Source organism: Pseudonaja textilis, chromosome 2, assembly GCF_049901715.1.
Source record: "Pseudonaja textilis isolate UNSWEBS1 chromosome 2, rPseTex1.2, whole genome shotgun sequence".
Classification (NCBI taxonomy): Eukaryota; Metazoa; Chordata; class Lepidosauria; order Squamata; family Elapidae; genus Pseudonaja; species Pseudonaja textilis.
This window is the reverse complement of record NC_141991.1, coordinates 160,214,603-160,358,387: the sequence shown is the minus strand read 5'-3', so window position 1 is coordinate 160,358,387 and position 143,785 is coordinate 160,214,603. Positions and strand designations below refer to the sequence as shown.

At 39.7% G+C, this 143,785-nt stretch overlaps 5 protein-coding genes across 18 annotated transcripts; 2 read left to right on the top strand and 3 right to left on the bottom strand.

Moving 5' to 3' along the window:
• Positions 1–7,441: 7,441 nt before the first annotated feature.
• RBP5 (retinol binding protein 5) lies at positions 7,442–14,185 on the bottom strand. 2 transcript variants are annotated; one of them, XM_026713343.2, is made up of 4 exons: positions 13,843–14,185; positions 12,162–12,340; positions 10,086–10,187; positions 7,442–7,636 (listed from the first exon to the last, which is right to left on the bottom strand). In XM_026713343.2, the coding sequence occupies exons 2-4, from the start codon at positions 12,264–12,266 to the stop codon at positions 7,583–7,585; spliced, it is 261 nt and encodes an 86-aa protein (XP_026569128.1). In that variant the 5' UTR covers positions 12,267–12,340; positions 13,843–14,185; the 3' UTR covers positions 7,442–7,582. The 2 variants fall into 2 exon arrangements, with proteins under 2 accessions (XP_026569128.1, XP_026569127.1); XM_026713342.2 differs by having other exon boundaries at positions 13,382–14,162.
• Positions 14,186–15,772: 1,587 nt separating this feature from the next.
• On the top strand, positions 15,773–56,901 carry CLSTN3 (calsyntenin 3). Of its 2 annotated transcripts, XM_026713317.2 has the most exons (18): positions 15,773–16,058; positions 20,983–21,105; positions 25,063–25,258; positions 26,232–26,440; positions 26,912–27,061; positions 32,156–32,341; positions 33,019–33,288; positions 37,650–37,762; positions 37,872–38,034; positions 38,735–38,791; positions 39,265–39,422; positions 39,603–39,751; positions 41,535–41,761; positions 42,991–43,161; positions 45,824–45,969; positions 46,079–46,214; positions 55,596–55,813; positions 55,896–56,901. In XM_026713317.2, exons 1-18 carry the CDS (start codon positions 15,977–15,979, stop codon positions 56,061–56,063), a joined length of 2,922 nt encoding a protein of 973 aa, XP_026569102.1. In that variant the 5' UTR covers positions 15,773–15,976; the 3' UTR covers positions 56,064–56,901. The 2 variants fall into 2 exon arrangements, with proteins under 2 accessions (XP_026569102.1, XP_026569103.1); XM_026713318.2 differs by lacking the exon at positions 38,735–38,791 and having other exon boundaries at positions 15,787–16,058.
• Positions 56,902–58,774: 1,873 nt separating this feature from the next.
• Positions 58,775–69,220, bottom strand: LOC113444524 (solute carrier family 25 member 36-A-like). The gene is made up of 7 exons (XM_026713328.2): positions 68,969–69,220; positions 62,912–63,088; positions 62,704–62,781; positions 62,403–62,503; positions 62,118–62,184; positions 60,414–60,697; positions 58,775–60,313 (listed from the first exon to the last, which is right to left on the bottom strand). Exons 1-7 carry the CDS (start codon positions 69,058–69,060, stop codon positions 60,117–60,119), a joined length of 996 nt encoding a protein of 331 aa, XP_026569113.1. The 5' UTR covers positions 69,061–69,220; the 3' UTR covers positions 58,775–60,116.
• Positions 69,221–78,484: 9,264 nt separating this feature from the next.
• PEX5 (peroxisomal biogenesis factor 5) lies at positions 78,485–103,176 on the top strand. 12 transcript variants are annotated; one of them, XM_026713254.2, is made up of 16 exons: positions 78,485–78,638; positions 79,967–80,155; positions 81,199–81,234; positions 81,357–81,489; positions 81,771–81,905; positions 82,948–83,053; positions 90,634–90,724; positions 91,989–92,111; positions 92,335–92,427; positions 92,521–92,640; positions 93,452–93,595; positions 96,328–96,398; positions 99,884–100,099; positions 100,208–100,373; positions 101,076–101,233; positions 102,025–103,176. In XM_026713254.2, the coding sequence occupies exons 2-16, from the start codon at positions 80,006–80,008 to the stop codon at positions 102,224–102,226; spliced, it is 1,944 nt and encodes a 647-aa protein (XP_026569039.1). In that variant the 5' UTR covers positions 78,485–78,638; positions 79,967–80,005; the 3' UTR covers positions 102,227–103,176. The 12 variants fall into 12 exon arrangements, with proteins under 12 accessions (XP_026569039.1, XP_087782363.1, XP_087782365.1 ...); XM_087926237.1 differs by having other exon boundaries at positions 78,485–78,642; XM_087926236.1 differs by having other exon boundaries at positions 78,599–78,681.
• A 6,538-nt stretch (positions 103,177–109,714) lies between these two features.
• Positions 109,715–143,301, bottom strand: CASR (calcium sensing receptor). The gene is made up of 6 exons (XM_026713304.2): positions 142,854–143,301; positions 139,460–139,766; positions 135,164–136,039; positions 114,791–115,021; positions 112,410–112,533; positions 109,715–111,644 (listed from the first exon to the last, which is right to left on the bottom strand). The coding sequence occupies exons 1-6, from the start codon at positions 143,036–143,038 to the stop codon at positions 110,218–110,220; spliced, it is 3,150 nt and encodes a 1,049-aa protein (XP_026569089.1). The 5' UTR covers positions 143,039–143,301; the 3' UTR covers positions 109,715–110,217.
• Positions 143,302–143,785: the final 484 nt, after the last annotated feature.

Below are 143,785 nucleotides of genomic sequence, written 5' to 3'. Positions count from 1 at the left end.
CATAGGTTAAGAGGGTATGCCAAATACTATCCACAAATAGTAAATACTAATCAGTTAACATACCAATTAAATATGAGCATACAACATATGCATACATTCTACCAGCTCTCCATTTTACCAACCAATTAAGGATGTAATTTTTAATTTTGCCCCTTATTGCAGATTGTCAAATTGAAAGTTATGCCCATAGGTCACAGATGTTGTTGCAGACATGGTTTACTCACTGCAAACAACAGTAATGTCATATGTTGCTCCTGGCTAAGCAATGACTTGCATAAGTTATGTCTACCTGGATTCTGTTACATGCAGGAACTGTCAATTTAAAACGACTGAGTTTTATTGTTCATATGTCAGCAGTTAGAACGGAAGTGAATATAACTGGCGCTTTGGGAAGGATATTAAAATTGTGATGCAACTAAAGTAGAAAAGAATTAGCATGCAAGACTTCTAGGTTTGGGATTCCCCCTATATTTCCCCACATAATCTAAGCACTCTTTTGTGGTACCTCTGCTGAATGCATTCCTCATTTAATACAATGTGAAAAAGCAGAATTTCCCTACCTTTACATTGATTTCTAGGATTTCTATAATATGCAGCATCTTCAGTGCCTACAACTGGGGAGGGAGAGGGAGGGAATGGCAAGGTGTGAGGGATGGCACGGAATTGTCCCTCCTGGGCTGCCCCACTGCCCACACATACATATGGCAAGAGTTCTAACGATGTTTATTCAAAGCCCTGGTTGAAAAGAATGTTTAAGCAATACCTTCTTAACTATGGTATAACAAGGAGAGGGCCAGCTTCAGCGACAACGGCAAGGTGACTCATATCTCTCCTTAGTAGAGACAAAATTAGCTGCTTCAGTTATATGTAACTATGATGGGACTTGCAAAAGATACTTCATGGAAAACTTAATAATGTGGAACAACATGCGTAGGTCAATCATTTTGAACAGAATCCAGAAAGCCACTGGTAGCCAGTACAACTCTTTCAACATTGAATTATGTGGCACTTTTTGGAAGCACCACTCACCCCCATGCTGCCAGATGCAATTTTGGGTTATCTTTGAGACTACGCAGTGATGAACATGTTGCAGTAATTCCACCTTGAGATTCTTTTGGTATTTCTACTTACGAATGACACATCTTCATCAGCTGAAGCTGATGAAAAACCTCATTCTCACCAGTATATTATGGCTAAGCAAGCAACAGCACTGAATTCAGGCAGAACATTAAGCCGCAAGCCTGGTCCTTAAGATGAACAATCCATATCTGATATTTTTCACACTCTGATGTCCAACTTCATGGAAGCAGCAACAACTTCTTTCTCACCCAAATTCAAGTTTAATTTATTTTTCCACATCCAGTTCTTTACAAATTAGAGATATGCAGAGACTTTTGTGACTTGAATTCAAAGAAAAGGAGAAATATAATTGACTACCATCAGTGTATTAGTAACTATTGAGTTTGAACCTACCCATGATTCTTGCAACAGTACCATATAAATCTTAAATAAAACGGGAAATAAATTACAAACTTTCAAGAACCTCCATGGACAATTCTTTTTTAAAAATGCTTTTTATAAAAAAAAATGCTATGGACATAGTATACTCAGACTTCAGTAACACTTTTGACAAAGTAGACCAAAACCTACATCTTGGCAGCAGCCAAAAAAGCTAATATAATCCTTAGTTGTATAAACAGAGGCATAGAATCAAAATCATGTGAAGTATTAGTACTGCTTTATGAATACTTAGTAAGACCACATTTGGAATACTGCACCCAGTTTTGGTCACCACATTACAAAAAAAGATGTTGAGACTTTGAAAAAAGTGTAAAGAAGAATAAATAAAATGATTAAGGGCCTGGAGACAAAAACACGTAAACATATAAATGATTGCAGGAATATGGGTATGGCCAGTCTAGAGAAAATAAGGGCTAGGGCTGACATGATAGCAGTATTCCGGTATTTAACAGAATAAGAGAGTTGGAAGGGATCTTCTAGGTCATCTAGTCCAGTAGTCACCAACCAGTGGGCCGGGGACCACCAGTGGGCCGGGGACCACTGGTGGTCCGTGAGAAAATTTTGGTGGTCCACAGAGAAATGTCACCCCCAAAGCACCCCCTGAACAGTTGTCCCTGCGATGTCAACTATTCAACTGAAATGTTATAATATATCATGTCTTGCTCAACAGATTTTCAAATTATTTGGTTGTGGTGGATATTTTAATATTTTGGTATACAGTTAACTATTTTGGGCTTCCTTTTGGAATAATAAGTAGTTTGCAAACACAGAAATTCAGTACTAATTTTATCTGAATTAACTGTGTTGTGGATCACACTTGGAATATAAAGCAATGGTTTTCAATCTGAGATTTGTGGGTTTCAACATGCTAAGCTGGAGAATTCTGGGCCTTGAAATCCATACCTCAAGTTTCAGTGGCTTTTTACTCATTGGGACTTACTTTCAAGTTAACAGTGCATAGGGTTTACAGGGCATAGTAGTAATAGTGTTGTCCGAATGGCTAGCTCTTTCTTGCCTCATTGTAAAATGACTTGTGACACAATTATAAGTTGTCCGAATGGCTAGCTCTTTCTTGCCTCATTGTAAAATGACTTGTGACACAATTATAAGGCCTCTCTGCCAGTCATTCCTCTCTCTTAGTCCTCAGCTGAGTGTGTCCTTTTAGCTATATCTGAGCCCTGATATATCATAGGAAGCCCTTGTCTAGTGACCCCAATTGTGATCTGCAACTCAATCATTAAATGAAGCAATTGCTAACTGAAACCATGGTTATGTTTATGATCTTACTTCAGCTTTGCTTTGTTTTCCAACCCATAATAGCAATAGCACTTATATACTGCTTCATAGTACCTTATAGCCCTTTCTAAGTGGTTTACAGTGTCAGCATATTTCCCTCAACAATCTGGGTCCTCGTTTTTCCGACCTCAGAAGGAGGGAAGGCTGAGTCAATCTTGAGCCGGTGGGACTCAAACTGCCAAACTGCTGGCAGCTGGCAGTCAGCAGAAGTAGCCTGCAGTACTGCATTCTAACCACTGTGTCACCTCAGCTAAAGGTTGTAAATAAGGGGATTGATCTCAAAGATACTTTATCATCATCATCATAAGTGCAAACAGTTGCTGTATGAGGCAGTCACTAAATGGAGACTACCTGAACAGTTAAACCATGTGACAAGCATCCTTCAGAGTGGTGTGGTGGCCTAGAGGTGGGGCTCTCACCTCACAACCAGGAGTCTGTGAGTTCAATCCTAGGTAGAGGCAGATATTTCTCTCTCTTGGCACACTGAGAATATACCTGCTGAACAAAACTCCATATTGGTGAGAGGAAGGGCATCTGGCCATTAAAACACTAGCTCTGCTAGCTCCATTCAGTTGCCCAGAGTCCACCTCGGAAGGGATTATGGGGTTGTTAAATGAAGATGATGATGATGATGATGACAAGCATCCTAGATGGCCCTTGCGCCTTTTCCCTTTATTGTTCTCAATCTTACAAACCAAATGCTTGAGCATTTTGCTCAGGAACAACAAATCATAACTTATCCCAGGTAAATAAGTAGTAAAGAATATCAGCAGATCAGCATTTTTAGCTCCTTCCTTGTAATCATGGCTCTCATTCTAATTTATAGCTCCTCCACTTCCAATGCTTCATGAATTTATAAACAGCGCAAGAAGAGAAACAATAAGCCAGAGGCAAAGATACTTAAAGCATCCCCCAATCAACTCACACAGCTCACAAATTTATGTCCATTTATTATATGTCTATTGGTCTGCAAAGTATTCACTAAAGTAATCTGTTACACGGATGAGTACAACAGATAGACTCCTTTTGCTGAGCAGCCACAAATGGTACTGGAAACGAGCATTGGTGATAAAGTGTATTATCTATGAATCTTGAAAGTGACATGAGCATGCTGGGTTTCTTGCTAACGTAGCACTGTTCCTGGGCTTATCTGTATGCCTGGCTGGGAGAAACCTGAGCTGGAGATAGCAGAGGAGAAGTAGGACATGTTGTCAGCCAATGTGTTCAATTTCAAAACAGATTTGGAAGAACCCTTGCTCAGAGTAGCAAAAATGGAGAGAAGATGAACATGAACTCATTTTCAAAGATGCAAAAGAAACTTGTAGTCCCGAGGGCCTCCCAAACGTTACTACAAATTAGTAGCATTGAGTGTCTTAAAGAAAACTGTGATTAAATATAGGACTAGCCCCTGTGCAACTGTGATTAATCTCATTCAGAGTTGAATAAAAGTATAAAAAATTAGTTCTTGTCTTGGCCCCACTTGTTTCTTTGTTCTCACAATGTGTTTTAAGGGTATGCCACTCAAAGTACAAAGTGCATCCCTCAGCCTGAAAAAGTTGCTGTCTTAAGAGTTGTACAGCAGAAAAAGCAGAAACCTTTGCAGAAAAGGTTCTATATTTTGAATATCGTAAGCAATTCTGAGTTAAAACAAAGCAAAAATTCAAGTTCACCTCAGGTGCTTGTAAAAATAGGATCTTGCGACCTTATTTTATGGTGAAACAAAACTTCATCTTTAAAACCACTCTTTAAATTTAGGGTAAGCAATCTTTCATACATGATTAATAGATGTTTATTTTTAACCATATGATGTATGGGATTGACCTCTTTTTCTGATCATTAGAATTATTTTTCAGCCTCCCTTCTGCTTCTGAAATATTTATTAATAAAATTTTCATGACCGCCCATCTCACAGTGTCACAGAAAGTGACTGTGCTACATCCAATATTACCATGGAACATAGAATAATAGGGTGGAAAGAACCTCGGAGGTCATTTAGCCCAACCCACTGCTCCAGAAGGAGACCCTACATCATTCCGAAAATATGTCTTCTTGAAAACCTCCAGTGATGGAGACCCACAACTTCCACAGGTAAGCTGCTTTTGTCAGCCGGATCTCCAAAATGTGGTTTGCAACTTGCTTGCCTTCGGCTGCCATGGAAATGGGGAGAAGGGTTTTGGCATTTGGGGTGTGGAAGTGAGCTGGTTTGAAGTGTTCCCGTGAGAATTGGAAGAGAGGATTGCTAGTGGAGGTGTTTGAACTTTTCCAAGGCCAGCCGTCCTGGGCCTCCAGACAGAGGCATCCAACATCTGCTGAAAAGGTTTCCCAAATCATCATATTGGATGCTGATTGACCTTTATGGGCTAGACCCTGTGGGGAGAGATTTGGGGGTTACTTTGATTTTGCCGCTATCTGTTCATTCTTAGTAAACGCACCTTCTCTATCTAAATCTATGGAACTGGGGTTTTTCTTAAGATTGGAATGGAGGCAGATCTGATAGTTTTCCTGATTAATTGTTCTCACTGTCAAGAAATTTCTTCGTAGTTCTAGGCTGAATCTCTCTTTAATGATCTTCCACCCATTACTTCTTTTCCTGCCCTCAGGTGCTTTGGAGATTAGCCAGACCCCTTCTTCTTTAGAATAGCCCATCAGGTCTTGGAAGACTGCTATCACATCACACACAATCCTTCTTTTCATCAGATTAGATGTCCCCTCAATTGTTCAGGGCCCTTATAATCTTGGTTGCTCTTCTCTATATTTTCTAGATTCTCAACATTTTTTTCCTATTGTGGTGACCAGAACTGGACACGGTATTCCAAGTGTGATCTTGCCAATGCAGTATGAAGTGGTACTATCGCTTCACTTGATTTTGATACTATCTCTCTGTTGATGCAACCTAGTATTGCATTAGTAGTTTGGCAGCTGCAGCACACTGCTGGCTCATACTTAAGTGGCAGTCACTTTGAACACCAACATCCCTCTCATAGTAGCTATTGTTGAGCCAGGTACCACCTATTCTGTAACTGTGCATTTGATTTTGGCCTATGTGTAGGAGGACCTTATTTTTCTCAGCTCTTAATTGCATTTTGTTGAGTTAGGCCCAGTGTTTAAGTCTGTCAAAGTCCTTCTGAATCTTGGGCCTATCATCTAAAATGTTGGCAATTTCCCCCAGCTTAGTGTCCTCTGCAAATTTGATGAGTTCCCCTTCTACTCCCCCATCTAAATCATTTATGGAGATGAAGATGAATGTCTTTTGTTCCTCCACAGAGTTTCTGAATTATTCATATTTACTAGCATGGGATTCTTCTTTGTGGTTTATATGAGTTGAGGGGAAAGGGGAGTGTATGATCGTGGATGGGGGTGCATGATCTATATGTGGCGGGAGATCTGGTAAATGTAGATGTATTTGTACAAGTAGATTTAACAATTACAGAAAAAAGGAAGCAGAATTACCAAATGTTAGTGCCTGGAATAAAGTCAGGGATGTCTGCAGAATGTGGTTAAAAAAATAATAATGGCCACCACAGTACAAGCCAATCTCAAACTGTTTTTATGTGCCATCTGTACGATGCTTATAAAAACAAAGCAGGGCTTTGATCACACCATTGCAACCACCATTTTGACTTTTGGGAAAATACTGCTGAATGATTGATTTGCTTGAAGTAACTTTTATTTCAAAGAACTCAAGTGAGACCGGCCAAGCAGGACCAATGGAGTCAAGGCAATGACTGGGATGTACAGAGTCATTTGAATATGATCAGTCAGTACTGAAATCAGCAGCAAGGAATACACTTCTTGAAAACCACAGAGCCATACTTCGACAAGAAGCAAATCTAATGTGCCAACTGCTAAGCTACAGCTTCCCTTCAGCCAATGTGCAAAATTTCTGCTCCTGGTCAAAGCAAACCTTTAAGAAGCTTCCAGAGTAGCCTTGTGCTATTCTTCTCTGATTTATCGAGCATCAGTGTTTCTCTATTTCCTTCCTAAACTGAAAGGATTTCATGGCTCCGCTCATTATTTAACAATCTCCTCCTACCAAAGTTCTCAGGCAGAGAATTTGATGTGATAAATCACTTCCTTCTCCTGCTTAGGATGCCAGAACTCTTATTCTGAAAGGATTTCTCTTTTGTAAAGTTCCAATATCCTTTTTTACGATGCTTGCTCAATTTCTTTAATCCATAAACAAAGTCATTTCGTTTCTGAAACCTATTCACAAGCCCTCCTCACCTATAGAAGAGTTTGGTTGCCAGCGTAGGTTTTCTTGCTATTTTTTTTCCTGATGCAAAGAAATTATCACTTACCTGGCCACATTTATGTGGGATGCTGTCTTATCCCAGCACTAAGTATGGCTCTGTAACAATATATATGCAAAGATAATTTTTTGTACTGTCAGGAGAACCCATATTCTTAAGATGATCAAACTGCAATCCGCATTGCAAGATGTTTGAGTTTGGATAAATAAATTAGCTGCATGAGGCCCCACTACAAATTATAATGATGCAGTCAAAATACAGTCTGCCACTTCAGAGAGAAATAGTTAAGATGGAAGTTTTAATCTGAAAAGCAAGAAGATGATTGGAACCATATTGCTTACATGTCTCAGCCACCAATAAAAAAAATGCACAGATTTGGTCATCTGTATTCTTTTAATCCAAAGATGAAAGGTTAGGAAAAGATATGAATAGTTTGCTTAATTCTGCTTCTGGTTTGGTCCCCAATACCAGAACGGAAGTTGGCACATCACACCAGATAGGCACTATGTTTGAGGTCACTTCACTTTCTGGAAAACCTGGACACAAACCTCATTCTCTGCTGTCATGCGCTAGAAGAGAAAAGGTCAGTCAAGAAGCAGGAAATACAGTTATGCTTGAGCAGTGATGGCGTTCCTTTTTGTTGTGGTGTGCCAAAAGCACGCACGCATGCGTGCCAGCACCCACAATGCAATGCGCCCTGCCCCCCATGCATGCATGTGCAATACCCCTGCCCTGCGCCCCTTACCTGCATTGCGCATGCATATGCCTCCCAGCTGATTTTCAGGCCATTTGAGGCCATTTTCGCCCTCCCGGAGGCTTGAAGAAAGCCTCTGCAGCCTCAGGAGGGCAAAAAACGGGCCTGTTTTGGCACTTCCGGTATTTCCGGAAGGCCCGTTTTTCCTAACAATCACCATCAATAGAAGTACTACAGAAATCTCAGTGCGAACATCTCTACTTTGCACCTTCCAAACCTACAGACAACCTTCTTCATTAATTTCCAGTTTTCCAGTTATACAATTCTCTATGCCTATAATAAAGGGAAGTGCTGAAAGCAATGTCCCAAGCTACATTTCAGCAGAAAAAAAGAGTTTACAAAAATGGCTTGTATTGCTCAACATAAATATTCATTCACACAAAAAAAATTCACACAAAAAAAAGATTTTGAAGCATAAGGCTGTTGTATCAGATACTGGGGAAAGGGGATGCTTCCCGGCAAACTTCAAAGGCCTACAAAAAGATTTGTCGTGGATATTTTTAGTAACTGGCTGCTTTCAAATCTACAAAAGTAATCTAACTATCCTAAAATAAGGTAGCAGGGGCATGGGGAAAGAGTCAACCAAATGACATTTCTGCTTTATGTGTCTTGTGCCAAGTTTCCATCTCCTTGGGGCTCCTACTTGCTTTTGAAAGTAGCTACTTGGTAAATCTCACAGGTTTTGGATTCAACTAGATAAGGCAAACCTGTTGCCCCTCCACCACCATCAACAGGAGAGACAATCCACCAAGAAGTTAAGCAGTTCAACATTCATTGAAGAAAATATTTTTTTTGTAAGCATATTCATGCCTATTCACTTTAATTTCAAAGGAAAACTTCTGAGGTGGATTTGTACCCACTCCATCACAGTCTTAAGTACTTTACTGTTTCTTTCAGAATGTATGATCCAAGAATTTGTACTATAGTACGGAAACAGCTTGTTTCAATAAGGAATGCTACCAGGAGAGAATTCCGGAGCAAGCCCATACCTGCCAGAGCTGACATAGAATATTCCACACGTTTGCTTTCCTCTATGGATAAGGGGCAAAACCACTAAGTTCAGAGTCTAAAATTACTTAATTCCACCTCTTAGTTGGAAGCATTAGAGGAGTGTTTCTCAGCTTTAGCAACTTTAAGACGTGAGGACTTCAACTCCCAGAATTCACCAGTGGCTGGCTGAGGAAAAACCGATTATTTCATGCTGAAAAGTGCAAGTGAATTTTCACCTAGCTGTTCTCTAGCTGTCTGCAATTGGTTGTGCTTGGATTTATTCTTTTCCAACTTTCTAGCTTTAAGGGAGTGCCAGTGAGCTGAAGAACACTGTAGAATTGTAGTTAGGGTATTCTGTCCATATGGTTTGGGATGAGACTGAAGAGAATGCTTAATTTAGTACTCTTATTATTAGTCTTATATTCCATTATTTAAGATAAGGCTTCATAATTAAATTAGCATTATTATGAAGTACACTATTAGTGTGCTATTATTTAAAAATGCAGAAACATTACTTAAGTGTTCTTTTAAGTAAAGAATGTTTAAGATTGTTATTGGATGGGGAGATCTGGTGAGAGGGATGTTTATCTTACACTACCAAGAATCTGTTTTCTCACACTCTCATCAAATCACCCCTGACTTTCAAGTCATTTTATATTTGCTGGAAATTTTGTGGCACGCTTTTCAGTAAGACCGGGCTATCTTTCAGAATGTACTGCAATCTACTTTTTCTCTGCACAATTATCACAATTCAATTTTTTCCCAGGTTTTTGGAGTATTTATTCAGCCCAGATGTCAGCATTCCTTACATACTTGACACAGCAGCCTGTGCTAGAGGGAAAGGCCATGAACTGCGTAGAGAGGACACAGCTCAGAAAGACCAGAAAAAGCCATGTCTGCCAAACTGCCACTGGAACCACTTACCTGAGGGCGGCTGTAAAAAAAACATGTTGTTTGCTAGCACCAAGGCTAAAATTCTGGGCATCAGGCACAGGGGATGCTTTGCTTTGATTTCCTCTCCTTCCCTGGTGCCCCAGGAGCCGTGGTCAAATTTCAAAGAAGAGTGCGGACAATGGGTGGCTCCCTTGCTCAGCCGACTGAACTTTTGAACTCTTGGGAAGGATGTTTTTGTCAAGAGGCCATTGCCTCCCTGAGAAAGCACACAGAAGTTGGCCGACTTCTTGGTTTTTCTGAGCCGGGAGTGGGGAAGACGACCCATTCTGTGCTTTTGGAAATGGGGGCGGAAGTGGGAAAAATTGCTCACTCCTCCTTACCAGATGCAGTTGATCCCCTTCTAGCCAGTGCCTCCAGCCCCGATTCTGTTTCTCCCCTTTCTGTTCACACACCAGCTGATCTCCATCCCAGTAAACGGTTGTCTGAAAGCAGCAGGAGGGAGCAAGGGGGGGTGGGGGAGAGAGAAAAGAGAAAGGGGCAATGACATCACTTAAAATGCGTAAAATAAAAGCAGTTCTGGGTAATGCAGCCATCCAGGACACTAGGAGAGAGTCTTATCTTAACCACATTGTTGATTTTGTTACAGACAGAAATGGGAAGTGAAGCGATGGCTAAAAATCTTATGTGTGCAAATCCCCATGAGAACTATTCTGCCTTAACCTCAATGGATGCAGACCCCAAATAAGCGGCTTTTCTATTCCACGACTAAAGTAGGTACATGGCAGAATTTAAGCTTCTAAACATTTGTGTTCCATAACTGTTGTGATTTTCCCTCCTCAGAGCATGTTGATTTCCCCAGAACCGAGCCACCCTGTTAAGAAAAAAATTAGGGCTTCCCGGAATGCAAAAGAAAGCCGTTGTTCCAGATAGCTGGAGGGGAGAGAAGTCTTAATCCTATCCCTAAGCTTAATTTTGAACTAGGGACCCTAGACCAATCCAAGACAAGGGGTTTCTTCCCAATTCTTTAACAAAAAAAACCCAAAACAAAACAAAAAGCGACACCTCTCTCTAAACCCATGCTACAATGAAAATATTTTGTTTAGGTACAGCTACAAAATATTATCTCTTCTCCAACATGATGCAGAAGTGAGAAATGACCAACGTTTGTCATTCAGAGCCAGCACAGCAATGCAGTTAAATTATAGACCCTCTGGGTGGGCCATGGGATCCTAGCTTGGGGAAGGCTGGTCTATGGGAAGAGAAATATGTGATGAATGTGGGTTACAGGTGATGTGCAACCTATCCCATTAACACTGAGACTTTTTCTTCTGACTTGAAAACACCCAAAGCTGGGTATTTTCTTAACCAGAAAAGAATAGACATAGTAACAATTCTCACTGCTAACTTTTCCAAGGTTCAAAGTCACATACAGTATATGGGTTAATCATTTTTAAAATCCAAATGATGTTTCTTAGTTCTGTCATTCATTTTCTCTGAATTCCGTCAGCAATCTGAAGAAATCCTGGCTAGCTTCCAGTGTTGTTGAAAATTGCCATAATAAATCCAGGCACTTTAAATACTTGACATATTTTATCTAAACCTTAAAATGTCTGTTGGGGTTATTCACTGTCCTTTCCCTTGCATTGTAACTTCCTTTCAAGAAAGTGTTTTTTTAAGGCAGTATGGTGTGCTTAGCCCAATCCAAGCAAACTGGCTGAGAATGATGGGAACTATAATCCAATGTGTTTTAAAGAAGATCAGGTTGGCTTAGCTGATGAATAGTTTATTCATCTTTCATTTATAAAAATGAATGAAATGATTCATTCACAAAATAAATTAATGCATTCCTTAAGCTGTAGCAGTGTGCCTGGCTCTACCTACAAAACTACTCAGCATTAGTCTGAATTCAATCCAGAGTTATCCGGATTTTAATAAATTTCCTGTGTGTTTGTTTGTTGCTTGCCTGGTATTGCAGAAAGAAAGAGTCATTAAGTTTCTGTTGCAACATACATTTTACCAATCACAAGCTTTGCCAGCTAAAATGGAGCTTATTTTACATAATGGATAAGCTCTAGCTTGCATTAAAAACTTGTTCAAATTATTTCATCATGTGAGCAGTTTATCATGAGAGACTTATAGGTCTTGGGAACAGGAAATTCTCCAATCATCACAGAGACTGCTCATAAGAATAGTTTTAAAAGTCCTGGTGTAAACTGGCTATTCATAAAATTGGATTATTTGCATAAATAAGACTGAATCAATGTGTGAATTAACTCTCTCTTGCTTGCTTGGAAATTGGCAGAAAATCAGCCTCTGAAGAACTTTGTTGATCTAATTCAACTCTGGATCAAGAATCTGAATGTAAACAATGTGTTTCTTCTATCCAGAAGCTCTTTCTTATGAAAAGGCACTGACCCAATTTCTCCCTACATTTCACCAAAGGCTTTGTCTCTTACCTGGCACTTGCGGCCATCTACTGGCCCCAGATCCTCTTCAAACTCAACCCCAAGGTCAAAGTCCATGACATAGTTTCTCAGAGAAGTTAAGGTGCGAATAGTCATATGGTCATCAGTGTGGATGATCTCCTTGTCTGGCTTCAGGAGACAAACCAGCTTCCTCAGGGCCACATTGATATCTAACCAGGAGATTACAAGGACTAGAGTTAAATAAATGTTGAAGGGTAGCATCTATGTACCCCAAAGGCAATCAGAATACTGTAAGTAACAATGCATGAAACCACATCTTTGCATGAAACCACATCCAATTTCACGGTATGCATTATCTCAGTTCTTCCTCATTTTGGACAAGTAATAAAGGAAGATGAAAACAAGAATCTCAGTTTAATTCATACCTTCCCTCCCTCCCCCAACAATCCAAGGCAGCAAACATAGTAAAAAACACACACAACTAAATCAAAGTCAGTTCTTTTAACCCAATTGTTTAAACAGCCTTGTCTTCTCACCAAGCTGCCCTAAAAAACAGAGCAGTGACTAAACCCCTGAGCTACAAATCAGGAAATCCCCATTTAAATCTCACTTCTGCCAGGAATTAATTTGAGGCCTCCAGCAGATTTCTCTCCCCGCCTATTATAATACAGCAGTAAGGTTGCATTGGAAAGTGCTGTGGTCCTTTAGAGTCACAATGAGCTGTGGGTTCATAATATAAATTGATATTGATGTTAGTTATTGGGAAGGGCAAGGTTTCCATGAATCAAGCATTGCTCCTGGTGATGGTGTAGACTCATCCCAGTAGTTTTCATGATAAGGTGGAAGTGGTTTGCCAAGGCATTTCAGCTTCCCTTTTATTCTGTCTTAAGGTCAGCTCTGCTCCTCCCTGGTGCTTTGCCATCCAAGTTCTGGCCAGGAGCATCTCGGCTTAGCCCTTCTAAAATCGGGCAAGGTGGATTAGATTGGAGCCATCAAGAAAAGTCCTAGAAAGAGGAGATTATCCTAACCTTTTAGGAGTAAAGAAAGATACTGGAATTTAACTCTGCCCAGTTTACGGCCATCCGAGGGTTGGCGGTTCACCTGAAACCAGGTGGAGCCGCGAGAAAGCGCTCTGGGCGCCACCCAGTCCCGCCAGCCTTCATCACCAACATCGCAAAACTAATCGGGAGCAATTGGGCGGCCGGAAAATGGCGGGAAAACAAAACCGAGAGAGAGGAAGGTTCGCTTACCCAAAGCGCGGAGATAATTCTCCATATTGTCCTGAGACACGAAGCGGTAGTAGCCGCTGAGATTGGGAGGCATCGCAGCGCAAGAGGACGACGAAGGCACAGGACGAAGAAAATGGGCAGCGGGAGGAAGGCTCACAGAAAGGAGGGAAGGAGGGAGGGAAAGAAGGAAGGAAAGACGGAAAGACGGGGAGAAGAGAGGCGGCGGCAGCTGAAACAGCAGAAAACAGCCCGCACCCGGAGCGCTGCTGGGTCCGCCGCCTCGACTTGGACTTCTTTCCCAACCCTCCCTCGGCCTTTTATGTAGTGCCGAGTCCCGCCGCCCTAAGAGTCACTCCGCTCCAGCCCACGCGGGCGGGGGAAGCCGCGCCAGAACCCTTTTCTTCTCTGCTATTCTCCTTTTCTCCTCTTTATACCACACAAAACCACGAGGCAGATAAAAACAACAACAGAAACACGGCGACCTTTGCAAACCTCCAATCGCTCCCCTCTCTTTATCCAAGTGCAAGTTAATCAGGCCCCGTGCCCGGTTCCTAAGTGGATAGGAGACCACTTGTAAATCCCAAAGTTTACGAGAGAAGGGTACGTTGAACGGCAACCCGGTCAAGGCAACAACTGTTTCGGTTGTCTTCCTAAGAAAGCTGAGTTGGCCTTTCCTTGAAATCACCAGGAGCTGAGCTCGACTGGAAGACTATTCTAGCAGGCAGACATTTCTAACTACTTCAATAGTCCCCTGTAGAGTGCCCGCAGTTACTCCTGTTGCCTTCTGCACACTTCCTCTTTCCAAATAATCGTCCGCCTAAGGGCACCCGCTCCTGCTGTTGGGCAACCCTGACAGTGCAGTTACCAATAGTGCTATATGTGATCCCAGCCAATTCAATAATTTCTGACTTGAGTCTACATCTGCACATTGTGAAGACACGGCCATAGAGTTTAATGACAGTTTAATGACAGGCATGAGATGAGGAGAAGCAGCTGCTCACTTGGGATGCCCCTGTCCAGCCTTGGCCACCTGTAAACATCAAAATGGCTTCCCAGTTTTCTAGGCGAGTCTGTCCTCAAAAACTCCGCAAACCTTCGAGGCTAACTTCTAGATGGATGGTGAGAGAAGTTGTTCTCAAGAGGGGAAAAGCACTCTTCCCAGACCGGGAGTAGAAACCAGAACATTTCTTCGTCGTTTTTGGAAAGAATTCTGAGTTCCCTGTCTCAGGTTTATACCTTGTCTTTTTAAAATCATTATAAGGCATCGCATGCATTTATATGGTAACCCCCGAATACACGCTAGGAAAGGTATTTCTGTGCGGGACCGAAAGCAAAAAAGAGACTGACTCAACTCTGTGTATTGAATTCACAACCAAGAAGAGCAAACTATTCTGCTCGCGGTCAAATCACAGCTACTTTAGGTTGCCCAAGAAAACAGGCTCCCCTCCCACCAAGCAAACTCAGCACCTTCTTCAGGCTGATTTACACATGCATATGGCACATCCGTTGGTGTATTTGTGTGTGAATGAATCAGGGATGCAACTTACCGCAGACAATAGTTCTGTGAATTACTCACAGCCAAATCTCAATAACCCTTCCAGTCATCCCGGCTTATAAGTGCCTGTGGGAAATTACTCTTTGCCTTTGAGTGACTGGCTCGTCTCCAAAGCCAACTGAAATCTGGCTGATACGCACATCTGGTTTATCAGTTGAAGGTTGCAAATGGGAATCTGTGTGAGAAGGATCATCACAGGCAGGAGGGTTTATTTCACGGGGGAGGGAGGCTGTTAGTTACCCTTTCATCTGCCAACACCGCACGGCTGGGAACATTCACGCGCGAACCAACATTTGTTCCGCACTCCCCATCATAGCAAGATAGCTGCAGACACCTAGAGGTCTGACTGCGAACTTTCTCACGCCGCTCTCAGATCCTAAAGCAGAGAGATGCCTCCTTCTGTGGCCAGCCCAATCTAGAGTAGATCGCCGGGCGGGGGTGGGGGCGAGGGAGGGAGGGAGGGAGACCTTCCTTCCAGCAGCGTCCTTTGGATTTCAACTTGCGGTGCACGAACTGGGCGTGCGTTTCTTTCCCCTGACTCCCCCGACCTCCCCGCTAGCAAATCAGACGGAAAACGGGGTTGAGAAAGCGGAGGGGGGAAAAAAAGACCCCTCATTGCCAACTGCAAGTCCCTCTAAAGTTCCTAGTCTATTTGCCTGCACGCGACAAGGCGCTCGCGTGCACACACGTGCCCGCGCTCATCCACCCCCCCACCTCCCTTCTGGCCTTCCCACGCCCTCCCTACCCCTAAGTCTTGGTCCCCTCCCCCTCCTGCAGCACCTGGCTGGGGCGCCCCTCGTATTGGCTGCGAGGGCCCATCAATCAGCGTCGGGCGCTGCTGACATCATGCTGCAGTACAGGGGCTGGGCCGGACCGGAGAAAGGAGGCGTCCGGGAGCTCCAGTTGGCGCCCCGTCCCGGGCAGTGCCTCGACAGCCGACCCCTGGGTCTGGGTGGGAGCAGATCGTAGCGACAGCCGCCAAGGCACTCTCCTTCGGCGAACGAGCCCAAGCCACCAAGCCTATCCCGGACAGCGAGCGGTATTTTCAAGGCTTTTCTAAAATGGGCTGGGGGATGCCCCTCGCCTCCGCCCCTCGCCTCCTCCTCCTCCTCCTCCTTGTCTCCTGCGCCCTCGGCAACAAAGGTGAGCCAGTCGAGGCGCCCGGACTCCCCAAGGAGAGGGCTGGGCTGGGCTGGGCTGGGCTGGGCTGGGTGGGTGTGTGGCTGGGAAGCTCTTTGAGCGCCCTCCGTGCCTCTCCCATCTGGCCAAAGCTGGAGCGCAGCTCTTCTGCCTGCCTGCCTGCCTTCTAACCCATCCCATCCATTCCCCGGGAATGCTGAGAGCGGGTGGAGAAATAGGGCTGGGCGCTAACCGTGGGGCTGCCCGCTGCTTCTCTGCTTTTGCTCCTCTGGATCTTCTCACTTGCTTCCTTCTGTAGCATCAGAGCCCTCCCCTCACCCCTTGTTCCTAGCTTTGCTTCCTTGGATTGCACACCAACCCACCTCTACATCTCCTGTTTATCTCTCCCCTACGTTCATTTTCTGCCTGGCGTTTATCACACACCCAGCAATTCCCAGGGCTCCTCCTGTATCCTAGTCTCTTAGGATCAAAACGTGATGGAGCTGCTTTGCTACCCACTCTCTGTTTCTAGGCTTAGTTGCCATCTTCTCTTCCTTGCAGCCTTAGGGTCTTAGTGGGTTTGCCAGTCCGTGTAGTTCATTATTGCAAAATCTGCTAATTTCAAGCAAAGGAGAGGGAAACCATTGTGTTTATAGCTTCGGTATTCTGAACACGAACACAGGACATATATCCGCCCGTATATCTGTGTGCCTGATAATGAGAGAGATGGCTAGGTTGACCCGGGCTTACAGGTCTTAATGCAAGAACAAGAGTTCCTGGGGAAATAGAGTAATATTGGATGGAAACTAAAGGAAGGGGCTGAAGGTCCTGCATATTTTGGGGAGATTGAGTCATCGTTCAGCACCAGCCCGCAGCAAAGGAAGGAGACAGGAGTGTGAAAAAGGCATTTGATTTCTATTACCATGGCTTTCTTCCTTAAAAAAATTGGCATCGGAGAGGGGGAGCAATGCAGCAGCATTAGGATTCAGTGCGCTTGTTGGTTCTGCAGATAGAGTGGAACCTCTCTCCCTGATTCTAAATGCACGTAACCACCACCGAGGTTGACTTGGCCTTGTGATCCTTGTTAAAGTATCCCTCACCAGTGAAGTCTCCTTCACCTGCTCACTGTCCTTCCGTTGCAATCATCCCTTTTCTGTGCTTGAAGCAAAGGCCACGGGGCAAGAGCTTTGTCTTACAAGGGTACCAAAGAGGGGCAGGTCATATAAGTGAGATACCTTAGAGACATACTTGTAAGAGCAACTTGGGCTGGATTATTTATTTGTTTAAATATGGCAGGTTTGAAAACAATCTGGTGAGATGAATACCCCGATTTACATTCTTCTGCCTTTTCAGACCCATAACCCTAAAGCTTCAGATTCCTCTGCCGCAGTATAGCATTTTAAAAAACCTCTCATGTTCTGATTTACGTTATTTTTCATTCTTCCGATCTTGCTTTGGTTGCAAAGTGCTCGAAAGGCTCTAACTGAAGCCCTTTCCAGGCATTTTTTTCAATTCAGCTATGATACCATCTGATGAATATAAATGCTTCCAGAGAACTTCTTGGCTAAATTAAACCATCTAGTCCCACAACCTCTTTTGCAAACTGGCTAATTGGAAGCCTCTGGAGACCAACAGGCAGAACCTGAAGATGATGTTTTGCACCTGTTCTTTGTCTCCGCCTCTGTTTTCCTAGGCCATCTCTTTGCTGTTTAGCATAATGGGTTGCTGATAGGAATGGATTTGCCTAAACCAGTTCAAAAGCCACTGGAGCTAATGGCCACAACTGTTACCTTGAAGTTATTACCACAGAATCTGTTACATATTGTGTTCTGTGAGAGATTTTCATTTTCTAACCAGCACTTGTGATGCTGTGTTTTAATACTCTACAAAATATATTTTTGACTACATGGTCCTTGCTGGTCCACAATCTTGATTCTAAGCATTTTGTGATATTTACTATCACCAAGTAAAGTTTGGCTTTACTTCTCATGGAAGAATCTGCTTGCATTTCTGGCTAAAAAGCCCCATCAAGAAATTATCAAGGATAAAAGAGCAGCAAATAATCTTGAAACTGGCATAGAGTACAATGAGATACATCAAAGTACTTGAGCTGGAAAATCCAAATGGCATTTCCTTCATGCTAAACACTGACCCAGCCCGACAGGAAGATTATCTATATAAACCCTCCATGTTCTTACATAGCAATTTCAGGGAATGGTCAAAGCACCTGTGCCCAATATGTCTGCCTCCACTTTGACCTCTTTAAGTCCTTTTTCTGAGATGGTTTGCTCACCTTACAGGGTCATTTCTAATGATGTCACTTGAAATATTCTCATGGAACTAACCTCCAACTGTTTGAGGGTCATTAATGTCAGCGGCAAATCACAGATGCTTTATCTAAAGTTCCTAATAATCTCCTGTGGAAAATGTCCTTAAATTCTGAATGTCCCTAAAGTAGACATAGGATTGCTCAATCATGAATGAATGGGACACAATTCTACCTGGAGGATATAATGTGGAGAGATGGGGGTTGTAACTAGGACACTATGATCCAATTCTAGAGACCCAGTTTACTAGGGATTGGTTAGTTGGGAGGAGTGTTAATTTATAACATTATTTCTCCCCTTCTCTCTCATCTCCATCTTCCATTTTCCCTGCCCTGGAGGTTGTGCGATGAAGATTAATTTGCTATTTCTGGGCTTGTGACATTTTTCGGAGCCTCCTGCTGGCTGCAGCCTCACTGTTGAGTCTGGACTGGCTCCAGCCAACAAGATTAGCATTTCAGGCCATGAAGTGAGGCCAGAAGGAAAATGGCATGTGCCAAGACAGAGCAGGAGACACGAGGACTGTGGAAGAACGTAGAGAGGGCAGAAATGAGAGTACCCAAGCCATTGGGCTCCCTTGAGATGGGAATGTTGGAAATACGCTTTTTGCTCGAAGCCTTAAATTAATCTTGTCACGATGAAAGAAAACTAAATATAAGTAACTTCATTTCCTCTTCAGTCTCCCAAGTTTTCAGGCTGGTGCTGGAGCCCATCCTCAGGGAAATTCTTTCCCAACAGAGATTGTATCCTGCAATATTTTACTGGGACGTGTATATCTGCTTTCATTTGTTAAAGGTGTCTGTCAAAAGCTCTCTTTTTAGAATTACTGTGTCAGAGCAAACAAATTGTGATGTTTTAAGCTCCCTTCTGATTTGACTCTGTGTATTTTTATCTTATCTGAACCCTGAATTAAAATGTACGTATTTCTGGAGATTCACCAATCAGAAAGGATTTTAGTTACAAGATTTATATTGTGTAGAAATACACTGAGTATTATGATTTCTACCTAGGCATCAATACTAATCTTATATTAATTTTAGTCTTTTGAATTATACTTTAAAAAATCAATTTGGACAGAAAGCATACATGTGTAAGCGCCTGTCTCTATGAAACTAAAGAAAATACAAGGATATTTTTCAAATTATCTGCATTCTGAATCTTGAACATTTGCTGTATAAATATTATTAAATATGTTTTTAAAGACTGATGTGACAGCCATAGAAAATCATCAGCTAATTCCTAGGCAGTCTCTTTGCTTTATAGCCATAATGCTCTTTATAAAAATCCTAGCCAAATAAAAGAGAAAGCTGCTATTGTAAAACAATGTCTGTCCCTTTAAGGAACACGTTAAGGAATTAAAATACCTTCCTAATCCCTTGATACTTCTCTTGATACCCTGCCAGAGGGAGGGGGCCTTAGCTACTGAGCGTTGTTCTGCAAGTGAAAATCTGCTATTGACATTGTTCCAATCTATCACAATTCTCTGAGCTGAAAAGCCTCAGTAAATATCCCCCATATTTTCTGCTCTGGCAAGTGGAAACCAGCAGGATTTAGGATGTAACCAGGATGTACCACTCCTTTCTAGGCTGGATTATGATACATTTTTCTAATCCTTTCCACGGGGGGGTGGGGGGGGGCAGGGGGGGGCGCTCAGGGTGGCATTGTGTGACCTCCATTTAACCTCACCCAGACCCTGTGAATTGGCTTAAATGTCAGCACAAACACTGGGCTACTTTCTAGAGAGGCCCATTGTCGCCGAGGAGCATTTGAGCGCCTATTGGAGTTGCTTGGGGGTGGGGTGGGGTGGGGGGAAAGAAATCCTGATTTGCTTCAGCCCCTGCTGATAGATGACATGCTTAAAATGTATGGCACAGAATGTTGATCTTGGACTGCGGGTCGTATTTGACTAATAGACTCTCCCGTTCTGAGTCCCCCATCTAACTACAACAAGTAGCCTTCGACTTACAGCTACAACTGAGTCCAAAATTGCTGTTGCTAAGCAAGACATTTGTTAAGCGATTCCCCCCCATTTTACGACTTTTCTTTCCACAGTTAAGTGAATCACTGTAGTTGTTAACTTAGTAATAGGATGATTAGGGTTTCCCCACTGACTTGGCTCCTCAAAAGGTTACAAAAAAGTGATCACGTGATCTCCAGGGCACTTCAATCGTCATAAATATGAGTCAGTTGCCTAGCATTTTGATTATGTGACTGTTAGGATCCTGCAATGGTCGTAAGTGTGAAAAACAGTCATAAGTCTCTTTTTCCAGTGCCATTGTAACTTTGGTCACTAAATGAACAGTTGTAAGTCAAGGGCTACCTGTACAGTTATGCTGCAACGGTTCTTCCTGAATATTGGCCCCAATGCACATTCCCTGAATGAACTGTGCACAATTTGCAGCCTTATTTGTGTTACTAAAGTTATTGGCAGGGGCAGGATTGTTTGAGTTTTTCAAGTGTTTACTCTGGGGCAGAATGAAATGCAACTTGAGAAAACAATTAAGAGGAATCGCTGTTGCCAGTGAGGTATAATGAGAAACATTATAAATGTCATTGGATAAGAACTCAGAGGATATTGATTTTTGTGTTGCTTATCATCCTTTTTGCACTCCCAATGCTCTTAGCCAACAAGCACAAGCCTTGGATTGAAGCTGAGTATCAAGGCATTGTCATGGAGAATGACAACACTGTCCTACTGAACCCTCCACTCTTCGCTCTGGACAAGGACGCACCCTTGCACTATGCAGGTATGTCACTGACAGGAGAGCTCATAAGTTTTCATTAGCTACATTCAAGTGCACAGCCAGATCTTAATTGTGGCTTGTGAAATGACCTGTTTTATGCACTGCCCCAAAACCTAAACCCATAGTCTACAAACCTGAATGTATGGGTTCATGTAGCAAGTCGAAGCTAAACAAAAACACTATGATGAAGCCTCTGTCAATTCAGACACAACAGTTACATAAGGAAAGGTCAAATTCAGTGTGATTAAATAATGAATTAGCTGGCACTTATTTTTTTTTCTTGCTAAAGAATAGACGTAAGGAAGCCTGATCCAGATTAACATCCCAGACTGGGAATTAGGCCACAGTCTTTGTGACCTGAAGTACACTAGGTCAACCATTTTAATCCCTTTTCACTATCACTTCCCCGCTCCCTTGTTAGGGTTTTTTGCACAAGGAGTTACATTTGAAGATATGGACCAAAGAGTTAATTTCTTTTCCTTTAGACTAAATTGCAGGTTTTCCACCCAGCTCAGGCATCCTTTTTTATTTGGCAGTTGTCCTGCCTCAAGTATTTTATGGCAAGACAAGTATTATCTTTTTATATCACTACTATAACCTGTTTTTCTTACAAACCAAACCAAACCCCTAATTAACCCAGTTATTTAAAGAAAGAATAGCCTCCATCTAGAAATGTATCCTTGGGTAGCTCTTTCTGTAGGAAACAGATAGAGAGTAAATCCGTACAAATATAAGAAATCAATGATACATAGGGATGAGGATAATAATCCAGCATGAGATATCACTTTAAAGAGAGATTAAAGAAAAAGAGAGATTAAAGAAAGATAGCTTCTAAGCCTTTGTGTTTATGGGAGCCCCTCAAGGTTTCAGCATCTCATGGTCTGTGGATGGCTTAAGTTCACCTGGTCCTCCAAAAATCATTGTCAGCAGCCTCTCGGCATTAATAAAGCATGTGTACTAACAGAGTACTTCCTATCATTTCCCCTCCTTGTAATAAAGATTGCACACTGGTCCTCCAAACCATGACAATTCTGCTGCTGTTCCTCTAAAACTTGCCAGCAGAGTTGTCTGCATTTCCTGCCAAAAATGACTAATTCTTTTCCTAGGAATTTCAAGAAAACTGCAGTTCAAGATAATTCGTGCAATATATAATCTAAATTTGCAGAGCAGAATCAATAAATATGATGGACTAAGATGGATTAGTGAAATTGCCTGGCAGCGAGGAATGAAAAAATCTTTGAAGTTATTAGGCTTTCTCATATATAGAATTATCTGACAATAAGACTTGCCTTAGGAACTGTATATTGTGATGTTCCATGGAAAGATTTCATATAATATTGCAGGCCCAAAGCTACAGTTTTAATGTTGGGATGTTCCAATGTAAAGTCTAAGTATAGTACTTTCCATAATATAAGCAGTCTTCAGATATTATAATTTAGTGGCGTTTCCTGGTGGATGCATAAAATTGTTCCTGATCAAGTCAGGAACTGGTAATAAGAGCGAAGTTTTTGACATATAGTAAATGTGGCGGCAGGGAATTCATTTCCCTCTCCGGACTACAGCTGTGTTTGCATGTTTGTCAAAGAAGCTTGTTCTTGTATGTGAGTGCTATCTCTGAATCCTAAACTCATTGTCCTTTAGAATGACATTCGCCACATATGACACACACCATGGATGTTTGCAGAAGATGTTCATGTGCAATTGTAGATATTCTGGTTTATACAAAGGCTTGTATTATCAGAGTTGTTGCTCGAGTGGAAACAAACACAGTACATTCAAACAAAAAGGCATTTCCCCCTGCAGACAGTTGTGTTGTATACTGAGATGCTCTGAGGCAGAGCCGATTGGGAATGTTTGTAGCGAGTATATTCTCCTTTTCTGAATGCTTGAATAGCGCTTTCCAATTAACACTATTCGACAGGCTTTATAAATTGTGTTGGGAGACTGATGTGCCAGAGGCCCATTTATGTTGGAAATAGCTCCACATAAAAGAGAGTAGCACGGAGCATCTGCCTCATCACATATTTTTCATTTCTTTTCTTTTACAAAGTGCGTAAAACAGGAAACCTTCAAACAGGTTCCAAGCATGCTTAGCATGGCTTACTTTAAAAAAAGAAAAGCAATTAAAATGAAACAGTAAACCATAGTAGAGATTAATATCAAATGGGCAGAAAAGTCAGAAATACCTTGAAAATAAAAAAAATAACTAAAAATGCCCCTATATTGCAATATGCATTTAGTAGATGAAAAAAACCTGAGAGAATAAAATCATCATGAGACCAGAATAACAACAGGTGCTAGACTTAAATTACCAGAAAGAGCCAGCAGCAGCTATAGCTGAAATTCACCTGTCTGGAAATTGCCATGGTTGGGAAATTCTGCCTTAGGATAAAGAGTGGGGAAAAAAACCTTCTTAGATACCGACACACCAGGGATCTGAAATCTTGTATGAATTGAGGTAAACTTCTCAAATTGGGACCAGAAATGGACCAAGAACCAATGAATTTCATTAAATTGCATTTGCAAAGGGTGAGGGGATCATTTATTCAGGCCCCACACACAGAGAGGACCACAATCAAATTTGGGTTGAGCATTTGAAATTATTATTTGTGTGTGTGTGTGTGTGTGTGTGTGTGTGTGTATAAAATCTCTCCATTCTTTAATTCTAGTTACAAGACGTGTTTCTCTAATTGGGTTTCCCACATATTTCCATTAATGGGCCATAAATGACAGTGACTAATGTTGATCTTGCAAGTGAAACATTTTGTTTTATATGTTTATATATTGGTAAAAATGCAGTTTTCCCAGAGCAGCTTACAAAATTTCAATAATCGTCATATTTTAATAATTTTAGATTAAAAACAAGAGATAATAAGCCACAGTTATTAAGCTTGCATATTGTGCTAAGTCTTAAACTGTGCCTAGATTCACATGTAACTTGTTACTGGTTTAGCAGAGTGTGAGCTCAATAATTATAGATATAATTATCTCCAATGATTTGGAGGGGGCTTGGACCAGTCTTGCTTACCCTAGTAGCAAAGCATAAATGCTGTCAATATTCATTCGTGCTTTGTCTGGATAGGAGATTGCACAAATTCATTTAATATTGATAGATGTTGCCAGCTGCAAAGTTGGAAAAGACTTGTCCTAGAGTGATTTGTGAACTGAATCTAGGTCATTGTCTTCTCCTCCCATGGCTCCAGATACAGTAATTGAATAGGCTGTCTATTCTCAATCAGCAAGGAATCTATACTGATTAGCTTCAGATGGATGAGCTTCCCAGGAAACGGTACTGAATAATAACTACAGAAGGAGGTAATTCCCATGTCCCATTAAAGTTGCCTCTTGTTAATTCTACTTCTGTGTTATTAAAACCTGCCAATCTCAGAAGACACAGTTAGCTCCTTCCAACACATGCAGTCTATTGAATTGGTGAATGTTGGATAACAGTGAGAATCTTTAACCCGACATTTGGATATTGGAAACAAAAAGCAAATCAGTCAAAACCTAATTACTTGTGTGTCCAATCACACTTGGCCAATAAAGCTATTCTATTCTATTCTATTCTATTCTATTCTATTCTATTCTATTCTATTCTATTCTATTCTATTCTAAAATTGTGTTTCTCCATTAAGTCAAGCACAGTCTACTGAGAAGTTTCCTAGCACTTATGCTGCTGAAATAACATGGAAGTACTCAAAATGCCACCAGGTTTTAATGAGGCTTGGGCATAATAATATTTCAAAGGAATCCAAGTAGGTGTGGATTAAACTCCCAGCTTTTTCCTCTGCCAACTTTTATATTATCCAGCTTTTCTGTTTGAGGAAGTTGCCAGCTTATTTCATGCTAATGAAGACAGTAGAGGGGGGAAGGACAGAAGAGAATTAAAAGGTAATGTTTCCTTTTTTCTTAATATCTCTCTTTTTCCCCCCTTTGTATTATTTGCTTTTGGGACACTAGGTGAGATCTGTGGATTCCGGATCCATGGGGCAGGAGTGCCTTTTGAAGCAGTGATCCTTGACAAAGCCACAGGCGAGGGGTTGATCCGGGCAAAAGAGCCGGTGGATTGTGAAGCTCATAAAGAACATACTTTCACCATCCAGGCCTATGACTGCGGTGAAGGACCTGATGGTGCCAACACCAAGAAGTCCCACAAGTAAGACTTATTGGATTCAGTGCTACAGTGATTTCCCTCTGAACCTGCTAAGCCTCTTGGAATATACTGCTGTGGGAGAACTGGTCTACCTTCAGGAAGGAGGTAGAATTGCTTCTTGGCTTGCAGTGAGATGTTTAAAAATCTCTTGCATTTAATTCTGTGTTTTCTTCCTGCTGCTCACGTTAGCCAATGTAACATAATGTGTATATTAGTAGAATCTAGTGTTTAATTTAAAATGCTTCTCCCAAAATAATTCAAAGCTTATGAAGAATTACTTGTCATTGAAGCAAAGGCCTTGCCCATGTCTTCCACATTCATTTCAATATGGCAACGGGAGACCTGCAAATGAGAAGGGATGTTAGCAGTTTAAAAGGTTTAATTCCTTCTATGCTCATCATTTTCTTCTTGAAAAGTCCACTCTAAGACTATTTCTCCCTTAGTCTGACTACCTTCAAAGCATTACATGAAAAATATAGATCTTGCTGGAAGAGTAAGTCTCTTGATGAGAAAGGAAGGTCTAAAGCTGTCTTCTCAAAAAATGTTCACTAGAATTGTAGTAAGAATGGAGGGGATCTCCTGAGACGTCCTTATAGGAGTCTTAGGAAGTATAATATGCGTGCATTCTGGTCTTATTGATCTTGAAGGTAAATCAATGTACAATAATATGTCTATGGAGATTCTCAATCATCCACAAGTGCTTTTCACAAGGCAATTGGACTTTCACGAGGGGTGGAATTTCCCCTTGAAGATGCTTCGCTTCTCATACAAGAAGCTTTTTCAGTTCTCTGAAAAAGCTTCTTGGATGAGAAGTGAAATGTCTTCCAGGGAAATAAAACCAAGAAAGTTGCCATTTGAAAAGCACCTTTGGGACCAATAATAGTATAGAGGTAGATGGAGGAAGCCTAGCATTTTTCCTCCTTTAAGAAAGGGTCTCTGGACCTAGTTGCTTACTACTCCCCCTTCCTCCACCCAGGGCCACAGTGCACGTGAGGGTGAACGATGTCAATGAGTTTGCTCCAGTCTTTGTGGATAAGCTTTATCGCGTGGCCGTGACGGAAGGGAAACTCTATGATCGCATCCTGCGGGTAGAAGCTATTGATGGTGACTGCTCCCCTCAATACAGCCAGATCTGCTACTATGAGATCTTGACTCCTAATGTCCCCTTCCTGATTGACAATGATGGTAAGTACCTGAATTACTTTCTGGAGGTTGAATTGACCCAGATGTTAGAAAGCAGTTTTTTAGGCACAGCTGTGGAACAAGCCTCTGTATAGGATAAACACTCCTGAATGACAGAGTTGCTTGGGATTCCCCCACCCCCTTAAAGGTGGAAATTAAAGTTATTTGGGAGTCACATTAAGGTTTTAAATCTTTGTGAGTTTTTTTTAAAATGGAAAACAAATATAATACTGTTCTCTCTCTTCCCACTTCCAAGACTAAATCCACGCACTCACACAAACACACACACACACACACAACTTAAAATAACACTTTTCTGTTTTGCTTTCAACATGAAGTTTCTTTTCATGTATACTCTTTTAAATGGTTCTTGCTTTTTTGTGCTCCTTTATCTGCTTTTCCCTTTTTTTATTTTTTTGCCTTCCTGTGGTGTTCTTTGGTCTGCTAATGTTGGGGCTGTACTGTTTCTACCAGGGAATATTGAGAACACAGAGAAACTGCAGTACAGTGGAGAGCGCCTATATAAGTTCACGGTGACAGCATATGACTGTGGCAAGAAACGAGCCTCTGATGATGCTGAGGTTGAAATTCAGGTGAAGCCCACCTGTAAACCTAGTTGGCAAGGTAAGACATTCTTTTCAGAGGCACATACATTACCTGTTTATCCTTTGATTCTCCTGATATATTGTCATCTGAATTCTTTGCCATAATTTTTCTTCCTTCCTTCCTTAGAGGTGATTATTCATTGTACTGCCTCTTATGTTTATATATGTGTGTGTGTGTGTATGTGTATGTGTGCATGTGTGTGCGTGCGTGTGTGTGTGTGTATATATACATATATATGTTTATATGTTTATATATGTGTGTGTGTATGTATATATGTATAATACATATATACATATACACAGCATGTGGGCATGCATTATTATACATAATAAATGCATTTATACAGGATTGTATGCATAGATGCATACACACATTTGTGTGCATAAATGTTTAGATAATGAACTATGTTATAAAAACAGTTGACCTTTTTACCATTCTTTTTAAATAATTTTAATGAAATCTGTTGCCGGAACCATATCCCACTGTTTTTAATCAATTAAAAACTATAATTAATTCATTAACTGGGTAATCCAACCAATACATTGACTATATGTTTCAATCTTAATTCAGTTTAGGGTATAAATATTTTTGAAACGAAGTCCAAACTACTCTGTACTTGTAACTTGCTAGCAAACTGTGTTTGATGCTACTGATGGTGGTGCCATAGATATTGTAAACCAGTGGCCGCCCTCCCACATTTTGGGCACCAGGGACCGGTTCTGTGGAATGAGGTTTTCCCATGGGCTGGAGGGGCTGTGGTTTCACGTGCTGCCTGCCTCCCACAGATGGGGCTTCCCTTGTTTGCACAGCCCGGTTTTGGACACGCTGCAGCCTGGTTCCAGCCCACAAACCGGGTGTTGGGGGACCCTTGTTTTAAACAGTGGTGCACCTGGGTTTCATTCTTAATTCAGTTCTTGTCCACTTGTTCAATAATATGAACTTCCCCTTTGTTTTATTCGGAAGAGACATGTAAAAGGATTGTAAGAAGGGAGGTGTTTTGAGTTTTCAATAGGGAAGGCATTTAATCAAGTTGAAATGGCACAGAATATGCATTTAAAAATTATTTGGCTTGTGGTTTTCTTTAAAAAAAATATTAATAAGAAACACTAAAGAGATTCTGTGTCTCCTTAGTAGGATTGCTGTATCTCATAAAATATTTTGATATATAAAATTGAGTAGTAAACATCCCTCTATCAAGATACACAGTATCAAAATCTAGTTAAGTTGTTTTGAAAGTACCAATTTGCATGATTCAGGTTTTTGGTAACCAGTTTGCACTTAATGATAGTTTTCCAAAATAAAGTTAATAAGAAAACCTTCAGAAAAGGTCATGAGTTGCTCTTGTAAGTTGCTCTCATGCCCATCACTTTTTCTCCTGAGGACCCTGGCTAATTTCTTGTACTTTGCAGCATGCATCAATCTACAGCAAGACCCTACACAGAGTCTTAGCGTATGCCTGCTCAGCCGCACTCACCCAGAGCTGCAACAGCTACCAGTGCACCCTCTTGCAACCAGCAGCAGTTACTCTCCACACACACACACACACACACACACACACACACACACTTCGTTGTGCTCACATCGCACTACAGCAGTCAGTTACCTTCACTCCTTCCTGCTTGCAAGTTGCCTGAAACTTGCAATTTCCTGTCAGTTTCCCCATTGACTTTGTTGGAAGCCAGCAGGAAATCACAAGGAGCTCCTCATTTAACAATCTGCACAATCCTCAATAATGGTATCAGGGATTTCCAGCATTTCTATCATTAAGCAAAGCAGTCACATGATTCTTTATGATCACATATCTTACCGATGGATATTCCATTCCCAAATATCACTGTTAAGTCAGAATTATCTGCAATATTTAATTAAGTAATTCACTATTTGCTGACCTTTTGTGATACCAACAGTGTGCTCTGGCATCTTATGAACATTTTAAGAAAGGATTAAATTTAAAAAATTGGATTTGGAATCAGCACTTGAAGTCAAAATTCTATAAAAGATATGTGGGTTGTCTTGTCAAATATATTCAGTGCATTTATTTAACAAATCTTTATTGTCAATTCAATGCCATCCCCATTTAAAAAAAAGTTTCAAAAAAATTATGTTTACTGTACACAGCAGCAAGGTAAGTCTTGCATTCTAAAAACAATATTTGTTTGCGGTGAATAACTGTTTTAATTATTTACAGGTAGAAATTAAACAAAATGTTGTCCTACAACTTCCTTGTCTTTGCTGAAGTTCATTCCTGTTGTTCTGAACTCCAAAATGATACTTGTGGTTTTCAGGCATGAGGTTTGGGGTCATGCATTCCACTATGAAAAACTGCTGTTTCCAATCTGAGCTATTCCCAACCTATCAAATTGAATCAGAAAGATGAAGTGCTTTGACTTTGGTGGTCAATACAGGGCTATGAATTGTTTTAAGTGTTTTTGCACAATGTTTTAATTACTGGCTTTATTGTTCACTGCCTAGAGTCACTCTGTCATATAATTTTGATAGATAATAACAAACAAATATTTGCATTCCAGCAGGAGACTTGTTTAACATGAATAGAAACTCTCCTATATTTCACATTGATGCTTATATCTTCACAGTAGCCCTTGGTCTGCCTCAGACCAGCTATATGCACTGATCTCAACAAAATAGGTCTGTTAATGAGTAATGGATAGAGTGTTACCCTATTCCCTTATTCCCCAGCAGATGAAATTATCAGCAAATCTACAGATCAAATAGAACAGCGCCATCAAATCATATTAAAGGAAATATTTTAGATTTTTTTTAAAAAAAAAGTCAACAAAAAGAAAGTTAAATGGAGATAGAACAAAAGGTGAGGAAAAGCCATGTGTCTTGGGAGGCTGGTAAAAAAAGAGAGGCTTTTATGCCTCACTATATCTCCCGAGAACATTGAAAAGAAGAAATGTGAAGCTAGAAGAATTCTATTAATTCTTAACTCTACCCTAAGGGGAAAAATATCTCCCTTATATAAAGAACTAATATTTCTTTCTGCCACCAACAGCAATAAATCCAGATGCCAATTTTTTCCCAAAATCTATTCTGGCAAACAGAACTTTATAATGTCCTCCACAATGTCATTCTTCAGTATGACATATGTTCTTTGTCAGCGCTGGGCACACATTGTGTTGGATAAACCAGCCAGGCTCTAAAACAGAGGTCTCCAAACCTGGCAACTTTAAAACTTGTGGACTTCAACTCCCAGAATTCTCCAGCCAGCATAGCCTTCCTTAGTCTTAAAGCTGCCAAGTTTGGGGACCCCTCTCTAAAACAAGGGAACTTGATGCTGACATCAGAATGGCAACTCCAAAAGCCATTCTAAGATCACCCAGATATTCTCAAGGTGGTCTTCCTTGAGCAAAGGGAATATTAATTTCATCACAAACTTCCCAACTAGGAATTTAGTAGGAAATTTAGGATTGTTTCCTAGAGATTACCAAAGGTCAAGGTTGTTTTTTTTATCATGCTATACCAGAAAGGAGGAATAGCAATAACTTAGCAATAACAACTATATGGGCATGACTTTTGGATTTGTTGGGAAACAAAATATCTGTGCCCTTTTTGTGTTTGAATAGTAGCCTCCAACTTTTTGGGCACCAGGGACTAGTTTCGTGGAACAAAATTTTTCTACGGACTTGGTGGAGGTGGGGTGATGGGTTCAGTTTTACTCGCTCACCTACCGCTGATTTCCAGCTGTGCAGCCCTGTTTGTAACAGGCCATAGACTGGTACCGGTTCATGGCCCAGGGTGGGGGACTCCTGTGCTAGAAGACATGTAGGAGTTCAGTAGTTGGCACTACTGAAGGTAGAATTGGTGGGATGATGAAGTGAAAGAGATTGTGAATGAGAAAATGGATGTACGAATCATAAAGATAAGATATGCATAGAGATAAGAAATAACAAATGCTGTGAGCATGTTGAAAAATGAAAAGCCTGAAAATGTGCAGGGTATAATTGGAGGGTGTCTCTGGGCAAAGACTACATCCCTGCCTGAGGATTGGAAGAATGCCAGAATTGTTCCCTTAAACAAATGGAAAGGTAACAAGATTAAAGGGTGCCAGGAAAGATGCATGGCAGAATTCCAACTGGAGAAATGGGAAATGACAATGAGCAAGATTTGAGAAGTAGCAGCATGCAGTCTATGAACATGTAAAACAAATGTTCCGATGTAATTATTCATTCGTTCATATGGGAAAATGGATAGACTTGAGTTATGAAATGTTTATGGAGCTGAAAGTTGATTGCTGAATGCAATATTACTGGTATCTGATGGAAGTACATGAATAAAAAGAATTCTTAGCAAGTGATTCAACACTGAGCCTGGAATAAGGTAAGACTGTGATGTCGCTTTAGTTATTTGATGCATTTATGAATATATTTGTAATACTTGTAATATTACACGTACATGCCTCAGGGACAAGAATATTGATTGAAAACCTAAATGATTTGCAGGAATTGTTAAATTGTATAATGCCATAAGGAGTATGAATCTGAAAATAAAGTGATGCTTGATAGGGAAAATGAAAAGAATATTGCAAGTAATACATAAATGGCAAAGTATTACAGGAAATATGTATTCCTCGGTAGAATGTTTTCTAAAGATAGAGAAACAGATGTGCAAAGTCTAAGACATGTAAATGTTGTTAAAAGGTAGCGGTTGGTAAATAATATGTTGTGAAGAAGCATAAAATGGTTATATATAAGAATATACTTCTGCCCACTTAGTTTTATGGAAGTAGGTAGGAGTTGGGTGTGTCAGAATGCAATGAGAAGACCTCATGTAAGAAGTGTGTGTAAGTTCATGTTGCAGCAAAAGCCAACAGTGGTTGGATTTGTTCTATCTATTGTGTTATCTGGGTGATCGTGCAAATCAATTGATTCTGATGTAGGTTCCATTGATTTTTATACTGGACCAAGTTGGGGGGACTTGTCCAAGAGTTAGTGGAAGAGAATCAGTGGGTAAAAATCTGTATGTAATTAGAATAATGATGGATTGGGTTGTTGTTTTTTTTAAAGGAAGCTCAGAGGCTTATCTAAACTGGAGTAGCTAGCAGAGGAAAATCTCTAGCACTATATTCTAACATAATTTAATCTGCAACAGGTTGGAATAAAAGAATTGAGTACATCCCTGGAACAGGCAGCCTTGCCCTTTTCCCCAACATCCATCTGGAGACATGTGATGAGCCTCTGTGGAACATCCAAGCTACTGTAGAGTTACAGACAAATCATGTGGCCAAAGGTTGTGATCGGGACAATTACTCTGAGAAGTCACTGCGTAAACTTTGTGGTATGTATTCACTTCATATCCAGTTACGTTTGAAGGAGAAATGTGTGTGTGTATATGAGTGTGTGGGAATATATAGAAATATATTCTAAAAGAGTCTTTACCTAAATTAGGTCAACCTTCTCAAGAGTAGGCAATGAAGCAAGGTCTCTAGAATGTTTTACACAGAAAGTCTGATGACTGAGTTTCTAAACTATGGATAGTCAGAAGGACATTGAAGCATTGTTAAAAGTGACAGGCACAAGATTTGAAGATCACAACCTATTAGGAAGTTTCTCTGGGCAAATTAAACCCAACAAGAGATTTCTGTGTGCTGCAGATTATTTTCTGCCACTTTTTATTTTTATTTTATTTTAATTTAATTTTCATAGTGGTTGCTTTAAGGACAAGGGTCTCCAAGTTTTGCAACTTTAAGACTTGTGGACTTCAACTCCTAGAATTCCTGAGTCAGCCATGCTAGCTCAAGAAATCTGAGAGTTGATTTCCAAGGTCTTAAAGTTGCCAACTTTGGAGATTGTTGCTTAAGAATGAAAGCTGTCTCATGTTAATTTGTAGAAGGAGGTAGGAAACTCTATAGGTTTTCCACCTTAAGCATCAAAATCTCCTATCAGCTTTATCCCAAAAGAAGGCACCATCATATGGACCCTCCCGATTCTGAGTCTTCTTTCCTATCCCTCCAGGTGCTGCCCGAGGTGAGGTAGACCTTCTGCCAGTGCCCGGCCCCATGGCCAACTGGACAGCACGACTTTCGGTCCATTACAGCCAGGACAGCAGCCTCATCTATTGGTTCAATGGCAGCCAGGCAACCCAGGTGCCCATGGGCAGTGGAACTGGAGCTCTTGAAGGACTGAGTGACCATTTTACCTTGTCCCTGTGGGTGAAACACGGGGTGATGCCAAACAAGGGCAAGAAGGAGGAGGAGACTGTCATCTGCAGCACCATGAGGAGCGGTGAGGCTCTTTTATTGACCTAAACTGGCATAACAAGAGATTACCCGGTAGGTCAGAGGGTTCAGGGGCTATAAACCTATAGGACATTTGTGTATTCCCATTGAAGTGAGGACTTTAAAGTTGGCACTTCCTTATGTTTCCACAGTAAACTAATTTGTCTATTTACCCAGTTGAGATGTTGGGAGAACTGGGCCATGGAAAGTAATCAGCCTTTCTAGCTCATTTATAGATTTAGCATAGGCAGACAATAATGAAAAAAAAAAGAATCCTGACCATACTATGAAACTATTTATTTACATGTGCCTTGTTGTTGTTTAGATGTAATAGTAGAAATGTACAAATTCATTCTATGGGTATTTTACATCATTTGCATCAAGTTATATGTTTTGCATAAAAACATCAATTAGCCACTGATAGAAATTGTGTCAGTGATAGACATTTGAGTTTAACAGACAGCTAGATTTAACAGACATACTTCCCTGTCACAGGTGGTCTATTAAATTGAACGTTACTGTGGCTCTCATGGCAGGTAATCTTCAACCTACAACCATTTGTTTAATGACCATCTGGAGTTACAAGGGCACTGAGACATGTCACTTGTGACCATTGTTCACGCTTATGACAATTGCAGGGTCTCTGTAGTCACGTGAAGATTGGACACTTAGCAACTGGAATGTATTTACAACTGCTGCGGTCCCCCCAGTTCATGTGATCACTTTTTATGATCTTCTGACAAGTAAAGTCAATGGGGGAAACCATTCAACAACCATGTTCACTTAATAACTATGGCAAGAAAGGTCATAAAATGAGGCAGAACTCGTAACTATCTTGCTTAGCAATGGAAATGTTGGGCTTCGTTGTGGTTTTATGCTCAAGACTACCTATATTAGTTCAAGTTGCATAAAGCTTTTTATTGAAGTGGCAATTTCACTGGGTGGGGGAAGGAACTACTAGATAACTCACCTTTTCCCAAAGTGCTGACCTACCATGAAAACTCCCCTCTGCTCTTGAATCAAACCATTTGTGGCTGTTGGCATGGGTTCCCACTGTTTTGGCACACACGATGATATTGGCAGTGTGCTGCACAATGCCTTCTCTTTTGCTACTGTGGCATCCTGTAGGAACCCAGGGGTCTTTGTGAGTTCTTCCCCAGCTCTTCCAAGCTCCTGATTCTCTCCCTGCCACAGAGAGGTTGCAGCTAAATGAGGCCTTGGCATGATCTCAATTGACCTAAGTGAATGGATTTTAATACCCGATTGCTATGAGGAAGGAGCATGGGGATATAATGCATCCATTCTCCATGCTGTAACGTAATGCGTGTTCAAATAGTTTCCACTCACAATGAACGCTAATTGCACTTTGTGTATGAGCTAATGAAGTGTGTGTGTGTGTGTTGGTATGTGGATAAAAGCATCTTTGGTTTGAGGTCCATGCAGGGCAGGGTATTTGCCGCTTCTGAGACTAGGCCCTTCTCATTGTCTGGGGTGCCAAAATCAGATCAAAAAGGGTTTCTGCAGCTCAGGTTTCTTGGCTATCATGTCCAACGTGTTTGCAACATGTAGATATGAAACCATGGCAAGTGAAGAGGATCAGGAAATTATATTTGATCTTCAGGAGGAATTTCTGTAGGCCCTCAGTGCAAGTGCATATAAGAGGACTTACGATCAGAATTGAGACTGGACCTTCCATCGCTAAGTGATATAGTTGTTAAGTGAGAAATGCCTGATTTTACAACCTTTTGCTGCAGTCCTTCAACGAATCACTGCAGCTATTAAGTGAACTACACAGCCATTAAATGAATCCAGCTTGTTCCACTGACTTTGCTTGACAGAAATCCTTGGGAAAGTTGCAAATGGCTACCATGTACAGTAATCTTGGGGTGCTGCAATCATTGTAAATACTTGCCGATTGCCAAATGCACCAATTTTGATCATGTGATGGCAGAGATGCTGCAAGGGTCAGAACTGGTTGTAAGTCACTTTTTCCAGCACCCCTGCAACTTCAAGTGGCCATTAAATAAATGGTCATAAATCAAGGACTATCTGTAATTGTGAAAAGTGTACAGTGAAATAAGTTAAAATAAGAGCCACTTGTTAACTTCTTTGTTAACATTGGACATTTATTCTTCCTTGAAAACCAAGAACAGGCTTTTGTTATATACTGGTTGCTTGCCTGCTTTTTTACATGTTGCTATACCACAAATGAATGACATCGATTAAAATGGTGCTGGAAGCAAAGTGGAGGTTGAAATCCTCTATCTCAGTTTCATTCTCCATCTAACTGAAAGGAAGGGAATATTCCCTAATATTGTGAAAATGAATGCACTTTCAAGAAAATGAGATTTTAACATTATCCAGGTCAAAACGAAATGCAAGCAATACTTTTCTGCTCCTATACACTTTCAGATTTCTGTACTGTACTTTGTAGTAAAATATCTTTTTCTGCTTCTGGGACAAGCAGACCAAAACCACTGGAATGATACATTGTCATTACTGAACTAATTCTAGCATCCAGGTCTTTCTGCTTGAAAGCCAAAATTCTCCCTCACTTCCTATATTTGGCATGCAAATATAGTCAGGCTGCACTTATACTGACCACCAGGAGGCAATACGTGACTGCTTTCATCTGTTTGGGGCCTTGTGCGCAGAGAAATAAAGATGTATGCCATCCCCTCGTGCATGAGGTTTTAGGTGACTTCCACTACCCTTCACAGTTTTATATGAGATTTTACAACAAGCAGTCCCAGACAGTATTAAACTAGTCACATAGTGCCTCCTGATGATGACTATAAATAAAAACACCACAGATATACATTATATAAAAATAGAAAACTCCCTTTTCATGAGGGCATGATATGTGGTAACATCTACATCTTTCTGGTTTAAGAGTTTAAGAAAAAAGAAGGTGGACTGACTATACATACCATCCTAAAGATAATCTCTCTCCGTATAGTAAGCCTTCCTACAATACCACTGAGCACCAAGGCTTGGATCACTCCTAGAGTTAATGCACTGCATATAGCTAAAGTTTAATGGCCTGTGAGTTCCAAAGGGTTCCAAAGGGCTGGGATTCAAATTTTTTAACTACCGGTTCTGTGGGTGTGGCTAGGTTGGTGGGTGTGGCTTAGTGGTCATGTTATTGGCTGGGCGTGGCCAACTCAATATCACTCACATCAAGGCATGCATCTCCTTGCCTGGCCTCTCATGACTGTGGGGATGCTGCAACAGTCGTAAGTGTGAAAAATGGTCATAAGTCACTTTTTTCAGTGCCATTGTAACTTTGAATGGTCACTCCACACAAGCAAAGTACCAGCAAAGGAGGGGAAAAAACTTCAGAAAAGTTCCTGAGACAGGAAGTCTAGTCCTGCCAAGAATGTAATAAGGGTTAAAGGAGAGGCAGTTTCTGTAAGCAACACCAGAATGTTTCCTTCCTGCCTTCCTTACAGGATTAGACCAGTAATTTCTTCTAACAATCAGTTCTCTGAACTACTTAGAATGTTAACAACCGGTTCTAGCAAATAGGTGCGAACTGGTAGAATCCCACCCCTGATTTCAACCCTATAGAACAGAGTTCCTCAATGTTTCCGGCTTTATGGACTAGCGGAGGAGGTGGAGAAGGGGATTCTTGCGAGTAGCCAGTAAGCAAACAAGCGTGTACGGGCCTGCCATTTAGGCAAATGAAGCACCCTTGCCTATGCTCACCCACTGCTCCTGCAAATGAGGATGTACATGCACTTGCTGACCATTTCTGTGGCCTGGTTGCAATCCCCTCATGGCCCAATAATGGGCCATGGCCTGTGGGACCCCTGCTCTAGAAGCATCTGTGTGTGTGTGTGTGTGTGTGTCTGAGAGAGAGAGAGAGAGAGAGAGAGAGAGAGAGAGAGAGAGAGAGAAAATGTGGTCAGGTCTCTCTGCATCTTCCACTCTTGCACTACTTCTTTGTGTTTTTCTATGCTCTGGCTGGTGTCAGCTTTGATGGTATCGAGACACCTTGTTCTTTGGTGGCCTAGTTTCCTTTTACTCTAACTCTTCCAAACATAATTGCTTTCTCCAGTGAGACACACTTTGTAACAATAAAAAGATTTCACTGCTCCCATTCAGAGTAGAAATCAAGTAAGCCTTGTGCATAATGGTGTGACATATACAGCTGTTTTGAGAGCTTAAGGGAAAAGAAGGTCTACTGGCCGTACCATTCTGAAAATGAACCATCTATGTTATTTCGGGCTCAAGTAGTAGGTACCACAGTTTGTTCCTGGTAAATAAGGAAGACTAAAATCAGTGACACTGCAAATAATCTCAATAAATTGGGATAACAATCACAATGTTGCTGATTCACCTGGTTTCCTTTCTCTCTACCTGCAGAAGATGGGTACTCTCATTACTCCTTAACTGTGCACGGCTGCCGCATTGCTTTCCTGTATTGGCCATTGCTGGAGAATGCAAGGCCCGTCAAGTTCCTCTGGAAACTGGAGCAGGTGAGAAGATGGGCACTTGTGCCTTAATGAGTTTCTTTGCTGTCTCCATGACCCTCTCTCTCTTGCTTGCACCAGGCTCACAGGAATGTGCCCTTTTTTCTGGCCACAGGTCTGTGATGACGAGTGGCACCATTATGCTCTGAACCTGGAGTTCCCCACTGTTACACTTTATGTAGATGGTGTTTCCTATGACCCCGCTCTGATACATGACAATGGTCTCATCCACCCACCTCGACGTGAATCTTCCCTCATGATTGGAGCATGTTGGGCTGGTAAGTAATGGCCGAAATAAAAAGCAGTCAGAAGGAAAACCTGGAAAGAATTAAGTAAACAGAACCTTTTGCAAAAAGAAAAATCCTAACATCCATAGTTTTACATGAAGATGAGTCTATTGGATGTTTTACTACAAAAACAATATAAATATTCCTGGAGATAGAGTGGATAAAGGGGTGGTGTTGGTTAAGTTTGCAAGTGGTTTAAAAAAAAATCAAGGAAGGCTTTATTCTAGCATATATTGTAATGAAATTGTTTCAATAGTCATGCAAGTATTATTCAAGCCGAAGCCCATAAAATTGTTCTAATTGGCCGATCACAGTTTGGGTTAATTCTAGACAGAAAGTTTGTTTTAGTCATTTTAGTGACATATCTGGGACCAAATTGGCTGTCAAGGAATGGGAAAAAATCAGTGTTGTGTTTTCTTAGCCAAAAAACATTTCAGCTTTCCAGAAACCTAGTTTGGAAATAGAAAGCTCTGGAAAGATTCTGTGGCCGCTCCCCAATAACCCCTCACATATTCCCACCATGTAGTGTCTCCGAATAGTTTTAGTGGTCTAGAAGCAGCAAGCTCATTTCTCAGATCTCAGGTGTTTAGTTAGCTTCTGATTTAGTAATAATCTAAGCCTTCCTTGGTCACAGACAATCCCCACAGGATGACTCTCATTCAATGTTTTGATTTTGTTTTTCCTTGCGCAGAGGAGAGAAACAAGGAAAAAATAAAAGGGAATGAGAACTCCACTGATTTGGGACAAGGTACACGACATTCCTTGTGCCACCAAGCATGGCTCTCATCGTTGTTCATGCATGAGATTTCCCTTCCCCACAATCTTTTCCTTCCCTTCACATCTGGGAAGAAAGTCTTGGCACCATGATAACCTAGCAGTGTAGCAGCTTCTGGATAGGATGGTGGTTTTTGCAACTTGTGAGAGGGACTGAAGCTGAGACAGAACACAGTTAAATTTTTCACCGAACCTGAGCTATGGTTGGTGTTAAGAGGTGGGATAGCTTTGGGGAAATGAAAGCACCAAAAGAAAACTGGCTCTGCGCAATATGCCACCCTCCATCTTCTATGGGGCAGTTGCTCTGCTTCTCATCTGGCTGCATATCCAAGACTCTGTCCCTCCCTCTCACTCTCGCTCTTCCCATGCTTCCTCCTTTTCTCTTCTCTTTTCTCCTGTCTCTTCACCTGTCTCTCACACCACCCCTCCTCCTGTATCCTCCTTTAGGAGACTCTCTGCCGATTCATCACTTCTTCCATGGTTATCTGGCTGGCTTCACTATTCGCCCTGGCAGCCTTGAGAGCCGGGAGGTGATAGAGTGTCTCTATGCCTGTCGTGAAGGGCTGGACTACAGCGACTTTGACAGCCTTGGCAAAGGGATGAAGGTATACCTTCCCCTGCCTTCTGGTGGCATGATCTTCCTTCCTGCCCTGTTAGCACCTTGGCTTGGCTTCCCAGATCGTGCCTGCTCCTGCCCACCGGAGAGTCTCCTCATGTCTCTTGACGACAGCCCTTAAGACTTCCAGCAAAGCTGCCTCACATCCACCTTCCTCTTCTCCCCACAGGTGCATGTCAACCCTTCTCAGTCCCTTCTTGTTTTGGAGGGGGATGATGTAGAAACTTTCAACCGGGCAATTCAGCATGTGGCCTATATGAATTCTCTTCGCTTTGCTACTCCTGGAGTCCGGCCTCTCAAACTGACCACCGCTGTCAAGTAAGTAGGACCACTGAAGCTGTGCAACAGCCTCCCGGCAGCTGTAACTCTTGTTTATATTTCAGAGCCGGTGCTGTTCTGTCACCCCAATTGTCAGTTTACTTCTTTGCTTTCAATGTGCATGTGCTTTAAAGAGGCAGCTGGGACTTTGAGGAAAATGGGGGTGTGGGGGGAAAAGATGGAGGCAAAGGGAAAACAAATCTTTTGATAATGATTTCTTTATGGAAGGTGAAAAAATTATGCAGTAGCAGGAGAAACCGTGTGAGGTTCACAGTCTTTCACAACTGATCATTTGTCCTTAGAACGATCATTTGTTCTTAGCCTGTGAAAAATATGAGGTCTGTATTCCCCCTACTTTAGATAGCTGCCAGTGTTATGCCAGGATAATGAGATACTGGGAATCAATTTGTTTTCAGTCCAAAGCCTCTGGAGGACTCAGTGGGGGATCAGATGATGGGACCGAACGCCCCCTCTCTCTGTCTTATTTTCTTGAGGGTTGGTAAGATTTGAATTGGGAAAATAAGTTAAAAACTAGGGGGTCTTTCTCTGGCCTAGATCCTAACCCTAAAACCGTTGTTTTGAACAGCCACTTGGAGTTAAAAGATGACAGCCAACAATCTAAATTTAGCTGTTGAGTTTATGGTACAAATGAGAATGAAATCAAGACTGTGTTTATGTGTGTTTCCTTATTTGTATTTTACTCACTACATTGTATTTGCTCCTGATTATTTTATTTGCATTTATTTATTGTTTGATTTTTATCCTGTCTTTGTTTTTATTTTATTTTATTTATTTTATTTATTTATTTGGTTTGATTTGATTTGATTTGTCAATAACTTACAAGATAATAGGTATAAGTATAAACATGAGTAAGAATACAGGAAATAGATACAAATAAATGGGGACAATAGGACAGGGACGGTAGGCACGATGGTGCACTTATGCACATAGGTTGAACTCTGAGTGACTGACTGGCCTAAAGTCACCCAAATGGCTTCCTGATTTCAAACTGGTTCTCTTGATTAGGAATGCAAAAAGGCTTTCTGGTGAATGTGTTGAATTTAAATTGAACAAGCAGAGGATAAGACAGACCGAAAAAAATATTCTCCTCCTCTGGCTGATAGATCTAGTTCTTAGGCAAATAATCTAAACAGGAAAGCAGAACTACCTTTCTACTGGAGAAGAATATGCGATGGTATCACAAACACAATTTTGTGATTCTTTTTGTCTACCAGATAGAATATGCAGCAACTAATGGCAATTGCCCTGGGACTGAACAGGACATTGTATTCTCAGTCATTGGCCAGAGAGCCAAGATTCTGTTGCTAAACTGTCAGAGAAAAGCACCAGCTCAGAACGATTAGCCCAGACCAAAGTAGATATAAATGCCTATTTATGTATAATCACTTCATTTTGCATTCCAGAAATCCTGATCTGCTTAGCCATCTGTATATAAAAATTGTTTAAAAAGCAGGAGAAAAGCAAATATTTAGTTAAATAAACCAGAAGCTTTAGCAGGCCAAACTGTGTGATCTACCTATTTGTGGTAGCTTCCCTTAGGCTGCTCTCTCTCTATATATTTTTATCTTTTAAAATGATTTTTTTTTAGTTTAATTTTTGTCAATGTTAAGTTCTATCAGCTGCCAAGGAGTATGCCAAGGCTGGGATACACTGTAGACTTCCTTTTAAAATAAACAGCTATACACCCAATTTAGATCGCATTCCCCTTGGCAGAGAAAGAGGCAAGGAAGACCTCATGGATTTTTTTTTGTTATCCTCTTAGGTGCTTTAGTGAAGAGTCGTGTGTCTCTATACCAGACGTGGAAGGCTACGTGGTTGTGCTTCAACCAGATGCTCCACAGATCTCACTGCGTGGAAGTTCCCACTTTGCCCGGCCTTCATCTGACTTTGAAGATGCGGAGGGAGTCCTCCTTTTCCCTGACCTCCAGATTTCTTGCTCCATTTCGCACCAGGTGGAAGCCAAGAAAGATGAGAGCTGGCATGGCACAGGTCAGTTGAAGGACGCGTCTTCTGACACAGGTGCTGTGGGACATGGCAGGGCAAGGAAGAACCAGGCATTGGAAGAGAAAACGATTTTGCTGAAAGCCCCCAAACTGTTTTGGCTTTGTAGGGGCCTAGGAATGTAGCAGTGGTAATAAGTAGCACAAAGGCTATGGAACGAATTGGAAGAAATGTTTTTGCTTCGGATGATGTTTTACTTAAAACAAACCTACCAGAAACTTAGCATAGCTATTTGAGGGCTCATTCATTTTAAATGGGCTTAACTCTGCGCAGCTGAAAATTAGGCTTCTAAATGTTAATGGTATGTCAGGGAGGTTTTCAGAACCACAAGATATAGCTTGGGGATGATGTTTTTGGATTGCTCGTGATTAATTTAGTGTAATGGTGGTTTGTCTAATAAACCATAGTTAACCAAACAGTAGTTTAATGAAATATATAAACTAAACCTACTTTCATTTCCTCTCAGAGGAAAAAGAAGGATGGAAACAGAAAATAGCAAAAGGCTATAAAGCACAATGAACTTATTATTAATTTTACCAATAGCAGAAGGAAAGTGAGGAGAGAGCCACAAGGCAACATTATGCAAGATATGAAATTAATACGTGCTTCAATTAAGAAAAAGAGAGGTGAGATAGGGGGAGTAGCAAAGAGAACACGGCAACAATAGGAAATCTTTTGAGTGATCCCGTCATGTTAAAACAAAGAAGCATGTTTTACTTTAAAACTTTTAAAATGATATATTGATACGTTAATAGCCAGACTTCCCAAAACATGTAAGAATGCTTACTGTTTATATAGTGCATTTTACAATTGTTATGACAGTGATGCTCACGATATGATGATGACCATGTAAAGAGAAAATTAAAATTTTGAAACAATGGCTTCCATAAAACCAGCCATTGTTTGCCTGCAGTGGTTTAGTTAATTCTATTACCTTGGTTAAGTTCAGAAGTGGCATATTTTGCTTGTTCTGCTTGTTAACCTGCAGGAAAGCAGCTAATTATTGTCTTGAAATTAAAAATTGATTGTGTTCTCATTAGAGCTATTATTTTGATACTTAAAATATTTTATCTTGCCCAAAATATGATTTGCCTGGGCTTCCGGTGCAAATTGTACACACATCCCAGCTTTTTATAAAGTTAATGATTTTTTGTTAACCTTCATATGACAATTACATATTTTTATTATTTTTTCCTCATAATTTTTCTTCCTGGCAGTGGCAGATACACGAATGTCAGATGAGATTGTTCACAACCTCGATGGTTGTGAGATCTCCCTGATTGGAGAAGAACTGGATCCTGAACGCGAATATCTGCTCTTGGATGGAGCCTCCCTCCAGCAACGAGGTCTGGAGCTCATGAATACTTCAGCCTACCTCACTGTCACAGGTATGCATCACCTGAACAGTCCTTTTTCTTCTGGCATTATTCACCTCCTTTGTGTCAACAGCCTGAAATGCTCAATAAGTCTCTAAAGACACTTGAAACTCTTGTTCTGTCAATTAGCAACTGTTGCATATACATGATCAAACGTGATCAAGCAACAATGGTAGCATATATCCTTGTTTTAAAGTCCTATCTGTCCCAGTCCTCTCTAGACCAGTGTTTCTCAGTTTTGGCATATTTAAGATGTTTCGCTTTCAACCTCCAGAATTCCCCAGCCAGCATGCCACTCAAGAACATGCAGACTGGAAATTCTGGGAATTGAAATCCACACATCTTAAAGTTGTCAAAATTCAGAAACACTGATCTAGACAAAGCGATATTAGATAATATATTGTATCATGTCACATATCATATTTCATATTGATGGGGTATGTGTAAAAAGCCCCCCCCCACCCTAATCTTATTTTCTCCTTAGCTTAGCTCCAATACAATAATGGTTTGGAAACAAAGCATTAAGAGCAATTCTATTTTAGGGTGGTAGGCAATGGGAAAGAGGTAACCAAATCCATTATATTCCAAATGCCACCACAACAGAGGTGGTATTCAGCATGTTCTGACCAGTTCTGGAGAACCGGTAGAGGAAATTTTGAGTAGTTAGGAATACCACCTCTGACTGGCCATGCCGCCATCTATTCTCTGCCTCCTGAGTCCCAGCTGATTGGCTGGGTCTTCTTTTGTTGCCCTGCACAGGAGAACAGAGCTAGAAAGCAGATTAGTGGGGTAGGGAGAGAATGGGGATTTTACAGTATACTTCCCCTGGAATGGGGTGAGAATAGAGATTTTGCAGTATCCTTCCCCTGCCATGCCCACTAAGCCACACCCACAGAACTGGTAGTAAAAAAAATTTGAATCCCACCACTGCACCATAACTACCCTTTATTTTATATTAATAGTTTTATCTTAATGTTCTGTATGGCAATGGTAGAGAGTGGAACTTTGGCACTGTATGTATAACTCACATGACAGAGAATGTCAGATAGGGGGTACAGTCAGAGTACTCCAATGTTAGAGGCTTCAATGTTCTCAAAGCTCTACTAACAAAGGACTACCAGGATAAAAGTATGAGGGAAGTGTTCATTTCTTATCCTTCTCCTTGAGACATTCAGATTTCTTCCTAAGTGCCTTATGTTTTGCAAAGCATACTAGGCATTCTGTGGAGCAATTTGTGAAAAGTTTATTATTAATGCTCTCCTGCTGCTGATTATGTTCTACCAGGAATAAGTAAAAATAATCATAGCTGGTGGACACCCCTATGAGCATTTCTCTTCACATTTATAGACCAGATTGGTTATATGCCAAGAGACTGGGGAATGGCAATTATTGTACCGATCTATAAAAAGGGCAATAAAAATGATCCGTATAACGAAAGATCCATAAGTCTATTGAGTGTTGTTAGCAAGTTATATGCTGGGCACCTAAACTATAAATCTCAAGACTGGATAATCACAGAGGGCATAATTAAAGACGGGCTGGATTCAGGGAAGGGAGATGAACAATTGATCCTATTTTGATGCTTTATCCCTTTGTACAAAAATAAACATCTAACAAAAAAATCTTCCCTTTTCAACTTTAAACAAGACTTTGATCCAATATCCAGAAATACCCTCTGGGAAAAATGAAAAAGTACCATTAGATGCTTCCTCTACCTCATACAAAAATGATATCCCAACTCGTCCTTAAAAGTGAGGTGTATACCCCAAGGGACTTTATCTGGTTCAGTAAGTTAAGAAAAAAAAGAGAGCTATTGCAGCAACATTGAAGTACTGCAGGCAAAATCATCTGATCCTCAATTTTGACACCTCAAAAACCCTCGTTATTATCAATGCAGTTTCTCTTTCTCTGTCTTCGTGTTTCTCCAGGTGGCTAAATACAGTTGCTTTGCTTATTGGCTTGTCTATTAGACTGATTTCTGAGCTGGCATCCATGCCTGCAGGGCTTTTTCTCGCTTCCGGATTCATTTCAGTTTCCTGATTGGAAGTTTTTCAGTTGCTTCCAGAATATTAAATTGCCTCCCTCCCCCACTCCCCATACAGTACCAAAAAGTCACAATTAACTCAAAACAGTAATAAAATTGGTCTTGGAGACAAATGGAGCACTGAGGCGGGGGGAGCATTAGAAGGATGAGTTTGGGTGGCCTCATGTGCAACTTGTGAGAAAGTTATGTGATGGGATAAATAATAGTTGTAAATTGGCTGCATAGAACATTTCCTGCTGCATGTGGGTGAGGTAAATAGTCTAGATTTTTCTGCCTTGGGAAATATGAGCACAGGGGGGAATGGAAAAGCAGTGGCAAAGTTAAATAGGCATTATGTCTTTTATAGTATTTCACACCAGGCATTTTCTTCATTTGTAAATTAAGTTTAGTTTCCCTTCTAATCTCTTTCCCTCCTCTCATCTCAGCTCCCCATCTCATCTCATCCATCCCTTCCCTCCCCTTCCTTTCCAATCCCATCATATGATATTATATCACATTCCTAGGCAGTTTATAAATTTAATATACAGTAACATATAATAACATCTCACGAAACACAGAGCAGAAAAATAGCCAAATCTGAACCTGGTCTACTTGCCATCTTTTTTCTCGATGTCCTTTTCCCACATGTAGGGGTGGAGAGCATAGCTGTGTATGAGGAAATCCTCCACCAAATCTCCTATTGTATCCGCCATGGTGCAGCCCTTTATGAAAGAAAGTTTCGTCTTTCTTGCACTGAGATGAATGGGCGTTACTCCAGCAATGAGTTTACTGTTGAGGTAAGTTTCACAAGTGAGTATGTGATACTCAAAAGTCTCTCATGAATTAGCTGAAGCAGAACCAGTTGGAATATAAAGTAATTTGAACATAGTTAATTTCCCTCTACAGGTGAATGTCCTCCACAATATGAATCGAGGCGCTCATCCCAACCACATTATGAGTGGCCAGCAGTTCACACATCGAGGCCACCATCTTCCTCCAGAGCTTTCTGGGCACAGTCTGGCTAATGTCCACCGTAATTCCAGTATGTACCAGTTAATATACAAAATACAGACTATGAAATGGTAACAAGAGAAAGCAGGTTAGCAGATACAATTTTAGGGCCTGAACAAAGGAGACACAGCAGATCTGAAATGGACTCCTCCATATAATTTTATTCAGAGCAATTATAGTAAAGGAGAGGGAACCTTAGGAGCAGTGGTGGGATTCAAAATGTTTTACTACCAGTTCTGTGGTGCAGCCACTCCCGCCACCCGTTTTTGGGCCTTCTGGGCCTCAGAGGAGCCTCGGGGGGTGTGTGTTTTTGCTCCCAGAAGGCTCCTCTGGGGCTCAGGAAGGCAAAAAAAATGTCCGTCCGTTTTTTGCCTTCCTGGGCCTCAGCAAGAGGAATGCCGGCACAGTTGATCGTATGAACAGCTGATTGTCAGGAGGGGGAAAAAAAGAAAAAAATACCTTAAGGGACGAGCATCAGGTGGGCGGACTGAGTGAGCATCGGGCGGGGCAAGCGAGCCAGTGGTGACTGGGTGACTGGGTCGGGGGCATGGACAGCCAGAACTTACTACCGGTTCGGTGACCCACACCAAATCCTTACTACCGGTTCACCTGATGCGGTGCAAACCGGCTGAATACCACCACTGCTTAGGAGGTATGTAAATTGAGAAATAATCCTTCAAGAGAGTCTTACATTCATCAAGGAATAAATTAAGCCCAATGTAGAGGTAAAATAAGACCACTTGCCCAGATTTCAATTATTGCATTCAGAATGTGTTTGAGCAAAACTGCATTCCTGTGATTTCATCTTTGGTCCTGGGGATTGGAGAGCTTTTGCCATAAAGCATTTGTTGTTTTAATAGCATGATAGTCACTTAAATGATTATCAAAATTATCTTTTTTGCAGTTCTTATTTAGTAGCTTAATAACTTCATAACCTTGAGGCTGAACTGTCATGAGAAGTATAGAACCCAATGCCCAGGAGAAAGAACCATGTTTATTGCATTGATAGATCGTTCCTTACAAGAAAGAGGGACACCCCCACACACACACCAAACAACGAGAAAGTGAAGATTTTTATAGAAAGGGAAGGAAAATCCAATTTGCTGGACAATTTAAGGAAAACTTAAAAAAAAAATATTGGTTTTTAAAACAAACATAAACAAACAAAACATAAAAACATCAAATCATCTTCCATATATGTACATACAGTGTGCCGGTTGGTTTACAAATTGTTTTGTGCTTCCATTTCATAGTCTTCAATTATAATTACATTGTATATAATCTCGTATTTTCAATCAATATATAAAATACCTTAATATCATTATTAATCAATCATTTGACTATACTTTTATTCATTCATGTTTTCCAAAATGATCATATTTTACTTAATTTGTTTTATGACAATTCGTATTATCATCCCAGATCTATCCTAGAATCATTTTGTAGATATAATAAGAAAAAAATACATCTTTATATATTTATTATTTTCTAAAAGTCTACCTATTTCATTACTATATTTTATTGTCTAACCATTTGTGGAATAGATCCCAAATTTTATAAAATTGTTTATCATCTTGTTCTCTAATTTCAAATGTCAATCTACTCATTTCAGCACATTCCAATATTTTCTTAATGATTTCCTCCTGTGATGGTATTTTCTCATTTTTCCAGTTTTTAGCAAATACAGTCCTAGCCGCAGTTAATACATTTACAATCAGGTATTTCAAGTCTTTACTATATATTTCAGGTAAAATTCCCAATAAAAATATTTCTGGTTTCAAATCTATATGCTTTTTTGTCATTTTTTCTAACCACGTGTGGATTTTAGTCCAGTATTTTTTAGCATCCACACAAGTCCACCACATATGGTAATATGAGCCAGGTATCTGATGACATTTCCAACATTTTTTGGATTTATTCTTGAACATTCTTGCTATTCTTGTCAAGGGAAAGTGCCACCTGTAAAACATCTTATACAAATTTTCTTTATATGCTGTTGACATTGTCATTTTATAATTTTGAGACCACAATTTTTGCCATTTCTTTAGATCAATCCCATATCCAAAATTCTTCCCCCAAGCAATCATAGTTTCTTTGACTTGTTCTTCTAGTTTAATTTCTAATAAATATCCATACAATTTTTTAATCACCTTTTCATCAGTACCTGTCAAAATCTTATCTATGTCAGTCAGTTTTTCATAGAAACCTTCTCTTTTAGAATCTTTATCAAAACTTGAATGTATTTGCGCATATGAAAATCAATTCATCTTTATACCTTGTTCCTCTAGTTTTTGTATAGATTTAAGTTCACCCTTTTCATTCTATATTTTACCATATCTAACTGTTTGTTCCTTTTTGTATATTATAGGATAAGAAAATGCTTCAATAGTTGATAGCCAGACTGGAATTTTCAAATAACATTGTCTTTTAATCTTCTCCCAATTGAACCACAGAGACTCCTGTATATAATGTCTTCTAAAGTACCACTGTGTTTTAGTTCCTTTATACCATAAAAAAGCATGCCACCCCAACAACAGGTCATGTCCTTCTAATGTCAACAATCTAGTATTTCTTAATGTTATCCATTCCTTAACCCACATCAAATTTGTAGCTTGGTAATACAACTCCCAATTAGGCAAACCAAATCCTCCTCTAATTCTAGCATCTTGCAAAAGTTTTAACTTTATTCTCGCTTTCTTACCTTGCCATATATATTTCAACACAATTTTATTTAAATCTTCAAAGTAGTCTTTTCCAAGCCTAATTGGAATTGTTTGAAACAAATATAAAATTCTGGGTAATATATTCATCTTGATTGTTGATATTCTTCCTATTAATGACAGTTATAAATTTTCCCATTTCACCAAATCTAGCGCTATCTGCTGTTTAAGTTTGATATAATTATTCTCTTTTACTGTACTGCATCTTGCTGTCAAGTGTATCCCCAAGTATTTGATCTTATTCGTGACCTGAATTTTCAATAGGTCTGCCAATTCTTCCTTTTGTCTTGATAACATATTCTTTGTCAAGATCTTTGTCTTATCTTTATTTATTTTCAAACCAGCCACCTTTCCATATGTCTCTATCTTTTCTATCAATTTTGATGCTGTTTCTAGTGGGTCTTCTAAAATAAAAACCAGATCATCTGCAAATGCTTGCAACTTAAATTCTTCCTTTTTAATTTTCATCCCTTTTATATTCTTTTCATCTCTAATATTTCTGTTTAGCACTTCCAAAGTTAACACAAACAAGAAAGGTGATAGAGGGCACCCTAGTCTTGTTACTTTTCTTATATCGATAGATTCTGTCAGTTCTCCCTCTATCATTACCTTTGCTGTCTGCTTATGATATATAGCTTCTATTGCCTGAATAAATTTTCTAGCAAAGCCCATCTGTTCCAGCAGTAATAACATGAATTGCCAATTCACATTATCAAATGCCTTCTGTGCATCTAGAAATATCAAAGCCATTTGTTTTTTGGGATGTGTCTCGTAGTATTCCAAAGTGTCCAAGATTACTCTCATATTGTCTTTGATTTGTCTCTTTGGCAGAAATCCATTTTGGTCAGGATGGATAAAATTATTTAAATATTTTTTAAGTCTTTCTGCCAATATTGAAGAAAAGATTTAATGATCTGCGTTTAGTAGGGAGATAGGTCTATAATTCTTGATTTGTAATGGATCGGTGTCCTCTTTTGGAACAAGTGTGGTATAAGCTTCTGACCATGATTTAGGTATCCTCTTCTTTAACATAACTCCATTCATAACTTCTAGCAATGGAAAATTCAATGATTCTTGTAATGTTTTGTAAAATTCTGCTGGAAGTCCATCTGGGCCTGGTGCCTTTCCATTATTTTGTTTCTTAAGTGCTTCAGTTAACTCCGTCATCGTTATATTGCTTTCTAACACTGTTTTAATCTCTTTAGGTATCTGGGGTAAATTAGCATTCTGTAAATGCTGTTTAACTCTTTCCTCATCAATATTCTCTTGGGTGTATAGTTTCCCATAAAAATCTCGAATAATTTCCTTCTTCTCTTTACTACCATAGCAAACTTGGCCTTGGTCATCTATTAATCGCAATATTTTCCTTGATTCTTTCTCCTTTCTCAATTTATATGCTAACCATCTACCTGGTTTATTTGCATCTTCAAAATAGTTCTGTTTGGCACGTCTAATTTTTTGTGCTAATTCTTCTTTTTCTATTAGACCCATTTTATGTTTGGTTATATCCATTTTTAACTTAATGTCCTTTCTCTGTGGCATTTTCTGTAGCTCTTTTTCAAGTCCTTTATACTCATCTTCTAATGCCTTAGAGGCTAATCTTTTCATGGTATTTCTTTTCCTTGTATAGTCTATTATCAAGCCTCTGGCATATGCCTTCATTGTATCCCATACATTCTGGATTGATGTATCTTCTTTTTTGTTTTCTCCAAAGAAAAAGGCCAATTCTTTCTCCATCCACTGTGTGAAGTCTTTTTCCTTTAAAATAGTATTATTTAACGTCCATCTAGATCTTCTTCTTTGTCCTTTCCATTTAATTGTCATTGGATTGTGATCTGCCCAAGTACTTGTTTCAATATTTATTTCTTGAATATTAGTTAACAATTCTGTTAACATCCATATCATATCTATTCTGGACCATGATAAGTGTCTATTTGAGTAGAAGGTGTATTGTTTAGTTTTAGCATTTCTTTCTCTCCGTGTATCTTTTAAGTTTATTTCATCTACCATTTTAAAAAAAGATTTAGGGAGAGTCTTTCTATTTTGCTTTATTGTTTTCTGTGGTTTGTAGTCCAGTTTATTGTCTACAATTCCATTAAAATCTCCCATCATAACTATATTAACATAGTCCAGTTCAACTATTTTCATATGTAATTTTTTATAGAATTCTTCTTGTTTGTCATTCGGGGCATAGATTGCAATCAGGAGTATTTTTGTATTATTGTCCATTATTTCCACCATTAATATTCTTCTGTCGTCATCAGTATAAATCAATTTCGCTGAAATGGTCTCTTTAATATATAAAACCACTCTCTTTTCTTACATTGTGTCAAGGAAGTGAATATTTTCCCTAATTTTGGCTGTATCAACAATTGTTCATATTGTTTTTTAATATGTACTTCTTGTGGGCAGATTATATCAAATTTTAATTTCTCTAATTTATGAAAGATCTTCCTTCTTTTAACGGCTGAGTTAAGTCCATTTATATTAATTGTAATCAATTTTTTCTCTTCCATGGTTATATTTTGTAATTAGGTTTGACAGCTCTCGTGGATCTTGGTTCACGTTGTTCTTTGGCTTCCTCCTTTCCACCTACTGCACATTCTTCTTTTTCAGTCATCATTGGGGAATCCTCTTGAAATTCAATTAGTGAAATTTCTTTTTCTGCCTCTTCCTCCCCTCTGAAAAATTCTGTGTAAAATGATTCAGCTTTCTCAATTGAGTCAATTTTATATCTCTCTTCTTGCCATGTAAACATTAAACCTTCTGGAATCAGCCATCTATAATTCACCTCTTTTTAAAGTAACAATTTGCTCAAGAATCAGTATTCTCTTCTCATCTCTCTCACTCTTCTGGGTACTTGTTTCAAGATCACAATCTCCTTATCTTTGTATTTCAATGTTTTCTCTCTTGCCACTTGCAATATTTGTGTTTTAATGGCTTTCTTTGTAAATCTGATGTGAACTTCTCTTGGTAAGCTATTTCTCATCGCATATCTTGTGAAGACTCGTTAAACCTCATCTATTCCATCCATCATCATCTCTTCAGTTATTTCCAAAGCTTCCTGCCAATATTTCTATCATTGTCTCATCTAGATTTTGTCCTTTTTCTTCCTCTATGTTTTGGAATCTAAGATAAAATTCTGATCTGTCCATCTCCCATCTCAGCATACCACTTTTATCTTGTTCAACCACAGTTAATCTGTTATCAATGTCTCCAATCTTCTTGTCTCTTTGTTTATCTTCTTCTTCAATTTTTTGGAGTGTCTCATCATACTTCATCATCATTTGTTGGATGTTCTCCACTTTTTCATCAGTTTTCCCTGTTCTTTGTTCAATGTTCTCTGTTCTTTGTTCAATGTTCTCTATTCTCTATTCTCTATTCTCTTTTCAATATTCTCTTGTTTGAATATTTTGAATTCCTTGCATAATCATCTGCAGAGTCACTTTTTCTTGTTCTTTTTCTTGCCTTAATATTGTCTGTATTGAACGTTGGCCTCCAGATGGTGAAGAGGAAGAAGTGGAAGTTGAAGAACCAGGAGCTGTTAATTTCCTACTCATTTTGAGGAGTTCAAGATCTTCAGGTTCTTCTAGACCTTAATCCAGTTGTAAAATAACCAATTGCAGTTCCAAATAAAAATAGTAGGAAAAAAGTAGGAGAATAGTAAGAAAAGAGAAGCCATAGTAATAATAATAGAAAAAGAAGAAAAAAATTCTTCAGGTTCTAGTATACCTTAATCCAATCGATTGGTTAGATGACAGTACAAATTCAAAAATGATGGAAAAGACCATAAACACACCATGAACACACACAAAAAAGAAAAAGTTGTAAAATCCTAAAAAAGGCGAAAAAGTAAAGAAAAAGGCTAAAAAAAGAAAGGAAAAATTCTTCAGGTTCTTCAACACCTTAATCCAATTAAGAGGTCTCAAATATAAAAGTATGCATAAAAATAAACCAAAGAAAAAAGAAAAAAAAACAATATGGAAGGTAGATGGAAAGACAAAAATACCAAAAAGGGATAGAGAAGAAAAAGGCTACTCCCTTAAAAAGAAAAGGAAGGAAAACATTAATACTAAAGCTTTTCCTTTAAAATAAAAAGCAGACATAGAAATTTAACTTCCAAAGACAAGAAAAAAAAAAACAAAGACAAATTCCAGAGAGCCAAAACTCCAAACAGCTATTGCAAAAAAAACCCTAAACTGATGAGGAGGGGTAGCACAGCTTAAAAAGAATAAAAAGAGTACACTGCAGTTTGTTTAATTATCCAAGGCTCTTGCTATAACTCTCTTCTCCAGAGACTTATCACCTTTTCTTTTCCTAAGCTTCAACACCAGACTCCAGCTGTTGATAGAAACCCAGAAGAGCACCTGTAATAATACTCTCCCGTGCTCTTCCCTCTATCTTATCAAACAGGCAATGTCCTTGAAAAGAAGTCTCAGTTCTTTCGCAGCTTTGTCTGGTCAAAAGAAAAATAGAATATTTCCAAGCCTCTAGTTGGCAGTGTTACAAAGTTTCTTTAGCTTTCACTTTCCCCCTCCTTTTCCAAGTAAAATATAATAAGAATTAATTAAAAAAGAAAAAGATATTTAAAAAATAACTAAAAGGGAGTCTCTGGCTTAGAATATTATAAAATCAAAAAGGAGAGAAGGAGAATATATAAAAAGAAGAAAAAAAAACCAGTCCAGTTTCAAAATATAAGATCATGTGTAGAAAATCCAGCAATGAGAAAAAAAATATTACTTTGACATTCCTGTTTAAAATCACCGCTTAATCATTTCTGTCAAAACTTTTACAGATTCTTTCTTTCCCTTAGGGTGTCCTTTCAAGTCTTAAAATAAAGAAAAAGTTCTCACCAAACTGGCATACTCTCTCTTTCCGTTCTCTTTCGTTTTGGAGCTGTCCCAACTTCAGCAGCTTTAATGGCTGCCTCTTTGCCGCTGGCAAAAAGAGCTTCTCCTGGATCTAGCAGGGACTTTGCAGTTCCCTGGGATCGACAGGATGCGCTCTTTACATTGACCGTCTCTTCGGGACGGTTTAGATCCACTTGGACCATCCAGGAGCAAAGATTTCGGCTGCGATCTCAGATCTCCAAGATCGCATGCTGTATCATCGCGACGCCAGCTCCACCCCCTCTAATTTAAGGAAAACTTAAGGTTCTTTTCTCTGTCCCTGGGATTATTTCTGTTATTGGGCAAAACTGCCCTTTCAGGAGAAGCAGAAGGGTTGGGACACAGGATGAAGAGGGGGAGTGTTGAGGTCATCAGGCTGACTATGAGTGGGATATTGGAATTGCTTTACTTGAGCTGTCCTTGGACTCATGGCTCATGTTCTTTGGCTATTTGGGCTTGCAGGGGGATCAGTTTGGGTCTGATAGAATTTAGCAAAGAAAGGGACTCAGATTGACCCTGGTCATGTCTGCAAGATAGGGAGCTAAAAAGCGTTTATTTTTATGCCATTGGGTCAGTTTTTGCTTGTGGCCGCCTGGGCTAGTCCCTGCAGTTTTCTTGGCAAGGGTTTTTGGAAATGGTCTGCCATTGTTTCCTTCCTAAGGCTGCGAGGGAGCGTGAAGTTCAGCCAGCAGGCTTCATAACTCAGGTGGGTCTAGAACTCACTGGTTAGTAGCCTGGCACTTTAACCACTAAACCAAACTCTTTTATTTGCTACATTTATTTTCTCCATTACAGAATTACTGTAGCACTTCCTGTCACTGTCTCTTCATAACCTGGCTTTTGTAAACCTGGGTGAAGATAAATGCTTGGAAGAATGAAGGCAACTGGATTCTGTGTGGGTGGTTTGGCCTCAAATGTTCCTCTGGGTTCCTCTTTTAAGTAAAATGGAGAGAAGGAAAATGGATTCCCTCCCTTTGCTCGCTATTTTTTCCACAGCTGCTTAACAGGCACAGAGAGCAGGGCAAATGCTCAGTGGTTAAGATGCTGGGCTCATCAGCTGGAAAGCAGGCAGTCCAGGTTCGAGACCTGAATTATGCAAAGGGGTGAACTCCCACCCCCACCCTTGCCCACCTAGCAGTTCAAAAGCATGCAAATGCGAGTAGATAAATAGGTACCACTCAGAGGTGATATTCAGCAGGTTCTGACCAGTTCTGGAGAACTGGTAGCAGAAATTTTGAGTAGTTCAGAGAACCGGCAAATACCACCTCTGACTAGAGATTTTACAGTATCCTTCCCCTGCCACATCCACCAAGGCACACCCACAGAACCGGTAGTAAAATAATTTGAAACCCACCACTGGTATCACTTCGGTGAGAAGGTAATAGTGCTCCGTGACATCATTTTAGCTACATGACCACAGAAATGTCTTCAGTGCTGGCTCAGTGGCCCTTGAAATAGAGGAGAGCACGCGCTAGTCAACTGGCAGAGTAAAATCTGCAGGGACTCCTTTACCTTTTACTTTTTACAGGCAACTGCTTTTCCGCACCTGCACAGGCAACTGTACCATCTTGACAGGTTTTAAACAGTTCTACTGCTATTTCAATTTTTGTTAGTAGTATTTTCCACTTACCCTTGCTTTCCAACTGACTGTAATATAGTGATCAAGACTTTGTACCAACCATCGATTTGTTGTTTATATAAAAGTTGTTTATGCCTTTGATATGATCCACCCCCTCAAAAGTGCCCACCAAACATTATTTCCCCAACCGATTTGGGCTCTCTCTTCTCTTCTCTATTCTGCAGTGGTTCCCAGTGCTGCCACTATAATCATTGTGGTGTGCGTGGGCTTCCTGGCACTGATGGTAATCCTAGGGGTGCTGCGCATCCATTCCTTGCACAGGCGAGGGAGTGAACGGGAGGGCACTGGGGAGCCTGCAGGAAGCCAAGGGAGTGCCAGGCTCAAGGAGAACGAGATGTTCTGGGATGACTCTGCTCTCACCATTATCGTCAATCCCATGGAGGTAAGTGAAGGAAGGGATGGACGGGTGGGAAGAGGGCCCTGTTTTAACTTGGATCAGGCCCTGCATCCTTTCTCTTCCGCAGTCATACCAGAGTTGCCAGGAGAGAGTAGCAGAGGCCAATGAATCCAAAGCCAGGGAAGCCGCTGAAGAGGAAGACAGCAGCGATTCTGAATCACCAGACAGTCTAGCCAGCAATGCCATCGATGAGCGGCGCATTGTGGGCAAGCACGATGCCTCTTGTCGCTACTAGAGGGGTGTAATGGAAGGGGTAAAAGTGGACCACCACCAAAAGGTCGTGCTTACATTTAATAATTGGGGATATGGCCTGTTTCTACACATTTTCTCTGTTTACATTTTACTCCCTCCCCTTCCTCCTGTTTTCTCCATTGTTTGCACAGTGGGCTGGCGAGGAGTTTTCGTGCATGAGGCAAAAGACGTAATTGGCATCTTCTCCCTCTAAATTACCATTGGGATCAATTTTCAAGGAAGTTCCTTAGCCAAAGCTCATTGAAACAATTGGGAACTCTGCGAGAGCATTACTGTATATTTTACCCTATGTTATTGGCCACTAATTTTGCTCTGGTTCTGCTCTGCCTCTTGAGTTTAGTGCTTCCCCGGGCCCAAAGCGTATCCATTTTAATCCTCGTTAAAAAGAATCAACCGGCAGGGCTCAGAAGAAAATCCCTTCTCTCTTCCAAGATTCCTAGTTCTTCTCGACTTGCAAGCTTTTTGCTTGGACTGGTGGGGCAGGGCCCCCTGACTCAATTCCCAGTTTCGGATTGCCACCACACTTGATCAGGATAAAATGAATTGGCATGCTATGTTAAGCAAAGCAGAGAGAAATGAGAAATAAGCAGGGAAGGACAACACAAGGGGTACATCAGAATTCCCAAAATACTATATATATATAATATTGTATATTTTTTCAATGTTGTTGTTTGAGATTCTTGTTTGATGCAAAGAAAAAAAAACCCTGCAGCTTGTGTCGCTTTGTAAAATTGTCAATAATATTTAAGCAAGTAAAGGAAATATTATATGGAAAAGGGAATGGAACACATTTTAAAATAAAAAAGGATTTTAAAAATGTCTACTCTTGGATTTTGGAGTCTCTTTCTTCAGAAACAAGGAGCTTTGTTGTCTTGCAAATGCTCTTACCTGGTGCAGCAAAAATAGGGCAAAGAGATATACATCAAGTCAGCAGTTTTGTTCATTGTTGACCACTTCAGAAGTCTCCTCCTCATTTATTTGTCAAGCAGAACAGTAGAATGTGCAGAGCTCAAGGCTTTTAGGGAAGCTGGATAAGATGACTTTGGTCAAAGATCTGGTAATCTATAGAAGTGTGTTTTACATGTGTATGTACGCATAGATAGTGTCAATGTATCTATGTCAGAAGTATATAGTTATATATTACGTATAATATATATATATATATATATATATATATATATATATATATATATATATATATATATATATACACATATATATACACACACACACACACCCTTCTAACATGAATGGATGGTGTGTCTCTTCCTCAATCCCATACTCAGTGGAGAGGGTGGTAGTGACATTCCAGCTTCAGAGTTTGGCTGCAAATCCAGTTATTTTTCTGTTTTCTTGAGTCTGGGATGTAATGTAGAGCTGGCCTATCTCAAGTTGTAATAGCAGCTTCCTCTTCACTTTTGAAACATAGGATAACTGTTTCTCAGTATGGTTTTCTGTCTATCCATAGTTCCTTCATAGAGTTCATATATCCTTCTCATTAGGTCTGCTGTTGTACTATCAAGTTTTCCTGAAAATATGACATATCCCAAAAACAAGCCCTAGCCCGATTTTCACATCCGCTTGTATGAGCTGGGGCGCGGTGCAGGTATAAAAATCAAGCTAGGGCAGGGGTGGGAGTGGAGCTGCTCTACATGCCCTGCACCCGCTTATCCTAGGACCGCTGCACCCAGGCCTCCCACACCCCGACACATCGTGTCGTTGCCCATCTTCTGCAGCTGCTAGCAGCCGCTCGCGATACCATGTGACACATTGTGCCAGTGCCACCATTCATGACAGAACATGAGGCTCGTTGCGCTAGTGCCACTGTTTGTTTGCATAATGGCACAATGTACTGCACAGCCTGCTGCAGCAGGTGGTGGTACCAGCACAACGATCAGTGGCATGACAGGTGTCAGGGTGTGAGAGACGTGGCTGTAGTGGTCCTAAGGTAAGTGGGTAAGACTTCCATGGAAAATAAGACTTGGTGCTTGTTTTGGGGTCGAAAATAAGACTGGGTCTTATTTTCAGGGACACATGGTAGCATTCCATCAGTTCCAGGTTCCCTACTCTCATCAAAGTATGGTTTGCTCCAGTAACCCACTTATCATATTGTCCAGGTTCCTCAACATCTGACTTGTTCATCTAGGCAATGTCGGAGCCAACATGACTCTTGTAGTTCATGTCAGTCATATTTTGAAGTTGGCCGCTGAAGTTTTAGAGGGTCTTTATACATGTGGGTATATCTCTAAGCCCTCTGTATCTTTGTTTCTCTCTCTCTCTCTCTCACACACACACACAAAATATAAACTCAACCCAATCTAGAGGGAAAGTCTTAGTACTATAGAAAATTTGCGATATTCAAGTAATTTTTTTTTCTCTTTGCATTTAGTCTCTTAGGGAACAGCATCAACTTCTTGCAGGACCCAAGGATTCAATGGAAAACAAGAGTTTGATAATCCCTGCTCTATGTGTTGCTCCAGAATTGGGTGGTAACTATTAGGAATGAAAGGTTCCTACAGGGAGGACAGTCAAAGTCTCAGGGGAACTCTGGAAGACCTGAACTAAAGAGCTTATTCTAAATGTATGAGAATTGAGAAATCCATGGGATTTTTTTAAAAAAACTTCACAAGTGGAAATTCCTAGGCCAGAGCTTCCTTTTGTGGATGCAACCTGAAATAGTCAAAGGGGAGTCACTCCTTTCCATTTCTCTTTATTAATTTATGATAAATTAATACTAAGAGTTGCAAAATTGTGGTGGGATAAAACCCCCAATCAATCTATCCAATTAGCATACAGCCTGGTTTCATTTCTTAAAATATGTCACAGTGCATATGAACAAACTGCATTTTTATTCAGAACTTTTTTTTGCATTTTTAAAAACCTCAAAGAAACAGAAATCCAAGCACAAGCTTTCAACTGGAGGGCGTGCTAGAGTCCCATTGCAGGATATTCTCTTCACCAACTTTGTACAGCTCTCTCCCACATGGAGAATTCTGAATAATAGCTGCCAACATATTTCTTCTCCACTTGATTTTCTTTTTACCCTCCTGCTAGGGAGGTTAAAATCTACAAACCAATAAATGTAAACAAAGCCTGAGAAGATAAACACAAAGGTATAGTCCATGAACAGCATCATCTCAAGGACCTTGTTTTGCAGTCCTTAATGTCACTGTTTCCTGTGAACATGGAGAAAAACATGAAGTGAGAGGGCATGAATGCCCCACCAACATTTAGAGCAGCCTTCCCCAACCTTTCCAGCTTGGAGGACTGGCAGTCGGGGATGGTTCAGAGCGGTGGGTGAGTGCGAGCGTGCATGACGTGCCATTTGCATGAGTGGCGGGCCTATGACGCTTGTGCAACTGTTGCTTTGAGCATGAGGGCGAGTGTCATCCATGGCGTGCGCACACTCACCTCCTGCTTGCGCAGTCCAGTTCGGAATAGGCTGCGGTCTGCAGCCCAGGGGTTGGGGACCCCTGCCTGGAGAATAAGCAATCTGCTCTTCTGGTAGGCTCAAAAGAGAAACATTGCTGTATCTGTAAAGGTTTTATCGCTGCCCGATACTGAGGGAGAGTTCAATGTTGAGATCCAAATGACTAATCTCCTTCTGATAAAATATCCTAGTCTTCCTTTAAGCTTTTCTTAAAAACTGTTTTCCCACTCAGTTGACCCAGCTCCACGAAGTGTGCAGCATAACAGTTTCAGTGCACTAAACTGCAGGATGGGCATAATGATCACCTAGCCAGTGAGACCTTGCAAGCCTCTGCTAGAGATGTTTTCTTTGAAACATTCCACACCTGTCCAGATTTGCGATCAGTATGGGCTCTTTTGTCCATGCCTTTAAACATCTGATAAAGACAGAGAGCAGCTGAACACGTCTTTCACTTATTAGACCTTCAAAACCACCCATTACAGAAGGTTCCTAACTTTTCAGGCTTTTCTTACAGGATTTATGGAATGGGGAAATTACCCATTTAAGCCATCCTCCCCTTCAAAGCCTTTAACAGCCTTTAAGCCACCTGGCAAGAATAGAAAAGTGTCACATTTTGGTTGCCAAGTGAATCATCAGCTCATAGGTAACCATGACGATTGCAGCATTGGGGATCTGACGAAGGAGATGAGCTGAAAGTCCACGATAAAGAGCCAAGGGGCCTTCTTCTCTGGCCACAAGCTGGAGAGTTTGCACAAAGGAGCGATAACGATATCCCTCCTCGCGTAGCCGTGTCCGAACAACCTCTATGGAAAACAAAACAAAAAAAATGAGAGTAAGGATGAGCTTACTCTTGTTACATTCCGATGGGTTTCAAAGGAGACCATGGAGCTCAGAGCAACTCACCATGTGGATAGGCAATGCACGAAGCACATGCTTTGGAGACAGCCGCTGCTGCCATCAGCCCGCAGAAGTCTTGGCCACTGGGCGATAAGACAACCGATGGAGTCAAGAGGAGCTGGTGTTCCCTGAGCTGCTGCTTCAAAGCCTCGTAAAGCACAAAGTGGATCACTGTTTCAGTGACACCAGCATAGGAGGCAGTAACCCCACGGTAAAAGCCACGCAGGCCTTCTCTGTAGTAGACACGCATGGCACACTGAAGGGCACTGGTGCACCTCTCGTTTCTGCCCCTGGAGGGAAGAAGGAAGGATTTTGCTTCGATTTTGCTTCCATGTTGCTGGCTATGCTTTTTCAATGCTAAAAATGGATATCTCATGCTGCAGCTAAAACTTGAATTCAAAAACCCACTTTCTGGAACCTGTTTAAATCAGACAAATCAAGCCATTTAAAAAAAAACTGTTTTGGAGGATTTTCTTTACTTGGATTTCTATCCCAAATGAATTACTTTTATAAATAACTCAAGGCTAATACTCCTTACTCCTCCTATTTTCTCCACAACAACCCTCTGAGGTGATTTGGGCTGAGTGACTGACCCAAAGTCACCTAGCTGGCTTTCATTGTTAAGGTAGGATTTGAACCCCACAGTTTTCTGGCTTCTAGGCCAGCACCTTAACCACTATACCTGTGATGCCGTACCTATGGCACGTGTGCCAGAAGTGGCACGCAGAGCCATCTCTCTGGGCATGCCCATTGCTCTTTCCGGTTCCGGTGTGTGAATGTGGGCCAGCCAGCTGGTCTTCACGTGTGCATGCATGCCAGGAACCAGAAGACAGGATGGCTGGCGCACATGCGCGTGTCGGAAACCAGAGGCTCAGCTCTTCCAGTTTCCAGTACATGCACGCTCCTGTTTTGGCACTTGATGCCGAAAAGGTTCGCCAACACTGCACTATACCAAACGGGTGTAATTTCTACAGTTTTTACTATTTTACATAATGTAGACCTCAGGCAGCATGGAGGGACTCTGTAAGAACTGAAATTGTAACCATCCAAAGGTATTATGCATATCTTGAGCTTCTGAAATGCCCCAGTATTTATTTGTAACTCTGAGGGAAATTAAAAAAGAAAAAAAGGCTGGAGTTCCTAGAATTCTGAATGTTGTGTTTTAAGCACAGGATAGTCTACAGGTAGTCCTCAATTTAAAAGTTCATTTAGTGACCGTTCAGAGTTACAACAGCACTGAAAAAAAATGACTTATGACAATTTTTCACTGTTGCAATGGACAAGGGATCAAAATTTGGACACTTGGCAACTAATGCATATTTATGATAGTTGCAGCGTCTCGGTGCCGTGATCCCTTTTTGCAACCTTCCTGCAAGCAAAGTCAATGAGGAAGCTAGATTCATTTAACAACCATGTTACTAACTTAACCACTGCAGTGAGTCACTTAACAACTGTGGCAAGAAAGGTTATAAAATGGGGCAAAATTCACTTAAAAGTCTCACTTAGGAACAGAGATTTTGGGTCCAATTGTGGTCATAAGTTAAGGACTACCTATATGAACTCTGATTAGTTGTAAGAGTTGACAAATCTCCCTGTTTTCTTTTACATTTAGTTGGTTGTTTTAAAAGCTGGTTTTCTATGCTGCCTGGAAATGGTCCAAGCAGGTGACTCAAATGGGGTCCTGACAGGTGCATTTCCCACTGCCCTTACCTCCGCTCCAGTTGCATCCTAGTCTTCACTAACCAGATAGGATTGGTCAAAGTGGCAGATGTGATGCCTGCAGGAAGCAGATGAAGAAAAGTCAAAGGGACCAACATAAAACATTGATTATAAAGTTCCTTTTAAGACTTGGACATTATTTCAAAGGGACCTCCCGAGCAAAAAGGTTGAGAAAGGCTGATGTATACTGATGTATATACTGATCATTCACTAAGCTTAAGGCACTTAATAATTAGTGGCAACTCATATTTGCATGCATATTATGCATTAATTTACCTGCACAGGCTGCTGAAATCATGTGAACTTTCTTGGACTCTGGCATAAGCACCGTGTTGAGTCTCTCCTTAGTTCCCGAATATGCAGCAAAATAAATGGCCCTAGAAGTAGAAAGGGGAAATGCATCTCAAAAACTAAGCAAGGTTGAATTTGGATGACAAACCAAGAAAAAAAAATACAAAGGCTGTGGCCATGCATCAAAAGGACCTGAACTCTCTGATGATCTGCCCACAATAAGAAGCTCTGTAAAGTTATGCTTGGATCATCAGAGATGACTACCTGTTCCCTCAATCCATCTTACCTGGAAGGAGCAACTCCAATAAGATTAGGTCCCAGGCCTCGAAACAGGGAGCGAACCCCTTCCTTCTCTAGAATGATTCTGTTCAGAAAGGAGTAGATGAGCACATTACTTTCTGTCCTCTCTTTCAAGGTAGAAGAGAGTTAGACATTCCTGAGAACCTCAGCAAAGTTTCCCCTGTAACGTAGATCTGTTCTCCCACATTGTTCACCTTAGTAGTTCGAGGAAGCCAATCCTGGGGAGTCCTGGGCGGACAAATGTCCCATTCACTCCTTGCAACTGTACTGCAGGTAGGCAAACAGGTCTTGGGGCCAAGGTGGAAGACTGCAGGCGAGTCTTCACCACTTCCAATGGGCAAGTCAAAATGGCTCCTGCGGTTCCACCTAATCTGTGGAAGTAGAGAAAAGAAATGCACAATCAACGCGTTTCACCAATCAAGGGTGAGAGGCAGTCTTTGGCATAGTATTACCCCCACACACACCCAAATTGTCAAAATGGACTTTTGATCGAGCATATATTTAGGGACAAAGTATACCTGCTATCTGTTAAGTTCAGTAGAAAATTTAATCATTCATTGTTTGGTATATTAACCAAAAGAACAATAAACTTCTGTTATCAAAGATAACTTGAGATGAAGATAGAGAAAAAGCATCAAGAATCCCTCATTTTATTCTGACTGCAAGCTCAATTAATGCATCTATATTTAAAACATCTTATTCTTTGAAGAGATCAGACATTTCAGGTAAGAATGATAATCAAAATAAAACTTATTGGAAAAGTAGGAATATGTGTGATTATGTCCACCAGGATTGACACAGCAGCTCTCACCATTTTCATTTCTCTCCTATAATTTTATTTTCTCCGTGGGTTTCTCTGCTATATTACCATGAGTCAGTTTCCAGATTTGCAGTTGATTAACATGCTGACATCTTGGCTCTGTGGTTCCAAGCAGATGCCAAAGGGGGGGAGAAGACCCAAACTTGTGAACTTTGCTCCTAGAAATTGCTCAATGAGCTTTATTTTGCTGCTTGCGTGTCTTGCCACAGCTTGCAGGATTTCTGTTACTGTGCACTTTGGCAACTGTTCTTTACCCCAGTAAATAATCAGTAGTAGTCCAATAAATAATCTTTTTGTTCAATCTTTGGCCCTATGCACTATGGAACTGATGGTATACAGAATGCTTCTTCCTCTTATTTTTTGCACAACAACTCTGTGATGTAGGTTGTAGTAAAAGAGAGACTGGCCCAGCTGTGTTTCATGCCCAAAGTAAAACTAGAATTCACAATCTCAGAGATTCTAGTCCAGCTTCTTAATCATAACACTCAACTTCGTCCTGTGATTTGCTAAGAAAAAAGTCTTACTGACTAGCAACTGGATAGGTTTACATTCATCTGCCTGTGTTTAGAAAAAAAATCAGGTTTAGAAACAACTTTTTGGTGCCTGTTTGTACAACTCTTTTTCTACTTCACTATACCATAATTTGGGCTTCTATAATTGCTGGATATTTCTTAACACTCTAAGACAAAACTTGGTAATTCCAATATCTGTGGCAGTATGGAGAACTCTTGCTGACTCTCTGACCTTCCCCTCTGTAGCCATCTGCCCCACACTAGCAGAAGTATGGCAGGCAGAAAGAAGGAACAGCAGTTACAGGGCCTCCATTTAAGCTGGCCTCTGCAAGCTGGCTCCAGAGAGAAAAGGAAATGGCAAGAAAATGTAGTCACATGGAATAAAATCTGGACTACACATTTTCTTACCATTCCCCTAGTGAGCAAGGAAAGAATGGCCAATCATGGAACCAAAAGTAACAACGCTGGTGTGGTCAGAGGTAAAATAGCCCATTGGACTGAAGGATCTAAAGTCTTTTCAGCAGGAACGGAATGCATGTAGGTGAGATGAAGGTATGATATCCAGGAAGGGGGCAGAGAAAATCTCAGTGAAGGAGGCAAAAGGCAAGAGAGAAAACATGTCCTTCATAACATGAGAAAAGGAAAGCCTGCAGCCATGAGATGGCAAATGAGTTATATTCTTTTTCTAATGTATCTTCTGAGAACATGCATTTCCATAGGCAGAATGAAACAAGGAAGACGAAAGGGCGAAAGGTTCAATAGTAGCATAACACCCGTGGACTGATTGCGATTTCATAAGTACGGAATCTAAAGAGACCCCAAGGGCCCTGCTTTGATCCAAGGACTTTAAGAAGGATTCACTTCACAAGTTTGGTATTGTACGCATCTGTATATATGTAACTAGCAACATGTGAAAAAAGGGGGGGAAATGTAACCTGTCCCATTATTTTTGGTTGCACAAGATTCTACTCTGTGTTTTAATTAACCTAGGATATCAGAAATGATGCTAGCAGGCTCTTTTCTTTCTAATATAGTACCGTAAGACCAACCCCCAAAAAAAACAAAAAAACAAAAACCCTGCAGGCTAATTTCCAGGGTCATCAACAATGAATATTGCATAAGGCCGCAGTTTGGACAGAGATTGCGTCAAGTCCAAAAGATAGCTCTAAGCCAGATAACAGAAAAATCAACTTGAGATCGTGTGGAAAGATGGAGAATGGAGAGGAAAAAAAACCTTTTAAAATTTTGTAATACAGGTAGTCCTCGACTTACAACAGTTCATTTAGTGACTATTCAAAGTTACAATAGCACTGAAAATAGTGACCGTTTCTCACGACTGTTGTAGCATTTCCCCATGGTCACATGATCAAAATTCAGACACTTGGCCACTGACTCATATTTATGACAATTGCAGTGTCCTGGGGTCATGTGATCACCTTTTACAAACTTTCTGACAAGCAGCCAACGGGGAAGCCAAATTCACTTAACAACTGTGTTACTAATTTAACAATTACAGTGGTTCACTTAACTAATGTCGCAAGCAAGCTGGGAAGTTATATTGAGAAATTATAATTAACTATGCAGTACTGAAGGTTTTTTTTTTTCAGATATCAGGCAGTGCAAAGCAGAGAGAGTGGTAGCAAGTGCAGCTTTTCAATAAAAGTATAATCAATTACTAGTGGAGAAATAGATTTGTCCACACATTCTCTTTGCCATTCCTCCCTCTCCAGTGCTGTAGGAAATCATTTCAGCATAAATCATTCTTCCCTTTACAATACACTCAGGTGCCTTCACAGTACAGCTATGCTGTGCTGCTGTCCATACAGCTCAATGTATAGTTGTCAACTTGCTGTCATTTGTTTAGTGACTGTCTGAAGTTACAATAATGCTCTGAAATGTGATTTATGATAGGTCCTTGCACTTACGACCATTGCAGCATTTCTGTGTTCATGTGAACAAAATTCAGGCACTTGGTAACCAACATGTATTTTACACTGGATGCATGGTCCTGTGGTCACGTAATCACTGCTTGCAACCTTCCTAGATGGCTTCTAACCAGCAAAATCAATGGGGGAAATTGGATTTGCTTAATGACCACAGCATTCTTTTAAAAACTACAGCAAAAAGTGTCAAAATCGGATATCACTCACTTAACAACCACCTCACTTAGTGACATAAATTCCCATCCCAATTGTGGTCATAAATCAAAGACTACCTGAATTGCATGACACAAAGGAAAGTGCCATGTAAAACATGTGTTGGGTTAGGCTGAAATGTTCTGTCCAATCCTCTCCCCACAATATTTTGCCAAAGGATAATTTGCCTTTCAATCTAGATGACTGGAAAGAATGTGGGTTTTCTATGTCTCTTGGATATCACCTTGCTATTGCAAGGATTTGTGCAGCCCAAATGTAAAATAAATGTAGCTGCAGAAATGGGATTCCAGAAATAGAGTTTGATATGTGTGTAAAAGGAACTTTAATTGTAAGGCAATGACCAGCTCTTCAAGATAGATCAGACTAGGAAACCAGTCATATGCAGGCCAATATTAATTTTATTTGGAAAGAGAGTAGAAACAGTAGCGCAGGATTACAGACACCATGGTAACAGTTTCTATGGTACTAGACAGAGTAATTTCTATAGCAGAAAAATATTATTTGTATTTAGAGGATTCTTTGCTGAAAAATGCTGAAATACTGTTATTCAGATTCTTCCTATCCATCCCTCCTCTTTCCTCTGCTCAAATGAATACGCTATCAAGGAGTTTATATTTATGTTTGGTTTTCACTGATAAAACTTGGTAATTATCTTTGAGGATCAAATCTTTTCAGTCCTCATGGGATGTTATCCCCAAAATAGCAGAAATATTAGACCTGGGCAGACCACGGGCTACATTTGGCCTGTGGAGGTGGGTGGCAGAAGAAGGGGGCAGGTATCGTGGGTGGGTGGGACAGTGGAACATCAGCGTGGCAGCCCTTCACAACGGCCCCAGTTTCTCATGTGGCCCCTTGGGAAAATTAATTGCTGACCCTTGACAAATATGGTGGGTCAGAAGAGCAGATGGCTTGAAAACTGGAACAGCATGATTCACCACTACAAATTTTCCAGCAGTCATACTGGGAACTCATGCTGCAAAAAATGGCAATTAATATTCCTTCTACTAAGCCATGTGGGGGCTTCAACTCCCAGAATTCTGGGAATAGATTCCACAAAGTTGTTCAAATTGAAAACCACTGGTCTAGAGGGAACAATAATAGCATTTTTCTAATCTGCAGGCATAGATGCAATCTCCACACATATATTAAACATGTCAGATAGCCATCCACAAATTACCCCATATTTTAACATCTCTCCGAATATGCATCCAGCCCTCTTTTTTAGCATTTTTCAGCATTCAGAACTTACTTTTCATTGTTTATTGCTCTAAGATAGATGGGTCTTCAAACTTGACAGCTTTAAGACTTGTGGACTTCAACTCCCAGAATTCCTCCTCCAGTCATGTTAGCTCAGGAATTCTGGGAGTTGAAGTCCTCAAGTCTGAAACTTGCCAAGTTTGAAGATCCTTGCTCTAAGCAATGCTGCAAAAACGAAAGGAACCAGTTGCATTGACCTGATACCCTTCCTTCTTTCTAGTTCCTATGCCTGCTGTCTCCGAAGACATTAGCATTTTAGAGTATTCATATGCTCTAGAAGAGCTTTTCTTGAGCTTCAGAGCAATTCCCAGCATTTTTAAATCTCTAAATAAAACACAACAGTTCTGAAGAACTGCCAGAGCTACATACGATAGAACACTGTTCAACTATTTACAAAGTGTACAGTACTATTACTGTTAATCTTCTCATCACTCCTTATCACCCATCCCCTCCCACTTGTGATTGTAGGACTGTAACTTTGTTGCTTGTATCCTTACAATTTATATTGACTGTTTCCTAGTGTGATTTGACTGTTGATTGTACCCTATGACTATCATTTAAGTGTTGTACGTTATGATTCTTGATTCTTATTGAATGTACCTTTTCTTTATGTATATACTGAGAGTATTTACACCAAGACAAATTCCTTGTGTGTCCACAATCACACTTGGCCAATAAAGTATTCTATATTCTATTCTAACAGCCCATCGGCAAAGAATAGGTTAACGCGGGAGAATCGCGGAAGGCATAGGGGAGGCGTACACTGATTTCATAGCCAATCTTGTCTAGATCTGTCTAATCACACCTACATCACTGGTCTAGTTTTAAACCTTCTCTAAGTTGGGCAAAATAAATTTATTTCCTATTGATTTCACAGTTGTGGGCACTTGAAAACCTGCCCACGTGTTCACAGTCTATCCGGTCTCTTTCTCCAAGCGCGGCAAGGGGAGCAGGATGAAAAAGGATAACCTTGGCTAAAAAAAAAAAAACTTTTGGAAGATTTCCTACCAGCGGCATTTATTTCGACTTGAGTAGGGGAGAACGAAAACTCTGGAGTCTTTCAGAGTCGCTGCCGGCTCATTTTAACTCTCATGCCACCAACGGAGAAGCTGGTGTGTAACAAATCCTAAGTCAGCTATAACGAAAGCTGAGCAGCAATGCAGATGAGAAAGCAACTGATCCGGAACCTATCTGCACACTGTCCAAGGAACGAGAGACCTCCAGCATAATCTGCCGAAAGTTCGTGCAAAAGTTATACGTCGGCACACAGCCCCAGCCAAATTTGAGCAACAACAGTGGTGTTGAGAACTCCCGCCATGCTTAGTAAGAGATGCCCAGGACTGCGAGGGTCACCTAGCTGGCAAGCACGTGCTCTGGCTTCGTCCGAACACGCTGCCCTTGCCAGCCAAGCCGTCTGCGCTGCGCTGCGCTGCAGCAAATGCTGCTGGGCCCCACACGCAGGATCCCCGCGACGGGTCGTGTTCAGACGCCCGTAGACTTACTCACCCGCCGGCCACGAGATGCAGAGTCGTGCTGTGGCGGGCCATCCCTCTCGCCTCGCGCCTGTGTGCCCGGCTGGGCTCCCGCCGAAGGCTCATTCCGTCCACTCCTCTCTCTTCGGCACGGCTGAAGAGCCTGGATTCCAATGCAGGCTTCTTCTTTTTTTGCGCTCCACAAGGCCCGGCTCCTATGTGGGGCCACTGCACCCTGCAGGAGCCCCCGTCCGACGCTGCCGGTAATGCAGACTTTCTCGCGTGTGGGCCGGTAGGGCGGGCCGAGGGAGTGTCACAAAGTCCCTCCTTGTCCCGGCTGACGCAGGGCCGGCGCCTCCTTCTCTGCGCAAATCGGAGTTCTGGGCGAGCTTTCAACTTTTTGGCTCCGCTGCCTCTGGGCAACTTCTATATTCAATCAGAATAGAGCTGGAGGGACTTTGGAGGTCTTCCAGTCCAGCCACCTGCTCAAGCTGGAGACCTTACACCCATTTCAAACAAATGCCAGTCCAGTCTCTTCTTTTAACATCCAATGATGAAGCACCCACAACTTCTGAAGGCAAGCGGTTCCATTGGTTGGTTGTTCTCACTGTCAGAACATTTCTCTTTAATTTCAGGTTGCTTCTTTCTTGATTAGTTTCCATCCATTCTTGTCCTGCCCTCTGGTGCTTTGGAAAATAAGACACACACCCCTTTTTTTGTGGCAACCTTTCAGGATTCCACTAGCCACAGTAATGAGAGGTGAAAAGCACTGGGGGGAGGAGGACCGCGACTCAGGCCTGCTTGGAATGCCACTAATGGCCAGAAATTGCCCCCCCGTAATTCAAGGCAAATAAAATGGAAGTTGTCGGTGCTTAGTTGCACATAATCTAAAAATGCTATTGCATCATTAATTTATTTCGTATGGAGTAGCAAAATGCAATGTATTTTGGGGTGCAATATAACTAGCCTCGTCGTGGTGCATTCTGGCTCTCAAGGATTTCCCAGCAAGACGAAGTTGCATGAACAGCGAACATAAAAAAAATGGCTGCACTACTACAGCAAGGCTGCCCCTGAGGATAGGAAGCGGTCGAGGTGGCCCCTCTCCCCCCCCCCCCGATTAAATGGTACGGTCCGGCTGGCTCGTCCGAAGAAACGATTTGAAGCCGGCTTTTTTGTGCGTGATTGTGATTGGCAGCTGTTGTCCAGAGACAGCAGCTCCGCCTCTTGATTGCAACATACGTTTGCACAAACTGCTTTACGGCGGCTGAACTCAAGCTCATGGGGTCTGTTTTTTATGTCGCTGAGCTGAAATATACCGTAGTTCAGTAGGGATTTTAACAGGTCTCTTACCTGTTTGACGTAAAGGGGACGAGTGTAGTATTAGATTATACCTTTAATGTAAAATCCGTAAAGATGGTTTAAGGGATAGGATGGGATTTTTATTTGTTTTGGAGAGGAGAGGAAAGGCCAAGGAGTCAGGAGTTTTCAGTCCAGTGTTTTATATAGTTTATATATTGTGGTTTTCAGTTTTATGGTTGGGAGGCAAGGAGAGGGGTAAGATTTCAACTGGGTTTGAGGTAGAATTTCGGGAGGATCGTATAGCTGTATTATGGAACATCTAATTGTTTGGTGCATGTGTCCACTCTGCAAAATTTGAACATGTGCTCTCAAAATTTGTAAACAAGAATTAGAAAGCCTAAATGAAGACGTTTTATTGACTCAGTTGTTTGTGAAAGACAGACCCTCTCTGTGCACTTTCAAAGTACTTCCCAAAACAGGGAGCTGCCTAACGCTAGCTGAAGTGATGTTAACAGTTCAAAGTAGTAATTGCTATTTATTTTATATCCACAGTTTGTACCACAAAGGCTGACTTTATTCCATTCATTATTCAACTGTTAATGAGAATAATTTAATAAAAGTGCACATTTAATAATGTTTACAATATTAACTTTAAAATGTCTGCAGAGACTGGTTAATGTGGCTAAGCTTCCCTTCCCAAGATTTGTGGGCTAACGTTAGGCCTAAATAATTGGGCTGAGGGTGAGAGACGTGGTTGCCTTCTGGATTAAAGCTGAGTTTATAAGCAGTATCGCAGATGTGGAAAACTACATACCTGATCTGGGAAGCAGCTCCCCATTCTCCTACCATGCAGAGAGTTTGGAGGGGACTCCTTGCCAAGAGCTAAAAGCTGTATGTTACTCTGTGAACAGTCAGAAGTCCTTTTCATCCAGTCCTTTGGTTCCTCCCCTCTGCTTTCAAAAAGTCAAAATTACAAAAAGTAGGAAGGAGATATAAGTTGAGATAGATGTCTTCTTTATGGAGATGGCTTGTAACAAAATACTCTCAAGTTGTGTATTCATACCATAAGGAAACTGCCTCTTCTAGCAGGAGTTAAAAGGGGGAGGAGTTAGAAGCCAGTTCCAAATGATAGCAAAATATTTTGCACCTAAATTGCTTAAGCAAGATGTGATGTTACTATTTTGGAATTGCACCTACCGGTATATGTTCTGAAACACTTGAAATGTTGATCAAATCTAAACTTGTTTAATAGTTGTTTGTGGCTGGTTGTCTTTGTTTAGACCAAACAGGTATAAATGTTAAAACTTTGACTTAGTGACTTCCTAGGGGAATCTCCAAAATAATGACAAATGACCTCTGCATTCTCAAAACGCAGGGCCATTATGAAAAAGTGAGACTTTTGCTTTGAAGATTATAATACAGTTCTTGAGATGTGAAGAAAAGGGATGCAAATAGAAAATAAGAAGGAATATGATTGTAATTAACTGTGCCACATGTATTTTGAATGTTATTCTATCCTACACATATTGTAGGACAGAATAGCATTCAAAATGCAGTTGCCATTTTACCATTTAAAACTAAAGCTCTTAGTGAGTAAATTTATATTTCCACATATATTGTTCATATTTAAGTTTTGTGACACTGCAGTTTAATATATAAGGTGGGTTGAAACAAGGCAATATGAAATTTCTCTCACCTCTTTCAGTGGAAAGGATTCTTTATGTATTTGAAGGACTAAGAATTATTTTAAATCACAATAATATCAGTTATATTTTGAAGCATAAGCCATAATTTGGTCATGGAAAGCTCAATATGTTTAATAAAATACTTCTGATGGTGTGAAAAACAAGTAACTTTTTACTAACAGTAGATTATCAACTAAGGTATAAACTTGCCAGGAGAAAAAAAGTTTTATTGCACAAAGAAAAAAAAGATGTTGATTTGTTTCAAACCTTTTATGGAAGACGTTAAAAGAGTTTTTATGGATATATGTTTATCTCATGTATATTTTTGGAAAACAAATGAATAAGCCAAGTTTCTCACAGTGCAAAATGATGAACGTTCTTGGCCTGAGGTTAAAAAGATTAATACAACTAAAAATATGGATAGGCTGAAACATGTCTCTAGTCCTTTGATGCAGTAATTTTAGCATGTGTTTGTGTTAAAAAGGCTGAGATATAAAACTGAAGAGAAAGGGGTCCAACTGTTTAATCATTTCAGTGAAAGTTATATTTCAGTTGCTAATCTCCTGGAACATCAGGTCCAGCACAAAGACTCTACTATCAAAAACAATATGTGATCCTAGAACTAATCCAAATGGCACAGAATTTTTTTTAAAATTTAATATTCATCTGGCATGATTACTTTTTTTTTTGACAAAGTGAAAAAAGCCCTCAAATTTTGAAGTATGCATTCTGTAGTGAAAAATAATTACCATATGTTTAAAGAGCAAGTAAGCTACTGTTGGGTATGACAACAGTTTAATTATACAAGTATATTAAATGAACGTAAAAGCAACAGTTGAATGTCTATTTGTATCAGACTTTCAAGGTCACTCATGTCAAGAAAATGATACCGCAAGTTATATTGGAATTTCTTCCATGATCTGGCCCACAAATCTGTGAACCCAAAGCCTAATATAGCAAATGCATGGCAAAGTTTACTACTCTAATATTTCTGTGGATACTCATCTTTCTGTTTCCTCTTGATACTCATGTTTAAGAGTAGGGAAAACAGGCTTGGAAAAACAGGCTTGGAAAACATTTTTAAAAAGAAGAAGGATTCAGAATTTTAAATATAAAATTGAAGCCAGAAATTATTTTCTTAGAGTTGATAGATAAAAACTTAGGGAAAAAGTAGGAAATTTATTGTTATATACATTGACCACTGAGAGAATCCTATCTGCACAAAAATGGAAATATGTCAATTCCCACAGTGGAAGAATGAATAAAAAAAGTAATAGAGTTGGCAGAAGTGTCTAAATTAACTGTTTTAATTAAACAAAAGATCATATCCAGTTTGTTTCCACTTGGAAACTGCTTCTGAACTTTAACAACAAAAATTGAAACTTTGATTTTAGATTTTGGTCATTAGATTAACCGTGTTATAGAAATGGCTAATACTAAATATGGAAAGCAAAAAGTTGTGATTGCAACTGAACTTCCTCTCTCATGCACTGAAAAAAGTTGGAAGACATTGAGGGTTTTTTTTAACCTTGCCTCCTTTCCTTTCACTTTTCTCTATTCCCTTATGATCTTTTAAAAAATGTGTATTTTATATTCTAATGAACGTTAATAAAACTCAAGAAAAAGAAAAAAAGCATGGAAAATGACATGGCTGTATTTGTGAAGTTATCAGGAGTCCAATGTGAAAATGTTCCCTTTGGTACATGTAGTCTACAACCTACTACTGTAATTGAGCCCAGAATTAGTCGTATGTCTTGGTGGTAATTAAGTGGGTCACACGTGATTGTATGGCCCTTTTTGTACTGGTCATTAAGCAAACCCATTTTCTTCAATGGAGTCCCCCCCAGAAATTAGTAAAAAATGCCAAAAAATTGTTGTCATGTGATTGTAGCACATTGTAACAGTCGTAAATGCCAGCCAGTTGGTAAGCGTCCAGAATACAGGGGGACTGTGGCCATCAGAACTCTGGGACCAGGTTGTAAGTAGCTTTGGTGTGACTCCATGGTAATTTTGAATGGTCACTAAGTGAGGACTACTTGTAATTAGTCTTTATATTATGGCCTACCAAAAGCCTATATGCATATGAAATTTCATCAGAATGCATAAAAGACATTAATATGTTATTAAACTAATAAAATGGTAGGGAAATCTGACATTCTCAAGGCATGCATTATAAAGCAGCTTAAGATAACTAGCTGATTAAGACTCTAATGAGGTTAGACTGCTGGGCACTTCAATGGATTTAGGCAACCAGAACTCTGATGGGTTGATACTAAGCAAACTACTTCAGTTGTGATGATAAATTCTTTTCAAATGTTCATGTGCAAAGCAGGTAGAACAATGCAAGCCTGCAGGGAACTAAGGAAAAAAATTGTCCTAAGCTGGCTGGAGAATTCTGGGAGTTGAAGTCCACAAATCTTAAAGTTGCCAAGTTTGGAGACCTCTGTCCTAAAGGGACAAGTCTTTCTGAGATCTTTAGCATTGGAAGGCTTTAGCACATGTTCTTCATTGGTTTCAGCAGGTCAATATAGATGGTCCTTGACATGTAACCATTCATTTAGTGACTGTTCAAAGTTACAAAGGCACTGAACCAAGTGACTTTTGACTATTTTTCACATTTAATGATCATTGCAGCATCCACATTGTTACATGATCAAAATTCAGATGCTTGGCAGCTGGTTCATATTTATGACAGTTGCAGTGTCCTGGAGTCATGTGATCACCTGTAGCTCAGAGTTGAAAAGAGGACCCCCTCATTTCAACTCTGAGCTACAAATATTCTTTTTTATTGGGATCCCCTTTTGAGACCTTCTGACAAGCAAAGTCAGTGGGGAAACCAGATTCATTTAACAACCATGCTATAAACTTCCATGATTCACTTAACAACTGTGGCATGAAAAATCATAAAATGGGCCAAACTCACTTAACTCTCTCTCTTAATAACACAAATGTTCCGGTCAGTTGTGGTCGTAAATTGAGGACTACCTGTAAGGGCTACTGGGAATAAACAGCAGGAACAGAGAAGGTCTTAAGGGGCCAAGGTCACCCTCACTGGGCCAAGAGCAGATCCCAACTGCTAGAGGGAGGGTGCAGAGATTAAAGGAACATCATAGAAAGGGATTTTCCATGGGATCAATAGAATCTTCCAGGGGACAAGATCAGTGTTTTCATAATTTAGAAGACCACTTTTTTGATCATAAGTAGTATAAGATTAAAATGCAGATTATCATTAATAGTAAACAGGCATAAAGGTATAATCCACAAGAAAAGAATGCCAATTTAAAATTGCAGAAAGGAGAAGATAATCCCTTCTTGCTATTTCTCCTCTTATACATTTGTAGGAAGTTAGCGCCCACTCCTCTCCTAGAAAATTGAAATAGCCTAGGAAATATTAAAAAGGCAGAATATTTCCCTTAAAAAGAGTAGAAACTCAGAAGCAGAAACTCCCTTCAGAAGCAGAAGCTCACCCCTACCTTTGTTAATGGGTGGGCCATTAAGGCGTGGGCCATAATACTTTACATAACAAAGGTCTGCAGGTAAAGCTATAGCAATTGCCAAAAGCCCTTTTAAGGGCATAATCACCCAGCAAGGCTAGACCATGCCTGGAACTCAGGACAGCCTACAGAGTTGCCCCTGGGAGTCTACAGTTAGAATACAAGCTCCAATTCAAATCCCAACAGAGAGTATAAAACCCAGGCACTCTCAGCAACTCAGTCCTTTCTCTTCTCACCTTGAAGCATGTGATCATCATCCTTCTGGAGCTCCAGGCCATGTGGTCCTGTCTACCATTAAACCTTCCAAGCAGCCTCCATGTTTCCAGTGTCTTTTTCCCCACTTGGAACTGAACCCAGAAGGATATTTCAACACAATAAAGATAGGCCACGCAATTCCGGTCAAATTGTGCTACTCCTCAAGTTTTCTTCTTTTTGAATCTACAGATAAGAGTTATTGCCTAAAGAACTGCAAAACAGGCCATTCTTTGTAAAACTGTAACAAAAAGATTTTCTACCTGCATTAGAACTAAACAGCCTTTTATTTCCCTGCACCATAATGTGTTTTTTATTAAAAATGTTTATATATTTCATTTTAGATATTTTTCTGCCATTCAGTAAGATGTTCTTAAATATATTCCACTGAGGCAAAGGGTAAATCTGCCATTTTGGGGTAGTTTTCATTTTCCAGAAGTGATTATTCTGGAACAGAAAGCGGTTTGTGGCATCCTGGGTCTCTAATATTCATCTCCATAATGGATGTAGATAACTTACTGTATTTATTGAGCCTTCAAACCCAAGACAAACCTATCAGTATTTCAATCCTCCACAAATCTCTATAGCAGACTTCAAAGTGACTGCTTTGGGAAAGTGGGACTTTAATAGTACAACTGAACTTGAAATGTCGAGCTCACATCAGAGTTTTCAGTCAATCTCAGAAGGTCTCAACAAATGTGGGTGTTTAACACATTAACAATTGTTAATTGATAATTACTTTCAATTGTCTCAGATATAACTCCCATCTGCATAACCACCCTTTCTTTTCTACCCCCCTTCTCCCCTCCCACTTCTCCCAGTTTAAATCCTATATCAGCCTTGCCATTCCTACGCAGCTTACTTACAGCTTATGCATGTTAAGAAGAAAATGTGTTAGTTGGAAAGTGGTACCATAGACTTAACACAACCCTCTTCCTATAATATCTGTTTCATAAAGTAATTGATTCTTTATGGGCGCTCATAAAAACAGCATTAGAAATGCCATTCAGCCGAAATAACAAAACCACAAAGTTATAAGACATATTTCTCTAGTTTGTTTAATCTTTGGAGAGGCTCAAAGCAAAGGCTCTTTCCGTATATCTTTGGGGCACCTCAAAAAGAAGGTAGCCTTTTCATCCCAGTTTCCATGTGCAGCACTTGAGAATCTGTTGGATTGAGCTATGTAAGAGTTGCATTGCTGCCTTCTGGGCCTGTTTTTTGTATTAAAAAGTGCCCCATGACAATCTCACAAGAATGGAACTACCCTGGTATGAACTGAGCTTTTCACTTAATTAGGAAGAAGTTTACGGATTGTCTCCTGAATCTTTATCTTTCAGGGGAAATGACCATAACATTTAAGCTGCTTGAAAAATGATTTTTGAGACCTATGTTGGAGGCCTTATTAAGTTTGCAGGAACAGGCTTGTCTTAAGCCCAGTCAGGGTGGTGACCTTATGATTTAGGATGTGTAGGACCTAGGGAATTAGGCCACTTGAATAAACTGTAGTTGTGGACTAAGTAGTTTTCAGCAAAAAGTTTAGGCTTCTGGTAGCATTTCAGGTTTACTTTATTATACTGTTCTAAAGGACATTGTTCAGAAAAGACAGTCCAAAAGACATTCTGGACTGAAGCAGTGTTTTTTTAAATTACCAGATGGAAGTACCCCTACAAGTAAGTACCCCTACTTCCATCTGGCAAAAGAGACTTAAACTGAATCATTTGGCTTGAAATCACTACCTTAAATTGGATTAGTGTTACGATTCAGTGGAGGTCACTACATGAGCCATTTAACTTAAACTTAGTTGGAAAAGTAAAACTAATTTTTGTAAACAAATTGTTACACAAATCCAAACATATGAATTTTGTTCTGTTTTCCTTTTTGTCCTCTTTTAAAATCCTCTTAATTATTTTGGCTGTAGGTACTAGCCTTTTTAACAAGGAACTATTAGTTATGGTGAATGGCAAATTTTGTTATCCCCAACTGAATAGTTGATGTAAAGGGATTTGTAGTTTTAACAAATCTAGAAGGATCTAATTTAGGGAAAGCTGAAATAAGCTACTTGAGAAAATAATTTATTATGAATAGACGAAAGGTAAACCAATATATTTTTATACTTATTCAACTTACCCTTTTCTAACACTAATACAAGTATTAATGAGAGTAATACTATGCAATAGGATGGGGAAATAGTGACTTTTGAGACATGACTTAAACTTTCATAAATAGTTTTATGATTTAAATATTAAATTCCCTGTGAAAACTAGCCTAGTATGTATAGTGTTAAGCATGAATAGTAGTTACAGTACATCAGTCCTATTTGTGGCACTGTAAGTTCCTCATTATGCACTATATATTTATTTGTGGCTTTAAGTCCTCAAGATTTTCACTTTAGATACATAAGTCATTTGGATTTGATATTAAGGTTTTAAATATTACTCAAAAAAAGTTCCTAACATCTGTTAAGAAATAAAGATGGGGAAATGCAATTATTTCACCCATCTCTTTACGCTTTACTTTAAAACAGCAATTCCTTCCAGAGCTTATACCAGGCAGAGCCCCCCAAAAAGTGAGCCGACCTTGCACAGCTTTAATTCTGAATGCATTGGAAGAACTTACTGAAACATAGGCGGATAAAATATCCACTACAGTCAAAGCTGTGACATTGGTGTCCGGCAGTTACCTTCACTGCAAAAACATCATTCGATTTCTAAGCCGGTTTACTCGGGGTTAAGCAAAATCGTAATCTGACCAAGAAATCCTATTGGACTCTATTGTTTTTCATTTGTTTTGTTTCTACTTCTGCATCAGAAAACCAAATCATCTTCGGACATCAATATTCCCAACGTGGTTGGCTTTCCGTGGCAAAAGCCCCGGCGTCGGCGTTGCTGCGGCGCTGGCCCTTTAAGGACTGGCTCCGCCTCCCTCCTTTTTTTTGCGAATGTTGTAGGAACGAGGCAGACACGGGGACGTGCTGGTAGGTATTGCATTGGATCGAGGAAGGGAGCGGGAGATTCCCGGTATGGGCCCCAGGTTGTTCGCCGACCCGATCCAGCTCACTAGGGGGAGGAGGCGGGGAGATCCTTCGCAAGGGTGCTGGGAAAGGCGAGCTCTGAAGTAGAGAGGAGCAAGGCCTTGGAAGCCTGGTGAGCTGGTTGTTTTCAGCTCCAAACCTTTCGGGCGGCGGAGATTGGTTATTCAGCCAGGCGTGCAGCCGAGTCGAGGAGGTTCTTGAGATGAAGTTCGGCTTGCATTCTCGTTTTTTTTCAGTGCCGGCTGTTAGGATAGTATAGAAAGCCTCTTGGTGTCTCAATAGACACCCTCCTGAGTAAGCTCCAGAACTTGTCTTTCAGCTCTAGCTCGCTCCTCGGGTTTTATGAAGTGATCAAGATACGTGTATACTGTACTGGATGCCCCTGGTGATGGCCCAGTGGCGGCTAGGTAACTGTAGCCTACTGGGGACTGGAGATTTTGCCACTGATTGCACCTATGCTGGAAAGGGAATACTCTCTATGGACGGGCTTTCTGGGTTAATATGGCTGAGTGAGGTGTGTTTGTTATAGTCTCTTAATTCATTTGTGGGTGTGTACCTAAAATGTAGTTTGGAGTGGCTTGCAATTGTAGAACTTTAAGCCAAGAGCTGTGCAACATGCTAAACCAAATGTTAATCACCATACTTTGCTTCTTGTATGAACACAGGCATTGTGCTTTGACAGCTATAGTGTGGGCTTTGCTGGTTTATATAAACCCCAGTAAACCCCAGTGAACAGTAATAATGTCAGTGTTAAGTGGTGTTTGAGTACCATGCTAACAATAATAGTTGGGTCTGAGCTCCAGCACTTGTAGTTACTGGGTGGGAGGAACTGGGATGAGGGCTTGGATTAATCAGCCTGACATTGTGATTCGTGTTACATGATGAGCTGCCTCATGTCTTGTGCTAGCCATAGATCAGACATCTGCTCGCTGATCTAACACCTGATATGGCATGGTGATAAACCATAGTTCATTGATTGTCACTTTGGGCAATAATAATGGTTGGTCAGCTGATACTTTCTGGATTTTGTAAGCACATATAGAAAGTAAGTAAATATATGGTTAGATCTGGATATGACTTAGATAGGTTTTGGGGATGATGCTCCAAAATTCATTACTACTAGCAGGGAAATTGACGACTCTGTTCCATCTACTGCAACAATTGCACTCCATGATCCTTTTCGAAGTTGCCCAACCAGGTAATCTAATCATGCAGACAATTCTGTATATACTGTAAATAATATAATCTGTGCAACTGTATTCTTTGGACAGGTGAGGGTTGTGTGGGTGTCACATTCTCCACCACCTACCATGGCAATGAGGGAGTTAGTGGAGCCAGAGTGCGGGGGCTCTAATCCTCTGATGAAGCTGGCTAGCCACTTCACTCAGGACAAAGGCCTGCAACAAGAAGGACTCCAGGGCTCCCTAGCATGGCCTCCCACTGCTCCAGTAGCAGACGTGGTAAGTTTAACACACTTAACCTGTTTAGAGTGCTATTGCTCTGTCTTGCAATAGGTATAAAGCTGATTTAGGGGCCCTGAAACTAATTCACTATCTGGTGATGGTACAAAGCATTCAGTACGTTGATTCATGTCCCATTTCTGGACTTCCTGCTAATCACATTGATGCCATACATCCCTCTTGTTTGTTGTCTCTATTGCTTTGCATTTTCCTCAGTTTTGCCCAGAATATTTTTTCCTATTGCATCTATTTTTTATTTCATCAAAGAGTATGAATTTCATCTTTGTTTGATCCAGGATTTATAGTTGGCTCTTACAGTTCACTATACCTTTAGAGACTGTCTCTGAATCCATAGGTTGAAGATACATTTTTTAAAATTTCATTCTTTGTCACAGCCATAATATAATGTCATTTCATTAGGAATTTTAAATATAAAATGTTTTTATGTTTGAGTTTGCACTAAACTAACTTGTGTAGTTTAGTACAGTGAGTTAACTCAGCCATTGTGGCTTATTCAACAAATTTTCATTAAAAGAATGTGATTTAATACAGTATATAAATTAAGCTATGAATCAAATTGTGGAATAGCATGACCTGGAATGGTTTTAGGTTTCTTATAGGGTAATTATTACTACATCTTAGAGCCAGTAGACTTTAAAAAAAAAATTTCCCCGCACAGTGACAGTTTCAAGAGCTGATTAAAAGTTGATCTGGAAAATTCCTGCTTCAGATCTCATATTTGCCACAGATATGTTATGTAAACATTATTATTCAGGCTAACCTAGTGCATGGATGGAATTGAAAAATGATAATAAGTATTGCCAATAACCTGAATCTCCCACATTTAGTCCTGTGGGGATCCTTCCTTGAGGGCGTATGGAGAGATTGGAACCACAGTTATATCTTTTTTCCCCATTTACAGTTCCATCTGGTTTAAAATTGACCATTCTCATTGTCTAAAGACTTGTACAAGCCCAAAGTGAGATGGAACCTCAGAGGGAAGAGGAAGCTCAAACAATTACCAGATCTCTTCTGTTTTCTAGGTGCCCAAACCTCTTGGAAGAGCCACTGAAGATGATGTAAGCCTTCCTATATGTCTTGTTTCTATCTTTCTTGCTATCCCTGACTTGTTCTATGACTTTATTTCCAGCCCCTAACGTACATTTGCCCATGCAAATTCCTATATCATTTTCTCTGACAGCTGGTGGCAGAGTTCCTTCAAGAGCAGAATGGCCCCATGCTCTCCCGTGGCCCACAAACATTCAAGATGGATGATCTGTTGGCTGAGATGCAGGAAATTGAGCAATCTAATTTCCGACAGGCCCCACAGAGAGGTAAGTGTGAACAGGGAAGAGCCAAACACCTTCTGGGCAAAGGGGAGTAGAACAGTCTTTTGTTTCTAAAAAGAAATGTAAATTATAGAAAATTATAAATTTTAGAAAAATATAGCTGTAAATTATAGAAAAAAGGAGCCTGGTAGTGGTGGTCTCTCATCTGTATGGATTGGTGTGAGAGTGTGTGTGACAGCTGAATTTTAATGCTTTGCCTTACAGTGTGTGTGTGTGTCTGTGTGTGTGTGTTGGGACACTTATTGGGACTCATTCTTGTTCCTTAGCTCCAGGGGTGGCAGCGCTGGCTCTCTCAGAGAACTGGGCACAGGACTTCCTTGCCGCATCTGATAATGCAGTTGAGGTTTCTGCAGATTATGATGATGCCGATTGGTCCCAGGAGTTCATTGCTGAGGTTACAGGTAAGACTGCTGTTGGGAAGATGTGGGCATCTCTATTGCATCTAATGGAGCAGAGGAAAAAAACAAAGCCCATGTAAACTACGTGGGGGCAGAATTGGCAGTATAAAGGATCTTTCCTGCATAGTATTAAATATTTCCCATGCAATTCTTGTTTCTTTTTGTCAGTCTTTTTTTTTTCTTCTGTCTTGCCTTCTGAAAAGTAAGTCTGTAAGCCTAGAAAAGTATGTTTCCCTAGAAAACATATGTTCTAGAAAAATATCAGTATAGCATAGTAACAAAGGGGTTCAGGGTTAATTCCACTCTCAGCCATAGGGTAAAAAGGAGATCCCCTTTGCATTAGAGGAAAAAAAAATAGGATATAAATCTATTAATAAACTCTGGATTGCAATTAAAATAACAGCCGTGCCGCCTGAATAGATGTTTATTGTATCATAGGATTTGTTCAACTAGAGTTTCCTTGAACACATAAATGACATTCTGAATAGACAGGTAATTTTTCAACAGGCCTCAAAGATGCAGTTGTACTGCCTCTTAGAGAAGGAAGATTGTGTGATAAAAGTTTCTTGGACTCTTGTCCTGTTTTATAGTTATTTGCATAGTTAGATGTTTTATCTAGAGTCTTACTATATCCAAATTAAATATGTTGCAAGTCAGTTTATTTTTCCTTTGCTGTGTTAGACAAGGCAGAATTGATACCGGGGCTCTGTGCTTTTCTGATTGTCTTCAGCTGGGCTTTCGAAATCATTTTCCCAATCCCAGTTGCATTTCTCTGAACTTTTTCCAAATTAAAATGGGTGATGGTGACTTAAGATAACAGTGTTCCAGCTGGAACATTATGACATAACTTTATGTAATAGCTCATTTTTTGGGTATTAGCTAAGGTATTAGCCAGGGCATTAGCTAGGATAATTGAAGCTGACTTTGAGTAGGATAGTAGGTATTTATGTGCAATAATGCTTGATAACGCTTGTTGCCTCTCAATGCCTCTTCTTCCTTTTCCCTGGCTGTCCAGTTAACTTACTTTTATCCTATTTCTACATAGATCCATTATCCGTATCTCCTGCCAAATGGGCAGAAGAGTATTTGGAGCAGTCAGAGGAGAAGCTGTGGTTGGGTGAACCAGAAGATCAGACCTCAGCTGAGAAGTGGTGAGTAGTATCTCTCTGGTTTCTTCCTCTGATTACACGTGAACCCATTGGACGGACTCTCTCATTGAGATGCTTGGTAAAGCTTTCCAAGTTCAACATTGGCAGGTCCATTCTTACCATCAAGTAGCTTGAAAACCCAGCAGCAACAGGAGTGCTAGGATCAAATGATCCTCAGTCCAGCGGATTTTTAATCGTGGGACGGAATTTCAGGATTTATGAAAGAGATTCTAAACTACGGAGGACCTTCCAAGTTTACTGAGTTGTGGTCCCATATTACCCCTGTCCCATTGGAAAGAAGTTCAGGTAGCCCTCAACTTACAACAGTTCATTTAGTGACCATTCGAAGTTACAACAGTACTGAAAAATGTCTTACGGCCATTTTTCAAAGTTAACAACCTTTCCAGCATCCCCAGGATCATTTGATCAAAATTCAGTTGCTTGGCAACGGATTCATACTTGTAGTGTCCCAGGGTAATGTGATCACCTTTTGCGACCTTCTGACAAAGTCAATGGGGAAGCCAGATTCACTTAACAACCGGCTATTAACTTACCAACTACAGTGAGTTCATTTAATAACTATGGCAAAAAAGGTTGAAAAATGGGGCAAAAATTCCCTTAACAGATGTCTCATTTAACAACATAAATTTTGGGTTGAGTTGTCATAAATCGAGGGCTAACTCTACAGCATTCTCTTAAGCACATTGGGTTTCCATTGCTAACTGCCTGTCTATCCAGGCTGTATATTGTCTTTCTTGATAAATGTATAAAAGATTTTGAAGGTGGATTAGATTCAGCAATTATGAAGAGTTGAAAGCCACTCCTGAAGACAAAAAAGTGAACTCCATGAATGTGATATATGTTCAAGATGGAGTTAGAATACATATAAAATTGAACGTACCTTCCTTATCTCTTGCACTCCTCTTAAGTAGTGAATTAGCAAGGAAGCTTTTGCTTAAACTCTTGATGGCTTGTTCCCACCTTCTGTGAAGAAAGGAGAAGCTGATGTCAAAGACAATTTGATAAAGTATCCAATAGGAGCAGCTTTCAGACAATCAATGGATACACTATTCCAAGGACCTAGATATTCATATCTAGAGTCTAGACAGTTGTTTCCAAAATGTGCTTCATGGTATTTGTGGTGCTGAATTTGAAATACTGAATGAGGTTATCTAAGGATTTGGGGTAAGATCAAATTCAGTTTATATTTCAACTCTGTTCAGATTCAGGTTTGACTATGTATGCAGTGACTGAGATCAATAGATGAGATGGAGTTATATCAAGTGACTTCAGCCAAATAAATGGCAGTGTTAATGTAGGAAATTCATCTCAATAGAGGTAATTCTTGCGTCTCCCTTGAAGGACCTTGTAGACAATTCAAGGTAGCATTAAATCCAGCCTTATCTTTTTTTTTTTGAAAGTTTCATTTGGGTTTTCACCAAAAAAAACCCCATAATACAAATAAAACATCTTTTTTTGAAAATAGCATGGTCCCGGGTTACACTTCTTCATACAGACACAAACTCAATTTCATGCTAATTTTTGTTTTCTATTCCATATCTTATTACTGTTTTACATTTTCTACATATTTTTCCCCTCTTTTAATTTTCTCAATTTTATTTTGATTATCTGATCTTAATTCAAATCATTATATTCATACTTTTGTCTGTCCTGTTTCAATTTCATATTATCTTTTCTCATTAAACAAATGTTCTCCTGTAGTTACTAATTGGAGTATGACACCTTTATATCTTTTAATTTTATCCATTCAATTCTTATTTAAGCTTCAATGTATACCTTAAGGTTATAACATTCAATATAATACATAACTTCCAATCGAATTCTGCTTGGTACATTCTTAAAATACACACTATATTCTTAAAAAAAGATTATAAATATATGAAATTAAAACACTCATTCCATTCCAATTCAGTTCTATCATTAATATTCATTCAAATCTTAACATCTTTAACATTTCTTTTCAATTAACTTATAAGTGGGAACACTTATAAGCTTTCCATAATTAATTTCCCCCCCCCTATTTCTCCTTCACTTATATTTTATAAATCATTAAATAATTGAAATGTTCCCATCCTTTCCTAATTCAATTCTCTCATTCATTTTATTTCATTTATTTATTAACAAACATTCCACTAAATTACGATAACTATTTTATCCATCATTTAATCATACATTGTTTCATATTTTCTGAAATTATTTCTATTTCTAATATAACAATACAATCTTATGTACCTTTGCAGAATCCCTTTTTCAATTAAATTTTCATCCATTGTCTCTAAATAGGCCCTGTTTCTCTATATCTTGTTTCTGTCCTTTATAACTTCTTTTTCTTTCCTTCTTCCCTCTCTTCTTGTCCCTCCCCTTGTTACCCCCTTGTCTCTCTACTTCTAATTCTCTCTTCTGTATTCCCTTCTTCTGTTGCTTTCTAATATTATACTTATTTTTCAAACCATTCTTTTTTTGGTTGTTTTTTCAAATCTTAAACTTTTCATTCTCTTTCCCCCCTTTCCTTTTTTCCCCCCACATAAAATTACTTGTTCATTAAAGATGGCTTCTTCTTTGTCCCAATCTTCTTGTTCTGCAAGCATTTGTTGTTGTTTCCCATAGTTCCAGATCTCCATTTCTAAGAGTTGAAATACAAAGCCAAAAGAACCTCTCCCTTCTTGTGCATCTTCTTTGTACTTAAGTTCCATTTTCAGTTCTTCTAGAAGTGATGCCATTTAAAACACTTTTAAACAACCACCTGATTGATTTTAGTCATTCAAATGCAATAACCAAAAATCCAGAGATCACCAAGTAATCCAAGTACTCCCAAGCTGTTTCTTCTTGCTTCTTTTTAACACTTTCTCTTCCTGGGGTTTTACTATTTTGTTGCCAAGTTTCAGTTAAAATGTATCTTTTAGAAGTCTTGTTGAGGTTTTACTGTAAATTCCTTTTAATTCCAGGCAGTCTTCTCCCTTTATTCCAGATCCCGCCCTTTTATTCTTTTTCTCTCCTTTCCTGCTTTCAAAAGCTTTTAAGTATCCAGAAATCTTTATTATCCCTTTGACATTTTATTTTCGGCATTAAATGCCTATTGATGTCAAAGTGGATTTTTTTTTCAATTTCTTGCTCGGGTCTCTTTTTTAAAAATTTTTATTTTTTATTCTAGGAAAAAAAACATTTATTTGACATACATTTAAAACAGACAAATCAACACACACACACATATATACATATATACATTTTACAGCGTATATTGAGCAATGGTTTTTTGTTTTTCCTTATCTTTATCATTGACGTGATCTGCCTTGTTACAATAACTCCTTCGTTCTTTTAATGTTTTAATTTCTCTATATAGTTTATAATTAAATGCATGTCTTCTGTCATTTCCATAACTTATCCAAATATCAAATATTACCTTTTCTTTAACCAATCATACCAAATGTTCCATATTTCATAATAGTCACTATCTTGTTTATTTTTTAACAATTTGGTTAGGCTATTCATCTCAGCACATTCATGTATTTTTTTAATTACCATATCCTCTGAAGGAATGAAAGACAGTTTCCAGTTTTGTGCATACGTTATTCTGGCCGCAGTTATGATGTGCAAAATTAAATATTGATATTTTTTCTCCATGTTTAAATCTATCATACTTAGCAAAAAGGTTTCAGGTTCAAGTTTTAAATTTTGTTTTGTTATATTTAAAATCCAATTTTTAATATTTCTCCAAAACTTCTGAGCACATGGGCAAGTCCACCACATGTGAAAATATGTTCCTTGTGCGTAGTTACATTTCCAACCGTTGGGTGGTAGGTTGGGGAACATCTTAGCTAGTTTTGCAGGAGGTAGGTGCCAGCGATGAAACATTTTATATAGGTTTTCTTTATCCGAGACTGACATGGTTAATTTGTAATTTGTTTGCCAGATCCCACTTATCTAATTCAATATTATGACCCACGTTTTTGGCCCAAATTATTATAGATTCTGTGACTGTTTCTTCTTTTAATTTGTAATCCAAAAGATATTTATATGTTTTACTAATTGTTTTCTTTTCCTCTCCTAGCCATATTTTATCTAATACTTGTGGGATCATATCAAAGCCAAATTGTTCTCTATCTTTTTTATAATGGGTTTGTATTTGTGCAAAGGGCCACCATGCTATCTCCTTTCCTTGAATTTGTATTTGGTTCCTATTTTTAAGCTCTCCAGTATCATATAGTAAATCTTTATACCTGACAATATTTTCATAATCCAATAGATTTGGATATGTGACTGCTTCCAATGTAGATAGCCACAATGGAACCTTTGGGTAGTGGTTTTTTTGAATCTTTCCCCAGATATTGAACAACACATTTCTTACATGGTGCCTTTGGAAATATGAATGTTGTTTAGATTTTCCATCCCACATGAAGTCGTGCCAGCCAAGTTGGAGATCAAAACCTTCGAATACCAATAACGTTCTATTTTCTAATTTAACCCAATCCTTAAGCCAGTTTACTATAGCAGCATCATAATATAATTCAAAATCTGGAAGGCCAAATCCTCCTTTTTTTCTTGGCATCCTGTAATAATTTATATTTCACTCTGGGTTTTTTCCTCTGCCATATAAATTTAGATATACATTTGTTTAATTCTACAAAAAAGTTCTTTTCCAACTTGACTGGCACTGTCTGAAACAGGAACAACAGTTTTGACAAAATATTCATTTTTACTGTCGAAATAATGATAACTGCAATTTGGCCCAATTATCTAAATCTTTAACTATTTGCGTTATTAATCTTTTTTAATCGATAAACATCTAGCAATCTAGCAATCAATCAGATCCCTAAGTATTTTACTTTATTTACCACCTGCATACCTAATTTATTTGCTAGTTCTTCCTTCTGCTCCTTTGTACAGTTTTTTGTTACTTTTGTTTTTTCTTTGTTAATTTTTAACCCTGCGACCTTTCCATATTCTTCTATTTCTCTTAGTAGTATAGGGCTCGTTTCTAAGGATTCTTCTAATATAAATGCCATATCATCGGCTAATGCCTGGAGTTTATATTTTTCTTTTTTAATTTTTAGTCCTCTAATCTCTTGATTTTGCCTAATTTGTGCTAAGAGAGTCTCTTCTGCCAATATATACAATAGAGGAGCTAGGGGGCAGCCTTGTCTTACTCCCTTATTTATCTTTATGGTATCTGTATTTTCCCCATTTATTAATATTTTTGCGGTTTGCATGTTATAAATTGTCTTAATAAATCCTATAAAATTTTCACCAAATTTCATGCCTATCAGTTGTTTAACAAGGTTCCAATTCAGGTTGTCAAAAGCCTTCTGGGCGTCTAAGAATATCAATGCCATTGTCTTGGTTGAGTGCAATTCATAATATTCTAATATATCCATAATGGTTCTTTTATTTGTTTTTATTTGCCTATGGGGGAGGAAGCCATTCTGATCAGTGTGGATAATTCTACTTAATACTCTCTTTAATCTTTCCGCCAATATTGTAGCCATTATTTTGTAATCTACATTTAAAAGTGATATTGGTCTATAGTTTTGAATTTTTTGTGGGTCTGATTGTTCTATGTAGATAAGAGTAATATATGTTTCCAACCATGATTTAGGTTTGTTAGCGTTCTCCAGGGCTTCATTGTACAAGTCCACCAATATCTCCTCTGTTGTTTCTTGGAATTCCGGAGGAATTCCATCTGGGCCAGGGGTCTTATTTGCTTTTTGATTGCCTTCGTAATTTCTTCTATAGATATTTTATAATTCAAATTTTGTTTCTCTTCAGTAATTTCGGGTAAATTCTTTTCATTCAAATATTGATCAATAGATTCTTCTGGTATTTCTTCCTGTTTATACAATTTCATAAAAAACTCCTTAGCAATTTCTTTATTTTCTTGGGTCTGCCTGCATAATTTCCCTTCCTGATCTTGGAGAGCTATGATCGTTCTCTTTTCTTGTTCTTTTTTAATTTTATGGGCTAACCACCTCCCCGGATTATTTGCATTTTCAAAATAATTTTGTTTTGCTAATTTAATTTTTTGGGCCAAATATTCCTGTACATTTAAATTTATTTTATGTTTTACCAGATCAATTTCTTAATGTTTGAATTGTTTGGGTCCTTTTGTCTACCTATTTCCAAATCTTTCAGTTTCTCCCGCCATATGTTTTGTTGCTGTCTTTTTTCTTTATTCTTTTTAATACTATAAGCAATAGTTAGACCTCTCACATAGGCTTTGCCCATATCCCAAAGATTTTGTTGACAGGTATGTTCTCTTTTGTTTATTTCAAAAAATACGTTCAATTCTTTCTTTATCATTTCAATATATTCTTTATCTCTTAATATGGTATTGTTAAATGTCCATCTTCCAATTTTTCTCTTTCCTTTCCATTTAATTTGAATGGGATTATGGTCAGCCCATAGATTTGGCAAAATCTCGATCCTTTCAATATTCTCCATTAACCCAGGGTCCATCCATATCTGATCTATTCTGGACCAAGAGTGGTGGGGGTTTGAAAAAAAAGTATATTGTTTTTTTATTTGGATTTAATTCTCTCCACACATCTTTCAAGTTAAGTTCTCTTACCATATTATTAAAAGATGAAGGGAGTATTCTCCTTTCCTTTTTTTTTTTTGGAAAGTTCTATAATCTTTATCTTTGTCTGGGACTGCATTATAGTTTCCTACAATGCATACATTAGCATACTCAAATTCTGTTCTCTTATGGTGAAGCCTATTATAAAAGTCTTTTTGGTTTGTATTCGGGGCATATATTGTGACTAATAACATCTTTTTCTGATTTACATTTATTTCTATAAAGAGCATTCTCCCTTCTTGATCTTTGTATATTTGTTTATGTTGCAACCAATCCTTTACATATACTACAATACCCCTTTTTTTGTTTGTTTGCAAGTGCCAAGTACATTTTACCCAAATTTATGTTCTTTAAGAAGTCTGCTTGATTATCTGGAATATGCAATTCTTGGATACAAGTTATGTAAGCGTTTTGTTTTTTAAGTTTCTCAAATATCTGTTTTCTTTTTGAAGATAGATTTAAACCATTGATGTTGACTGAAAATAAAGTGATTTCTCTATCAGTGTCACTGACTGTGTGAGGCATTATTAATAAATAATAAAAAGCTTGTTTGTTCTCTCGTGTCTCTGTGTGAACACCAAGATCTCTTTGGGGCCTTCTAAGGGAATGCCTGGAACAGAGACTTTTGTCTACTTACCCCTCGAAACAAAACAGTTTTGTCATGGTTTGTGAATTATTTTAGTTATTTTAAATTCATGTTGTAACAGTTGAAGTTATGTGCTACTAATTTTCTTCTATAAATGAAATTCACTGGACTTTGTTTTTTATTTTATTTTTATGGTATTTGTAGATTGCCCCGATTTATGTTAATTTTTTAAAGTTAAAATTTCATGTGCTTTTATGTTAAAATGCAAACCAGGGTTTGAATTGCTAACTGGAACATGGTATAAATAATAAAAATCTAATGCATATAATTCGATGAGTCAAATCACTTTTGAACATAGCATTGTTTTAGTTTATTTTGACTTTGCCTGGTTTGTTCTGGTCGTAGGTATGAGGAATACCAGCCTGAAGACGATCTGAAAAAAACAGCTAATGATTTTCTTTCAAAAGTGGATGATCCCAAGCTGAATGATTCTGAGGTAAAAATATGACTGGCATTTTTTTCAAGAGGAATAGTGCACACTTGTAAGGCTAGAGAGAAAATAATTGTGGGTATGTGTATGCTGGCTTATTTGGTCCTATAACTCAGTTGAACACCACTAGCTAGCAACATTTTCAGCTTCTAAGGCCATATGTGTATCCACATGCACACAAGCCCTCCAGCCCCTTCCTTGCTTTCTTGTGCCTCATCTTTTCTTCCAGATGTCTTGGTTTAAAGCACTCAGTGTGCATTGCCATGAATCACCTGGGCTTTCTCCAGCCTGCTGATCATCTGACTGGTTGGGCTACCAGAGACAGCAAAATGAAGGAAGAGAGCTAGTTATGGGCTACACATTCCCCACCCCTGTGAAAAATGGAAATGCCAAGGCTCCCCCCTCCCCCCCGCTTGGTTGGATTGGTTGATTGATTATTGTTACCTCATATGGAAAATAAAGGATTCTACATCTCTTTGTTTTCTTAAGGAGAGCCTTTCTTATCTCTGGATGTGTTGGGTTTCAAAATTTATCATCTTCCAGCCAACCTAGCACGTCTGAAGATTATTCCATTTGGGAAGGCTGTCTTAGAAGATTGGTGCTTTGTTGTCAAGAGTGTAATATAATGACGATAGAGTTTTGGAATTTCTCCTAGTGAAATCCTTGCTCACATATGAAGCCTGCTGGGCAGTTATGGGTAAAACCCATTAGAAAATGTGGGGTTAAATATAACCACGCCCCAGCTTGGGACCTCCTCTATCTGCTGTAGCCTTCTGCCTTTGATCAATAAATCCCATGCAAGGCATGATCCTCTTAGTAGTTCTTGTCCTCAGTATCATCATGGAGTTGTTTTTTTTAACACAGACACCCTCCCCTGCTTCCTCTCTGCAATCACTCATGGTAGAACAGGATTCATTTTCCTCAGGATTACTTAGAAACTGTGAGGCCAGATTGACTCTTGTCAGATCAAGATAAATTTGGGATGAGACTGGGTGAAAAGGGGTAGCCGAACTTAAAACTGGGTTTTGGCCTTTACAGTAACCCTTTTGGTAGGTTTTCTAGAGATTTATTACTAGCATTGTGCAATTATTTTAAATTACTACTGATTCCCCTGTGCCCAGTAAAGTTGAATAGCCTTTCAACTTTTCTTGCCTTTTCTTGGAAGGTCTGCTCAGACCAGATGCAGACTAATCCAGGCAAAAGGCACATTTTGGAGGTATAAGGACAGGAATAATGATGATCTCTACCTGTGTCTCCTTTCTTCATGCAGTTCCTAAAATTTGTTCGCCAGATTGGAGATGGGAGGGTGTCCATCGAGGCCGATCGGGTGACCATTAATCCCAGGGACCAGGATAAGGCAGAGCAATGGGCAACTGAGTTTATTCAGCAGCAGGTAGGATTCCTGGCTGCTGCTTGCTGCTTTCAGCAGGAGAATTCATGCTCCAATAAGTGGATTTGGGGCCCAGAACTGAGCAGAGGATCTGTAGATGAGGAGCAAGACAAGAGTCATTCCCTTCATAATTCTGTTAAAATCCCCTGAAGGTTATATGTTGTTTTCCATTATTTAGCTGTCTTTTAGAAGGTTTCCCCCCACCCTCTCTGTCTTCTCTTCTTAGGATACATCTGAAGCCTGGGTAGATCAGTACGCACACACTGGGAATGCGCAGGACCTGGATCTAGAATTTGAGCAGGCCAAGACTGCCATGGAGGTAATGGGAATGGCTCTCCTCCTCCTGCAACCAGGAGACTTTTAATGCATTTATTTGAGACAACCGGATATTTCCTTTCTCTCCTTTCTCTAGTCAGATGTGGATTTTTGGGACAAATTGCAGGCTGAGTGGGAAGAGATGGCCAAGCGAGATGCAGAGTCTCATCCTTGGCTATCAGAGTACGAGGATCTTGCCAGCTCCACTTACGACAAGGTACTGCTGTAGAAAGAATGCTGTGCTTTGTCCTCTCTCCATCTCTTACTTTTCTTTTTGATTGTACAACTCTTACTAGTGAGCGTGTGGATAGCAAACTTTATTTTTAAAAAAGGTTGAGAACTAGAAAGCTGAAATGCTGTCTATAGAAAGCATAAATAGATCCTTATTTTTTTTAAAAAGGTAACATGGAGTGTAGCTTTTTCTTTGCACTTCTTCATCTTTTTCCTCTCCTGCTAACTATGCCTGCCTTCAAATTTTTCTCATTTCAATGTATCTTGGCTGTGGGTAATTATCCAAATACATCCTTCAGCGGCTTGCCACTTCGCCCCCCCCCCCTCCCGAACCAATAGAAGCTGAGCCCTGAGGCAGGTGGTGGGGCCATATTGGTAGAAGATTCAAAGGGCACACTTTGAGGATGGCTAGATGCAGTTCTCTGTCCCTGCCTTCTTGACAAATGTTAGTTTTTCATTTTCTAGAATTTTGGAGGTGAGCGAGCTATGCTCATTTTCCTGCAGAAGGTAGAAGGTGTGTTTAGAGATAGAAGATGCTTTCTGCCTACTTATCTCTGCATCTAAGACTCCGCTTACCTTCTTCAGGGCTGTCCCACACTCATACTCTGATTCATTGGCAAGGAAAGCACGTTGGGCTTGCAAGCAGAAGAGAACAGCAGATGGACTAATCCTTCAGCTTGTTGTTCCTTAAATACGCAGCAAACCCCGCTGTGGGGTAGCACGTGTCCCACCTCTTTCCTAACTCCTGGGAGCAGCCTTTAGAAGCAACTAATGTTTGTTTTTTTCCTCCCTTGCAGGGATACCAGTTTGAAGAAGATAACCCTGTACGGGACCACCCGCATGCTTTTGAGGAGGGGCTGAAATGTCTGAAGGAGGGACATCTCCCCAATGCTGTCTTATTCTTTGAGGCTGCTGTGCAACAAAAGCCTGACCATATGGAGGTGAGTGAAGGAGCGCCAGCATCGCAGAAGCCTTGGCTTATGTCAAATGGGAGCTTAGCCCCTGCGTGCTGCAGGGAGGACTGTCTCTGATCACGTGGAGTTAGGTACATTCCTTTGTGACATTTGTAATTGGAGGTGGGTATTCTTTACTTGGGTGCCAAGGACTCACCTGTCAACTGTTCTAGTTGGCACATTCTAAAAATGGAATTCCTGGTCCAGGGAGTTTCACCAAGAGTAAAACTTTAGTGTAAGTTCCATCCAGGTACAGCAAAGGCAAAGTCAGTTCTGAGTTTTCCTGTGAAAACTGGCATAGGTAAAATTCTCTTTTCCTCCCTGGGCCACCTACCAGTTGATTGCCATGCAATGCTTTTGTCTTGGGAAAACAGTCTGCAGAGTTTCAACAGTTCTCAGGACTATGACCTTGGCGGGTATTTTCTCTCAGGCAGCAAAAGACTCATGCATTCCTTAGCCCAGGGGTCCCCAACCACCGGGCCCCGGACCGGTACCGGTCTGTGGATGATTTTGTACCGGGCCGTCTAATTTGCTTGGGCACCATCTTGTTTCGACGGCGCTTGAGAAAGTGCTTCTGGGTGAGCTTGTCGGTCGTCGGTTGGAAAGCGGTGTTTGGGTGCTGAAGGAATCCTCGCGCCTTAGTTTCATCGAAGGGGGTGGTGGATTCGAACGAAGAGGCGTCCTGATGGCAGTGGAGTCTCGCATTACTCAGGAGGAGATTAAGAAAGAGCCTGAAAAGCCCATCGACCGCGAGAAGGTACAAAGGAGGAGTTGAAGATGGCGGGGAGAAGCGGGGGACAGCTGGCTGGCCAGTAGCTCGGCTTGCCTTGCCTTGGTCATGCGTGCTGATGCGGGTTCTGGTACGTGGATTGCTCCGTGGATCGTACCGGTCTGTGGTACAAAAAAGGTTGGGGACTACTGTCTTAGCCCTCCCCTCTCCCTAGGAATTTACCACCACCACCACCACCCTCCTGTTTCTGTTTGGCAAATGGCGAGCCAAAATCAGATGCCAGGTAACAATGAAAATGAGTCAGTTTTGACATCATGTTCCTTTTTTTTTTTTTTTTTTGCAGAACTGTGAGCAGAATTGCTTCAGATCAGACTTTAGTTCTTCGGTCTCCTTCCGGGACAGGGTTGGGTCTGTGCTACCTTCTGGCTCATGATTTCCCTTTTTTTAAAAAAAAAAGTTTTAAAATGAACTTTATTTGCAATGGATTAAAAAGATATAAACCTATGAGTATACAGAAATAAAAAATAGTAAACATACTAATAGGACAGTAAACATATTTCTATTACATTTGATAATAGGTTTGATAGTTCATAATAAACAATAATAACTAATAATTGGAAATTATTCCTTGTCTCTTATAGATAACATATTAATAAATAGGTAACACATGTTACTTTACTATTGCTATTGGATTATATCAGTGGTCCCCAACCTTTTTTGTGCCACGGCGCGGTACCGGCATCACAAAATGATCCGCGGCCTGGTACCGGCATCAGCACACATGACAAGGTGAGCCGAGCGATCCCAAAGCAAGAGCCCCCTTTTTCGGCTTCATTTGTTCAACTAGAACCCATCCAACAAAGTGGAAAACTTGTCCTTCCGCTAAATCCAAATTAAATTTGTTTTTACTCAGTTTTTTTTAAACAGCGTCACCCCATCTGACCCCCCCCACCTCACGGCGCTTACCCACCCGCTTGCCTTGCAACGAAAAGATTCTCCCGCAGAAGCGGCGCAACCGACTCCCTGATATCCTCCTACAAGGCCGTTTGAATTTAATCTCGCACCTGGAGGTCACGTGAGTGACACGGCGCTGCCCGATCAGTGCAGCTGGGAGCTTGAAATTAGCCAATCAGGAAGCAACAAAATGTTACTCGGCTCACTCTTTCTGTCCAGGGCTCAGCAGCCTGTGCGGTTCTTTTGAAAAATGCATGCCGGCTGTTACCATTCCCCGCTCCCCCCCCCCACTTTCCTCAGGGCTAACCGCCCAGATTGGCTATTTTTTGCATATAAAGTTTTGCATCTGCCTATATCCTGGTCCTACCTCTCTCTTCTTTTTTTTTTGTGCTGTAATTTGTGAGTTCCTTTTGGGGGGAACAAATGCCTGCTGTAGCAGAACTTTATGCAGTTCATTTTTCGTATTTTCATTTTGGGAGAAAGGAAAGAAGAAAAATTGGAGTCTTTAAAAAAAACTTTCTCATCGAAACAAGATGGCGGCACCCAGCAAACCGGCGGCCTGGTAGAAAATGTTCCACGGACCGGTACCGGTCCGGGGACCGGTGGTTGGGGACCCCTGGATTATATAACTGTATTATTTAATCATTAGGACCTTCATAATGTTTATGTATTAGGAAGCTTGAGGCCATTACTGGCTCATGATTTCTGATGTTTCCCCAAAGCCGGGTTAACCATGAGAAGGAAAGAAGTGGCTGCTTCAGGGCACCAGTTGGGATTTTGCCTTATACCTCACCATTCTGATCCATTCTGATCATTCCCATGAGCAGCTGCTTGAGTACGCTTAAGTCACTGGCTCTCTGTGCCAGCTGGTTGTTTTTCATGTGCTATCAAGTGTGCGTCCTATTTTCCCCAGCAATACTTTCCCCCCTGCAATGACAAAAAAGGTGGGGAGGGGAAAAAATGGTTTGCAATCACCGGCCCCTTCGTCCGTGCAACTCTGAACAGAACTCTTGTTTTTGTCATGTCTTTGTGTTAGGCTTGGCAGTACCTGGGGACCACCCAAGCTGAGAATGAACAAGAGCTTGCTGCAATAAGTGCCCTCCGACAGTGAGTAACCTTCCTAGAGCAACAGAAGGGCAAGGCCTTGAGACCTTCTAAAGCAGTGGTTCCCAAAGTGGGCAGTACCGCCCCCTGGGGAGTGGTGGGATGCCTTGGGGGGGTGCTAAGAGGCGGCAGGGCAGTGCTGGAGGTGGGCACCTCACAGGGCGCAATTCAGGGGTGGGATTCTACTAGTTCTCTCTCTCTCTTTCCCTCTCTCAGGCTCACCCCATTGACTTCGTGCACCGCTCTGCTCGGACTTGCTTGGGCAAGTCTCTCGGGTGTAGCGGGCTCAATGAGGTGGACCTGCGGGGGCGGCGCCTCGAACGCGGCAGTGGCAGCACGTGGGGAAAACAGAGCAAAGCCACTCTGGCTTTGCTCTACTTTCCCAATGTGTCGCCGCCACTGCGTTCGAGGCGCCAGCCCCGCAGGCTCACCCCATTGACTGTTACAACTGCTCTGGTGCAACAATCAACGGGGTGAGCCTGCGGGGCTGGCACCTTGAGCGCGGCAGCACTCTGTCTGGCAGGTTCTGGTGGGGGGGGGAAGAAAACAGGTGGCACACAAATGGCTACCTCTCCCCCCCCCCCTTGTCATCCAGTGCAGCAGCTCTTCCCACCACAGAATCTACCCATGAAATGAACATGTGTGTTTGTGTGTGTCAGAGGATGAATGTATGTCGAGGGGGAGGAAATGTTTTTCTCGGAGTTTTGAGCTGGGAGGGGCCAGCTGAAGCACCAATGGGAATTCTCCCTGCTCCAGCGTCATCAGTCTCCAGGCAGAGTCTCCTTTGACTTCACCCTATGGAGGAGAGAGTTCCGGGCAGAGAGAGAAGCGGAGAGAGTGGGAGGGGGGATCTTTTCAGTCCTGGGGGGCTGCACTCGGGGGCGGGGTTCATGCCAGCTCCAGAGGGGAGAGTGAACTTCCTTTTGCGCCCCCTCATGATTTTCATCCAATCTCTCTTTTTCTATGCGCCTGGAGGGGTGGACTAGGTACCCTTTGAGTGCCCAGAGTGCCCAGAGGCCACCCTGGAGGCTGGAGCTGCTGAGAGTCCAGATGGGCAAAATGGAGCCAGAGTTCGAGGGGTCCTTTGGGCTCCCCCCCCGCTCAGTCTGGAAGGAGGGAGCCCCCAGCAGCTGCACCGGAGGACAAGGGCGCAGCCGCACAGCCAGCCAGGACTTCAGGGCCCCACACTCACCCCAATCCAAAGGGAAGCCAGGAAAACCCTTGGCTGACAGTCCATGCAGGAAGAGGCAGAGAGGACCTTCAGGGATCTCCCTAATCTGGCCAGGCTTCCTCCCCTTGACTGGGGGATTTCCATAGGGATATCTCAGCTTTACTTGAGAAAACAGCGTTTCCCGTCCTCTCTCGCTCAAAAAGCCCTTTCCGCCCCCCCCGCAAAGGGAAGGCACCTCCCCCTTTCTTTCTGTGGCTCAGGATCCCTCTTTTCTTTGCAAAACAGCCCCTGATGAAGATCCCGGAACAAAGTTTGGCTGTTTCTCCTCCACTTTCCACTTCTTTCCTCGGATAATTTCAACATCTGCCCATCATTTCAAAGCACAACAATTGATACTTTCAGCAGAAAAAAAATACACAAAGTTACATTTTGGGGGGAAATTGCCAATATAAAAATGCGGACACAGAAGTGGAATTGCGGTGGACTTTTTTCCCTCAGAAATTTGCATATCTCGGCTATGGAATAGGAAGCGCTGCTAAAATAAGGGTCCTTTTTCTAATGTTTTTTCTTCATTATTTCTTTATTATTTTATCATGGTGTAAAATAGAAAAAAATAAAGCAAGTGAGGAAATGAGAGAGGGAAGGAAAGGGGAGGAGAAGTGTGGGAGAAAGGAGATGCCAGCCCCGCAGGCATGCTGGGAGAGTAGAGCAAAGCCAGTCTGACCCAAAAGGGACAGGCAAAGAAAGAGGGAAGGAGGGAGGGAGAGAGAGAGTGTGTGTGAGAGAGAAAGAGAGAGACCTGATGCATCAGATTGAATGAGGCCTAGTTTAGACTGAGGCCCTTTTCCACATTGAAACATCTTTGGCTTCTATTAAAGGTTTTGTGGACGAAACATGGTCAAGACTATCAGGAAGCTCTCACATTTAAAAGGATCCATTGGACCAGATCTCTACCCTAAAAATTACTTTTCCCCAATGTATTACAGTGCCAATTCTGAAGAAGGCAAAACCAAAATGTACTGGTAAATTACAAGGAGAACACACACACACACACACACACACACACACTCCCTTCTAACCCTGCTGGAGTAGGTGATTGGACTAGAATAGATATCTCATTATCTTTCTCCTCCCTCTCTCCTTCTTTCCTCCTTTATTTCTTTTTCCTTCTGTCCCTTCCTTCCATCCCCCCTCTTTCTTTGTTCCTTTTTCTTTCTTTCCCTTTTCTTTCTTTTCTTCCTTCTCTCTTTCTCTCTTTTCTCTCTCTCTCGCTTTCCCTCTCTCAGACTCACCCCATTGACTTGGTGCACCACTCCACTCGGACTTGCTTGGGCAGGTCCCTCCGGTGCAACGGGCTCAATGGGGTGGACCTGCAGGCCCGGAATCTAGAACATGGCAGTGGCAGCACGTTTGAAAAGTAGAGCAAAGCCAGAGGTCAGTAATTTTTGCTGCAAAGAATCACAAAAGCTTCTGGGCTGTGCACAAGAAGGGACACACATGTCAATGCAATTCAGCAACATAAAATAAAGAAATACAAATAAAACAAATCAACAAGAATCGGCAAAGCATCTCTGATTAGATTCTATTCACTACTAGAATCTAATCAGAGATGCTTTGCCGATTCTAGTCCAATGACCTGCTCCAGCAGGGTTAAAAGAGAGAGTGTGTTTATGTGTGTGCATGGCTGTCAACACTCCAAAAACAGGTCAAGTAACTCCAGGGAGGCCAGTCATAAATTAGAACATTTGCTAAGCAACCGGCCATTAGGTGAGGACCACTTGTATTTGGTTTGCCAGTCACCTCACCACCAAACCACACTTACCCGGTCATGTGACCACCAAGCCACGCCAGCCAGCAAGCCATGCCAGCCAGTCATGTGACCACCAAGCCACACCCAACCAGCAAGCCATGCCAGCTAGTCACATGACCAGCAAGCCACACCCTCAAATTAGGCCACACTCACAGAAATTTGAATCCCACCAGTGGGTGGGGGGCACCGGGGATGAGTTTGTAGCACCAAGGGGGCGGTGGACTGAAAAAGTTTGGGAACCACTGTTCTAAAGCCTAAAGGCCAATGATGCTGACTGTTTGAGGGTGTGTGGTGAACTTAAGCTGTATCCTTGCATCTTCTCCTTACCCGAAACAAAACTAAATCGATTGTTTGCAGCTAGCCCTTTGAAGTGGGGTCAGCAGGAGTTTCTTTCTTAGTGCAGAAAGAATTGGGTTGGCAAATCAAAGGGATAGGGTTGCACCAGCTGCAGATGCATCAGTTGTATCCCTTGGTGTTTTACCTGTATGATTTTCCTGTTTCCTGTAGGTGCCTGGAGTTGCAGCCCGGAAACCTCACTGCACTCATGGCTTTAGCTGTCAGTTTTACCAATGAATCACTGCAAAAGCAGGCATGCGAAACCTTGCGGGACTGGTTGCACCACAAACCGGCCTACGCTCATCTGATAGGAAAAGAACCCGATGGGGAGGATTCTAGTCAAGGTCTAGGGACCTCCAAACGTGTTCTGGGTTCCCTCCTAACTGAGTGAGTCTGCAGAATGAGCAATAAATGGGAACTGGGGAAAATGAAGCAAGGCGGGACTGGCCTTCGCCCTTCCTACCACATTGTTCTCTTCATTCTTCCCTCCCTCAGCTCACTTTTTCACGAGGTGAAGGAATTGTTCTTGGCAGCTGTCCGTAGCAACCCCGATGTGGTGGACCCTGATGTGCAGTGTGGTCTGGGTGTTCTCTTCAACCTGAGTGGCGAGTATGAGAAAGCTGTGGATTGCTTCACTGCTGCCTTGAGCTCACGCCCAAATGTAAGGAAGGCACGGGGGGAGAGGGGGAGGAAAAGGAGAAGTAGGAGAAGGTGGCATTGTTTTCTCGCTTGGGGCTGCTTCTGACTGCAGGAATCCATTCTTAAAACTCTTCCATACCAAAAGTAGTATGGAAATTGATGGGGAAATACTAAAAGTGGTATTTTTCCATCGATTTCGAAGTGCAAGTCACTTGATGCAACAGCCATCTTCATAAAAACGGAGAGAAGCACTTACGAATGCTATGTAAAGCTAGAGCACTTCCGCCATTCTCCAGCAGCCATTTTACAGTCTGGCAAAAGAATGAATCTGCTTCCTATGGGCATGACGAATAGGAGGCTTCAATCAGAGAGAGAGAAGTATCCCCAACCCCCAATAAGCTTATGGTCGAGCCAAGAGGTGGGGGTTTTTTTGGTTGTTACCTCAACCCCTTAGCTATCATACTTCCCCTGCAATCTTCGTCCACTGTAAGGGAAAGAGAAATGTAAAATGGCTAAGACACTTAATCACTGTCAGTCCAATCTACTTCACAGGATTGTTATTGAAGAAGAAAATGGGAGGGAGGATTATAGAAAAGCACAGTGAGAAAAAGATCAAGACTAAGCAAATAATCTTGAAAGTTTGAGAAGAATGGGAGGGAAGGGGAGGGGAGGGAAAACAAAAGTTGTTCTACCAAGTGTGACCAAACCTGGTTCCTTCTTCTAGGATCATCTCCTTTGGAACAAGTTGGGAGCTACCTTAGCCAATGGGAATCGGAGTGAGGAAGCTGTAGCTGCTTACCGGCAGGCGCTGGAATTACAGCCGGGCTATATACGTTCTCGCTACAACCTAGGCATTAGTTGTATAAACTTAGGGGCCCATAGGTGAGTTGGGTAGCTTTAAAGCTGAGCTTGGTTCTACTGCTGCTTTTGATTAGATGAGGCCACCATAGACCTGAGCTATTATGTGAGCGATGGATCAGGCAACTCTAAAAATATTTCCCAGAGAAATTGGCATCCCAGTTGAACTCATGGTGCCTTCACTCATTTCACCTCCTCTTTCAAAAAACCACATTCACTGGCTTTGGGGGTGTCTCATCTACTGTGGTGTTTAAAAGTGTGTGAACCCTTTCAATATTTCTGCATAAATAAGATCTGAAATGTGATCTGTTTTCCACACAAGTCCTAAAAGTAGACCAAGAGAACCCAATTAAGCAAATGAATCAAAAACATTATACTGTACGTGTTCGCTTATTTACTGAGGAAAATAATATAGTGGTTAAGGTGCTGGCCTAGAAACCAAAAGATTTTGAGCTCTGCGCCTGCTGTAGGCATGAAAGCAAAATGGATTATTTGGGGCCAGTCACACACACTAGGTTCAACTCACTTTGCAGGGTGGTGATAGTGGGGTAAACAGGAGTATTTGATATGTTTGCTGCTTTGGGTTACTCTTAAAGTAACAAAGATGGGGGTAAAAATCAAATAGAAAATGACCCAAAGTTAAGTATTTGTGTTGGCAAACTCAGCAAAGAACAACTAAGGTGACGGGGAAAAGAAAGCCTTAGAACTGTTCCTTCTTTCTCCCCCGAGGCTAACCTTCGGGGCAAGTCTTGATGGTGAGCTATTCTTGATTCGCTCTAACTCCCCTTCATTGGCATATGCTGCTGTCTTGACAGAGAGGCTATCGAACACTTCTTGGAAGCCTTGCAGATGCAGCAGAAGAGTCGCGGGCCACGGGGCCAACAGGGAGCCATGTCCGACAACATCTGGAACACCCTCCGTATGGCCCTCTCCATGCTGGGCCACAGCAACCTCTATGAAGCAGCAGATGCCCATGATCTCCCTACCCTCCTACAGGCTTTTACTATTCAGCAGTGACTCACAGATGGGCTCCCCTGTGAATGCAGGAGGAGCCCTTCTCCATACCAGTCCCTTCTTTCTCTTCCCACCCAGACAAACATGGCCGAGTCAGAGGCACTTCTCTGTTAATTCTCAAGATGTCCCTGAAAACATACACCTATTTTCTGTCTTCTTTTTAGGGCAGGTCACTGGTTTACATGTTGTGCTGGATCATATTTCTGTAAAATTAAGCTTCCTTAACCTATGCAAATCCAGCAAGGAACGGTACCTACTGTGTGCCTGTCCCAGCCTGCAAAATTTAGTCTAGCAAAAAAAAAAAAAGTCCTTTGAGCAGAAAAGTATTTAGATTTCCCTGCAGTGGTGTCTTCTAGGCACAGATTTAAAAGTAGTGGACTTTTTTTCTTATAGGTCAGTCTCTGTGATACAAGGAAAGGAATTCTGGCCCCTGAAGAAAGATATCAGTTTTACCTGCCAAATCTCTCGCAGAGTATTTAAGCTGGTGTTCTTTGCGTATCTGATTAAGATGATTTTGTTGAAAAGCCCTTTTGCAAAAAGGATTAATCGAAATACGAATTTTGGACTTTGGACTTGAAAAGTGCTGCTAATTTTAAAGGGACAACAGGGAATGAACACTGCTTATGAAGTAGCAACGTAGCGGATGTCACCACCCCAGAGATGGGAAAGGAGCAGCCGTGTATTTATTAATTTAAGAATGTATCTGGGAAGCGGCAGACTTGGCAGTTACCAGAAGCACTGAGTGTGGGCCAAGAACTTTCTCTTAATTACCCCTCTGCTATTTTGGTTCCTCATAAATAAAATGGGTGGGCTCTCTCTCTTCTTCAGGCTTTTCCCTTTGGTGTAATTGGCTCTTTATAAATATATGTATATGATTTTTGTTCGGAAAATGTTTTTAAATTGTAAAGTATTTTGTATAATAGAAAATGAAAGAATAAAACCTGCCAAATTAAGTTGTCGGGTTTTCATTTTTTGCCAGACAACATCGGGTCATCATCCGATCACTGTCACTGTTAACTTGCATATATTTGAAAAAAATCTCCCTTTCCATTATATTACAATTCACATGTTTTGCACAACTTTGAGCTAAGTTTCTGAGTTCTTTCACTCATTTCTGACATAATTGGCCTCCTCAGTCATTCTCAGGTTTAGGCAAACTTTATTAATACTCGTTTACAGGTGGTAAAAGCTATGAGTTGCTAAAATTACAGGCCCAAGGCCACTTAGGGGAGATTGGAAGGTATTCCTTTGGAACTCCTTATTGTTGCCTTATAAAACCAGTTCTTGCAGACATTTTAACATGCATTTTATTGTATTGAGGTCTTTAAAAAGGGAATAAAGCTCAAGAAACAGTGATTAGAGAAATAATTCGAGGATTTTTCCAGACCCAAAAATGAAAAAGACCACTAGGTTATCTTTCATCTTGGCCTTCCTTTTCTTTTGATTGATGACTTTGCATGATGAATAAACTCAGCCAGTATCTAAAATACACTATTCAGCTTCCTATCTATTTTTATTGACTCTGGGCAGGGACCAGCATGAGGAGGAAGCTGAATCTCATACTTCCTTTTCTGACCTTCCCACCAGCATTTTAATACTAGAATAGATACAGAGCTGCACGACGTTGATTTTCTTATTACACAGTTCAGAGGATGCACACGGACTCCTCCAGGCCTTAACAATTACCAGATATAATATGTAAGGAGGTCTTATTTCAAACTCTCAAACATTATCAGTGAATCCGCTTTTTCTAAACACCCTTAATTTTGAGGGTTTCCTTCCCCCTCCTTAAATGGTTTATATTTAATAATAGCTGCAGTTTCCTCTTTTGTTTCTAGGATGAGTTTTAGCCATGTTTCTAACAGGTAATTCTGAATGATTTAATTTTGAAGGATTTTTAGGCAAGGGCAAGTACAAAAAAAAAAAGAGTCTTAAAATGCTGGGACAGGCCCCTTTTATTTAGCTCTCCAAAAGACACACGTTATCAGTTTATCTTACATCTGCAAATTCAGAAGGGAACTGTACTCTTTGATTTGAGGACATGCAGAGCCATATGGTATAAACAGTACAAGTAATACAAATATTAACTATAACATACAAGAATAGACTTAGCATCCCTTTAAACAGACCAGTAGTGAAACCTTGTGGTATATTACAAAACAGACAAACTTAATGGTGTAGGTCAAGTGCCTACAGCTGCTTATTCTATTGACTTTTTTATTTTAAACAAAGCTCATTTTATATGCCCCAGAGAAAAGGGTTGAGGGGCTGATTGAGCCAGTGTGTAGAAATATAGCTGGTCCAGTTAAGGCTGCCTATTCTGACATCTCTGGAGTGCTATGTGCTGCACCTCAGTTACTGCTTTCCCTCTTAAGTGTGTGTGTGTGTGCAGGTGTGTGTACAGGTGTAAGATGTTGGTAGATTTACAACCTACAGTGATGCCCAGAGGTTATTTTTTTATACAGTCCTTCTCAAATCTCATACTACCTTTGAAAATTAAGAGTTACTGGACTTGGGGCTGTATATAAAATCTTGATTATTTCTTAAATTTCTTTTCACATTAGAGTACTTCAAAAAATCCAATTTAACTTCCATTGTCCATGCGCAATGCTTCCAAAGCAGCCCTTTTTAGTTTTGTTTTAGAGAACAAATGAAGTGAGATACAGTAATGAGCACAAGGGGAGAGAGAAATCACTCCTTTTCTTACGTTAGAGCTCAGGATGACACCAAAGAAAGGGATAGAAATGCATTCATGGCAAAGCTGTACAGGTTTTAACATGAAATTAGAATACATGTTAAAATTTATGAAGATATTAGAAGATACGATGGCTATGTGTGCAGATGACTTTTAAAGGGGAGCAGGCGGACACAGGAATACGTTTTTAACAGCCGTTTCATGTGATTATATTAGAAAATGTGAACCAGACAGCATATGCCAGGGAGAAGCAACAATAGAATATTGTTTTTATATTTAGCTTTTAGAAGCATTTGTGGGATTGCTACAAAGAACAGCAATATAGCTTAGATAAATCTTTGATATGATCAACAGGAAACTCTTCAATTTCTTAAGAACTAAGGAAACTATTTTCGGTGTTTATATATGTTGTTAGAAGCAGCTTAATTGACTAAACATATTTTTATCCCTTTTAAAATGTCATGTCTAGCTAGACCACAAGTGGGAAGCAAAAAAAATCATTTAGTATGATGCCAATAGATAGATGGCATTTGCTAGATATGAAACTCAGTTCCTATTCAACAATCAGCATGCTATCAGCAGTGTGACTCAGTAGAAACAGATTAAGATCTCAATGAACGTTAAGTAGGTAGTCAAGTTTGGAAGGTTCATAACTACCTTGATGTAGGTGACCTCCCCCAGCTTCTTCATCCACCCATGAAGAAGGATCAGGAAGAAAACCTACATTCGGCCCATTTCCCCCCCCAGTGGCAAATATATGACCATCATTCACAAGAAAGAAACTATGGCTTGTTGTAAATTGCTTCTACAGCCTTTACGCCTTGCAACCAAGATAGCATTTGATGCCAGTACTGTTTCAACAAGCCTTTTAGTGAGCAATTTTTTTTAAAAAAAGATTGTTTTTAAATAACTAGAAAGTACGGTAATTAAGATTCAGGAGGTATATGGAACACTGGTGCGATTTGGGGTATGGTCTCTGTATTTTTCTCAGTGGCTTTCCTAATGGAACCCCCCAAGCTGCAATGTTGTACTTAATTCAATTCGATTTATTAGAGCCAGAGACCAGAACAAATAAAAAACTTCCCAGGGGTGAAATTCAACTACCTCGCATCACTTTGGGGGAAGTGGTAAGGGCAATTTGAATTGGTTTGGAGAGGTGGTAGGGACGATTTGAATCAGTTGGCTCCGCCCATGCCCGCCCTTTTCCTTTTAGAGACTGAGTCCCACCAAGCCACGCCCACAGAGCCGGTAGGGAAAAATTTTGAATTTCACTTGTGTCATGCTGCACTTAAGAGCCCTGGAATAGAACTGTGGAGACTCTAAGATCAAACGTCCTGTCTCATAGCGTACCTTTACGCCCCACCCTCAGGTTAGGTTTTCTCGTAGGAAAGTGAGGGTTCGAACTGAAGAGGAAATACTATGTATACCATCTTGAGCTCCTGAATAAAATCTGAAACATATAATACAGCGAACAAGCAGATATGTGTACATATGGGTTTTATATGTATATGTGTGAGTCTAACATCTGATGAAGAAAATAGGGTATTCAATCCACCTACAGTATTATGACCAAGCATAAACAGTTGATTGAAGAAACTAAATGGTACCAATCTGCTTTCATTCAATTGATTTTAAAGTCACAAGAATATTTTAAGATTTTAAAGCCCCATGAAATTGCTTTTCTGTCTTCAGCCTTAGGATTCCTATTATTTTGAACCAAACCAGGGCAACCTTCACTTGCTGTGTGGAATTACAGCAAAGGAAGCTTTCTAACGCATGCTTGAGAGATGGCTGTTGACTAATATGAAAGGCTTCCTGGACTAGTTCAGGAGTAGTACATGGAAGTCATTCTGTCCTAAGTAAACCATTCAATCTGAAGGTAGATTTCTTTGTCTGAACCATCCCCCCCACCCCCAGCATCGGTGAGTTTAAAAATAAAAATCCCCTGAGGTCTCTAGCAGATAAAAAGATATGCTTTTTCAGACCCTTGCAGTACAAAATGATCTTAATAAAATCTTTAATGCTCTGGTAAAGAAATATTAAATTCTTATGTTATGTATTAAGGTATTTGGGATGGACAGGCTTAATTTTATGATTTTCTCTAGCCTCAATATGAGGTGTAAGATCTGCATCATCTAGGCTTATATTTACAAGCATTCTGAAAATTTCAAGGGAAGAGCATAACTGTGTGTTGATTATATCTCACATCAATTATTTAATGTTTTCAGAATGCACTGAACAGGGGTGTTTTAACTACCATATACATAACACCGAAGGCCATTTTATATTAGTTTTTTTTTTTGTTAGACTCCAAAATCATAACCTAAATTTTCATTTTCCTCAAAATCTGGCACTTCAGGATTAATTTAGATTTGATGAAGAAATCCACTTGACTGAATTTCAAGACTTTTAAGAACAGCTTTTGGTATGCGGGATGATAAGATTTGGGGAGTTAATCGAGTCCACAATAAATTTCTTCTATTCACCAGCATTCTTAGTGGTGATCCACTACAAATTTCTTACTGTCATTGAAGTAATCACAAAGAAATGTATCATATCAACCTTCAAGGTAATAACTTTGCCCAAATATATTAAAAAAATAGTTCCTGATGGGCCTTCTGTCTCTCATAACTATGTCAGATGTAAGCTAACTAGTGTCTTAAATCCAAATGTATACTTATTCATTTTTTTCCTATTCTCTAACCAGAAGCCATAGTATTAATGACATAGCATAGTCCTGGATAAAGTACTGTAATAAAACTTTGGCTATAGTTATATGTTTTGTTTCTACATATGAACAGGTCTTCTACCTATGTGTGGAAAGTCTAATCAATAATTCAGTAGGTCAAGGTTGTTTTGCTGTTCAAGGACTGGGCTTTTTTGTTATGTATACTGTACATTTATTCTAATATGCCTTCTTAGTTTTTGAGTGTTTTTTTTCCATATTTCCTTTTAATTTTTGCATCTGGTTAATGTTTTTCTTCTTTTTGTGCGTGTGTATACACACACAAATATGAGACATCTAAGCTTAGCAAGCTCAGAGATTTGTTTGGAGTACCCGAACTGAGTGAGAGCTTATCTATAATCTATGCAAAAATCCTTGTATGGTGTGTCCAAGTGGTTTCTGAATTTTTAGAAAGGGGCAGTTATTCTCTGGTAAATCTTGTTCAATGAGTGGAAGTAAGAGATCCCTGCCAATCTACTCCACATCACCCACCACCATTCAATAGATCTTAAATTACCTTCCATTCACCCCTGAATAAATGGATAGTTAATTCCAAAGCACTAGAGTATACTCCATAAAAAGGCATTAAAAACAGAAGTATCTACATTTCCTCTCAAACAATTGATTTTCTTTAGCAACTGCTTGCAATCTATGATAAGCAGGCTAATAAGGCTGTATATTACACTGATCCATGACTTGATTCATTGGGTTAATTAAATGTAGTACAATTGGACAGAATTTGCACATCATACTAAGCTAGAATATGATTGGCTTGGGCTTGGCATGGACATACCACACCTGACTTCAACCATCCAGATGCTCCTACGGTAGAAATTAGTTCCCTGAATCCTTTTGATGCCAGCTAGCAGCAGTCCTTGTACCTGCAGTCCAGATCTTGGTGCATGCCTACTTTAGCATACATCCACTGTTCAAAATGCTCTCACAGCTCAAACGGAGTTTTACATTGGGTTTCTTAATGGACGCACATTGCTTTATTTATATGGATAAATATAAATATTTCCTGTGGGTGGGAAAATGTGAAGTGATTAATCTGTAAATCTTTTGGAAAAAAGAGGGGTTCCTCTTATGCTATGCAAATATGGTATAGCAGAAGATTCAATCAGAATCCATTACCACCAGATTTAATATTACTCCTGGCTTCTTTCTCAGTTCTTTCTGTATGCATAGGAGCTTATGGAACTCAGCTTGGCAACTTCTGTCTGGAAAACACATTTTAAAAAGTAGGAATTGCAGACATTAGAGCGACCAAGTTCTGACATTCATTTCACATGTGACAAAACCTAACATTTAACTATACCTGTCATTTATTTGCCCATTAAAAAGAATTCTAGCCACAGAACAAGATTAAACTATCTGCATATCTTTTGTATTGAATGATTCAATTGATACGTTTTGAAAAATGACTACATTATATTTAACTAGCTTACTTTATTAATAGCTTTTCATAATAGAATCTGGTTCTATAACCAGGTTCATTATAGAATCTGGTTATCTCAACAATTGTCAATCTTGTGCTGCTGTGTGCTATGCTTGTTTCCTAAACTTTTGGGTTTTGTGTTCCTAATTTGTGGGACACACAGCTTCTTAGATCTGCTCTTCTCCATTTGAAGCTCTTTGATGCACAAAAGGCCTGCTAGGGTAGAGATACCATCCAAGGTTGACAGGAAATAAAAGACACATTTTCACTGAGCTCTCTGTATTTCTGTATTTTCTCTATGACAGTGTTTCTCAATCTTGGCAACTTTAAGAATTTCAATTGGCTGGGGAATTCCAGTTGAAGTCTGAACATCTTAAAGTTGCCAAGGTTGAAAAACACTGCCCTAGGAATATGGCTTCTCTTCCCTTTCTCTGCCTTCAAGGTGAATTAAATCTGGATAACATGGCACATGATATCCATAGTACTGGCTAACATGGTGGCGTATCTGAAGACCACAGAATTCTATTTTTTAGGTGTGAAGCATCTGCCCTGGCTTCATGTGTAAAAACATCACTATTTATAATTTTAAATACTTTACAAGTTCAAGCCACTGGCTGAACATTATGAGTATGCTTCCATGGGTACTGGAGAATATTTTCTAAAGCAAACCACATGACTTGTTTTATGTAAAGAAGCAAGTTTCATCTTGTAAAGTTGCTAAGCAGTTTTACATATAAAGGGGAATTAATATACACAAGGAAAAAAGGGATAATGTACATTGATGTAAAAGCAGAGCATGTTAATGGAACCTTCGACACACTCACAACCAGCAGGTTGGTGACTTGGACCACTGCCGTGGTGGAAAGGAGAATAGGAAAAAAGTTCTTCTACAGGATAGCTGGGAGAGAAAGATACCTTCTTGCCGCTCCAAAGTTTTCTTTCTTATTATCTTCCACAACCATGGGTGGTTGTACTAAAAGGATAGCTAAAGACATGCTAAGGAACTGTTTGTCTCAACTTTCCTTTGAAAGTAGATATAGCCTGCTGATTCTAATAGTAAGAGGAATTAAAGATGTATTCAATTCTTCTCTCTGTCCTGGAGAAAACTGCTCAATAATTGGTTCCTTTTCCTTTGATTAAGAATGGATGGCATTCTCTTTGATGGAGTCACTGCCTACTAAATCCCGCAGGTATGCAGCTGACAAAGGTGGCCCTTCTACATGGTCTCCTTGCTTGGTTTCTCCCACTACTGATTCTGGTATGCTGGATTCTTGATTTGAGGGTGTCTGGAATTTGGGCTCCAGTGATTCATTGCCATGCAGAGGAAGTAGGGCTTTATGTCGCATGAGACTATCATCACTATTGCAGGCTTCCAAGGAGTTTCTGTGCTTTGCATTTTTATTGGCTACAGCATTTTTCTGATGCTCCTCAAAGCTTAGTGACAAGGTGACAGTTCCACCACCAAAACTCACCTTCTGCTTGCATCCATGTTTTTGCTGAGGTTCTGCAGATGTTGGTATCGAAAAGGGCCCTTCATGGTTGCTTTTGCTGCTGATGGAAGAGGATGGAGTAGAGCCTGAGGAGCCCCCCAGACTGTTGGACCTCTTGCGGGACACATTGCTGCGTCGCAGTGTAGCTCTGGCTGCCACTTTGAAAGCATGAGCAGCCGTGCTGCAGCGTACTTCCTCAATGGTATTGCGGGATGGCTTGAAAAGGATAATGTAGACCTTGTTGAAGAAGATGCATGCTAAAAGCCCAAAGCTGGCTGCCAGAATGGCAATCACCTCCACTGCTGAGACAAATTTGCCATAGGTGCTGGCATAGGCTGGTATAAAAGAGATCCAAACAATGAAAAAAATCAACATACTGAAGGTGATAAATTTGGCTTCATTGAAGTTCTCTGGCAGCTTGCGGGATTTGAAAGCAAAGAAGAAGCAGATAGCGGCCAGCAGACAAGTGTAACCAATTAGGAATCCCAGTGCCATCAAGGAGCCCTCATTACAAGTGATAAAGATGATTTCATCCTCCATTTCATGATTACGGAAGCTAGAAGGGGGAGCTGTATAAAGCCAGATGACACAGATGACAATTTGTACAAATGTGCATAAGAAGACCAAGAGGAACTGAAGGTTAAGTCCCCACCACTTGCGATGGAGGCTTGTTGGTATCTTAGCCTCAAAGACCAGAAGAACACGATTGGTCTTCACCAGAATGCAGGAGATGCAGAGCACAAAGCTGATACCAAAGGCTGGTTGTCGTAAGCGGCAATTCCAATCTTGAGGCTCACCAATGAAGAAAAGGGAGCTAGAAAAACAACAGAGCAAGGAAAACAGGAGGAGATAAGAGAGTTCACGGTTTGTGGCCTTGACAATGGGTGTGTTGCGAAATCTGGTAAAGACTCCCAGGACAAATGAGGTTAAGAAGACGCCTAGTATAGCAAAAAGAGTGAGAGCAATTCCAAATGGTTCTGTCCAGGACAAAAATTCTATTTGCTTGGGAATGCAGAAGGTATGGTTTTCATTGGACCAGAAGTTTTCAGCACACTTCTCACAAGCACTGGCATCTGGAAAAGACAAAACATCCTTGCTTAAAAGAAGATATCTGAACAGGAACTGCACTTAGTGGCATCTCTGTCAAGAGGCCCAAAGACATCGACATGACATATTGCCAAAATACCATGGCTCCATTCTTGTACATATTTATTATTTTCCATGGCTTTTGTAGAGGAGAAACTCCTAGGAAGTGGTACAAAACAACTATGGTTTGTACGTCCTTTAATCCTGTTCATTTACAAAAAAAAGGAAAGAAAGTATGTTCCATCCTCCTTCAGAAAAAAAGAAAAGAAAAAGCAGGATGGAACTTTCCTAAGGGACTGTGTTTTGGCAGAAGAAGTGGGAGGAAAAGAATCAGTTGTGGCTAATGTCTCCTTCAGTTTAATTGAGTTCATTAGCTTTCCTCCTTGACTCAGAGATTACCTCATGATTCTTTAATATACATTGCAGCCCCCAGGAATTGTATGTGAAATTATGTTCAGAATACAGAGCCAACTCTTAAACCCAAAGGCCAGTTAATCATCTTTAGCGCATTTCTGTTCTGTTGCTTTTCTCCCAAACCTGCACTGTTTCCAACTGCATTCACTTCTGGCACAAAATCCACCGCTAATCCGTAAATAAACTAACTGGATGGAGCAATGGAAGAGGTTAGTGATTCATTAACACATTGTAACTGTGTATCGTTATCAATGGTGACTTCCCAAAATGAATTCTGAGTCCATTTGGATAAATAGAGGAGGGGGCTGCTTTTTAAAAAAATCAGAGTTAGATCATACCTGTTTCATCACTGATCTCTCCATCTGTGCATTCAACACATTCAAAGCAGCAGGTGGGCTCTCCCTCAATTATACCTTTCCTTGTACCTGGAAGGCAATCTCTGCTGCAGTTTGAGAATGGTACCTTAGGGAATAAAGACAGGCTTCATTAATATCTAGGTTGATTCTCCTGATTGGGGGTGAATCAACACCCCTCCAACCCTCTGAACATCAAGCATGTGTAAAATGTGGATGGAGATCCACTGACAAGCTGAGCTGATAGGGAAGAAGAATACTGATGCTAAATCTCCCTAGAGCTAGTTGTCAAAACAAGGCCAAGGGGGGTCTCTTCTATGCACAAAAAAAGAAACAGGTGAGAAGCAAAACTGGCACTCTTTGCTGAATCTCTTAGTGATCCAGAGAAGCAAGGATGCTACAATGCAGACCAGGACAGGTAATTAACCTATGCAATATTGTGAGTAGATAAATGGGTACCACTTTGGTGGGGAAAACCTAGCTGCATTCGTGTGGAGGAGAGCAGAAAGCTGGTACTGGATCTGGCTGGATGTGAGACAAGACGAGGCAAGGTGACATGGGCGGAGGAGTCTGGAAAAGCCAGCAACCCAAGTGCCACTAGTTATCTGGTGAAAAGCTAGTTCATGCCCTGCGGTACAACAAGACAAGGTGCATAAGCACTGAACAGAATGAACTAGGCTGTCAGGACTGCATTGTTTGTTTAGCTGCATGTGTAGATTTCCCTCACATTATATGCCATACACTGCATAAAATAAACTCAACCTGAGACAAAAGGCTGGTGGGCATTATGTCTTGCTCACTTGGGCAAGTTAGTGAGTAGTGCCATAGCACCAAGAAGCAGGTGGAGCTGCTGCTTTCACTTGCCCACTTCTTTTGGAGCACAGAGAAGGAATTATGCTGGATAGCCCATCAGAATGGGCTCCGTTTCCTTCCCACTGAGGAGATGCACATTCTTCTCAGAAGTGGAAATCAGAGCCAGGAATCACCTGCTCACTGCTTAAAAAGGGAGGGAGAAAGGTCACATAAGTCAGTGGGTTTGGGAGTGGAATATTCTAGCATGCACTGTAAGAAGTAGGGAACAAGATGGTGCATATATGCCTAGTTCTCCGCCATGTGACAAGCATCACCATCTGATAAATGTGTGAACCATGCTTTTATCATGAGATGTTCTTTCTACAAATGTGAACTTAGCCTAAGGGTGTATGAGCCCACTATCAATGTTTAACACTGTCAACTAATTATTGCTGGCTGGGAATGAAAAAGGGCAACATAGAAAGGGCACCTAGTTGAGGAAGCTATTAACTCTACGGTAATCCTATAATTCCAGGTTTGCAGGCAAGATCAGACCTGGAACTGTCCAAACAGCCACAAGATGGAGCCAAAAGGAAGATCTGCTGACTTTTGAATTGGATTTTTTAAGGTCAGCCGTTCTGAATGAGCAACGCTATTAAAAAAAGCTTTTCTTTAAGATACAACTGGTAGAAAAAAGAATAGAGACAAACAAAGGACACTTTAAAGGACAGTAAAATACTTCTCCATTTAAATTTTGTGCTAAATATTAGTTTTGACACCAGCAAGCTGAAGATGGCTGTTATACTAAAGCACACAGAAAAGCAAAATGACTTGACAGCTGTTTGACCACCAGAGGGGTGGGGGGCATGAGGGGGGGATCAGTGCAAAAGAGTAGAACTTGAAGGGCCCAGCACAATGTGAAGGATCTCAGATTGCAAAAATCAGGCACCTTGAGAACAGTACAACTGAGGTGATCATGAATGGCACATCTGAACTGAATAAGCAGTTTTGAATTTGAACCAGCCATTTTTGTTTTCATGAGATTATATTTAAGAAGAAAATATCCAGGAAATTCCACAGAAGCAAAGAAAGATTTTCACAATGCAAAGAAGCATTGAGACTTTTTTTTTCAGAATAAGGCCAGGCTTCATTTGCACTGGAATATAGGTTCAGAGTGGCTGTGGAGAATGGCTTTTACACCTGCTGTTGTTTTTCCACCATAAAACAACATTATCTGACAAGTATCAAACAAAAACATGTTAATGTTTTATATACATACATATATACATATATATACACACACACATACACACATTAAATGTTTTTGTTTGATACCTGTTGTATCATATACACACACAGCTCTAGCTTGATCTCAAGGGGAAAGGGAAGGGAAGGGAAGGGAAGGAAGGAAAGGAAAGGAAAGGAAAGGAAAGGAAAGGAAAGGAAAGGAAAGGAAAGGAAAGGAAAGGAAAGGAAAGGAAAGGAAGATATTCTTTCCTGAGGAGAGGAAAGATACTGTGGATACCCTTGGAAAATCTGAGAAATATCAAGTTAAAATGCTGGGTGAGACTTACCTCTTTGGAAAATCCACTCCATAGGATCTTATTTTCATTGATAAATAACCTTTCTCCTTTTTTGGCATAAACATTATAGTGTCCAACCTCCTCAAATACAATGGAGCCATCTTCAGGGGACAGATGCCAATTGATAATTGAATAATTTCCTATTAGGCCTCCTGACTCATCAAAATCCACTTGCTCCCCCATATTATTAGTGAAGTTCAAGTGTCGCAGATGCTTCAGTACCTAAAAAAGAAAAGACCCAGAGATGCTAAAAGTGATCACTGCTGTGAACGAGGCATCGCTGGAAGAGGGCTGCCTCACTGCCACCCTAAATAAAAACAATAAACTTCTTGAAATAAGGAGAAAATAGAATGGAGATTTTTGCTTATAAAATACTCCTGTGTGGTTCCTATAATTGTAATCTTTTTTGGGGGGAAATTTGCATGACAACATCACTGCTTATTTATTAATTACTAGCCCAAGTCAATACAGAATAGATACAAATAAGAATGTCCCAAAGGTGCTGTTTTCAAGAGGCAACTGGATTTTCTTTTTTTAAAGACGTTTCGCTTCTCATCCAAGAAGCTTCTTCAGCTCTAACAGGATAGTGAGGAATGGAAAGATTTATATCCCTTGCAGACAGCTCGTACTTTGCATCCTTTTAGAGGGTTCTTCAACAGAGCTAAAGAAGCTTCTTGGATGAGAATCCAAATGTCTTCAAAGAAAAACCAGGAAGTCCAGTTGCCTCTTGAAAAAAAGCACCTTTGGGACAACCATGACCTGGATTGACTGAGACTCTCCATAGACATTCAAATGAGGACAAAACAAGAAAAGACTCAGACAATAAAAACATTAAACACTTAAAAACACTAACCAAACAAATGCAAACAACACATTAACAAGTTCAGAAAATGATATTCCTATCTCTCATATGGCAATTGCTACTGAGCAGAATTTAGCAATCCACTTGATTATTTTTATAGACAAAAAAGAAAAGAAAAGTGTTTACCTAGCTGGACTAGTTCAGTGACTAATAGGGTTATACTCCACATAATAACTGCGGCTAGAATTGTCTTTGCACAAAATTGGAAACAGAACAACACCCCCACAAAGGGTATGGTGATGAAAAAAGGTGCTTGAATATGCAGAGATGGATAGACTAACAATGGAATTAAAAGATAAAGAAGAAATGGCATATTACATGATTTGGGATACATGGTACGAGTGGTTAGAGAATAGATGTAAAGACTATATATAAGGTTATTTAAGATCAACAGGAAATATATGTATTTGTGAAAAGGTAAAATATAAATGTAAGAATATCGACATAAAAACAGTATAAAAGGAAAGGAAGAAAAATGAAAATACTAATGTGTAAATTTTGTGTGATACTGATACTGAAGCACTGTAAAGATTGGAAATGTGGTGTAAATGTTGGAAAATATTTTTTAAAATATTTTTATTTTAAATAAAAATATTTTTTAAAAAAGATGAGTGACTAATAAGCGCCCTGTTAGACCGAAGTAGCTTAATGATATGTAAGAGAGCACAATGAAATATGGGAAATTAACTATATTGCTGGTTTTGACAGAGAGAGCAAAGGTGATCTTGAGAGACTATTCTTCTCCAGAACGACAGATGATATAGCATTATATCTAGCTAACTAACCAATGTTTTCTTAAACAGAGCAGAGATGATATTAGTAAGTTAGTTGGCTACTTTCAAAGTTCTTCCATATAAACCAATCTTAAAGGAATAGGGAAATAAACGTTGATCCTTTTATAACTCAAGTGTTCAAAATACATTGTTTAATCTCTATGTTTGCTCCTCACATGTTTTTTGAAGGAAGAAATTGGCTACAAGGTCACAGTAAAATGCCTTCTTTCCAGCAAAAAAGTAAAGCTATTAGCAACAATTAAGGTGGTTGAAAAGTAAGTAACTTACAGACAGTACTTCAGTTGGCATTTTCTCATATGAGCCTCAACAGAGCAAAGACCACATTTCAAAAGCAAAAGGGCATATGATACGCATCAGGGGATATAGAGAACCACTGTAATATATTTGGTTTTTATTACTTCTAAAGATCTTTCTTCCCTATACATACAAAACTGTGTGCCGTAGAACAGAAAGCTCAGCATTTTGGCTTTCAATAATCTAATGGTGACAATGTATACAATTATTGCCTCTGCAACTGACAAATCAGTTTATTGCAATTCATAGCTTTAGAAGTTTCAGCAGTGGTATCTTTTGTTTCTTTGATGTTGTCGATTATTGGAAGATGATTCAAAGACATTTAGAATCTTTAACCCACTCAATGCAGGTATTGTTTATCTTCTAATTATGACTTCAATTAGTGTACCTCTTGATAAAGAGAATTATTTAAATTTGAGATAATATCTATTTTTTATTGGTGCAATAAACTCCTAGGTTTGCAGACAATGCCTCAAGCCATCTTGTGTCAAAAGATAAAATAACTGCATAGTCAGCATGTAACAGGATGGATATAGGTTTCTTTGCCAACAACAGAGGGTAAAGCTTGTTTTTTAAAAAAGCTTGAGTAATGGAATTAATACAGAAAAAAGTAGAACAAGTGTGTAATCTTGTTTAACTTCTTTTTGAGTTGATCAGACAAGCCTATGGTGGTGGAACACTAACCTGCATGAAGGTATTTTCATGTAACATAATTAAAGTAAAAAAGTGATTTATGGTCCAGGATGCTAATTTTGCTCACAGCCTTTCCCTAGGTAAAATACCATCTTTAAGTCAATAAAAGAGTCACATACAGTATCCTGAGACAGGTCAATATGAATGAACAAATTTACCCAATTTATATCATTCTCATATAGCTTAGAATAACACCTAATTTGAATATGTCACATTGGATGCTGATTGATTTATTGTCCAATTCAAAGATTTGTTTACCACCTTTAAAGCTCTTTATGGTGTAAAATTAAAGCACATCATCCAATACCAAGTCGGAAGTGAGGTACTTATGGCTCCAACTTTGCTGACATTTGCAAGCAAGCTATACAGATCTATTCCATAATTCATATCATTAATTTTATTGGCATTTACAATGTTTTATTGGCATTTACAATTATTTATTATAATGTCATTGTAGAGTTGTTATTGTTTATATTGTTGTATCCTACTCAGATTCTGCTAGGATTTAGGCAAGATATAAATAATGTTAAATAAATGAATGGGTTAATAAGTAAATGGCTAATTGATCTGAAATTAACTTAATAGCTTACCTCCTTTCTTAAAAATTGGAACAGTTATTGATCAACACCACTCCTCAGAATAGGAATGGAAAGGTTGATAGTGATAAAAGCCGAAATCAGAAATCAAGTCAACTACCCCTTCAGCTTTGTCATTCTTCACTCATTTAGGTATCTTGGAAATGAGAATAAGTAATAAATAGGTAGTTCAAATGAACTCAGTTGAGTAACAGCTTCATTAAATACAACCCCAAAGTGCTCTGCCTAGACTTCTTATATGTATCCATTTCATGTATTCATAACTATGTTTATACTTATACCTGCTATCTTATAATCGCTTGACAAAATAAATAAAATAAAAACAATAAAAAAAATTATGGCCTCCTTGTCCCAGAGGCACCCTTAGGAGAAGTTGAACCACAAGACACCAAAATTCAAAAGAGCTTTAATCTTTTTATAGTTTGTACTAACTTCCTCCAATTAGTCGTTTGCACCTCCCGTTCTCTTCTTTTCAACATAGACTTCAATTGTTTTTTTTCAAAGCCAATCCCCCTGATCAAACTCTTACTTCTTATTTCTAAGGTCTCTTCATTTAATTTGGCATTAGCTTCAACTCAAGCATGAAAATCAAACCATGTCTCAGAGTTAAATTTGGATTTGGAATTTTGACCATTAATTAACCCTTGTACCATCCTAGATTTATTGGGAAAGGATTAGTGCACAAGTCTGTTGCATTATGGAGATTAAAACACTGGAGACAACCCCACCCCACAACTCATTAGATATTTTATTAGGGGCTCCTATCTAAGGGAGTTTTACTGGGAAGTTATTTTCTGACCTGCAAATCAAAGTATTCACTGGGTAATTTTGCTGAAAGAACAGAGATTGATCAATATCAGGATAAATACGTCTTAAATTCAATTCTGTTTAATAGGCTTGAGAATACCAACATACAATTGATAATGCTGACATTTCCACTACTCTTAATTTGGCTCCCCTTTGATCAGTGCATTTAGAATAAAGCATTCAAATTTGGTAGTCATTTGGATCAAGCTCCAAGGCCCATAATTAACTTTATCCTGCTTCAAATAAGATAATATGAAGACAATACATGTTATTTCATTTGAGATAAATGATTTCCTATATAAATCCAATCCAGCACTAAATCATAAACAAGGATTTTTTCAGCATTTGGCTGCTTTAGTAACAAATTCAGCAGATTCCATCATTATAGTGATATATCCAATATCCAATATACATTCAGTGTATATTCAGTGTACAGTGCATATATACAATATACATTCAGTGTACATCCAATATACATTCAGAAAAAAACCTGACCCAGTGGGATTTGTACATACAGTAAGTGCACTTTAACTTGGATGGCTCATTCCTGCTATTAATTGTTGCTCTCTCTCTCACACACACACACAGACACACAAAGAAATGGAATTTCCTATTCTTGAAAGTGTGGTAGTAATCATCAGAGATGATAGGGAAAGCTTAGTAAAGATATTCATTTTGTGAATAGAGGTAAAATGGAAGATGAAATGAAATAAGTATATTTTCTATGATGACCTGATTCATTCTCAAAATCGCAGATTATCTTATTGCAAAATAGAGATGTGAGGAAGTGAAGGATCCCCTTTGTTTTTCCAATGACTTAATAGCTTTTGTTTGGACAAAAGTATTTGTGTCAGCCTTTGTTTAATAAAATTCTCAAAATGGCTCCCGGTAGTAATAAAAGCATTTTACAAAGCAGCATAAGACATCAGAGCAGTTGGACCAGAGAAAAAATGCTAAAAAATACCATTGGATTAAAGCCAGGTGGGAGAGGCTACTTTAGTGAAAGAGTTCCTGTGAAGCAGTGTGATACCCATAAATACCCATGTGCACATGGGAACTCCCAAATCTGCTGATTTGTTTCTTATTTTTTATTTCCAGAAGCTAGCTTGCTCTCAAGTAAGATGGCCTGTCTTAGCTCTGTTTCCAATATTATTTGGGGATGATACACAGCATCTTGGAGTCCTACAAAGAATTGGGAGGAGCAGTGTAACCAATTACAGCTCTGGTTGAATGGATTATTTGGAATGATCTCGCCTATCATGCTAATTTCCAATTTTTTCCAGGAAGCCACTGCCCCCACCCCCCCGATTGTTAAGATACCTGGCTGAAATCCCAAGCTATTTAAGACTTGTGCTAGTAATGCTGGTCAAGGATCCTTGGAAGGACAATTCACTGTCCACAGGACATCTTAGAAAAAGGCCATTCTTTACCTCACTTCAAATACCAGGAGAACATTGAGATGAATTAAGAGTAGCAAGAAGCCTTTTCTTTAGATACCTGGCTGAAATCCCAAGCTATTTAAGACTTGTGCTAGTAAGTAAGCACTAGACATTTGAATTATATTGAGAAACACTATCTGTGCATGACATTATTTGGGACTGATATTGTTAGTTCCATTTGGTTGGTCTCAACCAAAAACAGCCCAGCTACACTTCAGATTAATTGAAGATGCCTGCCTGGTGATAGGTATATGTGTAACACTCACAGTAGAGTAATCTGGATATAACAAACTCATAGGATTGTAAGAAAAAGAACACTGCAGTTTATGGTGCTTTACCAGGAAATTTGCTTTAAAATTTGAATTTCATTAAACTGATTTCATTTGGAGTTTAACTCCAGAGAAAAAATTACATTATGATAAAATTATATATGATCCAAAGCCTGTGACTCTTAAAATTAGAATTCCCTTATCAAACAATAATTGCAGCATTCCATTGCACTACTGTATAATTCTTATTCTTGTTTAACTTGCAGGAATGGAAATAAAGAGCAGAACGAAGCAAAAAGGGAGAACGTAGTTGTTGTTTTTTGCTATTTATGGCCTATGGAATAATAAAAGATTCCATCAACCCTGACTTAGTTAATAACCGATCTTGAACACATCTTCCACATTTTATCTTCTACTTACTATGAAAGAAAATATTGAACGGATTTACCTGCTGTATTATTTCAAATATTTCCATGGGACCTCAATAATAGCCAACAAAGCAATATGAACCAAGCTGTCTCAGTTTTACATACTAGAAGTTTAAATGAGTATCTTTCTGGGAAAGCCAGTTGAGCCTGTTTTCCATGAAGACCCAAGTCTGAATGAAAGGAATATTGGGACTTCTATAAGGTCCCTGCCCTCATTCTCTGCTTATACAAATACACATCAAGGTTATATCACTTGTTTTGTATAAAAATAATAACAATAAAACAAGAATCAGATAAGGAAAAATGAGGTTGCCGTCACTGTCACACTCTTTTGAATAAAATTATCTAGGAACAAGTTGATTACTCTCTCTCTCTCTCTCTCTCTCTCTCTCTCTATATTATTATGATTGGTTGCATTATTAATACTTATGGTTCATAACACAATCAGCCAAATGTTTGAACTGGATTTGGCATTTTTATCTGTCAAATCCTTACTAAGGACCTGGGATAGGCAAATATTGCTGTTTTAGATTTCATATTACAGTATTGGCATCTTTTAATGCTTGTGCTAGCTGTTACTTTTAAACATGCTTCAATGCAAGCAACTTTATTATTTTTGTTCTAGATCTACAGTTATTCTTTGTTTCAATTATTCTTTAGCTACAGGGCTTTTTTTTCCTAAGGAGAGAAGAGGGTGCTTTCCTAGTTTGTGAATGAAAATGAATCATGTAAGATGGCTTTCTCTACTACGAACTCCTGCTGGTTTGCCTCTTCAGTCTGGTAAGGCTTCAGTTTCTTTGCCCTGGGTAAATCTTTGCAGTTCTTTTAATTCTGCTTCTATGAACATTTTATTTTGCATTATACATCAATGCTGATCTGCTAACCTATTATAAATGCCAGACAATTGTTTGCCTTCCTTTCATGTAGAGGATTAGAAAGGGAAGATGTCTTTTCTAATAGATTTCCTTCTACTTTCTTGTGTTAAAAAAAGATTACGGAGGCAAGAAAATGATGGCAGTTATGCCACAAACTTGAGATAGGCATTTTGTTCTACAGCCAAGATGAGGGCTGAAGAATGACTACACTCTTTCATGCCAAAAAGGGTGAAACAAATGCTGCCTGGGTGTAGATCCCAAAGATGTGATGTAATCTGAGATTATATTTGTCCATTCTCTTTGAAGTTTCTTCTAGATCAGTAATACTGATTAAGTACAATTGTTAAAGGGCCAGGCAATGTTCAGAAATAGGAGTTCCTTGTAAAAAATTGTGCTAAAAGAAAAATTCAGTATTATCTAATTATTTTTCTCATGCCAAGAAACTAATGGCTACAGATGCGGTGGGGGCCCCCCAAGGATGTTAATTTATTTTGGAGTTATCTTAGACAGGGTAAAAAAATTATACTTTTTTTCAATATGCTGAGTCTTGTTTTCTGGTATCATCATGAGTAAGGAGGACCAGGCTTTTAATGAAAGTGTAACTATGTTTTCCAAGAAGTAGGAAGAAAAGATGAATCTGGTGCTAGGGATGGATGAGCCCTAATCCCACCAGAAATTGTATTCTAACATGTAAATTGCACATCTCCCCATATAAAGAAGCAGCTGGAAAAAATGGGCATCTTTAAAAATTCTGCAGTGTGCTCTTTTTCTCTTTTATGTATGGGTGTGTGTGTATAATTTAATTAGCACGTTCTGAAACAAAAGCCCAACCTGTAATGTCAATTTTATTTACACAAATGTCTCCAGCCTCTACAGACAGTTGTAGGGAAAAAAAACACAACTTGAGTGGTTGAAGTCCAGTGACCTCTATCTATCTGCCCAGAAACTGATAGGGAACATCTTGGAGAGTAGATAATTAATTTGCCTTTTGGAAAAATTACATTTTATATCTTCCCTTGCTGCTATTTTGTGAGTGTCCATTTCATGTTGTCAAAATTCCAGATGGTCCAAATTGCCAATCCCTCTCCTGAACAGCAAAATGGGAATGAAGAAAGGAGAAGCCATGAAATTGTTTCCTTCATTACCTAATGCAACAGAAGTTAACATCCTTTGTCTTTGCATTAAGTGGCCCCAAAGTCCCTATTCTTTAGTATTATAAATGATTATAAATGATTAGGACTGCCTTTCCAGAGAGTATGTATGTTCTGGTACCAGAAGTGGAACTAGATGAATCAGACAGGAAGTCACAAGATTAGACGCCCCCTTCTGGCTAAGCATCACTGCAATCAGCTAGCCTCCACAACTTGTTTTAAAAACAAAGTCCATGTTTTAAAAACAAGCCCATATCAGTAACCTAATATGTTCATTTAATTGGCCCTGGTAACCTTTGCTCAGACTTCCCCCGATATGAACTGGGCTTCTCTTAAATGTTCTGAAATGGATTCCTGGGTACTTATGTTTCTATCTTTAGTTACAAACATAGAGGACAGGCTCTTAACACAAAATTAATCTGGGCTAATCATTGACAATCTGTAACCTATGAAAAGCTGCAAAAGTCACAGCAATAAGGACAGAGAAGATTTTTTTTAAAAAAATTAAAAATACATTATAAACAAAGGGAATTATTGTTATTAAATAGGAAGTTGTCCCAAAGAGTGATGGCTGTGCTTTGTCATGTGTCCTGGTCCATGAGATCCCCAGGTTTTTTTTCTCAACAACGTTTTCCTCAAGCATAGCTTTTTTTATTCTTTTCCGTAGAAATGGGAGACAACATGATTCAGTTGGGGAGAGAGTTATATGACTTTTGTGAATGATGGTCAGGAGTCATTCCTTTAAGAAAAGCACCCTTAGCTGATTTACCCTGCCCCAAATTTCATAGCAATTCCTAAAAAATGTTTTTTTTCCCCAGTCTTGCAAAATGTCTCCCCTTAATCTGCATACATCTCTTCTACTTCTATTTCTCGTGTTAAAAAGCAAATCAACTTTTAGATACATTAATCTCTTTTTGGAATGATGAAAATTTGTATTATAGGAAAGATGCTGGGGATACAATTTTTGCCTTGTCCCTCATTTCTAGCCTTCCTTTGTTGACTGGGATAATCTGAAAAGTATCTGTAATTCAAGAACACAGTGCCTACATTCAGTTCAATGGGAGACATAAATAGTTAAAGACCTGTAAGGTTAAACATATTTAATTCCCTTAGCTGTTCATTGTACTATTTAGCTTCAAGTCTTCTAATCATCTTTATTGCTCTTCTCCACTCTTTCTAGGGTTCCAGCATCTTATTTTGTATCATGGTGATCAGAGCTGGCTAGAACCACTTACTCACTTGTAAATGTGCAGGAGACCAGTCTCTGACTGAATTAACCACCTATTAGGCCAAATAATATACAGTACAATCTAACATTTTTGTGCAGTTTAAATGACTGAGAGCCTTTCTACTCTTATATCAAAGCAGGATGGCACAAAATCATTTGACAACATATATTTTCTGCAGTGTACCCATGATGTTGTCATTTTCTTGTCCCCAACCCATGAGACATGTTTAAGACATCTGCAGACGTATCAGTGTTTAAAGTATTCCTCTAGTCTGTTACCTTGTCAAGTATGATCTTGGATTGATTTTATTGTAATTTCTTTGATTATTGTGAGCTAGCCAGGGTCATTGAAAGTCAGGCAGCGTGCAAGTTTAATAGATGATGATGATTTAGCATTTGTCCTCTTAATTTAATGTAAAAAAATGCTAAGCTATTGTGAGAGTATATTCTCACACTGATAAAGAGGCAAATAGTCATTGGGTAAATCACATCAAAGTACTGGTTAACTTGCCTTCTCCCCACTGACACTGAAGAGCAAGAGAAAGGAAAATAAGAACTTAAACTGCTTTGAATTAGTTATAAATAAAACTTACATCTGAAAGCCAGAGTATTTGTCAGGATTCTTTTTTATTTTATTTTATTTATTTATTTATTAAATTTATATTGCCGCCTATTCGCTTATGGCTGCTCAAGGTGGCTTACAAAATATAAAAAACACATTTAAAACCATAAAACTAATTAAAGCATCAAATAAATTAATATAATAATAAAATCATAATAAAATCATCCTCCGCCCTGGCAGCAGCAGATCACACGAGCTATTTAAAGGGCTCCATCCCGCTCTGGGTTTCCCAGGCCTGCTGGCAGAACCAGGTCTTCAGCCCCTTCCGGAAGAGTATTAGAGGGGGCTGTTCTAATCTCTCGGGGAATGATGTTCCAGAGAGAAGGAGCCACCACGGAGAAGGCCATTCTTCTGGGTCCCACCAGGTGTATCTCCCTCAGGGATGGAACCCACAGCATTCCCTGCCTCCTGACTCTGAGGGGTTGGGTAGATGTGACCGGCAAGAGACAGTCCCTCAAATAACCTGGTCCCAAGCCATGAAGGGCTTTAAATGCACCTTGAATTGCACCCGGAAACAAACCAGCAGCCAATGCACCTCCACAGGAGAAGTAATACATATGCACACCAGGGTCTGCCAAAACCATGCGGGCTGGTGCATTTTACATCAACTGGAGGTTCCGAATGTCCTTCAAGGGCAGCCCCATGTAGAGCGTGTTGCTATAGTCAAAACAGGAAGACTAGGGCATGACTGACTGTGAGTAGGGATTGTTGGTCCAGGAAAGGGCGTAACTGATGCACAACCCGCAGTTGCGCTCTTCGAGCAGGAGTCGTGAGTCCAGGAGAACCTCCAGATTACGCACAAGATCTGTTTGGGGTAGTGCCACCCCTTCTAAGACCAAAGGTGGCAATTCTCCCTGAGCCAATGAACCCCAAACCCAGAGCCACTTGGTCTTGCCAGGGTTTAGTTTCAACCCTTTGCTCCCCATCCAACCCCTAACAGTCTCCAGGCACTGCAAGAGGGAGGACACAGCATCACTTAACTCACCACGGGCCGAGACATCTTGTGATGTTGTCCTAACGAATCTTACTAAACAGATCTCGAGTTTGATGCTTGTTAGTTTCTTTGCAGTCCTGATTGCTGCTTCATAGTTCTGACACCTTGAAGGAAATCAGGTGAACGACAGTGACTGAGAACAGAGGCAATAGAGACAGGATAGGTATTGACAGTGGAGACAGTCAATTTCATGCCAGTCTAACTTTCTGCTGATTCAAGAGTCTGTAGGTGGTGTCTGTAGATCAGCTTAGCAGTGGGGAAAATCCTTGAGCTTTAAGCAAATTACTCCAGTATTTTCTGAGTTTCAATCTCACATTGGCAACATAATACCACAGGACTATTATGATCTTTACCCAGATAATTTCAAGGTTTAAAAGATTATTCAAATGTTCAATTTATGAAAAACATGTCAGGACAAAAGGCCTTCCAGATCTGAATTGGGAAATACTCCTTCCTGATCAAATTAGAATCAAATCAAATTAGGCCTGAGAAAGCACTGAACATTGTTCATAAACATTTTTAACATTTTAACAGAATTGGATCCCCATTCCCCAACTGTTCTTTAAAGTTTAGCCAGGGCTTTGATGGAAAATTTCTAACTGGGTGTATTCTAGTCCAAAAACAACAATAACCAACTCCTTCTCTCACACTTGACAAAAACATTTTAAAAGACATATTGTAGATTTTCCTGCAGCATTGTGAATGTTATATACATTGTCACAATGCCTACTTTTCCTAGTATAATTGGATCAGATTCTGAATCAAATTTATTTATTGGTTTCTGTCTTAGCATTTGTTTTATAGAAGCAACAAAAACTACAAGCCATCTACAATACTGCACTGTAATTATAAGGGAATTAGGACATTACACTGCCATTACAGCTTTATCACTGCACAGGAACACAAGCTTCAAAGTAAAAATGGACTATTTATCCTTAGTTGTGCCATTTCATATGGGCTCAGTGAAAAATGGCCTAAAATCCTTTTTTTAAAAAAGTGATACTGGCTCCTACTACTCTGTCAGAGATCAAAGAAGAAAGTGAGGAAAATGTCACAAAACAGGTTTGGCACCTAAAGTTAAACCATTACCACCAATAGGAGTTATAAAGTGGCTAGATTGCAGTAGGTATGTCTTGGAAGCACAGAGAATTTACAATATTGCTTCCCCTCCAACCTTATTAAAACAGCACTTTAAAAAGCAAAATATGAAGGAAAACAGCCCAAAAGAACAAGTTGAAGAATGTTCATGTTACATGAGATAATCAGACACCAGTGTACATTTTAAAAAATCCTTCTGCAGATTGGCCTTCTTTCTTAACCCAACCTAACTTGCTAGGTTATTGTGAGGACCAAGAGGGAATAAGAATGGGGAAGGGAATACCAATTGGTTTGCCTTGAGCTCTAGGCAATTAAAAAGGTAGTAAACATAAATTTAATAAAGATTCAAGACCTTTCTAACTCTAGGCAATTTACTCTAATATTTTATATTCTCCCTTTTTCTTTTCAAAGCATATATACGTATTGTTCTCAAATGCAAAGAAATCATATTCTCTCTGCCTTTTTCTTTCTGACCTAAAGCTCAGTTCATCTGTTCTTCTGGGGAGAATTCTGGTGAAACATGATATAATGGTTAGGGTTTTTCATAAATATGCCCAGTATGGAAACTTTTTGAAAATGATACTAATGTGTTTTCTCCTGAGGCAGCCCGTTAGCCTGAGTACCTTTCTAGATGTAGGGCTTTCTATCTGAACATTAAAATCCTGGGCCCATCTGTTTCAACCTAAACTGAAAACAATATTGATACTGAATTCTTCTGTCACCTGATAAAGCAAGTCCATTAATTTGTGGAAAGGCAAATGTTAGAACACACAGCATGGCCCTGTCTTATTGAAATTAATATGTTGAAAGAAAGGAACATTACCGTGCAGTGCAGGAGTTTCTCATTAGATGAACCCAGTGACAGAGTTCAACTACCAGCAGAGGTGGACTGCCTCTCTATGAGATAGTTCATGGATGACTTGCAAAGTGACTTACTTTATTCTTCATAATTTAAACAACAGAACAAAATAGCCCGCTTATGCAAGACGGCCCTTTGCCCATTACCAATCTCTTCCGCACATGCCATACACCACTAAGTTTTCATCCCAAACACTGGGTCAGAACCTGGCATGACTGCTACCCTATGAGCTGCCCATCCACTGATTTGTTTTAAATAATAAAATGTGGGTTTAACACTGCATGAAGAAATAAACAATATTTGCAGCCAGTCCTTCAATATAAAACATTTCCAAGCTGTCATACATCATAAGACAAGAACAATAAGCAGCATTAAAAATGAAGGAGTCTTAAATTGGCACTTTAAGTCAAGAAGCAAGGAAAAACAGAATAGGAATGAAGATTTAATGGACCGTGATCCTATTAGGAGAAAAGGAAAAGGGCTGAATATATTTTAGGATAAGAAAAACTCAGAAAGATAAGCAGGAAGAATTAGCTAGGACATAAAGCCTGCCGTAAAAGAAACTGATTAAGAAATGTAAGCTGTTTGTATGTATTTCTTTTTTGAACAAACAAATAAGTCATTGTTCTTGAATAAATGTTCTCCATAAAAAGATTCCTGGGTCTTAAAAAGTATATATGGGTCCCATTTTCCTGCCCACCGGTCACTCAGGCAGCTCCATGGGGCAGTCAAGGAGATGGCAGACAAGAATTAGAATTCTTTTATTGGCCAAGTGTGATTGGACACACAAGGAATTTGTCTTGGTGCAAATGCTCTCAGTAAACATAAAAGAAAGGATACATTTGTCAAGAGTCAGGAATCATAAGGTACAACACTTAATAATAGTCATAAGCAATCAAATCATACTAGGAAACAGTCAATATAAATTGTAAGGATACAAGCAACAAAGTTACTGTCATATGGTCACAAGTGGGAGGGGATGGGTGATAAAGAGTGATGAGAAGATTAATAGTAATAGTAGTGCAGACTTTGTAAATAGTTGGACAGTGTTGAGGGAATTATTTGTTTAGCAGGGTAATAGCATTTGGGGAAAAACTGTCCTTGTGTCTAGTTGTTCTGGTGTGCAGTGCTCTATAGCATTGTTTTGAGGGAAGGAGTTGAAATAGTTTATATCCGGGATGTGTAAATATTTTCATAGTCCTTTTTTTGACTCGGGCAATATACAGGTCCTCAATTGAAGGCAGGTTGGTAGTGATTGTTTTTTCTGCAGTCCTAATTATCTTCTGAAGTCTGTGTCTGTCCTGTTGGGTTGCAGAGCCAAATCAGACAGTTATAGAGGTGCAGATGATAGACTCAATAATTCCTCTGTAGAATTGTATCAGCAGCTCCTTGGGCAGTTTGAGCTTTCTGAGTTGGAGCAGAAAGAACATTCTTTGTTATGCTTTTTTGATGACGTTTTTGATGTTAAGTGTTCATTTTAGGTCATGTGATATAATAGCACCTAGAAATTTGAAGGTCTCTACTGTTGATACTGTGTTGTCTAGAATTGTAAGAGGTGGTAGTATGGGAGTCTACCACGATTTCTACGGTTTTGAGTGTGTTCAGTTCCAGATTGTTCCGGTTACACCATGAGGCTAATTGTACAACCTCCTGTCTGTATGCGGATTCATCGTTGTCTTAAATGAGACCAATCACTGATGTGTCATCTGCAAACTTCAGTATTTTAACAGATGGATCGTTTGAAATGCAGTCATTGGTATATAGGGAGAAGAGAAGTGGAGAAAGCACAAAGCCTTGGGCCCCCCTGTGCTAATTGTACAGGTATCAGATGTGATTCTGCCTAGCTTCACCTGCTGCTTCCTGTCTGTTAGGAAGCTTATGATCCACTTAACAAGTGTATTCAGATACTGCTAGCTGGTTTAATTTAGTTAGAAAAATGTCTGGAATGATGATATTGAATGCAGAACTGAAGTCTACAAAGAGGACCCTTACTTAGGTATCTGGAGATTCAAGGTGTTGTAGGATGTAGTGCAGAGCCATATTAACATCATCATCTGTCAATCTATTTGCTTGGTATGCAAAGCTTGGGATCTAACAGCGGATCCGTGATGGTTTTCAGGTGAGACAGCACTAGCCTTTCAAAGATTTTCATAACTATGTTAGAGCAACTAGTCTGTAGTCATTCAGTTCCTGGATGGAGGGCTTCTTTGGCACTGGGATGATAGTAGAGTGTATGAAGCAAGAAGTACATCTCTAGTGATTTACTGAAGATTTGGGTGAAGATGGGGGCCAAGTGGTCAGCACAGACTTTTAAGCAATAAGGAGTTATCTTGTCTGTCCTGGTGCTTTTCCTGGCTCTTCAAAATGAGAATTCTATACCTGAGGGAATTGTCTGCCTTAATAAACATTTGCCTCTTCTAAACCAATCTTGGTATATATACAAATGGATAGTTGGAGTTTCCAGTTCTCCAAAAACCCAGAACCTAACAGACAAGGAGCCAGAGGAGTTTTTTTTAAAGCAGTATTAACTGATTCCAGTTAGTGGTTTATCATTTCTGTTTTGAATTATTGCTATTTTCTGAACAGCCTTAAAAGACAACAGCACATGCAGTAGATAGAAGTAATCTAATCTGGGAATTATTTCACTATGGATAAATTTAACCAGGCTCTTTCTTGGAAAGGAGGGGTCACAACAGGTACAACAATCTCACCTTGGTAAACTATGTTGTTGATACTAGAGATCCCAGGGACCAAGGAGGATCTTTGCTTACACCTAGATTGCAGACTGATCCTTTTTAGAATCCATCTGCAACAGATTGTTGAGATGTCCTTCCTGGGCAGGCAAATCATCCAGCAACATATTAAGGTATGTTTAGGATTGAGTTTTAATTCACTGGCCCTCATTCATTCATAACTATACAATTAATGATTTTCTGAATGAGATGGAATTGCCTGGATTTGACACAGAAATTCCCTGAGTTACTCTAATGCATGACCTATTCTAGAACAGAATGATGCAACCTAGTAGATGAAGCAAAAAAAGATGTAATGTTTTGCTTGTGCTCCTTCTGTGGTGGATATTTATTTACAGATTAACAAAATGGGAATACCCTTACTGATGTGGCATGTATGTATTTTTCAAGATAGGTGTGCATCAGCAGTTCATCATCTGTGAAATGGATATTATTTCACAGATGGCTACTTGGAATCATTTCTTCTGTTAACTTGTTTAGAAAAGCACAGTTATTATCCATTTCTGCCTTGTATTTGGCATATTAGGCAAGTAATCTTTCTGTCAACTTCTCCATTGAGCCTTTTTGTTTTGGAACTAGTCACGTCATTTTGATAGTCATTATAACCAGGCAAATGTTCTTGCTAATAGCCATTGTAGGAGAATATACATATTATCAAAATTCCCTGTGCCCAGAAATGTTGGGGTTCCTCTTCTAGTCTAAATCCACGCTATCTATATCAAGTGTTTAAGAATATGAAGACTGGTATAAAGTCAATGTGCCTTATTTTCCATTTTGTAAGGAATATTTCCAGTCCAGTAGATATAAGTCAGTGCACCCAGATGCTGCCAGCTTCCTCCATAGTAATTTACTCAGACTCACCTTGGTAGGGATCCTGAAGCCCAGATTTTGGAAAGGTCAAGCCTTTAAAGATTCATAGCAACATATCAGGCACAAGGTATCAAGAACAACACAATGGATTGCTCAGAATAAGCTTTTTTATTGCTGTTCCCCATAATCAGGAATCTTGTCAGATTAAAGTATACTCTGCAAAATTATCAGATAAATCCCATAAAGGTGTATGGAAGGTGCCTTCTACCTAGACTTCTTTCTTCAAACCAAGGGCTCAAGGTTGATCTGCTTCTAACCCAGAGGTGGTATTCAGCAGGTTCTGAGCAGTTCTGGAGAACTGGTAGCGGAAATTTTGAGAAATCCAGAGAACCGCAGATACCACTTCTGACTGGAGATTTTACAGCATCCTTCCCCTGCCACGCCCACCAAGCCACACCCACAGAACCAGTAGTAAATTTTTTTTGAATCCTACCACTGCTCTAATCCCTTAGGAAAAAGCCCTTTCCTCCTGCATTTCAGTGCTAGATTCAATCATACAATCTATTCCACTGTGCCTGGAAAGCAACTCGCAGCCATCCTAGGTATTAAAACAGCTTTCATGCGATCTTAGTATCTTACATCATTAACCTAGTTCTTGTATTTGGCATCAATTGGAGCTTTTTATGCTGGAATGTAGTCTGGTATCCCAAGAGGGAGGGGTTACTTCCCAGAGAGCAAAGAGGGGGGTATAGCTTAGAAAGTATGGTAGGCAGGAAGAGGCCAAAGATGGACCCTTCCTAGAAGTTCACAGAGTACATCTATAGTTTAGGCAGATACCATAGTTGTTTTAGTGTGGGAAGATTGTTTCTGTAGGTGAAGAATAAAGAAACTACTCAGAAATAATTTTCTGTATCTTTCTTGATTTTGGGGGCCTGACATGACAATTTAAGGATAGTGTTGTGGTTAGCCGGAAGCAGGTGTGGACGGCTGAGGACAGCGAGGACTTAGATAAGGGGCCAGGACCATTAGGGAGTGGACTGCTGCCTTCAGAGATTGTGGGGGCTGGCAGCAGTGATGAGGAGGTTCCCAAGGAGCCTGTGCTAAGTGCGCGTGCATGCAGGGCTGCTCATAAGAAAGAGCAGCTGCAGCAGCACGGGTGGCTCAGGAGTAAGGTTGCAAGGTAATGGCCCCTCCTTCAAGAAGATAAAAGCCAGCTGTGAAATGAATGTACTTTGCAGAAGGCAAAGACATTTTGAAACTCCAGTCTCGTGGACATTCCAGTATCCTGAGTTTGTATTTGAAGATTCTTGTATTGCAAATTATTTCTTGTCTGGTATCTTTTGGCAAGTCTCGCACAGTTTGGCAAGGCTTGTGGTTATCACAGCTAATTATTTTGCAAAAGCATTATAAGGTTTCTGTTCCCTTTGGATTGTGCTTGATTTGTTGGAAAAGGATGTGAGTCAGAACAGATAGTTTCATGGAAACCATGTGGTAGTAACATCAGAATGAAACTGAAACCCTTGTCACAACAACACAACAGTATAACACACCCCAACTGTATCTGGGAGCCCACTGACACCTGACGATGAAGAGCACTTCTAGGCACACTGCACCTGTTCATTCGAGGAATGTGATATATTCCAGAATGGCAAGCCTCCGTCTTTGAATCCAGATTCCTCGTGATTAACAACACTGCATTTTGCCTGGTCTAATTTTAGCAATCTAGCTGTTTTTATTTTTTGAAACATGGTTTTCAATTTTGGGTTAACTTTAAACATATCAATTGTATTCTTTTTTATATTTCGTATTTTTAAATTGTTATATAAATAAACTTTCTGTTTTTATTAAGGAATGCAGTACATTCAATAATAAAATGAATGCACGAATTTAGGCAATATTCAAGGGCACCGTCTTCCTTCTTAGACACTGATGGCAAAGAGCAGTAAAGTGCTTAGTATAATACAGGTCTCATAGTGGTCTAATGATTCTCCAGTCTAAAATTCCTAACAGATTTTATGCAAGTAAATACCATGAGACTAATTTGGCTCTAATAACAGGTGGATTACTCTGTTCATACACTTTCCCATCATTGTAAACTGTTACTTCTCCTCCCTGCCATGTGTACCAGTCAGCCTTCCTTCAAATGGTACTTGCCCTCAGATTCCTCCTTCTGCTATATCAGCTTCTCATCATCTTACACAATACTCATGTGCATGGACCACTCCCAGACATTTCCCCAAATAAACTGGAAAAGCACCTTGTCCTACTCCTTCACCTATAATCTTTCATGCTAATAATGTTTTCTGCTTAACAACCGGTTTTGTCCTCCCACTGCATTTATATTTCATGTCCATTAGTAGTCAAAGAATCTTCTGGAAGAACCACAGATCATGGAAGAACTCTGTTCTATCTGGCCTTAGTTGCATGGAATAGCTCCTACATCTTCTTCATTGGACTCCTACAGTTTGCATAAAAGGCAGTAACAACTGCATTGACCAACGAACACAAGGAAAAAACCAAATTCTATATCCGTGTTAATACCTTCATTATGCGCCTTCAAAGAATCACGCAATTTTTTTAAGTTCACCAAACAGGACTTAGATCAACACAGGCTTCAAGAGCAGCAATTTTTCTCTTCTTTTGCTTATCAATATACTTCTACAGCAATGCTAACATTAATTACACAGTCAATCCAGAATTGAAACTGGTAGCCAACTATGTGACAATCAGTGGCATAAGCTATGGCAGTGACAGAAGTTATTGGATGGCATGGCTTGTGATATGGGGATGAATCTCGGTATGTTTTATGTTTCTAGCCTCACTAAATGTAGTGTGTGGAATTATAGGCGTTTGAAGAAACAAGGATCTTAGTGACTTAGTCCAACTGTTTGACGCAGTGAAGATGTGTTAGTTACATGAGCTTATTGGCTAATGCTAAATTTACTGAGCAGACTGTGGGTGTTGGCTTGATTAGAAATGCAGATTGACTATTGAGACTTTAGATTTAAGAGCTGCTTTGGGAAATATTACCTCTTTCCCTTTGCTTTCCAGTTCTCTCACCTCATCTCTCTTTAAATCTTTTCATCCTGGCCTAGAACTTTTTTGGTGTCTGGATGAAAAGAATTGTTTTAAGGCCTGCTCTCAAGCAAATGATGAAAATGGAGTTGACCCATGTGATTATCAACAATCAACAGCTTGCCTTTTACATTGAAAATCTGAATCACTCAAGATGTTTAATCAAGAACCAAAACCACAACAGAAAATGTCATCAAATGCTCCCAAGCTGCTAAAATGATTATTCTTAGAGAATGAAATTCCATCCAAAACACAAACAAGTTGAAATCATAACCATAGTTTAACACTGCTTATGATTAAGCAACACTGCGTTGAAGCTATCATTGTTCTCAAATAACGATTTCTGGAGTAGATAGCAGCTTCATATAGTTGATTTGAAGATTGAGAGAAGTGATTTTTTGGAACTTATTATTAACTCATTAGGTTATAAAAAGCACCAAGAGCATTTGAATCTGTCCCATTGCCCCCATGATTGTAAAACAGATGGGGGTGTTTAAATAAGGAAAAGAACATAGGAAGATTGGGTGCTCTCCAAATGCAAGGGAAATGAATCTGATTCGGTATCTTTCACATTGTATTTAATTTAAACTTAGGGCTACTGTGCATGTTAATACATATAGCAACACAAATCTGTCAATTATGTGAGAATCTGTTAACTGTTCTGCAAATTATATCAGACACTGTATAATATAATAATTATAGTAAAACAAATCTTACCTGCCATGCCTCAACTTTCTTGATATCTGCACATGACCCATTGGCAAATAGTCCTTTCCCAGGAGTGCAAGTGTATATATCCTGCAAAGCATGAGCAATGGAATATACTGCCAAGTACACATTGTAAGATATCCGTAGGTGAGTATAATCCATGTATGGTGTTTCCACACTAGTGATGTTCTCACGCCCTGTACATGGGGGACGGAATGAAGCTGTACTATTTCCAGCTCTAGTACCTTCCTCATGGTCTTTGTGGAAAAAAACTGGGAAATTTTTGTTTCCTTCTGGTAAGTAACAATTAAATGTCTCCTCCCAAAACTCTTTAATAAATCCATTATTAGCAGACTTCTTAGGGTTTACCTTTTGCAGAAAGTCGCGAAAGCCAGGGATCTGTCCTGCCTTAAGAGCAAATCCAATTGTGCCCCCCATGACATGAAAGAACTGTGGCATTGCTATCAATGATGAGCTGGCCCAGGCTTCACTTGCCAGCCAAATCCTGCCAGTGATGTTCCGTGTGACAATCTCTTTGATCAATGGTTCTAGGTCAGGTGCACTAGAGAACACAACAATCACCTTGGCAGTGGAATTCTGGATGACTTTCACTACCTGTTGGATCTGATCCTCAGGCAAGTACTGGGCAATGAGCTCACTGAAGTCAATGCAGATGTTTCTCTCCTCTGTTTCTTCCCTGAACTTTTCAATACCTGGCCGGCCATAATTGTCATCTGCTGCAATGGTACCCACCCAATTCCAGCGGAAGTACTCTACAATGTCAGCCATAGCAGTGGCTTGGTGCTCATCATTAGGTATAGTGCGCAGGAAAGATTTGTACTCATTCCTGTTGCTCAAGAGCCGACTGGATGAAGCATAGCTAACCTGGAAAAGGAAAGAGGGAAATAAATTCTTATGCAACACTTTTAAGTAAAAACTATTCTGAAACATTTCACATGAGATGTGACCCCAGGAACCTATCCTTAATTAAAGAAGGAAAAATGTTGTATCAGCAGCGCAGTTTGCAGGTGACTAAGAAATTGCTCACAGATGCAGTGGTGCACATGGGCAGCATGTAGAAAGATCACCTTAAACAAAAAGTTCAAGATTCTTTAATCCAGAAAGAGATATTGATTGGAATTTCCATTCTAATAACCATAATATTTTAAAGCCTAATTGAGATTATGTGTCTTTATCAATCTATCCACTGGACTGATGATGACAGCCAAACATTACTCCCTAGGAAACACACCCCATAATTTGAGAAAGATAAAGTTTTCTCTTATCATTCTGAAAAATGGTCTTCAAATTGGACAAGTATTCCCTCAATCAGGGAACACCGATTGAGTTGTTTTTAATGGTAAATTGGTAATTTGTGGTAATTTATTCATGTTTAACGATTTTTATTAGTTTATAATGTAGCATACAAAGAAAGTACAAAAGTAAATAATAGGGAAGATAGGGAAGAAGGGAAGAGAAAAGTGAGGGAAAGAAAAGGGGGAAAATAAAGAAAAGGCAATGACTTCCAAATCCCTTCTGTACTGTAGAATAAGACGTTAACATAAAACCTCAACTTTTTACTGTTACATAATAGTTTAAACTATCCATTTCTGTAAGAACACATCTGTCTAATCTGTAAAACCAAAAATCCAAGTTTTATTATTTTACCACCTCAAGCATAAAGTCTAGAAGCAGTTTCCAAGTAGAAATAAAAGTATTTGAATTTTTTTTTGTCAAACAGTAAATTAGCCATCTCTGTTAACTCCATCAGTTTTTGCGGCCATTTGTCCATTGTAGGCATCAAGGTGGCCTTCTCTTCCTATGCGTAGGGTAATCTTGCTGACATCAACATGTATAACATCAAAGTTCCACATTTTTTCTTTTTCCATTAAACCCCAAAGAAAAGTCTCTGGTTTTCTGTTTATATTCACTTTAAGAATTTTATGTATTAAGGTATGAATCCTACTTGAATATTTCTTCGCTTTATCACATGTTCACCATAAATGATAAAAAGTTCCTGCTTTACATTTACATTTCCAACATTCATTTGAAATGCCTTTATACATTCTTGACAACTTGTCTGGAGTTAAATACCAACGATACATCAACTTATAGAAGTTTTCTTTTAAGTTATAATTTAATGTAAATTTTAAACCTTTCTTCCACATATTCTCCCATTGTTCAAGCATTACATAATTTATGGTAATTTATGATATTTTTCATTTCAGTGCAGACCTTCAAGTGGGCTCTAATCATATTGTGTCTCATTTATCCCAGGATGTTTCTTCTACCAGTTAAATTGCTACATGATCCCACTTCATCATCCTCAGCTCTCCATTATATCAGGAGGCTTACTTGGATCAGTGAAAGAGAAAGAAGTACTTAGAAAGTACTCAGATTATTTCTATCCAGAAATAATAACTTTCCATCCAGAACTTTGACAATATCCCCAATATATAAGAAAATTTCCAATCACATTTACAAGCAACCGCTAAAAAATGGATATATTACTTGGGAGTGCAGAAGACTTAAGGAATGGCCTTGAAGGACATGAAGAAGAGCTGCTACCAAGGTAATGATCAGATAAGAGGTCTTGCGTGTGGCCCAGTAAAATAGTTTGAAGTAATATCTGGGACAGACCCCCTCCCTACTTCAGACAGGGATCAAGGGAGGGAGGGGGGAAACACATTCAGAGTGGCAAGATTCATTTACTGTAGCTTCTGCAATAAAAGTAGTCCTGATTCATACTTCGTCTTTTTCTGTAATCTTCCGTTTTGGACTGACAAGGCGATATGGCTTTTCCCAATGCTCATTTGGCCTAAGTTGTCCTGCAAAGTCCTTTATAGACTATGGTAAATACTTGATGGGACTTGATAGTATCAAGATATAGACAGGTATGTTGATATCACTGACATAGAGCAAATACGCAGAGCACGGGTGTCAAACTAGATTGCATCACGTGACATCACATGATATAGCATGTTTTTTGCCTTTGCAGAGCCGAAGTGGGCATGGCCTGCGTGTGATGCATCCGGCCCACAGGCTACCAGTTTGACACCCCTGATGTAGAGGGAGAAGGGAAAATCTTGTGAAACAATGAGAGAAATTGGGCTGAATTTGAATTTCTGAAACTCAGAGTTAAAATAATCACTTGCTTGGGGGAAAAAATAAAAGATGTGAAAAAAAGTATTCTAAATTATTTATTTGAATTTATTGAATGGGACAATCATTATCACAATAGATTGTTCTTTTGAGTTCTGGCATTTTCCCTCCAGAGATGGGATACTTTGCATAGTTAAATCAGATAATGGTCTTTTGTTTTCAGGCCATGCATTTAAAATATGAGTAGCATCCAAGCTAGTTTAGTCACAAACAGTTAACAGTTAACAGAATAACAGAACTGGAAGGAACCTTGGAGGTCTTCTAGTCCAACCCCTTGCTCAAGCAGGAGACCCTATACCATTCCAGACAAATGTCTATCCAGCTTCTTTTTAAAAGCTGCTAGTGATGAAGCATCCAGAACTTCTGAAGGCAAGCTATTCCACTGGTTAACTGATCCCACTGTTAGGAAATTTCTCCTTAATTCTAGGTTGTGCCTCTCCTTGATTAGTTTCCATCCATTGCTTCTTGTCTTGCCTTCTGGGGCTTTGGAAAGTGGCTTGACCCCCTCTTCTTTGTGGCAGCTCCTCAAATATTGGAACACTGCTATCATGTCATCTCTAGACCTTATTTTCACTAGACTAGACATAACCAATTCCTGATCAAATACCCAATCAAACTAGCTTTTTAAAAATTAGGCCAAACAGCAGCCACAACAATCAATATTTTAAAAATTTTAAGGAAAATCAATGGCCAGATAGAATCATATCTCATTATGGGTTGTTATATAGAGTTCAACAGGAAAGTGCAAAATGAATTGCTATGGGTGATGTAAATACACAATGCGCATTAATGCTACTTAATATGGGCATAAGAAAATAAAGAGGATATAGAGAAATTATCCTATGATTATAATGGTTGCCTTTTTGAATCTAAGGGCTACTCAAACATATAGGCACAGACTGCTACAATGACTCATTGAATACTGTTGTGTCCAAAATTGGAAAAGGGGTATTTTTTTCTTTTTTAAAAAAGGAACATGTGGAAATATTACACTAGCTCTTTAAGACTTTATATACATTGTAAAATTGACGGAAGAGATGATGAAACTTGCCATAGCAACAGTAGAAATATTTTGTAATTAACAAGCTCACCTACCCAGGACCATCCTATTTCTAGCAATGGACAGAGACAACATATGCTCACCTGAGGTATATAAAAGAGACCCAGAAGATTGGCAACTGCAGTGGAAATCCCAGAGCCTGTTGCTCCCACCACTGCAATTGTTGAGGGAATATGATCCGAACAATTGCAAAACTCATCCAGATTCAGAGAATCAATCTTGTTTTGGGCCACAAAACTCAGAGTGGCTTCTAGAGCTTTAGACACTGTATTGCAGGTGTCAAAAATGCTGTATCCAAGAGTCATATTGGGAAGAAGAGTTGGGCTGTTATTAATCTCTTCAATGGCAAAGATCATTGCCTGTAACCAGCGAAAACCCCGGAAATTATACCTACAAACAAGAAAGAGAAATCAAAATAAGCACAATGTCTTATATAGAGGTAGAGGAGAGAAACAGGAAAATATATTGTTTCTGGGTAAATCTTAGCACTTCCTAAGTCCATTTTATTTGGACTTATATTTCATATATATATTTCAAAATAATTAACCAAAAATAGGGCCAGTTCACACAGGCACTCATTACAAATCATAATTACAATTGTTATTGTGTGCAAATGATGCAATTTACATCAGTTGTATTATGTCATTATCAAGCAAATGGTATAAATTACAGAGTGCGTGTCATATGTGTGATGAGGTAATAATGCACAGAACATAATTTGATTTTTTGATCTTCCCATGGACAACCATGGCAACTGTACCACATACAAAACAGAACCAGCCCCCCAGCAACCACTGACACAATTTAACAGCATATCCTTATTAACTAAATGGCAAAACAGAGGTCTTGTTTTGAATGATTGCATTACGCATAGTCTAGAATGTTGTGCCAAGAAATTGTTCTTATTCATATTCAGAATTGCCTTGTGGAGTTTTTCAGAAATAACTATTTAACATTTATATGATATCCCACTTTCTGGGCAATCCATGATGTATTACACGAGATATTATCAGAATATTAAGGCCCATTTTGTCCAAAATTCTGTGTCACCCAATGACCAATCAAATGATGCAGGAAACTCATAAGCATAGTAGAAGAACTGATTTTAAAGTAGTCCCTTGAGGTGAAGGAATTTCTACAGATTTTACTCCATTATAGGGGCAATGCTCATCTCTGTTTCCAGGCCATTGCACCAGCACTGTCTGAAGACATTTGTGGTTATATGGCCAGCATAGCATCTTGGAGCACTGTTACCTTCCCACCAAAGTGGTACCTATCTACTCACGTTTGTCTGCGTTCGAACTGCTAGGTTTGCAGGAGCTGGGTGGAAGATGCTTGCTCATCATGTAACATGGTGTTTGGGTCTTGAATCTGTGTCAACTGCTGAGCCACCCCACCCTTGAGACATTATGATCAAAAATATATGTAGTCTTCCACTATATATTTATTTAAGGAATTAAAGTTAGGGCTGAATAATCCTGCAGATTCAGTCTCCAAAAGGTGCTCTGGAGGATATAGAAGCATGAACAGAGAAACTCTCTATAGCTTTTCCTTGGACCATGTGATTGCTTATAAAGCATTGGAAAATTGGAGCAAAATTACTGCAGAACCTTGATCACAATATTAATAGTTTTATTTTCAATTCTTACGAATCCTAGTATGGGATTCATAATTTTAAACAAACAACACATTGGGTTGACATATTCATTGTATATTGATATACTTTAACAGCGACAGCTTTTTTTTTTGGTGGTTTCTATTTATAACATCTTCTAGAATCACCTAACTATTATGCCAAATTTAAGAGCTTAAGCAAACAGACTACTTCATTTCAACCACAGCTAAGCGATGCTATAAGAAGTTAAAAATCACTAGTGCAGAAATTATCTTAGTCACTGGCAGCTTGGACTTCATTAGCCCACATGTAGAGATTAGGTTTTTAATCTAATTTATACAACTTTGCATTTGTTTACACTGAACTGCATTCCCTATTACAAAATTCAATCCTCTAGTGTGGAAATGCCATTAAGGTGCTGTTTACAATTCTTTTTTATTTTTATAAAACCTAAATAATTTATCATCATTACCTCTGATTGCAGGATAGAATTGTACAATTCAGTGTGTTATTTTTTATAATATTTGGAGGCTTTGCAATACTTAAATGTCTCTAAGTATATAAATTAAAGCATATTAACCAGAATGTTTTTTTTAAAAAACTAAGAAAATAGCATGTTCTTTTGTCTATGAAAATGAGGAGGTCTTCACACAGCACCTACAAGGCCATAAAAACGGTATGCTGAGATGCCACTCATGAAAAGATCGTTTCTTCTCTGGTGGGCTATCTTGCCTCATTTAGTGGGGCACCTAGAGAAGAGCCACAGGTGAGGCCATCATGATGATCCAGAGAAGCAAATATAGATGGATGTTTTAGGTAACTTAGCCAAGATTTAAAGTTACAGGCTAATTAGGGGGGAAAATACAAGCCCAAAAATCATCTATCAGGCATGAAGATCATTAGTATTTCAAGTTATGATGAGGAATCTGTAAGTCATAGCTGGCTGGAGAATTCTAAGAGTTGAAGTCCACAAGTCTTACAGTTGCCAAGTTTGGGGAGCCCTGCTATAAGTAATCCCAAATCTACACCTGATCCTCCAAGGGCAGTGCAGCATTCTCCTCAGCAATAAGACATTCAGTTCTCCTTGTTCCTCTAGCCATGCTGCGGTCACACTGTTTTTTTACTATGTGTAAAACGGATAGTTAAAAATAAATGAGAGGGCCTTTGTTCTGATCCAGTCTGGTATTCAACCTCAACCAAAGGCAAAATAACAAAGCACCCAGGAACAGTTTAAAAGAACCAAAAGAAAAACAAGTGCATGAAGCCAGGTGCATCTTCTTTCCAACCTACTTTTAAATCTCCTATTTCATAAATATTCCTGCCTACCATCAAAGCAATAAAAGTGCCTTCTGGGTTAAGGATGAAGAATTTAACAAACCATTATTAAGCTTTGCTCACTATTCCAATGTAAGGCTCAAATTACACATGAAGTAGACTTCCTACCAGTCACCCTCAAAACATAGAATGCTCTCTAATGAGAGGTTTCATGTACTAGCTGCCTTCTAAGGGCAACCACACCCCATTGCAAATTTCTTTGTGCTGAATTGAATATTTTATATCAAATGCAAGTATATTTTATCATGTAAGTCATGTGTTTTGAAAATCTGCATGTATAATTGAATTCAGTAAATAAAAACCAGATCAGTCTGAAAGCGCTGCTTCAAAAGGGATCAGTCAAATACTTCAGAAAAACCCATATATACAAGGTGTGGAGTAGTAAGATTTCAGTTCCTTCCCTACAAGCCTGGAAGTGGCTTTTTTTTAAACCAAAAAACTATTAGACTGCAGAAATCACAAAACTTTCAAGGCCTCTGGCATCTGAGTTTGGGGGATGAGTGACTTTGGGGGTTTTCTGGACTTACCTTATGCATTCTACTGATTCTGGCCTAGATTTCAGATCCTGATGTTTAGCAGCTACTCCAAAATGAATGGGAAACAATCCTCCAAGAATAATGTCTCCTTTCTTCTGTGCCCTTTGATTTGGTCCATAGGCAAAGCTACTCGAAGTAAATGCAAAGAGGATCAAATAGAAACTATAAAAAGTCATCGTTCCTCCTTTATACAAAAGGAATTATGTTGCAAATTTCAAATCAGGTACCTAAGAAGCAACATAAGCCTAATATAATTTGACATATTTTTTCTGTTTGAAACATCATATGCTATGACTGAGGTGGGCAGGCTTGAAGTCCAATAAGCCACCGGACAATAATGATAGCTCTGATGTCTCTTCAGTGGACTTCTCCATTGCAATTTATCTGATCCAGCAATTCCTTGCTTCTTCAGTATCACTAGCAGATCGTGTAGAGTTCATCTTCAAGATTTCCTAAAACAATATTGAAATATAAAAAATTCATGTATTCAGTGTAGAACTGTCCATAGAATCAATCCCTCCCAAATACCAGCTGCTCCAACAATACAAAAGACACCTGTAGCTTGAATATTTACATGGTGTCTTCTTTCTTGCCTTGTTAGTAAAATGTCAAAATTACTGTAATAAACATTTATGGCATATATTTGCACAAATACATCTGAAGACACCTTCAAATCACCAAGTCACAAATCACATCCTTGTTCTAAAAACATTTTAAGTTTTTTTCTTATAATTATTTCATAAAACAGCACATTTGCTTTACATACAAAAAATATATATAAATGACCAACATATTATATTTATCTCTAAACAAATAAATCCAGGCTTGATATTCCCCAAAATGGTGTTTTAGTTTCAGTATCCATTTTCGCCAAGTGAAAAATCAGCTAAAGTACTCCCAATTCAACAATAATCAATGAGAAA

Excerpts from the sequence above, each read along its gene's own strand:
- RBP5 (XM_026713342.2), bottom strand. The coding sequence starts at position 13,454 with ATGCCTCCCAATCTCAGCGGCTACTACCGCTTCGTGTCTCAGGACAAT. Across the intron at positions 10,188-12,161 it reads TAGATGGCCGCAAGTGCCAG|ACAACCGTTTACTGGGATGG; the intron begins GTAAGAGACAAA and ends TGCTGCTTTCAG. Across the intron at positions 7,637-10,085 it reads AAGGGGATCAACTGCATCTG|CGCATGACAGCAGAGAATGA; the intron begins GTAAGGAGGAGT and ends TTTCTCTTCTAG.
- CLSTN3 (XM_026713317.2), top strand. The coding sequence starts at position 15,977 with ATGGGCTGGGGGATGCCCCTCGCCTCCGCCCCTCGCCTCCTCCTCCTC. Across the intron at positions 27,062-32,155 it reads CTGTAAACCTAGTTGGCAAG|GTTGGAATAAAAGAATTGAG; the intron begins GTAAGACATTCT and ends AATCTGCAACAG. Across the intron at positions 39,423-39,602 it reads GCCTTGGCAAAGGGATGAAG|GTGCATGTCAACCCTTCTCA; the intron begins GTATACCTTCCC and ends TTCTCCCCACAG.
- LOC113444524 (XM_026713328.2), bottom strand. The coding sequence starts at position 69,060 with ATGAGCCTTCGGCGGGAGCCCAGCCGGGCACACAGGCGCGAGGCGAGA. Across the intron at positions 62,782-62,911 it reads GGCTTCCTCGAACTACTAAG|AATCATTCTAGAGAAGGAAG; the intron begins GTGAACAATGTG and ends CTTTCTGAACAG. Across the intron at positions 62,504-62,703 it reads ATTGGAGTTGCTCCTTCCAG|GGCCATTTATTTTGCTGCAT; the intron begins GTAAGATGGATT and ends TTCTACTTCTAG.
- PEX5 (XM_087926234.1), top strand. The coding sequence starts at position 79,072 with ATGCCCCTGGTGATGGCCCAGTGGCGGCTAGGTAACTGTAGCCTACTG. Across the intron at positions 92,641-93,451 it reads CCAGCTCCACTTACGACAAG|GGATACCAGTTTGAAGAAGA; the intron begins GTACTGCTGTAG and ends CCTCCCTTGCAG. Across the intron at positions 96,399-99,883 it reads GCAATAAGTGCCCTCCGACA|GTGCCTGGAGTTGCAGCCCG; the intron begins GTGAGTAACCTT and ends TGTTTCCTGTAG.
- CASR (XM_026713304.2), bottom strand. The coding sequence starts at position 143,038 with ATGACTTTTTATAGTTTCTATTTGATCCTCTTTGCATTTACTTCGAGT. Across the intron at positions 112,534-114,790 it reads GGAGTGGATTTTCCAAAGAG|GTACCATTCTCAAACTGCAG; the intron begins GTAAGTCTCACC and ends TTATTCCCTAAG. Across the intron at positions 111,645-112,409 it reads AGAGATCAGTGATGAAACAG|ATGCCAGTGCTTGTGAGAAG; the intron begins GTATGATCTAAC and ends TGTCTTTTCCAG.